The 138,998-nt window shown below is 39.9% G+C and overlaps 7 protein-coding genes and 2 long non-coding RNA genes across 22 annotated transcripts; 4 read left to right on the forward strand and 5 right to left on the reverse strand.

Annotated features, from left to right (window-relative positions):
* The first annotated feature begins 993 nt into the window (after window positions 1-993).
* LOC113172871 (poliovirus receptor-like) lies at window positions 994-9,806 on the forward strand. The gene is made up of 8 exons (XM_026375914.1): window positions 994-1,439; window positions 3,114-3,452; window positions 3,546-3,848; window positions 5,299-5,392; window positions 6,714-6,868; window positions 7,951-8,053; window positions 8,133-8,215; window positions 9,040-9,806. Exons 1-8 carry the CDS (start codon window positions 1,364-1,366, stop codon window positions 9,057-9,059), a joined length of 1,173 nt encoding a protein of 390 aa, XP_026231699.1. The 5' UTR covers window positions 994-1,363; the 3' UTR covers window positions 9,060-9,806.
* A 137-nt stretch (window positions 9,807-9,943) lies between these two features.
* LOC113172870 (poliovirus receptor-like) lies at window positions 9,944-55,209 on the forward strand. Of its 6 annotated transcripts, XM_026375908.1 has the most exons (10): window positions 9,944-10,580; window positions 10,839-11,123; window positions 11,238-11,375; window positions 35,782-36,120; window positions 36,221-36,514; window positions 37,450-37,543; window positions 38,896-39,050; window positions 51,170-51,263; window positions 51,344-51,422; window positions 51,566-55,209. In XM_026375908.1, the coding sequence occupies exons 3-9, from the start codon at window positions 11,249-11,251 to the stop codon at window positions 51,396-51,398; spliced, it is 1,158 nt and encodes a 385-aa protein (XP_026231693.1). In that variant the 5' UTR covers window positions 9,944-10,580; window positions 10,839-11,123; window positions 11,238-11,248; the 3' UTR covers window positions 51,399-51,422; window positions 51,566-55,209. The 6 variants fall into 6 exon arrangements, with proteins under 6 accessions (XP_026231693.1, XP_026231698.1, XP_026231692.1 ...); XM_026375913.1 differs by lacking the exons at window positions 51,170-51,263; window positions 51,344-51,422; window positions 51,566-55,209 and adding exons at window positions 39,969-40,062; window positions 40,146-40,247; XM_026375907.1 differs by lacking the exons at window positions 35,782-36,120; window positions 36,221-36,514; window positions 37,450-37,543; ... (2 more) ...; window positions 51,344-51,422; window positions 51,566-55,209 and adding exons at window positions 15,917-16,255; window positions 16,349-16,651; window positions 17,911-18,004; ... (1 more) ...; window positions 20,365-20,458; window positions 20,539-22,611.
* Window positions 20,787-24,991, reverse strand: LOC113172876. The gene is made up of 2 exons (XR_003299793.1): window positions 23,827-24,991; window positions 20,787-23,585 (listed from the first exon to the last, which is right to left on the reverse strand). It is a non-coding gene; the product is annotated as an uncharacterized LOC113172876 (long non-coding RNA).
* Window positions 36,218-46,540, reverse strand: LOC113172874. The gene is made up of 2 exons (XR_003299791.1): window positions 46,494-46,540; window positions 36,218-36,332 (listed from the first exon to the last, which is right to left on the reverse strand). It is a non-coding gene; the product is annotated as an uncharacterized LOC113172874 (long non-coding RNA).
* A 121-nt stretch (window positions 55,210-55,330) lies between the features above and the next one.
* Window positions 55,331-58,242, reverse strand: LOC113172873. Its single transcript, XM_026375916.1, has 4 exons — window positions 57,728-58,242; window positions 57,298-57,424; window positions 56,817-56,841; window positions 55,331-56,417 (listed from the first exon to the last, which is right to left on the reverse strand). The coding sequence occupies exons 1-4, from the start codon at window positions 58,077-58,079 to the stop codon at window positions 56,316-56,318; spliced, it is 606 nt and encodes a 201-aa protein (XP_026231701.1). The 5' UTR covers window positions 58,080-58,242; the 3' UTR covers window positions 55,331-56,315.
* A 9,423-nt stretch (window positions 58,243-67,665) lies between these two features.
* LOC113173185 (gap junction alpha-8 protein) lies at window positions 67,666-68,931 on the reverse strand. Of its 2 annotated transcripts, XM_026376563.1 has the most exons (2): window positions 67,864-68,931; window positions 67,666-67,779 (listed from the first exon to the last, which is right to left on the reverse strand). In XM_026376563.1, the coding sequence occupies exons 1-2, from the start codon at window positions 68,929-68,931 to the stop codon at window positions 67,666-67,668; spliced, it is 1,182 nt and encodes a 393-aa protein (XP_026232348.1). The 2 variants fall into 2 exon arrangements, with proteins under 2 accessions (XP_026232348.1, XP_026232347.1); XM_026376562.1 differs by having other exon boundaries at window positions 67,666-68,931.
* Window positions 68,932-84,562: 15,631 nt separating this feature from the next.
* On the forward strand, window positions 84,563-93,293 carry gja5a (gap junction protein, alpha 5a). Of its 2 annotated transcripts, none has more exons than XM_026377018.1 (2): window positions 84,563-84,792; window positions 90,783-93,293. In XM_026377018.1, the coding sequence occupies exon 2, from the start codon at window positions 90,871-90,873 to the stop codon at window positions 92,011-92,013; it is 1,143 nt and encodes a 380-aa protein (XP_026232803.1). In that variant the 5' UTR covers window positions 84,563-84,792; window positions 90,783-90,870; the 3' UTR covers window positions 92,014-93,293. The 2 variants fall into 2 exon arrangements, with proteins under 2 accessions (XP_026232803.1, XP_026232804.1); XM_026377019.1 differs by having other exon boundaries at window positions 90,838-93,293.
* Window positions 93,294-94,030: 737 nt separating this feature from the next.
* Window positions 94,031-99,479, forward strand: acp6 (acid phosphatase 6, lysophosphatidic). Of its 4 annotated transcripts, XM_026377013.1 has the most exons (12): window positions 94,031-94,156; window positions 94,589-94,671; window positions 95,013-95,238; window positions 95,340-95,468; window positions 96,182-96,312; window positions 96,465-96,544; window positions 96,631-96,718; window positions 96,903-97,035; window positions 97,722-97,822; window positions 97,939-98,031; window positions 98,113-98,278; window positions 98,362-99,479. In XM_026377013.1, exons 3-12 carry the CDS (start codon window positions 95,020-95,022, stop codon window positions 98,494-98,496), a joined length of 1,275 nt encoding a protein of 424 aa, XP_026232798.1. In that variant the 5' UTR covers window positions 94,031-94,156; window positions 94,589-94,671; window positions 95,013-95,019; the 3' UTR covers window positions 98,497-99,479. The 4 variants fall into 4 exon arrangements, with proteins under 4 accessions (XP_026232798.1, XP_026232799.1, XP_026232802.1 ...); XM_026377014.1 differs by lacking the exon at window positions 94,589-94,671 and having other exon boundaries at window positions 94,038-94,156; XM_026377017.1 differs by lacking the exon at window positions 94,589-94,671 and having other exon boundaries at window positions 94,038-94,156; window positions 95,018-95,238.
* A 1,504-nt stretch (window positions 99,480-100,983) lies between these two features.
* bcl9 (BCL9 transcription coactivator) lies at window positions 100,984-127,089 on the reverse strand. Of its 4 annotated transcripts, none has more exons than XM_026376380.1 (10): window positions 126,921-127,089; window positions 124,807-124,972; window positions 109,962-110,451; window positions 107,932-108,245; window positions 107,191-107,298; window positions 106,859-107,045; window positions 106,022-106,118; window positions 103,748-105,920; window positions 102,973-103,245; window positions 100,984-102,848 (listed from the first exon to the last, which is right to left on the reverse strand). In XM_026376380.1, exons 3-10 carry the CDS (start codon window positions 110,246-110,248, stop codon window positions 101,809-101,811), a joined length of 4,479 nt encoding a protein of 1,492 aa, XP_026232165.1. In that variant the 5' UTR covers window positions 110,249-110,451; window positions 124,807-124,972; window positions 126,921-127,089; the 3' UTR covers window positions 100,984-101,808. The 4 variants fall into 4 exon arrangements, with proteins under 4 accessions (XP_026232165.1, XP_026232167.1, XP_026232166.1 ...); XM_026376382.1 differs by lacking the exon at window positions 126,921-127,089 and adding an exon at window positions 126,533-126,895; XM_026376381.1 differs by lacking the exon at window positions 126,921-127,089 and adding an exon at window positions 126,529-126,895.
* Window positions 127,090-138,998: the final 11,909 nt, after the last annotated feature.

Below are 138,998 nucleotides of genomic sequence, written 5' to 3' on the forward strand. Positions count from 1 at the left end.
AACACAATTATTCCATCCATAACAACGTTTGACTCACTGTAGTGAAGTGCTTTTGTTAAATTTGCAGTGTGACGTATAATATTCACTTGCTGCATGATGAAGCTTGTCCTAATTAGTTTTGACGCATTTCAATTCCGAGGTGTAGAGTTACATCACCAGTGAAGATTAGTGATCCTGTTAGTCAGATTTACATCACATCTACTAGTCTTGTATGGTTTACATCCTGAGCATATCCTTTCCTCCTCCATGCTTAGGCATTTCTGTGGCTTTAGGAGATTAATTATTTATTTTTGTGGCTCATCTCTGTATTTTTGTTACTTTTTACCACTTGTTCTGTGTATGTTGCTCAGCACAGCATATATACGATGATATAAACAGAAAAAAATGCTCCAAACATATAAAACAGGAGGTATACAGTAATTAGACTGTAATTGCATGGATCTTGCCAACTGCCATTCCTGAATTATTTCCCTTTTCCACCAGAAGACACTCCCCACTAACCAATCATTAATAGTGTAATGATTGGTTAGAGTGTCTGTTAATTGATCGTACACCCAGTATTACCTAATGTTAATGACACACACTCACACAATCTGATCCTGCTGCAGAGATCATCCACCACAGATCTGAAATCAAAGCTCTAACTTGCTGCTGAAACCAGTGGACATTTATTCTATTCATGTATAAATAAATCCATCAGTTCTGAAAAGATATTCATTAACTTCCCTTGCAAGAGTTATTACTGTTATTATTGAGTTTAATTTCTTTATGTCCCACTGTTAATGAATTGTGAAGTGTTAACTTTCCCTCTACTTGTGTCACAGTCTCTGGTCTTCCTTCCTGTTTCTCTCTCTTCCTATATGATCCCTTCCATCCCTGGATGCTCAGTCTCATCTCTACTATCCTGTCCTTTTATTAAGTGCTTCATCTCATTCTGGCCTGTTAACGGATTTACTGACATATTCTCTCCTCCTACAACTCCTCCTCCTCCTCAGCAGCTTCTTTCTACCGGATCTCAGGTTTTTCTCCGCATGATCTTTAATTCAGACCCTTGTTATTCTACTTCTCTCTCGCGTCTTTTCCAGAGTTAAAACCTGTTATCGTGACAACTTGTATTATTAGTAAGTAAGAAACGAGGAAGTAAACAGTCTGTACAACACAGTAACGTGACGTCTGTGCAGCGCATGTCGAGTGTGAGGAGTTGGTCACATCGTGCATTTTTACTGAGTTCTTGGTGAATGTTTCCCTCAATTCTCTAAAACCTTTTAAATTCACTGGATATGTTGGAAACTTGCGGTGAAACGAATAGCTGAACGCAAACAATCCTGTTTTCTTGTCTCCTCTGAGGAATGTTTTCTTTACTATGTCTCGGTCTTTGTCTCGGTTTTTGTCTCTGATGCTGCTGAATGTTTCTCTGAACCTGCACAGATCATCAATAGGTAGGTAGAACAAGACTTCTATGAGTTAACGACGTCTGTCCATCAAAAGTGCATTTTAGTTCTAGTTAAATACTCTCCACATGTACTAAGATATCTAATGTATGTTTGCAAGTGTTTCACGTGTAACTATATATCAAAGTGTTTAATGGCCTGTGCCAGTGTTTTACTTTAGTTACAGTTAGTCAGTAAAATAACTTTATAGCTGCTATTTTCAGGGAAACATTGACGTGGTTAGATCTGGTTTTCCCCTTCAGATCCAGTCTCTGTTGTTTTCTTCTCACTTAGAGAAACAGACAGACGCACATAGTTTGTCGGCCCCGCCTACATGTGTCTATCTTTAGTCACAGCCACAGTCATGCAGCTTTACTAAACTGTATTAACTCCTTCACACTCATTTATTTTAGCATACTATACATCACTGTAAACAAGAATCCATTAAATGTTTCAGGTAACCTCTAAAGAAGTGGTGTTTATTAAAGTGCATGAAGACAATGTTGTTACAAATACTAATAAATAGTTATTAAATTACCTTTTTATTTTAAATGGTATAGTATATATACTATACTACACTATACCTGTTCAGTAAAATTACTTAATCGTCGGTATGTTAATCAAAATAGTCCAAATTACTTTGAATAGGAATGTACTGATATACTAAAAATGTTTTTTAAATTTATCATTGTTCTGTGTTATATAACATAATGACTTGATTCAGAACAGTCAAAAACATCAGCAAACATTTTTATTGATAACTTTAAGTTAGTTAAACCCAAGAATTTGTTGCAATTCAGTTCATCAAGTCTTCAGATGTTGCTGCAGTACGATAATCAGGAAACAGTGTTTTATTTTAGATCTGTTTGTTTTCGCTCCCTCTCTTCTTTCATTGATAAGCTCACTTGACCACCACTCTCTAAAAGAGCAGTGACAAGTGATAATGGTTAGATCATGGTTAAGTTTAAGTTAGATGATGGTGCACACAACATGCAACTTGGATCTTCTAATGTAAGAAAAAAAAATAGAGAAGTGAAGAAGTTTAGGGGAACTTTAGGGGAATATTATGTTATTTCTGATCTTTAAATGATGAGATAAACAGAGAATGGTTGGAGCCAGCTGTATCCTCCCTTGCTTTTCATATTTATTCAAACAGTCTACACAGCTGTTTGGTTTTATAGTATTATAAAATATAAATGTAAAATATTCCCTTTATAATCAGCTTTATCACAGTTATAAATTAACGGCTGCAGGAACAACCACCCACAGCTTCAGTGGGCTGATGATTTGTGTGATTTTGATGGTTGATAATTAATATAATATAAAGTAAAATACCTGGTATGTTTATTATTATACAGTTAAGAGTCATTATTTTACATCTCGGTGAATATTTTCTCACTTAATTTGTTTAGTCTGTAAAATGTCAGGAGGTGACTTGTTTAAATAACTGCGGCGAAGTCTTCAGATATCATCATCCTCAGTCACAGTCTGTGCTGATGCATTAGTCATTTTATCCAATAGAGTCTGTACTGACCTAAAGTTAATTTAAAGTTTGTCTTGATCAGCTGGTCTGAGCTTAGCTGAAGTTGCTCTTCCCTCTCTGGACAGAGTCTGCTGTTAAATGTGGGTAAACGTCTGCTTTTATTTACATTTGGGTCTGATGAGTTTTTATGTGCTTTACAGCTCTCCAGGTGATTGGAGGAAATGCCACAGTTGTCCAAGGAGAAACTGCTATCTTACCTTGCAAACTCACTGATGCCACGGAGCTCCTCACTCAGATTTCATGGCAGAGGATGACCAGAGGGAAACCAGTCAATGACAATTTCTTTACAGTCACGTCCAGTGAAACACAGTATATCAATGGAAAAGACAGGCGATTTAAGTTTATTGGGAACTTTGATGCTCACAATGGATCCCTCCGGTTATCTGATGTCACATTGTTGGATGAAGGCAGCTATTCCTGCATATTCACTTTGTTCCCCAGTGGAAATCACAGGACAGAGATACCTCTAAATGTGTTGGGTATAATGCAAAACATTGTTGTAGAAAGTAGTTTTACAAGAATAAAACAAGATACTTGCATGTTAACTTTTTTGTGTTTGGTAATTCTTTTAGTGCCGCCGGTCACAAACATAAAGGATTACCATCTTTTTATGGGTAATGAAGAAGTTTTACTCGCTACCTGTACCGCTGCTGGTTCCAGACCTCCTGCAGAAGTGAAGTGGACCTATAGTACTCTGTCAGAAAAAGTGAAGGCAATCACCAACAGCACCCAACATGCTGATGGGACAACTACCACAGTGAGCTCTCTGTTTGGGGTACCTACCAGAGATATCGACCAACAACTGGTGATTTGTGTTGTCACCAGTTCAGCTCTGTCCAAAGCAGAAACCCTGCCCCTCACCTTACAGGTGCACTGTGAGTACAAATATTTCCCTCATTTTTATTTCCATCAACTTTGTGAATTTTATTGAATTATTGTTCATAATTGTAACAGCTCCAGGCTACAACATCTCAGTTGTGTGTGTGTGTTTTATGCTTATAGCAGCATAGAATAACAACAATAAGACTGTATGCCATAATAATGTGAGAAATATCTTGTTGTAAAGAGAAACAGAAAAAGTTTGGTCACGGTGGCGGCAAAATGCCATGGTACATAACAATTTTTATAAATAGTATCTTTTATTTTCAGGTAAAACCTTTTTCTGAATGTAGCATGTTTGTTTAGACAACACCCCAAAGTATCCAAGATCCACTTGTTAAACGCAATGCCATTAGAATATGACCTTTGTTTGTTTATCTCTTAGTGTCTGCTCTGGATTTATCATCCTTCTGTAATGCCCTCTCTGTTGGAGGGTGGTGTTTCATCTGGAACAGTGCCCCTAAGTTCACCAGAGTCATATTTCTTTACTGACTTTGGAGAAAAAGGTCACTGAAATATGCATGTTTTTGTAGAAATGTAGAAATTCATTCACTTTGAGAATGATTCAATCCATAACCATATTCCATCTGTAGTGAAGTGCGTTTGTTTGCAGTGTGATGTGGAATATTTTCTTGCTGCATGATGAAGTTTGTCCCAATTATTTTAAAGCATTTCAATTCAGAAGTGTACAGTTACATCACCAGTGAAGATTACCTGTTAGCTGGACTTACATCACATCTACGATGCTTCACCGACGTCCTTGTGTGGTTTAGATCATCAGCACATTCTTTCTTCCTCCATGTTTTAGCATTTCTGTTGCTTTGGTAGAGAATATTGTGGCTAATCTCTGTACTTTTTGTTAGACCATTCTCTGACCTTTGCGTTTTCATGTTAGTCCTTTTACCAACAAATGGAAACAGGGAAAACTCAAAGCTAAAACCAAGAGTCACTCAGTTGTGTCCTGGGTAATAAGCAACACCTATCTGTGCCAATACATTTGGAGGAGATTTCAGAGCTGTGAAACCTATTGGATGGAGAATAATTTAACTTATTACTTAGGTTTGTGCAGTTGGAATTCCCCAATGACCCACTTTTCAACAATTCACTCCAATATTTTCTCACATTCCCTGAAGATTAGGCCAAGACAAAAATAGCTTTGTCTGGACATTCAAAGCTACACCAAGAAGTCTGCTCACTTCATCCCTTTTTTATTTTATTTATTTATTTTATTTATTTATTTATTTTTACTTTATACATGCCTGTGTCAGTGTGTTTTCATGGGTGAAAAAAGGTGTAATGTCTAACTTTGTCCATGTTTCCAAAATGGCCTTGAAACTAATTATAAACTAATCAACATACTGTAGCTCATCATTGCTGATGAGTTATATCATTTGTATTTTCTCTGCTGCAGGATTAACAGCTCATTTTCTCTCTGTGTTTTTGCAGTTTCACCAACAGAAGTGAACATTAGTGAAATATCTAAAGACTCATTTGAGTGTTCGACTGAAGCCAACCCAAATGCTAACTTTACATGGAGCAGGTACAATACTTTCAACCAGTTTCAGTGGAGACGTATTTGACAAACAATATTATTGTCAGTTACACTGAAGTGTTGTTTGCTTTGTATTTGTAAAATGGTAAAAGAGTTTTGCTGTAAACCAAATTCATTTTAATAAGTATAAATTGTAGATTCTAAAATTGAAATGGGAATAGTCCAAATGAAGTATTTAGTATTTAGTTAAGTATGTTCTCCAAGTTTGTTCTGATGATATAATGATATGATAAATGAGCTGTAAGGATTTCATAAAAAAATATATGCTGAGAACATGTTACAATAAAACCTATTGCTGAGAGATTCTTTTAAATTCCCAACATCAGTTTTTGAGGGTTAAAATAGTTTGAAAAGGTACGGTGTATTTATAATTGAATTAAATCCCACATATGTCAGCACAACAAAACTGATCAGTCAGCCTTACGATCTTGTTGTGCAAGTTATATTTTTTTTATCCGCATCTGATTATTCAGCTTTAGTTGAGTTGTCTCACACTTGGACACATTCAGCATACTGGTTTCACAACCAGTATTAAAATATCAGCAATTATTTAATGCTTTTCAATAAGTGGAAGACTGGAATTATTTTATTTTTCACAATCAGGAGGTTTTGAGTTGTATTCATACCAACTTCTGTTAGGAAAAACTAAATTTGTGAAGACTGGAGTTGATCTGTGAATGACGTTTTGCTGTGGACATGTACATAATACAGAACTAATAAAATCAACAGCTGAATGTACCTCTGTTACCCTGGGTAGGTTTGCAAAGCACTTTTGTGTAAAAGAGACAATAGTTTAGATGCATTCAATAGAGAAGTGTGACAGGGTTGTTAGGTTCCCAGAACAAAATACTACTGATGTTGACATAAACAGTACAATGAAACCAACCAAAACATGATCTGTCATCTATTGACTGTTTAACATTTAAACACATTTTATATCCAAGGACAACACATAAGTTAGTGACGTTATAACTGAAACTTAATTCGGTTGTAGTGGTTTCCCAGTTGACTTTGTATTTAAAGTAACGTTCATATGATCAACGTCAGCCTTCTGTCTGTGGTTTCATAGTCTCATTTGTTCTTTAGTGTCTTCTTGTTTTAATTCTCCGTAAATATACGGAAAATTATATCTCTATACATGTATATAGAGATATAACATGTTAGTGTTGCAACATCTTTGTAAAGTTTAAATCAGGAAAACACTTTACCTAAAAACAAAAACTAATCAGCTATTCAACTTGTTGGAAAAATTTATTTTCTGTTCTTCTGCTGTTTATTTTACATATTTCATGTGTCTTGTCTGTTTCAGACCTGGACAGTCATGGCCTCAGTCTGCTGTCAGAGTGGACGGTGCAAAGCTGCAGTTATTGAGCATTACCTCTGATCTAAATGGCCTCTATAAGTGTGAAGCATCAAACCTATATGGAAGGAAACATGGTCAGCTCTATGTGTATGTCACTTCAGGTGAGCTCCGTTTTCATTTGATTGTTGATGAAGTTTGAAACAGTTTTTGAATCAGCCTTCATGTCTGACACAGCCAGTGCAGATATTTCAGCCATTAAGTAGCAGAATAGAACAACTGCAGTATTATACTACATGTCCTGTTTCACTTAAAGAATAAATTGCTTATTCAGCCCAATTCAACTTACACAAAATGGATATAATGAATGCACAATTCACCAGTCACACCCAGTCTGGTCATATGAAAACAGTTTTTAGCTGGTCATGGTAGTTTCCTGTCAGGTATCCTTTTGTATTTCGGGACCTGTAAGGACAAGAAACCTCCTAAGATTTCTCGAAAACTCAGAAACAAAAATACTTGTCAGCACAGTATTTTATTACCAATTGTCAAAGTCTATGTTATTTTTCTATTTTAATCACGTTCTGTGTTTAAGGCTTCAGTTAGATGTTTGACTCTTACAAAGAATGATGTTCACATGTTCCTAAAGAAACAATGAGTAGAATTGCTGTAAGGTTGCATATATTTGGACTCTGCACAAGTGTACATGTTAGCACATCATTTTAACACTGACCAAGAGTGCATGACAGTATTTTTAAGATCATGGTACATTGTAATCTCACTCTCTGGGTTTGAACTGAACCATGTTTAACAAAATGTGTTTGACTTGAAAAGTCTGAAACAAGTCTGTTAGTAAAGTAAGATAAATAATTTTTTAGCAGACTTCTTTACACATCAGGTCTTATAATGATCATTTGCAGTCCTGTTTCTGGCCACTAGGACAGTGTACAGTTTGGCTTCAACTCAAAGGTGTGGTTGATGATATTTGTCTTATTATTATTTGTTCCTGCTTATTAAGGTGTGGTGGTCGTTGCTCTTTACTAGGAGTAGTCTTCCTACCTTTTAGTCGGCCTCAGATTAAATTAACAGATTCCTCCAGGTGATTCTGTAATTCCATTATAAATATGGGCCTAGGTGCGAAGACGGGCTTAATTTCATCACTGTGCATTACATTTAAGTACATAAAATAGCAGTTTAAATCAATATTTCAATTTAAAAATAATAATTAATAATTCATACTCTACAGGAACCTGCACTGCATGCTGGGTCTTATTCTCTCTGTTGCTTTTACTGATTTCCATTGGTGTTGGAGCATGGTGGTACATTTATAAAGTCAAGAAACATCCAAGGTACCAACTACATTAAAAGCTGCACATTTAATGTAAATATTTAGTTAGTTAATTAAGTAATTGATGGGTCTTCATCCAGTACAGGAGAGGGCACAGGTGAGGTGATCTGGAAGGTTCGGACATCTTCCAGAATGCAACGCGCAGAGACTGTAGAAGAAGAAGGTAGGTATTAGTAATTGGGTGTAACAACACAAAAATCCATACTACTTGTTGGACAATAGCTCAGCTGGTAGGGCAGGGGTCTACAAACCCCAGGGTGGGGAAGATTGAAATTTGGGGACAGTATTAAAAGGAACGGCAATTAACTAAGACTCGGATCCCTTATCTCTCCAAGTAATGTAGTAATTCAGTATTTCAATAAAGTAAAACAATTAAATTTATGATCATTCTTTTTACATTGTAATGGTGTTTCACAAATTCAACGTTACCCTCAAACCTATACCAGACTCAGACACTTTTGTTTTAATCTGATCTCTTGTTAAAGTGTTGTATAACAGTATAGCTTTCATTTTCTTTTAGGGCTGCACGTCTTGCTATGATCATAGGCCAACATACACTAGAAACCTCAATATCTACACTCACACATATATTGAATGACAGGGGGAAGTTTTGGGTTAACGGACTTCTTCTCAGTGGATTTTTTTAACAGTTCTAACTGAAATAAGATAACACTGACTGTTTTCCTGCTGTGAACCTCAACTGTTGATAATAGCAGAGGATCATGTAGCACACACAGGCAAGAAACCAGGTCACTCTCACACATCAGAGCCCTTTGAATTTGAACATGGTTACAGACAACATAAATCAGGATTCTTTAGAAAATAAACAAAGTAAATGAACATAGTAAGTATGAAAAATTAAAAGACATGAAAAGAAAGTAAACAAAACTCTAATGTAGACAATATCTTTGCTATACAACATATTTGCCGTCAACTTTTTATTTTTAAGCAAAGAAATGATCCATCACTAACTAAAATCTGCTTCAGAGTCGACTTGTCTCCATTAAAGATGAGGCCAATGAGGGTGATGTCATCTGCAAACAAGAGTTTGACAGACTGGTGTCCAGATGTGCAGCTGGTGGTATACAGGGTGCATAACAGAGGATGTGCTGATGGTTCAGGAGTCCCAGACATGCTTCCCCAGCCTCAAGAACTGCAGTCTGTCTGTGATCCACCTGCACAGTGAGTCTGCCACGTTCAGCTGGGAGTCTTGTCTTGGAGCAGAGATGGCAGAACTGAAGTCCACAAACAGTATCCAGATGCTGGAGGCTTGTTCTTAGAGATCCAGACAGCCACAAACATTTTTTGGCCACTCCCAGGCACTCATTTGTCTGTAATTTGTACAAACCACACTCATGCAGCTTCACTAAACTGTGTAAACTCCTCCTTCACTATAATTTTTTAAATAGTACTATGAATCACTGCACACAAGAAGCACACGTCCTTTTCCTTATGGACAGTCTTAAAGCAGTCATCTCCTTGATGGTGAAAACAATTATCTTTATGGAAAAATGTCACAGTCATAATTGTAAATGCAGAAAAGTCACATATGACCTTTTTTTATTTAATTTTTTTATTTATTCATTTATTTTTATGACATTAAAATGTATTTCCCCTCACTTAAAATGACAATAATGGATCCTCCACTTCGGACCTCAGAAAGACTGAAGGCTCACCACAAACATACCTCTACTAACGGAGGGGAAAGGAGGGGGTAAAAAATAGAGACTGAGATGTTTGACGAAAAAAAACAATAAGACATAAAATATACAGCATCGCTGTGGCGTGTGTTAGCGTGTATTCAGTGGAAATGTGTGTCATTGTATTGGCATTTGAATGGATAAGGCAAATTAAGCCAGGTCAGGTGTTAACATGCAGTCATGCTGCTTTTGTTCTGTGCAGCTTTAGATCCAGCTCATCTAAGAACAGGCAGGATCTGTCATTATAATAAGAAGCAGTAAATCGGGTTAGATTTGTGTGGACTCCTGCTCATGCAGGCATAACTGAGAAGGAGAGGAAGGAAAGACATTTATATAGGATGCAGAGGGGAAGTGGGAGAGGACAGAGGATGGGCCACAAATAGACAGGAAGTGGTTTTTACCAGGCTACGAATAGGACACAGTAACTTAAATGGTACATTACATTAAATAGGGAAACATGACACTGGGATGTGCAGAGACTGTCAGGAGCCAGAAATAGTGGGAGGTACAACCGTGAGAGAGAGAGAGGTCATGATGGAGGCGTGGATAAACGAAGTACCTTCAACTTTTTAAGGACTGGACTCTTGAATAGGAGCTGAAAAAGGCAACGCATCAAGTTTCCGGCAGATGGAAGCAATGCAACACTTTTGGATGCCGGCTGTCTTAAAACCTCACAGAAGAAGCTAATGAAGATCGTGTATCATCAGCCTGCAGGCGAGCAGATGGCTCCTTCGAGACTGTCTCTTAATCTACTTAAAGTTCAGGTTGAAGCCAAATCCAGACAGTCAATGGAGTCTGGACCTGTTTTAATGACAAGCGGCCAACGAGGTATTTGTTTATGTACTTACTGTATAAGTGTCTTTATTTTTCTATGCTAGGTGCCGTGTAAATTGCTAATGTACTGTTCATAAATACAGTTCTCACGTCGTGACTGAAACTAAAGAAGAATCAATAAACGTAATAAAATAAAATGTCTGTTGTCATGGCTGCAGAACGTGTCGCTCGTTGCTGCTAGTTACGGCAGCTGTTGGAAACAGGAAGTACGTTAGCTTTAACTGTTTTTCCTTATTTTATTAAAACAAACAGACCGAGACCAGACCAACCCCTGATGGAGGAGCTCCTGTCAGTGTTGAAAACGGACATTAGAAGAAGCTGAAGTCACACGGTGGTCACAAATGTCTGCTGCTGTCCAGAGAGACGTGTGTCTGGACGCTGTGGAGGTCGAACACGGACAAACATGAACAACATCTGCTGGATCAGTTGTTTCCACTGACCATTGACCACTGACCATTGACCACTGACATTTCCTCCGTCCAGCCCCGGATCCTCTGATTTCCTACACTCCCTAACACAGTACAAGCAACGTTCAAGGTGCGTCAGACTAGTTCTTGCAGTTCTTGTCGAAATACTATTTAGCTCCATGTTTGTTTTAATAAAATAAGGAAAAACAGGACCGCTAACGAGCTTCCTTCCTGTTTCCAACAGGAACGGAAGTAATGGCTGGATGCGAACACTCCCTGTTTTCTTGTCTCCTCCGAGGAATATTTTCCACTGAGTCATCGTCTCTGCTTTTACCTCTGATGCTGCTGAATGGTTGTCTTAACCTGCACAGACCAGCAGTAGGTAGGTGTGTTACGACATTTGTCCATCTCTGCGGTAAAGTGAACAGTCAAGCCATTTGTCGTGCACGGTCTTTATTGTAATTACTTGACTGCCATATGTTGACGACTGTTAGCCTGTGTATCTACTAGCAAAACTCTCCTCTGTGTGACAAGTCCTCGTTTATGAAGGAATAGGAGGAGATGTATAAATGAATGCTAGGAGCAAACTGAATAAAGCATACAGAGCTCTGGGTCTAGATCTTCCAATCACTGACAAACAACAGTGTGTAAGTTTACGAAGTCTGACTGTCTATCTCTCCCTGACCCTGACCTTTTGTACAAAACAAGTGTTTGCATAGACATCTGCACAATCTTCATCCTGGATGGTCTGATCTGACTCCTTGACCTTCGCCATCATCCGTCATTGGAAAAATACTGGAATCTGAAACCACAATACAAAAGACACAGCCGCTTCATCCATAACAATACATCAGCTTTTATTTGTTGGTTTTGGCTCTATCTGATGTATGGCCTTTCCATAAGTGCATTTTGGTTATAGAGAAATACTCTGTACTGTACTAAGATGTCAAATGTATGTTTGCAAGTGATTCACATGTATTTATTTAACTGTTTAATGACCTATGCCAGTGTTTTACCTTATTTACAGTTAGTCAATAAAATGACTTTATGACTGCTATGTTCAGTGATACATTGAAGTCATTGGATCCAGCTAATTCATAAGGTCAAAACCTAACACTAAACCTCTGTCTCCGCCCACAATTCCCTTATACAACAAGGCAGCCGAGTTGACGTATTTACACTAATCTGCTTAAGCAATCTACAGTAGGTGTAGTTGAGAACGGGGTTGGTTGTCACACTCTTTGTTTTTACACAGATCCCTCAAACTCAAACCTCAAACATATTCACTTTTACTATGTAATGAAAGGGTAAAGTATTAGCTAAGAATGGAGTGATTTAACTTTTCTTAAGTTTAGGCTGTCTAATAAACCAGATGAGAATTTTCAAATTGCATAAACATCACATTTTGCAAGTTCTCTCACCTCAGTGTAGTGTCTAGCTTCAGATATACATACATTTTTTACCAGCATTCTCTAGGGAGCAAGTTATAATCAACGTTACAACCCATCAAGTTCTCCCCTATATATCTATGCAATACACATGTGGTGTGAGGAGTTGGGCACGTTGTCCATTTTTACACAAAGTTCTTGGTGAATGTCATCTTACTTCTGCAAAACTTTAAAAATCCATATATAGCCATGGAAAGACGCTCAGGTGTTCCTGATTTACTAGTGACCACGTTAACTGGTGACTGACTTCCAAATACGTCACTCGTTGCTGCTAGTTACGGCAGCTGTTGGAAACAGGAAGAAAGCTTGTTAGCTTTCCTTGTCAATGCCGATTTAACTGTTTTTCATTATTTTATTAAACCAAACACGTAGTTTAGTAGTATTTTAGTATTATTTCGACCAACCAACACAGCTTGAACGTTGCTTGTACTGTGTTAGGGACAGGTCTGAAATCAGAGAATCCTGAGTGGACAGAGGAAATCTCATCATGACTTTTGTCTGTTTTTAGTCAAACATCAAACGTACTGTACATCTGGAGGTTTTCTTCCGGACAAACTTCCTGCTCATTTTTCTATTTAAAAAAAAAAAGAACAAAAAAGGCTAGATAGGTCACACCACACATGTCTACTCAAATGAACATAACAGCTACGTCACAGGTTGCAGTTTTCTTCAGGTTTATACACTGTTAAAAATTGTTTATGAACTATGTCTAATAAAATAGATAAGAACTTTCATATTGTACACTCATCACATTTTGCAAATTCTCTCATCTGTCTTCAGATATTTCTTGGCCCATTCTTGACATTTCAACTTATGTGTCTTCTTCAGAGGTGTTCAGGTTTCAGCCTTTCTTACCTTGGCCATGTCTCTGAGAACTGAACACATTGTACTTCTTGACACTCCAGGTGGGTTGCAGTTGTGGAGTATGGCAGCACTGGAGGATAACGGGTACCTGGTAGCTTCATGTTTGATTCTTCTCAAACCTTTGGCGGTTCATTTGAATCTTTTCTTCTCAGCATGTTCCTTGCTGCCCTGTTGATTATTTGCTACAGAACATTTGATGGTCCTATGATCACGCCCCAATATCTTTTTATCTCTGTGAAAGAGTTTTTACAATTTTCTTTGCAACTTTTCAGAGTCAGTTAAATCTATTTTGGCCCATTTTTCCAAGGAGAAGAATCTGCCTAATGATTATGCACACCTTGATATAGGGTGTTGATCTCCTTAGGCCACACACTTCCTCATTACACAAATGCACAAACCCTGTGGTAAAGTGAACAGTCAAGCCATTTGTTGTGTTTTACTTTACTTATAGTTAGTCAGTAAAATTTCAAAACTTCACAGCTGCTATGTTCGGGGAAACATTGAAGTTGTTGGATCTGGTTGTATCCTCAGGTTCAGTCTCGGCCTTTGTTCTCCACATAGAGATCCAGACAGCTGCACACATTTTTTTCGGCTACTCCCAGACACTGTGTCCTTTGTCACAAGTCATGCTCATGCAGCTTTACTGAACTGTATAAACTCCCACTTCACACTCATTTTTTATAATACAATACATCACTTTAAACAAGAATTCATTAAATGTTTCTGCTAACCTGATGTTACAGTTTAAAATACTTTTATGATTATTTTTTAAATCTTTTTATTTATTATGGTCGTGTCTGGTGACAGAAAAAGAAAAACTTTTCATCAATGTAAAAACAGGGCATGAGGACATTGCAAATTTCTCATAAATTTTCTTGAAAACTGTTTAGTAGAATGACTTCATCATCTGCATTTTAATTGTCAAAGTTACTTTGAATAGGAATGTACTGAAGTGCTAAAAGTTTCCTAAATGTATCATTGTTCTGTATTATATAACATAATTACTTAACTCAGAACAACAGTAAAAACTTCAGCAAACCTTTTACCTATAACTTTCAATGAGTTAAACACAAGAATTTGTTGCAATTCAGTTCAAGTCTTCAGATGTTGCTGCAGTAAGATAATCAGAAAACAGTGTTTTAGTTTAGATGTGTTTGCTTTGGCTCCCTCTCTTCCTTCGTTGATTAGCTCGTTTGACCACCACTCTCTAAAAAACAGTGAGAGGTTATAATCTGGTTAGATCATGGTTAAGTTTAAGTTAGATGATGGTGCACACAACATGCAACTTACTCTTAAAGTAAAATAAAAAATTAATAAATATGTTGAGGGGAAATCCAAATATTGTTTTTTTAAGATAAACAGAGACTGGTTGAAGCCAGCCTTATCATCCTCTGCTTTATTCAAACAGTGTACACAGCTCTTTGAATAAGTTAAATGTTAAGTTTTATAGTAGCTTTCTATTCCCTTTCTAATCGACTTTGCCACAGTTAAAAATTTAGCTGCTTAATGCACTGAAGATTTGTGTGATCTTGATGGTTGATAATTAACGTCCTTCATATCTTATTCATATCATATTTTGGAAAATACAGTTGAGAGTCATTATTTTACATCTCAATTTATATTATCTCATTTAATGTGTTTGGTCTGTAAATTGCAGGAAGTGACTTGTTTCAATAACTACAGGGAAGTGCCCAGTTCCCGTGAGTAAGACACCATGTCCTAGAGTCCTTAATGACTTCAGACCAGTGGCTCTAACCTTGCATATTATGAAGACCTTTACACCTTTTCTCTGCACTGCTGGGAGAGAAATTAAAAAACATGCAGGTTGACACTCCCTTTTTCGTGGACTACCTCACTAACAGCCCCCAGTATATCAACCCTGCAGATCTGTGGTTCTGACTCTGTGGTCTGTCTGCAGCACCATCCTGTGAGTGTTTTGAGTCTGTGGTTCCAGTGTCATCTTCTATGCTGTGGTCTGCTGGGGCAGCAACATGAAAATGGCAGACACTAACAGGCTGAACAAACTGATAAGAAGGGCTGGCTCTGTTCGGGGGCAGGAGCTGGGCCCTCTACATGTTGTAGCTGAGAGAAGGACACTGTCCTAACTCCTCTCAATCCTGGACAATCCCTCCCACCCACTACACAGAGTGTTGGCTGAACTCTATCCATATCCACATCCATACGCTTACTTTCTATGTGTGCTTAAAGGCGTTCTACCAATCAGAGAATTTACAATTTCTGTCATATAATTTTTGTCATTCCACCCTGGACTTTAAATATTGACTCATTTTCATTCATCTCACATATTTTGTATACTAATTGAGTTTTATGTATTGTTGTTGTGTATTTGTGTTGGTGTGGATCATCTCTGGTTGTGGTCTGTTCTGACAATGAGGCAAAATCCCTCTGGGATTTAGAACGTTTACAGTTACAGTCAGTCACAGTCATGTGCTGTTTCATTAGTCGAGTTAGTTTTAAGTTTGTGTTGATCAGCTGGCCTGGGCTTGGCTGAAGTTGTTCTTCCCTCTCTGGACAGAGTCTTTTGTTAAATGTGGTTAAATGTCTGCTTTTATTTATATTTGGGTCTGATGAGTTTTTATGTGCTTTACAGCTCTCCAGGTGATTGGAGGAAATGCCACAGTTGCCCAAGGAGAAACTGCTATCTTACCCTGCAAACTCACTGATGCCAAGGAGCCCCTCACCCAGATTTCATGGCAGAGGATGACCAGAGGGAAACCAGTCAATGACAATTTCTTTACAGTCGTGCCCAGTGGACCAAACTATGTCAATGGAGCCGATAGGCGATTTAAGTTCATTGGGAACTTTAGTGCTCACAATGGATCCCTCCAGTTATCTGATGTCACATTGTTGGATGAAGGCAGTTATTCCTGCATATTCACTTTGTTCCCCAGTGGAAATCACAGGACAGAGATACCTCTAAATGTGTTGGGTATAATGCAAAACATTGTTATAGAAAGTAGTTTTACAAGAATAAAACATGATACTTGCATTTTAACCTTTTTGTGTTTGGTAATTCCTGTAGTGCCTCCGGACACAAGCGTAAAGGATTACCATCCATTTATGGGTAATGAGGAAGTTTTACTTGCTACCTGTACCGCTGCTGGTTCCAGACCTCCTGCAGAAGTGAAGTGGACCTATAGTACTCTGTCAGAAAAAGTGAAGGCAATAACCAACACCACCCAACATGCTAATGGGACAACTACCACGCTGAGTTCTCTGTTTGGGGTACCTACCAGAGATATCAACCAACAACCGGTGATTTGTGTTGTCACCAGTTCAGCTCTGTCCAAAGCAGAAACCCTGCTCCTCACCTTACAGGTGCACTGTGAGTACAAATATTTCCATAATTTTTATTTGCATTGACTTATTGTTTATTATTGGAACACCTCCAGGCTACATCATAGCAGTTGTTTGTGTGTGTGCGAAACAATCTTTATAAATAGTATCTTTTATTTTCAGGTAAAACCTTTTTCCGAATGTAGCATGTTTGTTTAGATAACACCCCAAAGCCCCAACATATACAAGATCCATTTGTCAAAAGCAATGCCATTAGAATATGACTTTTGTTTGTTTGTCTCTGGATTTATCATCCATCTGTAATGCCCTCTCTCTTGCAGGGTGGTGTTTCATCTGAACAGTGCCCCTAAGTTCACCACAGTCATATTTCTTTACTCATTTTGGAGAAAAAGGTCACTGAAATATGCATGTTTTTGTTTGTAGAAATGTAGAAATTCATTCACTTTGAGAATGATTCCATCCATAACCATATTCCATCTGTAGTGAAGTGCTTTTGTTTGCAGTGTGATCTGTAATATTCACGTGCTGCATGATGAAGTTTGTCCCAATTATTTTAAAGCATTTCAAGTCAGAGGTGTACAGTTACATCACCAGTGAAGATTACCTGTTAACCAGGTTTACATCACATCTACGATGCTTTACCGACATCCTTGTGTGGTTTAGATCATCAGCACATTCTTTCTTCCTCCATGTTTTAGCATTCCTGTCTCTTTCATAGCGAATATTGTGCCTCATCCATATACTTTTTGTTAGACCGTTCTCTGACCTTTGCGTTTTCATGTTAGTCCTTTTGCCAACACATGGAAACAGGGAAAACTCATGCCAAAACCAAGAATCATTCAGTTGTGTCCTGGGTAAAAAGCAAAACCTGTCCGTGCCAATACATTTGGAGGATTTCAGAGCTCTGAAACCTATTGGATGTAGTGAAATTTTACTTATTACTTAGCTTTGTGCAGTTGGAATTCCCCAATGACCCACTTTTTAACAATCCACTCTAATATCTGCTCACATTCCCTAAGGATTAGGCCAAGACAAAAATAGCTTTGCCTGGACATTCAAAGCTACACCAAGAAGTTTGTCTATTTTTTTAATTGACACATGCCTGTGTCTGTGTGTTTTCATGGGTGAAAAAATGTGTAATGTCTAACTTTGTCCAAGTTTCCAAAATGGCCTTGAAACTAATTATAAACTAATAATCATACTGTAGCTCATCAGTGCTGATGAGTTACGTCATTTGTATTTCCTCTGCTGCAAGATTAACAGCTCCTTTTCTCTCACTTTTTGCAGTTTCACCAACAGAAGTGAATATTAGTGAAATATCTGAAGACTCATTTGAGTGTTTGACTGAAGCCAACCCAAATGCTAGTTTTACATGGAGCAGGTACAGTACTTTCAACCAGTTTCCGTGCAAACATACTTAACAAACAATATTATCGTCAGTTACGCTGAACTTTTGTTTTTTTTGTATTTGTCACAGGCTTTGTACGATTATGGAAGATTTTTGCTGTAAACCAAATTCATTTTAATGAGTTTAAATTGTAGATTCTAAAATTAATTTGTGAGTAGTCTAAATGAAGTATTACTATGTTCTCCAATGTTGCTCTGATGATATTTTCTGAATTGTAAATGTGTAAATTCATATTACTGCATTGAGACAGAAAACAACATGAAGTAGATGTCAGGATTTAATAAGAAATGTATTTTCAGAACGTCAGAATGTTAAAATAAAACCTATTGCTGACAGATTATTTTATATTTCCATCATCACTAGTTTGAAAAATCACAAACCTGCTTTTCAGCTTTACTTGAGCTGTCTCACATTTCAACGTATTCAGCAGGTTCTCTGTTTTTCACAACCAGTATTAAAATATCATCATGCATTTAATGCCTTCTAATAAGTGGAAGACTGGAATACTTTTAATGTTCACAATCAGGAGGTTTTGAGTTGTATTCCTACTAATTTCTGTTAGGAAAAACTACATTTGTGAAGACTGGAGTTAATCTGTGAATGACGTTTTGCTGTGGATATGTATATAATACAGAATTAATAAAATCAACAGCTGAATGTACCTCTGTTACCCTGGGTAGGTTTGTAAAGCACTTTTGTGTAAAAGAGACAATAGTTTAGTTGCATTCATTAGAGAAGTGTGACAGGGTTGTCAGGTGGACAGCACAATGTTAATATTAATGCTACCTTTATTAAAATGTAATGCCTTGCAAGACTGATGTTAACATAAACAGTACATTGAAATAAACACAAACAGAAGCATGATCTGTCATCTATCTATTATTTAAACACATTTAAAATCCAGACCAAAAAAGACATTATGTAAGTAAGTGAGGTTATAACTGAAACTTTATTCGGTTGTAGTTGTTTCCCAGTTAACTTTGTATTTAAAGTAACGTTCATATAAGCAGTGTCTGCCTGCTGCCTGCAGTTTCATAGTCTCATTTGTTCTTTAGTGTCTTCTTTTTTAAATTCTCAGTTAATGTTATATATGTATATAGAGATATAACATGTTAGTGTTGCAACAACAAGATTAAATCAGGAAAACACTTCACCTAAGAACAAAAAATTAATCAGCTATTCAACTTGTTGGCAACATTTATTTTCTGTTCTTTACCTCCTCTGCTGTTTATTTTACATATTTCATGTGTCTTATCTGTTTCAGACCTGGACAGTCATGGCCTCCGTCTACTGTCAGAGTGGACGGTGCAAAGCTGCAGTTACTGAGCATTACCTCTGATCTGAATGGCCTCTATAAGTGTGAAGCATCAAACCTATATGGGAGGAAACATGGTCAACTCTATGTGTATGTTACTTCAGGTGAGCTCCAGTTTCATTTGATTGTGGGTTACGTATGATAACAAGCTCTTTTTTTTATCAGCCTTCACGTCTGACCCAGCCAGTGCACATATTTCAGCTTGAATTATACTACATTTACTGTTTGGCTGAATTCATCCCAATTCAACTTACAAAAATGGAAATGGAATGCACAATTCACCAGTCACACCCTATCTGGTCATATGAATACACCTTTTAGCTGGTCAGGGTAGTTTCCTGTCAGGTATCCTTTTCTATATCAGGGCCTGTAAGGACAAGAAACCTCCTAAGATTTCTTGGAAAGTAGAAAACAACAAAAATACTTATCAGCACAGTATATTATTGTTGTTTTTTTTTTTATTTACGTTCTCTGTTTAAGGCTACAGTTAGATGTTTGAATCTGTTGCTCATGTTAACTCGTTCCTAAAGAAACAATGAGTAGAATTGCTGTATGGTTACTTATTTTTGGACTCAGCACAAGTAACACAGCATTTTATTACATATTGTAGTTGGAAGAAAGACGAGGAATTTGCTTTTATCACATTTACAAAGCTTTTCACAGCAAAAATGTTGGCATGTCAAAGCAGGAAACGCTTTAGTGTAATTTATAACACTGACCAGCTTAAAGGTGTAGATGATGATATTTGTCTTGTTATTATTTGTTCCTGCTTATTAAGGTGTTTTGCTCTTTGCTGGGAGTAGTCTTCACAGGTAACTTTCAAGTCCACCTTTCAGATCGGCCTCAGAGTAAATTATACTGATTCCTCCAGGCAATTCTGTAATTCTATCATAAATATCGGCCTAGATGCAAACATGGGGTTAATTTCATCACTGTAAATTAGATGTAAGTACATGAAATAGCAGTCTAAATCAATATTTCATCCTAAAAATTATAATTAATAATTGATACTCTACAGGAACCTGCACTGCTTGCTGGGTTCTATTCTCTCTGTTGCTTATACTGATTCCCATTGGTGTTGGAGCATGGTGGTACTTCAAGAAACATCCAAGGTACCAACTACAGTATTGCTTCACATTTTTAATGTAAGTATTTAGTTAGCTAATTCATTAATTGATGGGTATTTATCCAGAACAGAAGAGAGCACACGTGAGGAGAGGCAGAGGGTTCAGACTTCCAGCTCACCTGAAGAAGAGCAGGGAGAAAGCATGCAACGCGCAGCGGGTGTAGAAGAAGAAAATCGTGTTTAGTGCAGGTATTAGTAATCGTTTGTAACAAAAAAATCCTCAACTAGGCTGGCCTCATGACTGGGACAGCCTAGTTGGCAGTACCATGGCCCAGCTGGCCCATTAAAAGATGTATTTATTTATTTTTAAGCAAAGAACTGATCCCTTACTAATTAAAATCTGCTTCACTTTTACTAAATGTTATGTTTTTGGTTTGAATTACTGTTTCCTAAGTTTTGATCAATGGACTGACCAAATGTTGGCTAGGAGGTTGTTGTTGGTGCATAAAGGATGAAGATTAAGAAATTAGAGCTTAGCCTCCAGTGTGGGTTGCTGTGTTTATTATCTGCTTTGTGCACTGATAAGGTTTAATATTAACCATCTACACATTAAAACATACTGACAGTAGACTGAAGACAGTGTTCTTATGACACGAGGTCCTGGTATTGATAGAACAGAGCCTTTTGTTAGAGAGGTCAGCCGATGGTCATGGTCATCAACATTCACATAGTATTTATAGTTTGTACAATGGTTATCTTCTTTATTAACTTTTCCGTTTTCTGGAAAGTGTGACACTACTGGTGTTTGAGACAAAGAAATTACTGTAACTATGGGCTAGCTACAAGTCCCCATCTGATATTATTTAAAGCATGACTTTTTTATCTACATGAATACATTTCAAGAAGTGAAACGCGAAAACATGAAATTCCTTTTTAGAGGCAGTGTTTGGTTTGTCTGTTGATAGAAACATGGTGGCACAGCATGGTGGCCTCTGTATAAAGGAGAACTGTTGTAGCTTTAAAAGGTTTAATCTAGATTGAAGACAATGCATTGATTCTTATATTGTTAATAATTTTTCTGCTGACCTGTATTTTGATTAATTTTAGATAAATGTAGATACATTTACCATTTAAGATACCTCAGTCACCCATAACTCCATCATAGTATCAACATCATGTAACTTTATTAATCGTTCATGATCTTCAGCTGCTACAACAGGGGTGTCAAACGTACAGCCAAGGGGTTCAGTCTGGCCCGCGGAATAAATCTGAAAGTGAAAAAATGCAATGAGACATGAAGTAGGATTTCTGAAAAATAAACTAATTCTAAATGAGTTTGACACCCCTGTGCTACAAAGAGCTGCCCTGACGTCTGATTAATGATGATGCTGTCAGTCTTTGTCAGCTCTATAATTGTATTATGACATGTATATTATTATTAATATGGTATTAAATTTGTTCATAGGTATTCTAATGAAGCTACAACTTTAGCACAACCATAAACACAAATCTCAAATCAACAAATTAAATCTCACTTGCACAGTTTTGACAGTTTTTTATTCTCGCAAAAAAAGTCATCAGGCTAAAGTAGCTTTTCTGCAGTGACCCTGATGAAACTGCCCAAAACATCAGACCATAACACAGCATAGCACATAAATTAGATGATCCTTCCCCTTTCCTCTCTTTACCACACTCACACCAAACTTTGCACTACTCCTCAAAGTGTCATCACACAGACCTCGCTCCTTTTTTCATTTTAAAAACATAAATTGTTAATTTTATGTTATTTGTGTTACTTTTAGTTGCTGTTTTATTTCTAGTTTTTAACATTAGATATACTACTCACAGTAGTGCAGTTTTCATGTTTGTTTGTTTGTTTTTGTGATTGTAAACATTTTTCATATTCACATTTTAATAAACCAAACTCTCTCACGTTTGTAGCTGAACTGTTGCTAAATGCCTTTCCCACAGTGTGCTTTTCTAGTTTAAGTGCCTCAGAGATAGTTTGCATATCTTCGTTATCATTGGGTGCTCTGCGTTATGTAAACTGTCATGTTAGCTTATGAAGAAACTACTGTCACAATGTCTGTCTCATGTGGATAATCTCTGTGTTGTGAAACACAATGACTTTGCTGTAACTCTGTGTTTGCCACGTCACTCAGTGTGTTTCTCCTAAAGAAATAAAGGGATAAAAAATAATTTTTCATGTATTTTTAAATTGATTTTCTGTTTGTGTAGGACGAGTAAACCCGGGTTATCATTAGTTAATTAGTTCTCAACTTAGAGCATCTCTATCAATGTTAGATTTTCCCCACACGGTTTAATGTAACATTGTCAACCAGTGTTGAGCATGAATGTGCTATATGAGCCTCACTCAGTGATACTTTTAGTGAAAAGGAACAGAAAAGAAATAATGTGAATGGGAAATGCTTAGTAATAACAATAGTATCAACACATACCTTTGAATAACTAAACAATGCCTGAAAAAGGAACATTCAATGCTGCTTTAAACAAAGATTTTGCTATTTTATAAATGTATTATACTTACTGACAAAAGCGATTGCACATGATGAAAAGATTACACATGATATAAAAGCACAACTTTACTTTTACCGTATGTTTGAACTCAAGTAAAATGGTTACATATTTGATGTTTATCTCTCATGCATTTGCTTTTGAACTGCACATACAGTATCACTGAGCTCTCTGGTTACAATGGTGAGGCTGAGGATGACTGGAACGTTGACTAACATTAAACATCCTGGTTTCGGCCGGTGGAAGGCTCTGCTCTCTCTCTCCCACCTCTTCTTGAGGAGCCACTCGTCTGCTGCGCTCAGCCCCTGACCCTTTGACAGGCTGCTGTAAAACTGCCCCTTGTAGTACACGTGCCGCAGACGTTGCATGGGTCCCCGGGCTTGGGAGGAGGACCAGCTTCTTTCTCCTAAGGACCCTTCTGTTCTCCTCCTCCCTCTTCGTCCTCCTCCACACTGTCACCCTGGTTGGCGTCCCCCTGCCAGATGAGGTGGAAACCTTCTTCTCTGCTCCTCCAGGCACTCCTGTGGCTTCACTTCCCCTCGACAGTTGGCCACGCTGCTGTAAAACTGCCCCTCGTAGCTGGTGTGTCAGTACTGTAGAGTCTTGTCGTTGCCTCAGATGTCGCAGGGCTTTCTTTCCTTGAAAGAAATGAAAAGACACAACAGGAAGTGTACAGCAGCAGAAGCACTCACCTCCTACAGGCCCCTTATAATTGAGCTTTGGGACCTTTCTGTTGAAACGTGCGCACACACAAACACTCACAGACAGTTGCTGTCAGCATATCACAGTTAAAAAAAAAAACACCCACCGCCTCTCTTAGCTTTTCATAACTGTAAAACAGAAAACAAAAACACACTGGGAGACAAACTGGGAGTTCACCATAGTTCCTCTGTGTCTGGATGCAGCGAGTGTGACTGTTATCCCAGTCCAGTGACTTTGTGAGGTCATCGCCTGCTCAGTCCACACCCACGGGGGACGAGTCTTTGTCTGCTTTCTGGGCTTTCAATCACCGGGGGGGTCATTCAACACTTTCTGTCCTCGCCTCTGGGTGCATTTCACACATGTTCCTGATGAACACGGGTGATCCACAGCTGCCACAACCCCCCGGAACAGCTTAGCATTGGAGGCAAGGGCATCTTTGTTCATCACGAATGGGTGATGAAGCGGACTAAGGCTCCACTCGGAAAACTGGACAGTGATCTATGTACAAAACTGAAAAAAAAGAACAACGTGTGTTTTATGGATGGCTGCAGATTGAGACTGTCAATGAGGAGAAAAATATGATATGAAAAATAGGGTGTGTGATGTAATAAATGCATAATTTTAGAGGCTTTTCATTCATTTTCACACATTTTTGTTTATAATTTTAACATTTGTGGGCAGAGATGACGTAAGTAATATAGTAAAGTGTTTAATATGTTTAGATTAACGACATGTACACGTCTTTCCTTCCAAAGTACAGAACATCATACATTGTTAGTAATTAATAATTTTTTGGTGACGAAGCATTGACGATATTAGGTCCATACACGTGTTCTCTGTATTACTTTCAATTTTCCAAACCTTAACAATGCAAGGATGTAGGACGTAACGGGTCACCGACAACCAATGAGAGAGCTCGACATCTAGGAGGCGGGACATCAATGTAAGAATTAGAACAGAGTACTTCCTGACAGAGGTGGATGTAAGAGAAGGGGGTCATGATAGGATGATGACATGACAAAATGTGGTTTTGTTCAGCACAACAAAGATATATATGTATATGTATATAATGTTTAGTTGCAAATTTTTTTGTTTTATTTTCATAATAAAACAGCCTTGAACCCTGTATTAAGTCACTGTACATTTGATTCTTATAGGACTTGACAGTATGTTCCACATATCTTAGTTAGTGAATCAGTCAACAACTAACCACTTCCTCTGCTGTTGTACCTCCTCCACAAATAGATGTAAAAGATGATGGTAAAGTTTCACTCTGTCTTTATTTGATGGTCATCATGTTCTGTTTAAACCAAGCAGCTCGGCTCTCTGCTCAACTCTTACTCATTTACCATGTTCATGCAGGTACAGTGGAAATTTGTGTTTTGATAAAAGCTTTTGTCAATATTTATTTACCGATTTAATTTTATTTTTTTTCTTCAGTGTTGGGAAATGGTCCAGATGATCTCAGGAATACACTGGCGTCCAGAGGAGACTCAGTCATGCTCACCTGCAACATATCAATAAATAATGGAACACAAATCAACTGGAATAAAGACAGATTTTCTTTCACTTATTTATTCTCAACAAATCAAAAAGTTTCCAATTTCACCTCAGACAGATTCAGGATAGACGTTAATTTAACTACAACGCTGAATATATTTAACGTTCAGCATGAAGATGCTGGACTTTATACATGTACTGTAACTGATATAGATGGTGTAAAGACCATGAGGTGGAATCTAACAGTTTCTGAGAGCTCCAAAGGTGGGTACAGAAAGAAGCAGCACTGATCATTTCTCCACCTGTTACAGAACATTTCAGATATAAAACTGCTGCTAATGTAAAATAATTCCTATCTGACTTGATCTAGGAATCATATCATCATGGTATGTTCTCTACATAATCACACCTGTAATTGGATTTATTCTATGTGGCTTCATGTTAGCTGTCTACATCTGCAGGTGAGTAACTTCTTTTTTTTTTTGTCCTCGGGAACAAATAAACAAAATGGTGTGTAGCAATAGCCCAAATCAGGATTTGAAGTTGATTTGATGCTATCAATAGCATCAATCACCAGTAATTAAAGAAATGATTTGCCTCACACATGGTTTTGTGTTCAGCTTTTGAAATACCATATCAGCAACTTAAGGATTAAATGTAATTTCCTTTGTAGTGCTCATAGAACTGATTGAATTAAGCTGTAAAATGTCATTTTTACATGGGTTAAAACATTTATAACAATAATATTAAAGATGTTCAAGTGATCACTTTAAATGTGAGATGTAACTACAGCTACTGATGAGATTAAATGTAAAGTAATAAACTGTAATCTCAAGTGAAGTGAACAGACAGAATAATCAGGTAAACACTCTTATACATCTAAACTTTTCTAGCATCAGTCGCTGTAATCTACTTTCAGACTGTGGTGGTTTCAACGCACTTGAGCGTTTTTTCAAGTGCTGAAACCACTTAACTCATTGTTTTAACTCAGGGGTCGATAATTTGTGGCCCCCTGCCTTATTATGAAAGTGTAATGTTAGTGTGGCCCGTGAGTTTGATGTGTACTACAGTGTTGGTGCGGAGCTGAACGAACCAACCAATCACGGTGGGGTATATGGTTCTCGGGGGCGGGACATTGGCTTAATCCAATCAGAGAAACATTTCTCAATAAGTGACAGCAGCGTTGCCATGGAGAGTTTTCAGCCTGGCTAGCGGCCTCGTTTCTATGAAGCTCACGCGGACATTCATCCCAGCGTGCTGCGTTCACAATACTTCAAAAAAAAAAGGTTTTTTAAGTTGCTGCCCTGCGGGACATTATAAGTCAAAGTGATGCGTTCGCGGCGGGTTAAAAGAAAAGGAAGATACTCAATGCAGCCTAATGTAGTCTGCAGTCACAGAACGATGTTCAGAAAAAGGTTAAAGGTTAAAGAACTGTTAATACAGACATTTGAATCCGAATACAGCAGATATAGAAACCACATTTAGTCGCTGACTAGAGGAATGTAATTGTTAGTATTTTCATTATTATTATTATTATATTTATTTATTACGGATTTATTTTCTTATTATTTTTTTATGTTTTTGTTATTTTGTATTAAAAAATAAAGAGATTGAGAAGATAGGATTTTTTTTTTAAACAAAGCTTTTCTTGTGAAAAACCTGATGCGGCCCAGCCTCACCCAGACTATGCTTCCCGCGGCCCCCAGGTAATTTGAGTTCGAGACCCCTGTTTTAACTTCTTCTGAGACACACGAGTTACTTCATTTTTGCAAAGCTGCATCTTCTCACAGTAGCTAAGAATTTAATTGAAGCTCCAGAATGACGTAATGTTTTTGTGAGTGTTATGTCAAATTAAATATAAAAATGTCAAATACATATTTAGTATTTTCCCACACAGTGAAAAATAAAATTAATAATATAGTAATACATGTATCTGAAATGTTCTAGGGTGGAAGCTGGAATCTGTAAATCTGTAGTGTAGGTGAGCTGATCCTGTTTGACTTTGTAGAAGCAAAGATATTTTACTGAGCTTGATGTTCACAGTGTCTGTATGTATGGTTGGAAAATTTCTTTGCACAGTGAATATGTTACAGTTCATGAAGTGAAGCATATGCAAAAAAAGCTGAGGGCTATAACTAATTAATTATTAAAACAATGAAGAGATGTTCTAGTACCTGGGGCAAAAAAAAGCATTTAATTATTTTTTTGATTATTTTTGTGAAGATTTGTTTTGTTTGTTTTAGGTGTAAAATGTCAGACAGTTACTTATATCCATTAAATTCTATGGTGACGTTTTCAGACAACTTGTTTGGTCTGACAATTATTAGAGTGTTGGTGGTTGACAATGTATGCATATAGAGTATTCATAGCCATTCAATAATCAGTCATAGCCCATGACTAAAAGATTCAGTTTAATATTTCAGCTACCGTCCATTCGTCTATCTGTTAATTCGGCCCTAAACTATTTCAGACTGTTTAAGACATTGAAATTGGTGAGAAGGAGGTGTAATTACTGGTAATGGCTTTATCTGTGCAAAAAAACTTGTGTGCAGGACCCAGAACCAAAATCTAGTCCAGGATCAGTTTCACCTTCAGTCACAACGAGAGGTCAGAAGAACTTCATCATCATCCTAGAAACTGTTACATGTCTCTGCCTTATTTTTCCTAGAGGCTGAATTGAACTTGATATTTATTTTGATATCTATGGTTCTTTCTCAACCACAGGGTGACATGGATGATACGCACATGGAGCGAATCAATTCAATATATGGTCTCAAACAAAACTGACAGACAGACTGAGGATGATCACATGTGAAGGTCATCCTACTTTTCATTTTCAAACCAGGTGCTTAAAGGCAAAAACACTGATGCCTTTGTCTCATGTTGATATTATTTTATATGAGTCATCTGTGTATGTTATGGTTATGTTAAGTTTTCCTGACTTTCCTGCAAATATAAAAATAAAAGTAATTTAAATCAACTCTACTCAAAAGACTTTAAAGTGGAGTATGGTGCCCTCTATGGTTGTGTGAGAGAATTAGATTTTATTTAAATAATTTATTTTGCACTATAATGAAGTTAGTTCTACTTTCTGTTTCTGCAGGTTGCGCTGCTTTAACATCAAAGTTGCACAGTTTACAGGATGAATCACAGGCACAGTTGATCAGAAGTGAAACATGTAATGAGAGAAGTGCCACAATGTAATGTTTTCATTAAAAATGTGTATAACTGTAAAATCTTATTCTGCATAGCATACCTGCTTGGTCATGTGAGCACAACAAACTAACTACTAAGTATCTTAGTTGATTTTGATTTGTTGTTTGTGCAGGTAAAACATCTACCTCTACAACTCTGCTAATTGTCCAACAGATGGAGCTAATGACCTGGACAAGTCCGGTATCAACTGTATAATTATGGTTCTTGTCCTAAACTGTATTGTAGAACTTGTACTTTGTACTTTGTATTATTAGATGATCAACAAAGACTGAATTGTTAACCAACTCTGTACAGTCAGATACATATAGACTAACATGTACTAGAAGTTATCCCAGCAATCCGTATGATGTTTGCTTAATAATGCAGGTGAGTGCAGTATCAAGAAAACAGAAACTATTTTTTTTTCGACTAAAACTCCGCTGTGTGAGGCCCGGAACAACTCCCCAATTTACATGAAGCAGCAAACCTCCCCAATTTAAATGAAGCAGCAAATGGAAAACAATAAAATGACTGCACACAATCATATGTTACCTTACAGGGCTTGTTTCATTTGTACTTTAGTTGGGTGCTTCACAATATTGAAGTCAGAGGCCCAAAGCTTGAGGTGAACATGTCTTTACATACGTACTGGTTTCAGGTTTCAGTCTGGTTTCATGGTATGAGAGCATTTGGACAAAGATACTTCAAGCTGAAGAGTTGGTTTTGTCTCCGTTTAAAAAAATAGCTCTAGGAAGGAACTTCCTACTTAATGATATATTTCAAATGAATAGTTACTATTTAGTTTTCATCATGTTTCACAATAAACAGGATGTATTTTATCGATAACATTTCAGTATAAGAAATAAGGTTTATAATTTAGAAACACTGAGGTCTAAATTATTCCAGAGCAGCCCACTAACCTGATGTGTGATGTTTAACCATGTTCAGTCACAGTAAAGCGTAAAATAAGTAAACAGAGTGTGGGAAGTCAGTTGGCACAAATTAAGTTCTTAAAATACTGAAAACAAATTGTATTGAAACAGCAAAGTTAAGATAACAATAATTTAGCTTATTAAATCTAACATTTAAAGTGGAAGACTGGAAGTGTTCTCACTTCACTCTTACTAATCTTTGCTACTTCCTGCTCCACAACAGTCTCCTCTTCTACTCTTTGTTCTCTTTCACTTTCATCAACTCTTCAAAGTCCTCTACTCCTTCCATCTTCCTATCACGCTCCTGGCACCTGTCAGTACATTTCCATTCCTATCTTTAATCACGCTGTACATATTTCCATCCACGCCAAACTGTAAAAAATCCAACTCTCCTTTCTTACTGTCCAACCTAGCATACATTCCTCATTTGTTGTTCCTCTTTCCTCTTTCTGTGTATACACAGCTGGAACGTCCTCATTCCAACACCAAGTACTACCCTTCTCCCTGATCTCATGTTCCTCGCTAGTGTTACACACCACCATCCTATGTTGTCTAGCTACACTCTCCCCTACCAATACTTTGCAGTCACTAATCTCTTTCAGATTACAACATTCGCACAAGATGTTCTCCACCTGAGCTCTTCTACCTCCATTCTTATATGTCACCCTATGTTTGTGCCTCTTCTAGAAGTATTCACTACAACCATTACCAGCCATTTGTGTTCTGTCCTGAAGAACAAACCTGCTTATTACAATCTCATCACCTCCGTTCCCTCTACCAACATGTCCACTGAAATCTGCACCAATCACCTCTCTCTTACATGAACTATATGTTTCCTATTTTCACAAAGAAAGTAAAATAGTAGTAAATAGTAAAAAAATAATGTTACAAAAATCTAAAAACAGGCTGTATGTGAGGATTTTGGTTTGCTGGTCCAAGGTTAAACTCTCAGGCTATTTATTTTATTTTAATAGTCTGAGTCTGAAAGTTTCAGGTGGACTTGTGTTTGAATAGTTTCAGTTTTGCCAGTTTTCAAGAGTTTTTCAAAATGTTACACCCCTAACTGTTACGAACTGACTGACTGGGACCAACGAGTAAGAACAAAAAGATACATTTATTAACAAAAGAAGGGCACACAGGGAACTAACACAAACTAACAGACAAAGTATCAAATGAAAGAGACCCGAAAACACGGTGAGTAAACACAAACAAAACTCAAACTAAAACTCTACCGACAACAGACAAAGTACCAACAAAAAACCTCGCACTAAGGCGGACATGAAACTAACAAACTAAATGTACAAAGTGACAAACCAAAATCACTGCGCAAGGCAGGCAAACAGGAACAAAACATACAAAACTAACAGGACAAAGTATCAACTAAAAATGCTGCATAAACGCAGACCAAACAAATCAAACCTACTAACCAAAAACAGACAAACAAACGAACTGACCAGGAGGAGTAGTGTGCTGCATGAATGAAATCAGGGTGAAGGCAATGTGTGACAAACCAGCCCCGAACTGAGGACTGAGGGGTGCTTTTAAAACAGAGGGAGTAACAGGTGAATCGAGTCTGTAATTAGTCCAGAGTGTGGAGAGTGGGGGATGAGGAAGTCCATATGTGGGTGTGGCAGGAGGGTGAGACACAGAACCAAACATAACAGACAGGGGCAGAGGGAGGAATCGTAACACTAACAGCAAGGGGTGTGGAAGTCCATAAGTTCAAGGAGTGAAGTCTCAGGTTACACAGAAACACAGTTATTTATCAGAACTGTGTCCTTCGCCCTCTCCCACCAAACTATGCTACACTCCCTTTCACTTACACTCCCCAATTTCTTTTTTTATCCTCATACTCAGAGTGACAGTTACTGTCTGAATTATAATAACACAATTATTCTATCCATAACAACCTTTGACTCACTGTAGTGAAGTGCTTTTGTTAAATTTGCAGTGTGATGTATAACATTCACTTGCTGCATGATGAAGCTTGTCCTAATTAGTTTTGACGCATTTCAATTAGGACGGTTTTGTGGCTGTTCTCTGTATTTCTGTTACTTGTCCTTCAGCTTCTAACTTGTGGCTCACTGACCAGATCCGTTAACAACGCACGGTGCTCAGCAGTGCTGAGAGGAAGTGGCGCAGATCCAAGTCTCAACCTGCTCTCCTGGTAGTATTCAGTCTTCACCCTGTCACTAGGACGAAGACTGAATACCACGAGGACAAGCTCAGCTACACCACAGACACCAGAAAGCTGTTCTCCAATTTCAAGTCTCTACTCTATCCACTCCCACCTCCACTACCTACCTGTCTCACAGCCGACGACTTCACCCCCTTTTTTACCAACATCTCTGCCTGGATAAGAAAAAGACACCTTTAACTTAACATTCCCAAGACTGAAGTCCTATTCTTCCCTGCCAGACCTTTAACATAACATCAGCATTAATATTGGATCTGCGGTGATTGTACCCGCTAAGATGGCCAGAAACCTGTGGGTCATCATTGATGATCAACTGACCTTCACAGAACACATCGCCACAGTCTCTAGGTCGTGTAGTAGTAGTAATGCGACAGCACGCCTAATTTTCAACCAACCAAAAAGGTCTCATGCCACACCGCTCTTCAGATCTTTGCATTGGCTTCATGTGGCTTCAAGGATCAAGTTCAGTCTCTGTCTCTTGCCTACAGAGTGGTGAACTCCACAGCTCCATCTTATCTCAGTTCAATCATTCAGGTCTACATCCCCTCCCATCCACTGTGCTCAACCGGTGAACAACGTCTGGTGGTACCAGCACCACACAGTCGACACCAAGGAAAACTCTTCCGCTCAGTGATCCCACAATGGTGGAATGAGCTGCCAAACTCTGCACGATCAGCCACCTCCCTTGCAATGTTTAAAAAACAGCTGGGAATAGAACTCTTCCACATCTTCCTTCTTCCTTCGTACTCACATCTCTTGAAACAGAAAGCACTTTGCTTTGATGTTTTTTGTCATTGACTTATATTTTGTTTGCTTGCCTTGTTCCTCACTTGTAAGTCACTTTGGACAAAAGCGTCTGCTAAATGACTAAATGTAAATGTCTTAGCATTTGTTCTGTGTTTGTTGCTCAGCACAGCATATTTATGCTGATATAAACAGCAAAAAAAAATGCCCCAAACATATGAAACAGGAGGTATAATTAGACTATGATCTATGCAACTGCATGGATCTTGCCAACTGCCATTACAGGATAATTTTCTCTTTTCCACCAGAGGACACTCCCCACTAACCGATCGTTAATGGTGTAATGATTGGTTACAGTCTGTTAATTGATCGTACACCCAGTATTACCTAATGCTAATGACACACACACAATCTGATCCTGCTGCAGAGATCATCCACCACAGATCTGAAATCAAAGCTCTAACTTGCTGCTGAAACCAGTGGACATTTATTCTATTCCTGTGTAAATAAATCCATCAGTTCTGGAAGGATATTCATCAACTCCCTCTTACAAGAGTTATTACTGTTATTATTGAGTTTAATTTCTTTCTGTCCCACTGTTAATGAATTGTGAAGTATTAACTTTCCCTCTACTTGTGTCACGGTCTCTGGTCTCTCTTCCTGTTTCTCTCTCTCCCTATACCAGGGGTGTCAAACTCAAATACACAGTGGGCCAAAATGTAAAACTTGAAGAAAGTCGCGGGCCAGCATTGAACAAATGAACCTTTTAATATGGACCCAAACAAGATTTGCTTTAATATTGAATATGGAACAAGCAACACTTATTACTATACAATTTGACTTAATAGTCCAGATATGCAAAAACCAATTTCAAATAAAAAAAAACATCAATGACATTCATTTATTAAATAAGATTTAAATAATAATAAATAATAATAATTTTAAAAATAAAATAACAATAATAAAATCAATCAACCATTCAAGTCCATGTCTTGGAGTAGCAAGAAAAAGTGCATAAAGAAAACGCTAATAATTGCTCAGTTTGCTGCACACTGATCTAATCTGATGTGCCCAAGCCAGATAGCTGGCATCTCTTCTTGGATGATAGTTCATCAATGTCTGGGCTCAGGCTTTGAGCTGAGGAAATCCTCAGTATCGAGCGAAGGTGTTCATCAGTCAGACGTCTCCTGTGAGATGTTTTGGTCATCTTCATCGAGGAGAAAAGTTGCTCACATAGATAAGTGCTGCAGCGCCGAGTACACTGAGTTTTTCAGCAAACTTTGCGCATGGGAACAAGTTGGTAAAGAACTGCGTTTTCATGGTTTGGCAGCAGGGAAAATGGCCAAGGTTTCCCTGCAGCATGTGATTCTCCCACAGGCACAGTTTAGTTTTAAAAGCCCTCACTGCAGCGTACATGTCTGTGATGATGCGCCACCGCCCCTGAAGCTGCAGGTTCCGAGTCTCTCATTCTGGCTCTTAACGGATTTCCCTACATATTCTCTCCGCCTACATTTCCTCCTCCTCGACGGCTTATTTCTACCAGATGCCAGGTTTTTCTCTTATTTACTCTTTAATATAGTTTAATAAAGACCCTGTTATTCTACAGCTTCTCTGTCGCGTCTTTGCCAGTAACATGGAGTCAATGTACAAACTGGAAAGTTGCGGTAAAACAAATGGCTGAATGCGAACACATCCTGTTTTCTTGTCTCCTCTGAGGAACGTTTTCTTTACTATGTCTCGGTCTTTGTCTCGGTTTTTGTCTCTGATGCTGCTGAATGTTTCTCTGAACCTGCACAGATCATCAATAGGTAGGTAGAACAAGACTTCTATGAGTTAACGACGTCTGTCCATCAAAAGTGTATTTTAGTTCTAGTTAAATACTCTCCACATGAACTAAGATGTCTAATGTATGTTTGCAAGTGTTTCACGTGTATATATCAAAGTGTTTAATGACCTGTGCCAGTGTTTTACTTTAGTTACAGTTAGTCAGTAAAATGACTTTATAGCTGCTATGTTCAGAGAGACATTGACGTGGTTGGATCTGGTTTTCCACTTAAATCCAGTCTCTCTTGTTTTCTTCCCACCATAGTTGGTCGACTACTCACAGACCCGCCTATCTTTGGTCACAAGCCACAGTCATGCAGTTTTACTTAACTGTATAAACTCCTTCACACTCATTTTTATCATACTGTACATCACTGTAAACAAGAATCCATTCAATGTTTCAGGTAACCTCTAAAGAAGAGGTGTTTATGAAAGTCCAAGAAGACAATGTTGTTACAATTTAAAATATTTTTCTGATTATTTCTTAAATCTTTTTATTTTTAAATGGTTATATATCCATGTATGTATCAATCTTAACAAGAATATGTTCTACGCGTCCTGTGACAGAAAAAGAAAAACTTTTCATCAAAGTACAAACATTACTACTGTAATTGTGCATGTTTTCCCATCTCTCCAGATTTGTAATGTTAAAACTTTTCACATGGAAAGGAACTTTAGTTTTGCATAAACATGGCATCTGGAGCAAGCAAAGCTTAGTATTATAAACAAATAAGAAATTAAAATTGAAATAAAACACATCAGTGGTAGCCTATTCGCTTCTTCTTTGAATAAATAAAATTAACTATTATGTCTCTATCGATAGTCGTTGAGTTCCTTTTAAATGAAAATATGTTTTCTTCTTCTTCTTCTTCTTCTTCTTCTTCTTCTTCTTATTATTATTATTATTATTATTATTATTATTATTATTATTATTATTATTATTATTATTATTATTATTATTATACCACAGCATTTGGAGATTTGTAGTATGAGCGTTGTGTGCGCTACATACTGGGGGGCCAGCTATTATACACATTTGATATGATCTGGTGGGCCAGTTTGACACCTCTGAGTTAGATAATAGTGCACACAACATGTAACTTGGAAATAGTAGTTTAGGGGAACTCTAAATATTGTGTTATTTCTGATCTTTAAATTATGTGATAAACACAGACTGGTTGGAGGCAGCTGTATTTCAGCCTGCTTAATGTATTTATATAATAATTATTATTATTATATAGTCCGCACAGCTGTTTATAGCTTTTTATTCCCTTTATAATCAGCTTTACCACAGTTCTAAATTAACGGCTGCAGGAACAACCACCCATAGCTTCAGTGGACTGATGATTTGTATGATTTTGATGGTTGATAGTAAATATAATTTAAAGTAAAATACATGGAATGTTTATTATTATACAGTTTAGAGTCCTTACTTTACATCTCAATTAATATTTTCTCACTTAATTTGTTTAGTCTGTAAAATGTAAGAAAGTGACTTGTTTTAATAACTACGGCGAAGTCTTCAGATATAACCCCAGTCAGTAAGGGTCATGTGCTGATGCATTAGTTATTTTATCCAATAGACTCTGTACTGAGCTAAAGCTAGTGTTAAGTTTGTGTTGATCAGCTGGTCTGGGCTGAAGTTGTTCTTCCCTCTCTGGCCAGAGTCTGCTGTTTAATGTGGTTAAATGTCTGCTTTTATTTACATTTGGGTCTGATGAGTTTTTATGTGCTTTACAGCTCTCCAGGTGATTGGAGGAAATGCCACAGTTGTCCAAGGAGAAACTGCTATCTTACCCTGCAAACTCACTGATGCCACGGAGCCCCTCACCCAGATTTCATGGCAGAGGAAGACCAGAGGAAAACCAGTCAATGACAATTTCTTTACAGTCGTGTCCAGTGGACCAAACTATGTCAATGGAAATGATAGGCGATTTAAGTTCATTGGGAACTTTAGTGCTCACAATGGATCCCTCCAGTTATCTGAAGTCACATTGTTGGATGAAGGCAGCTATTCCTGCATATTCACTTTGTTCCCCAGTGGAAATCACAGGACAGAGATACCTCTAAATGTGTTGGGTATAATGCAAAACATTGTTGTAGAAAGTAGTTGAGTATTTACAATATTAAAAACAAGATACTTGCAGGTTAACCTTTTTGTGTTTGGTAATTCCTGTAGTGCCTCCAGTCACAAGCGTAAAGGATCACCATCCTTTAATGGGTAATGAAGAAGTTTTACTCGCTACCTGTACCGCTGCTGGTTCCAGACCTCCTGCAGAAGTGAAGTGGACCTATAGTAAAAAAGTGAAGGCAATCACCAACACCACCCAACATGCTAATGGTACAACTACCACGCTGAGCTCTCTGTTTGGGGTACCTACCAGAGATATCAACCAACAACCGGTGACTTGTGTTGTCACCAGTTCAGCTTTGTCCAAAGCAGAAACCCTGCCCCTCACCTTACAGGTGCACTGTGAGTACAAATATTTCCATAATTTTTATTTGCATTAACTTATTGTTTATTATTGGAACACCTCCAGGCTACATCATCGCAGTTGTGTGTGTGTGTGTGTTTTATGTTTATAGCAGCATAGAATGACAATAGGAATGTATGCCATAATGAAACAGAAACCTTTTGGGCAGAAAAATGCCTTGGGTCGAAACAACTTTATAAATAGTATCTTTGATTTTCAGGTAAATCTTTTTCTTAATGCAGCATGTTTGTTTAGATAACACCCCAAAGCCCAAAAGTATCCAAGATCCATTTCTGAAAAACAGCAATGCCATTAGAATATGACCTTTGTTTGTTTGTCTCTTAGTGTCTGCTCTGGGCTTATCCTCCATCTGTAATGCCCTTTCTGTTGCAGGGTGGTGTTTCATCTGAACAGTGCCCCTAAGTTCACCACAGTCATATTTTTTTACTCATTTTGGAGAAAAAGGTCACTGAAATATGCATGTTTTTGTTTGTAGAAATGTAGAAATTCATTCACTTTGAGAATGATTCCATCCATAACCATATTCCATCTGTAGTGAAGTGCTTTTGTTTGCAGTGTGATGTGGAATATTCACTTGCTGCATGATGAAGTTTGTCCCAATTAGTTTTAAAACATTTCAATTTAGAGGTGTACAGTTACATCACCAGTGAAGATTACCTGTTAGCCAGACTTACATCCCTTTCGTAGGGAATATCGTGGCTCATCTCTATACTTTTTGTTAGACCGTTCTCTGACCTTGTGTTTTCATGAAAAAAGGTGTAATGTCCTAACTTTGTCCAAGTTTCCAATATGGCCTTGAAACTAATTATAAACTAATCAACATACTGTAGCTCATCAGTGCTGATGAGTTACATCATCTGTATTTTCTCTGCTGCAAGATTAACAGCTCATTTTCTCTCTTTGTTTTTTGCAGTTTCACCAACAGAAGTGAACATTAGTGAAATATCTAAAGACTCATTTGAGTGTTCGACTGAAGCCAACCCAAATGCTAACTTTACATGGAGCAGGTACAATACTTTGAAGCAGTTTCAGTGGAGACGTATTTGACAAACAATATTATTGTCAGTTACACTGAAGTGTTGCTAGCTTTGTATTTGTAAAATGATACAAGAGTTTTGCTGTAAACCAAATGCATTTTAATAAGTATAAATTGTAGATTCTAAAATTGAAATGGGAATAGTCCAAATGAAGTATTTAGTATTTAGTTAAGTATGTTCTCCGAGGTTGTTCTGATGATATAATGATATGATAAATGAGCTGTAAGGATTTCATAAAAAAATATATGCTGAGAACATGTTACAATAAAACTTATTGCTGAGAGATTCTTTTAAATTCCCAACATCAGTTGTTGAGGGTTAAAATAGTTTGAAGAAGTACAGTGTATTTATAATTGAATTAAATCCCACATATGTCAGCACAACTAAACTGATCAGTCAGTCTTACGATCTTGTTGTGCAAGTTATATTTTTTATCCGCATCTGATTATTCAGGTTTAGTTGAGTTGTCTCACACTTGGACGCATTCAGCATACTGGTTTCACAAACAGTATTAAAATATCAGCAATTATTTAATGCTTTTCAATAAGTGGAAGACTGGAATTATTTTATTGTTCACAATCAGGAGGTTTTGAGTTGTATTCATACCAACTTCTGTTGGGAAAAACTAAATTTGTGAAGACTGGAGTTAATCTGTGAATAACGTTTTGCTGTGGACATGTACATAATACAGAATTAATAAAATCAACAGCTGACTGTACCTCTGTTACCCTGAGTAGGTTTGTAAAGCACTTTTGTGTAAAAAGAGAAAATAGTTTAGATGCATTCATTAGAGAAGTGTGACAGGGTTGTTAGGTGGACAGCACAATGTTAATATTAATGCTCACCTGTATTAAAATGTAATGCCTTGCAACACTGATGTTGACATAAACAGTACAATGAAACCAACCAAAACAGAAACTGATCTGTCATCTATCTATTATTTAAACACATTTAAAATCCAGACCAAAAAAGACATTATGTCAGTAAGTGAGGTTATAACTGAAACTTTATTCGGTTGTAGTTGTTTCCCAGTTAACTTTGTATTTAATAGTAACGTTCATATCAGCAACGTCTGCCTGCTGCCTGCAGTTTCATAGTCTAATTTGTTCTTTAGTGTCTTCTTGTTTTATTTCTCAGTAAATGTTATATATGTATATAGAGATATAACATGTTAGTGTTGCAACAACAAGATTAAATCAGGAAAACACTTCACCTAAGAACAAAAAATTAATCAGCTATTCAACTTGTTGGCACATTTATTTTCTGTTCTTTACCTCCTCTGCTCTTCATTTTACATATTTCATGTGTCTTGTCTGTTTCAGATCTGGACAGTCATGGCCTCCGTCTGCTGTCAGAGTGGACGGTGCAAAGCTGCAGTTACTGAGCATTACCTCTGATCTGAATGGCCTCTATAAGTGTGAAGCATCAAACCTATATGGAAGGAAACATGGTCAACTCTATGTGTATGTCACTTCAGGTGAGCTCAGTTTTCCTGTCAGGTATCCTTTTCTATATCAGGGCCTGTAAGGACAAGAAACCTCCTAAGATTTCTCAGAAACTAGGAAACAACAAAAATACTTATTAGCGCAGTATTTTATTACCACTTGTCAAAGTCTACGTTATTTTTTTATTTTATTCACGTTCTGTGTTTTGTTAGAATTGCTGTAAGGTTGCATATATTTGGACTCAGCACAAGTGTACATGTTAGCACAGCATTTTATTATATATTGCAGTTTAAAGAAAGAAAGCACACAGACAATGTTTTGCTGTTTTTCTCAAATTTAAAGAAGTTTTTGCCATGTTGAAACAGGAAACTCTTTTAAGGTCAAGGTGCAGTGCAATCTCCCTCTCTGGGTCTGAACCGAACCATTTTTAACTAAATGTGTTTAACTTCTGCTTTTCCTTTAAATGACCATGAAAAAGGTCTGTTAGTAAAGTAAGAGTAAGTAACTGTTTTGTAGTTAAAATAAAAAATCAAACCATATAAACCTAAAATAAATTGGAAATATCACAACCTTTTAAGTTACTTGGGTAACAGACTTCTTTACACATCAGGTCTTACAATGATCATTTGCAGTCGTGTTTCTGGCCACTAGGACATTTTACAGTTTAGCTTCAACTCAAAGGTGTGGTTGATGATATTTGTCTTATTATTATTTGTTCCTGCTTATTAAGGTGTTCTTCACTCTTTGCTAGAAGTAGTCTTCCTACCTTTAAGTCGGCCACAGAGTGAATTAACTGACTCCTCCAGGTGATTATGTAATTCCATTATAAATATGGGCTTAGATGCGAACATGGGGGATTTCATAACTATGCATTAGATTTAAGTACATTAAATAGCAGTGTAAATCAATATTTCATCTTAAAAATTATAAAAATAATTGATACTCTACAGGAACCTGCACTGCTTGCTGGGTCTTATTCTCTCTGTTGCTTTTACTGATTGCCATTGGTGTTGGAGCATGGTGGTACTTCAAGAAACATTCAAGGTACCAACTACAGTAGTGCTGCACATTTAATGTAAGTATTTAGTTAGTTAATTAATTAATTGATAGGTTTCCATCCATTACAGGAGAAGGCACACTTGAGAAGATGCGGAAAGTCCGGACATCTTCCAGCTCACCTGAAGAAGAGCAGGGAGAAAGAATGCGACGCCAGAGGTTGTAGAGATGTAGGTATGATCGTGTTTGATGTAGGTATTAGTAATTGGGTGTAACAACACAAAAATCCATGGCCTCACGACTGGGACAGCCTACTTGGTATGTCAATGGCAAACAGCAAATAACTAAATAACTATCTCTCTAATTAATGTAGTATATTCAGTATTTCAATAAATAAAAACAAATTTAATCATTCTTTTTACATTACAATGGTGCTTTTTTTTCAGTGTTTCAAAAATGTACCGTTACCCTCAAACCTTCAGCAGACTCAGACACTTTTCTTTTAAGCTGATTTCTTGTTAAGGTGTTGTATAACAGTATAGTTTTCATTTTCTTTTAGGGCTGCATGTCTTGTTATGATCATAGGCCAACATACACTAGAAACCTCACTGATACCTACACTCACACGTAGTTTGAATGACAGGGGCAGGTTTGGCTTAACTGACTTCTGCTCAGTTGTTTTTTTGTGACTCGCTTTTTAACAGTTCTAACTGATATAAGATAAACTCTAACTGTTTTCCTGCTGTGATGCTGTAGATAAAAGCAGAGGATCATGTAGCACACACAGACAAGAAACTCGGTCACTCTCAGACATCAGAGCCCTTTGAATTTGAACATGGAAAGACAACATAGTAAAGTGATTACTCTAAATTAGGAGTCTTTAGAAAGTAAACCAAGTAAATGCACATAGTAAGTATGAAAAATGAAAAGACTTGAAAAGAAAGTAAACAAAACTCTAATGTAGACAATATCTTTGCTATATGACACATATGCTGTCAACTTTTTTATTTAATGTATACTTATACTACAATACTAAAATTATTGATTGATTTGTTTATTTATTATTTTTAAGCAAAGAAATGATCCATCACTAACTAAAATCTGCTTCAGAGACAACTAGTCTCTATCAAAGATGAGGCCAATGAGAGTGATGTCATCTGCAAACATCATGATTTTGACAGACTGGTGTTCAGATGTGCAGCTGGTGGTATACAGGGAGCATAACAGACGAGAGAGGACGCATCCTTAGCGGAAGGGTGATGGTTGGGGAGTCCCAGACATGCTTCCCCAGCCTCAAGAATTGCAGTCTGTCTGTGATCCACCTGCACAGTGAGTTTAGCACGTTCAGCTGGGAGTCTTGTCTTGGAGCAGAGATGGCAGAACTGAAGTCCACAAACAGTATCCAGATGCTGGAGGATGAAGTGGGGGGCCATGTTTATCATATTTCACGCTGTAACTTTAGATGGCTTTTCTGTTGTATCTAGCACAAGTACTATGCATCACTGTACACAAGAATCCATTACTGTACGTGTTTCAGGTAACATCTAAAGAACCAGTCATTAATAGAGTGTCTGTTAGACTCAGTATTACCTAAAGTTAATGAAACTTTAATGAAACTCCAAGGATTTTACAGATACTTATCTTATCCTGCTTCTGAAGATTTGAAGTTATTAGTGTTATTATCATGTTTAATTTCTTGCATTCCCACTGTTAATGAATTGTGAAGTGTTTCCCTCTGCTTTTGTCACAGCCTCTGGTCTTCCTGCCTGTTTCCCTCTCTACTTATGTGATCTCCTTCCTGTTGTCGCCCTCTCCATGTCCCAGTTTCAGCCTGGCACCCGGCCAGCTTTGGATTTCCCCAGTTCTTCCTCTCCCTCTCCTTCTGGTCTTCACCCACCAGCCACTTCTCTCCCTATTCTCCCAGCTCTTGATCGTACATTGGCTCCACCTATGTTCCCCTCTCCCCTCTTGACCCCCCCTTAGTTCCCCATTTTGTGTACTTTTCTATAAATAAATTTAGTTTCCGTTCATCCCTTCCCCCACTTGTGACACTCCACTCTCAACCAGCTACCTCTGGACTGTCTACTTACTCCATCATATGGGATCGTGGGAAGACTTCAAGATTCAAAAAAGTTTGAAATTGTTTTGCCTACAAAACAATTCAAACTCAAATTCGAACAACCCACTCAAAACTGGGTGGGTTGTCCAGTTTGATCGCCACAGGTACAAAGAACCTCCTGTGGTTCTCTGTGGGTCCAGCTCCACCCCCAGAACAGAGCCAGCCCTCCTGATCAGTGTGTTCAGCCTGTTAGTGTTTGCTACCACCTTCATGTTGCGGCCCCAGCAGACCACAGCATAGAAGATTACACTGGAACAACAGACTCATTGAACATCCGCAGCGTGGTGCTGCAGACGAGAGGACCTGAGTCTCCTCAGTAAGTACATCTAGCTCTGAGCCTTTTTGTACAGAGCTGCTGAGTTCTTAGTCCAGTCCAGTTTGTTGTCCATGTCCAGCTCCTTTGTTTTATTGATGTTCGGTTGAAGATAGTTGAGTCCACACCAGTCCACAAAACTGTCCACCACTCCCCGGTACTCTGTGACGTCCCCACCCTGAATATATCTTACAACTGCAGAGTCATCAGAGAAATTCTGAAGATGGCAGGACTGAACGCTTTGTGATGAGGTGTCTTGTAGGGCTGGAATGGGGAACAGTTGTTCTTTTACTGAGATATATGTATAAAGCTTTAATAAGGTCTCGTTTAGGTTATGGGAGTATTGTGTATGGTTCAGCAGCTAAAACCAGATTGAAAGCTCTTGACATTGTTCAATCCAGAGCACTAAGACTATGCACCAGTGCAACCAGTACGTCCCCTGTGTTTGCTCTGTAGGTGAAAATAGGGGAAATGTTATTGTGCTTATGGAGAAAACAGCTCTTAGTTAATTATTGGATGAATTTTAAAGGGCTATATAGGCATGAATAAAAGAACATCAGATGATTTGAGTGTGTATTCAGTGGAGATGTACGCAGTTGTATTAACATTGGTGTGGATAAGGCAAGCTAAGCCAGATCAGGTTTTATATGCAGTGATTCTGCTTTTGTTTTGTACAGCATTAGGTTCAGTTCATCTAAGAACAGGCAGGACCTGCTGTTAACACTGCTGTCATTATATTCAGAAACTGTAAGTCAGGGTGTGAGAATTAGATTTGTTTGGGCGTCTGTTCATACAGGTATAACTGGAAATGAGAAAAACCCATAGACATCGACATTAACTTGACAAAGTCTGACGGGAAGAGTATTGTTTGGAGAGAGATAAATAGAAAGTGGCAGCGTTGCTGGGACCAGGAGAGGAAGGGCAGGCATGTGGGTAGGATACAGAGGAAAGTGGGAGTGGACAGAGGGTGGGACACACAGACAGGAAGACGTGGTTTTCACCACTTTACAAATAGGGCCCTGTCCTTTGAACAGCACTTTACATTAAAAAGGAAAACATGAAACAGGATGTGCAGAGACTGTCAGGAGCCGGAAACAGTGGAACATGTTATACTGAGATGTAGGAGACAGAGTCTGGAAAGGGAAGTCATGATGGAGGACCTCAGGATGTCATATTTTAAATAGTAGAGGCTTGGATAGAAGACGTGTCTTTAACTTTTTAAGAAAGACTGGACTCTTCACGAGAATTTGAAAAAGGCAACGCAATAGCCTAAGCTTCCTACAGGTGGCAGTAATGGGTTCCGGCTATCCCAGAAGAAAAAGAAGAAGACGAACTACGGCACGTTGTCTCTTTGTGGAAGTTTTGTCTAATTCCTGCCAAACCGTCAAATCGTTATGGATATACACATTGGAAATTTTCGATGAAATGAATGGCTGAATATGAACACATCCTGTTTTCGTGCCTCCTTCGAGGAACTTTTTCTTCACTATGTGTCGGTCTTTGTCTCGGTCTTTGTCTCTGCTTCTGTCTCTGATGCTCCTGGATGATTTATTTAACCTGCACAGATCATCAATAGGTAGGTAGAACAAGTCTTCTATATGTTAACGACGTCTGTTCATCTCTGTCAAAGAGCTTTGTTGTGCATGATTTTCAGTTACTTTACTGCTGCTGGATTTAAAACATATGGATGGATTCATGAACCATCTAAAAAGATCATTTTAGATAGTAGTAATATGACAAAGGTCACTTCTAACATTTAATTTATTTTAATTGAATTTGTAAAAATAGGTTTAAGGTTTGGTCTTTGTCCAAGCTGAGCAGATGGTTTCAGTTGGTGGTTTAGCATTAGCTAGAATATGCAAATCACTTTTATTATGTAGACTGCATTTAATAGCCCATATAAAACTGTCGTGACTAAACTTGGACGACTTGGATCTTCTAAAGAAAGATAAAAAAAATAGATAAGTGCAGAAGTTTAGGGGAACTCCAAATATTGGTTTTTTTTAAGATAAACAGAGACTGGTTGGAGCCAGCTGTATCTCCCTCTGCTTAATGTATTTATTCAAATAATGTACACAGCTGTTTGGTTTTATAGTAGCTTTCTATTCCCTTTATAATCAGCTTTGTTACAGTTATAAATTAACTGCTTAGTGCATTAAAGATTTGTGTGATAATTAACATCCTTCAGTAAAATACCTGGTATGTTTATGAAAATAAAGTTGAGACTCATTATTTTACATCTCAATGGATATTTTCTCATTTAACGTGTTTGGTCTGTAAAATGTCAGGAAGTGACTTGTTTCAATAACTACGGTGAAGTCTTCAGAAATCATCACTGGGTGGAAAAAGTGGTGCCCAGTTCCCGTAAGACACCACATCCCAGAGTCCTTAATGACTACAGACCAGTGGTTCTAACCTCACATATTATGAAGCCTTTTGAGAGACTGATCCTGGACTCCCTCCAGCCTCTGGTCAAACCTTCGCTTCCAGTTTGCCTATCAACCCCATCTTCGAATGGATGACGCCATCATACATCTGCTTTATCACACTTACACCCACCTGGACAAGCCTGGGGGGCTTTGTGAGGATTATGTTTTTTTTATTTCTCCAGTGCATTTAACACCCGCTCTCTGCACTGCTGGGAGAGAAATTAAAAAACATGCAGGTTAACACTCCTTTGATTTAGTGGATCATGGACTACCTCACTAACCGTCCACAGTACGTCCACCTGCAGAACTGTGTGTCTGACACTGTGGTCTGTAGTACAGGTGCATCACAGGGGACAGTTCTGTCTCCATTCCTCTTCACCCTGTATACCTATAACTTCAGGTACAACTCAGAGTCCTGTCATCTTCAGAAGTTCTCTGATGACTCTGCAGTTGTAGGATGTATTCAGGGTGGAGACATCCAGAGTACTAGAGAGTGGTGGACAGTTTTGTGGACTGGTGTGGACTCAACCATCTTCAACACCAATAAAACAAAGGAGCTGGTGATGGACTGGACCGTCACCCCTCTTTCTATACAGGGGGAGGAGGTGGAGGTTGTATCCGAGTACAAATACCTGGGAGTGCACTTGGACAACAAACTGGACTGGACTAAGAACTCAGCGGCCTTGTACAAAAGAGTTCAAAGGTGGATGTACTTTCTGAGGAGACTCAGGTCCTTCAACGTCTGCAGCACCATGCTGCTGATGTTCTATGAGTCTGTGGTTTCAGTGTCATCTTTTATGCTGTGGTCTGCTGGGGCCGCAACATGAACGTGGCAGAAACTAACAGGCTGAACAAACTAATCAGGAGAGCTGGCTCTGTTCGAGGGGTGGAGCTGGACCCTCTGCATGTTGTAGCTCAGAGGAGGATGCTGTCCAAACTCCTCTCAATCCTGGACAATCCCTCACACCCACTACACAGAGTGTTGGCTGGACAGAGGAGCTTTTAAATGTGGTTAAATGTCTGCTTTTATTTACATTTGGGTCTGATGAGTTTTTATGTGCTTTACAGCTCTCCAGGTGATTGGAGGAAATGCCACAGTTGTCCTGGGAGAAACTGCTATCTTACCCTGTAAACTCACTGATACCACGGAGCTCCTCACCCAGATTTCATGGCAGAGGATGACCAGAGGGAAACCAGTCAATGACAATTTCTTTACAGTCACGTCCAGTGGATCAACCTATGTCAATGGAAATGATAGGCGATTTAAGTTTATTGGGAACTTTGATGCTCACAATGGATCCCTCCAGTTATCTGATGTCACATTGTTGGATGAAGGCAGCTATTCCTGCATATTCACTTTGTTCCCCAGTGGAAATCACAGGACAGCGATACCTCTAAATGTGTTGGGTATGATACAAAACATTGTTGTAGAAAGTAGTTGAGTTTTTACAAGATTAAAACAAGATACTTGCAGATTAACTGTTTTGTGTTTGGTAATTCTTGTAGTGGCTCCGATCACAAGCGTAAAGAATTACCATCCATTAATGGGTAATGAAGAAGATTTACTCGCTACCTGTACCGCTGCTGGTTCCAGACCTCCTGCAGAAGTGAAGTGGACCTATAGTACTCTGTCAGAAAAAGTGAAGGCAATAACCAACAGCACCCAACATGCTGATGGTACAACTACCACAGTGAGCTCTCTGTTTGGGGTACCTACCAGAGATATCAACCAACAACCGGTGCTTTGTGTTGTCACCAGCTCAGCTCTGTCCAAAGCAGAAACCCTGCTCCTCACCTTACAGGTGCACTGTGAGTACAAATATTTCCATAATTTTTATTTGCATCAACTCTGTGAATTTTATTGAATTATTATTCATAATTGTAACTGCTCTAGGCTACATCATCTCAGTTGTGTGTGTTTTATGCTTATAGCAGCATAGAATAACAACAATAGGACTGTATGCTATAATAATGTGAGAATTATCTTGTTGTAATGAGAAACAGTAAACGTTTTGTCACGGTGGCAGCAAAATGCCATGGTACAAAACAATCTATATAAATAGTATATTTTATTTTCAGGTAAAACATTTTTCTGAATGTAGCATGTTGTTTAGACAACACCCCAAAGTATCCAAGATCCATTTGTTAAAAGCAATGCCATTAGAATATGACCTTTGTTTGTCTGTCTCTTATTGTCTGCTCTGGATTTATCATCCTTCTGTAATGCCCTCTCTGTTGGAGGGTGGTGTTTCATCTGGAACAGTGCCCCTAAGTTCACCACAGTCATATTTTTTTACTCATTTTGGAGAAAAAGGTCACTGAAATATGCATGTTTTTGTTTGTAGAAATGTAGAAATTCATTTACTTTGAGAATGATTCCATCCATAACCATATTCCATCTGTAGTGAAGTGCTTTTGTTTGCAGTGTGATGTGGAATATTTTCTTGCTGCATGATGAAGTTTGTCCCAGTTAGTTTTAAAGCATTTCAGTTCAGAGGTGTACAGTTACATCACCAGTGAAAATTACCTGTTAGCCGGAATTACATCACATCTACGATGCTTCACAGACGTCCTTGTGTGGTTTAGATCATAAGCACATTCTTTCTTCCTCCATGTTTTAGCATTTCTGCCCCTTTGATCGGAATTAATCGTGGTCGTTTGTGGCTCATCTCTGTATCTTTTGTTAGACCTTTCTCTGATCTTTGTGTTTTCCATGTTAGTCTTTTTACCAACAAATGGAAACAGAGAAAACTCAAAGCCAAAACCAAGAGTCACTCAGTTGTGTCCTAGGTAACAAGAAACACCTGTCAGTCACATCTTCGGCAAAGATATAAATACCAGGAATGAGTAGCTGACATTCTGAAATGTCATCTTCCTCAACAATGTCTATAGTGTTCACTCAATACAAATGAGTTGGCTTCCAATACTTTTGGAGGAGAATTCAGAGCTCTGAAACCTATTGAATGGACTGAAATTTAACTTGTGTTGCTATAAAAGAGTAATAATAAGAATAACAGTTAAGTTAAGGGAAAAAATACAGCTGCACAAATAGAGCCGTGTGCAGTTGTATTATGGTCTTCAACTGCAGATGCCGTTGGAATTCCCCAATGACTCATCAACAATCCACTCCAAAGACAAAAATAGCTTTGTCTGTAGGACATTCAAAACAACACCTTCACAAAGATTCCATCTGCTCGCTTCACCCACCTGTTTTTTTGTTTGTTTGTTTTTTTAAGTCTTGACATGTCTGTGTCAGTCTACCTGAGGTTAAAAGATTAAAATCTTTAAAGGTTAAAGATTGCTTTAAATGAGTGGATCGTGGACATACTGTACATTTATGCAATGCAAAAACCAAGTGTAGAATTTCTGCATGTAAGAGTAACAGTTGTGAAAATATGTATGTATGTCTAATGTCTAACTTTGTCCAAGTTTCCAAAGTGGCCTTGAAACTAATTGAAAAGTAATCAACATACTGTAGCTCATCAGTGCTGATGAGTTATATCATTTGTATTTTCTCTGCTGCAGGATTATCAGCTCATTTTCTCTCTTTGTTTTTTACAGTTTCACCAACAGAAGTGAACATTAGTGAAATATCTAAAGACTCATTTGAGTGTTCGACTGAAGCCAACCCAAATGCTAGTTTTACATGGAGCAGGTACAGTACTTTGTACAATGATGTAAGAGTTTTGCTGTAAACCAAATTAATTTTAATGAGTTAGAATTGTAGATTCTAAAATTGAATTGTGAATAGTCTAAATGAAGTATTTCTTTGTTCTCCAATGTTGTTCTGATGATATTTTCTGAACTGTAACTGTGTAAATTTGAATTACTGCATAGAGACAGAAAACAACATGAAGTAGCTGTCAGGATTTAATAAAAATATATCTTCATGTTACAATCAAACCTTTTGCTGACAGATTATTTTACATTCCTATCATCACTTGTTGAGGGTTAAAATAGTTTGAAAAATCACAAACAGTACATTTAAAATTGAATTCAATCTCACATATGTCAGCACAACTAAACTGATCAGTCAGCCTTACGATCTTGTTATGCAAGTTATGTTTCTTGTATTCCGCATTATCATCATTTATTTAATGCTTTCTAATAAGTGGAAGACTGGAATACTTTTAATGTTCACAATCAGGAGGTTTTGAGTTTTATTCATACTAACTTCTGTTGGGAAAAACTAAATTTGTGAGGACTGGAGTTAATCTGTGAATAACGTAGTGCTGTGGACATGTACATAATACAGAATTAATAAAATCAACAGCTAAATGTACCTCTGTTACCCTGGGTAGGTTTGCAAAGCACTTTTGTGTAAAAGAGACAATAGTTTAGTTGCATCCAATAGAGAAGTGTGACAGAGTTGTCAGGTTCCCAGAACAATATTAATATTAATGCTACCTTTATTAAAATGTAATGACTTCTACTACTGATGTTGACATAAACAGTACAATGAAACCAACCAAAACAGAAGCAAGATCTGTCATCTATTGACTGTTTAACATTAAAACACATTTAAAATCCAAAGACAACACGTAAGTTAGTGACGTTATAACTGAAACTTCATTCGAAAACCACTAAAACCACTAGTTGTGGTTTCCCAGTTAACTTTGTATTTAAAGTATCATTGTCACATCACCAACGTCAGCCTGCTGCCTACGGTTTCATAGTCTCATTTTGTTTTAATTCTCAGTAAATGTTATATCTATATATATATATAGATATAACATGTTAGTGTTGCAACATCTTTGTAAAGTTTGAATCAGGAAAACAATTCACTAAGAACAAAAACTAATCAGCTATTCAACTTGTTGGCAACATTTATTTTCTGTCCTTTACCTCCTCTGCTCTTTATTTTACATATTTCATGTGTCTTGTCTGTTTCAGACCTGGACAGTCATGGCCTCAGTCTGCTGTCAGAGTGGACGGTGCAAAGCTGCAGTTTCTGAGCATTACCTCTGTTTTGAACGGTCTCTATAAGTGTGAAGCATCAAACCTATATGGAAGGAAATATGGTCAACTCTATGTGTATGTGACTTCAGGTGAGCTCCGGTTTCATTTGATTGTTGATGAAGTTTTGAAACTGTTTTTGGATCAGCCTTCACGTCTGACACAGCCAGTGCACATATTTCAGCCATTTAGTAGCAAAATGGAACAACTGCAGTATTATACTACATGTCCTGTTTCACTTAAAGAATAAATTGCTCATTCAGCCCAATTCAACATACACAAATAGGATATAATGAATGCATGATTCACCAGTCACACCCCACCTGGTCATTTGAATACAGCTTTTAGCTGGTCATGGTAATTTCCTGTCAGGTATCCTTTTGTATATCAGGGCCTGTAAGGACAAGAAACCTCCTAAGATTTCTCAGAAACTAGGAAACAAAAAAAATACTTATCAGCACAGTATTTTATTACTAATTGTCAAAGTCTATGTTTTTTTCTGTTCTGTGTTTAAGGCTTCAGTTAGATGTTTGACTCTGTTGTTCTTACAGAGAATAATGTTAACTCGTTCTCTAAGAAACAATGAGTAGAATTGCCGTAAGGTTGCATATATTTGGACTCTGCACAAGTTTACATGTTAGCACAACATTTTATTATATATTGTAGTTTGAAGAAAGACAGCACTCAGACGAGTAACCTGTTTTTCTCACATTTAAAGAAGCTTTTCACAGCAGAAATTTATTCATGTCGAAACAGGAAATGCTTCAGTATAATTAATAACACTGACCAAGAGTGTATGACAGTTTATTTTTAAGGTCATGGTGCAGTGTAATCTCACTCTAAAGTCTGTTAGTAAAGTAATAGTAAGTATTTTGTTATTATGTTCTTCTGTAGTAAAAATCAAAAATCAAACCAATAAACCTAAAATAACATGGAAATAACTCAACCTTTTAAGTTGCTTGGGTAATTATTTGGCAGACTTCTTTACACATCAGGTCTTATAATGATCATTTGCAGTCGTGTTTCTGGCCATTAGGACAGTGTACAGTTTAGCTTCAAATCAAAGGTGTGGTTGATAATATTTGTCTTATTATTATTTGTTCCTGCTTATTAAGGTGTTCTTCGCTCTTTGCTAGAAGTAGTCTTCCTACCTTTAAGTCAGCCTCAGAGTAAATTAACTGATTCCTCCAGGTGTTTCTGTAATTCCATTATAAATATGGGCTTAGATGCAAAGATATGGTTCATTTCATCACTGTGCATTAGATTTAAGTACATTAAATAGGAGTGTAAATCAATATTTCATCCTAAAAAAAAATAATAATAATTGATACTCTACAGGAACCTGCACTGCTTGCTGGGTCTTATTCTCTCTGTTGCTTTTACTGATTCCCATTGGTGTTGGAGCATGGTGGTACTTCAAGAAACATCCAAGGTACCAACTACAGTATTGCTGCACATTTAATGTAATTATTTAGTTAGATATTAATTGATGGATTGTCCTTGATGGGTTAGGACATTTTCCAGACCATCTGGAGAGGGGCAGCAAGAAGAAACGGAGAACCTGTAGAAAAAGAAGAACTTCGTGTTTAATGTAGGTATCAGTAATTGGGCGTAACAACGCAAAAATCTATGGCCTCACAACTGTGTAGAGCTGTTCTCATGTTTATTTGAGCTTTAATAATAATCAATACTTTATTGATCCCCTTGGGCAAATTTTGGTTGGACATCTGTCAGACAGTACATGTTGGCACTACTAAGGACACCTCAACAAGAAGCCAGGAGGAACTGGGAACCGAACAACTCACTCTGGGGTTCGTAGATGACTGCTGTACCATCTGAGCTACTGCCCAGATGTCATATACTGTCCCAAGCTGACGTTATTAAAAGGAACAGCAAATAACTAAGCCTCGGCTCCCCAATCCCCAAGTAATGTAGTAATTCAACATTTCAGTACAGTAAAACCATTACATTCATAATCTTTTTTTTTTTACATTGCAATGGTGCTTTTTTTTCAGTGTTTCAAAAATTCACCGTTACCCTCAAACCTTCAGCAGACTGAGACACTTTTGTTTTAATCTGATCTCTTGTTAAGGTGTTGTATAACAGTATAGTTTTCATTTTCTTTTAGGGCTTCGTGTCTTGTTATGATCGTAGACCAACATACACTAGAAACCTCACTGATATCTACACTCACACGTATTTTGAACAGGGGGAGGTTTCGGCTGACTTCCTCTTCCTTTCAATGGTTCTAACTGAAATAAGATAAACCCTAACTGTTTTCCTGCTTTGAGGCTGTTGATAACTGTTGATAAATGTAGAGGATTATGTAGCACACACAGACAAGAAACCAGGTCACTCTCAGACATCAGAGCCCATTAAAACTGAACATGGTTACAGACACCATAGTAAAGTGATCACTCTAACTCAGTGTAGGAGTCTTTGTCTACTTTCTAAAGAGAATGAACATAATAAGTATGAAAAAAGACATGACATGAAAGTATAACACACATGGCATTAAAATTGTATTTATTTATTTTAAAGCAAAGAACTGATCCATTACTAATGAAAATCTGCTTCAGTTTTACTAAGTGTTTTTGTTTTGAATTACTATTTCCTAAGTTTGACCAAATGATTGCAAGGATTAGGTGTTGGTGTTGGGACATTAACGATTAAGATTAAGAAATTAGAGGTTAGGCTTCAGTGTGGGTCGCTGTGTTTATCATCTGGTTTTAGGATATGTACACTGATCAGGCTTAATATTAGCCGTATGCACGTCAAAACATACTGACAGTAGACTGAAGACAGTGTTCTTATGGCACAAGGTCCTGGTCCTGATGGAGCGGAGCCTCTTTGTAGAGGGGTCAGCCGCAATCCTGACTGCACGTCTCCGGGACCTGGAGTCATACAGGTTCTGGCTCAGGCTGCATGACAGAGTGCATGATGTGCTGTTACTTGGCCTTGTCTCTAGCCATAGCTGCAGCAAACTAGACTGGGATAGAGGAAGTAAGACAGATTGGATGATGGCTGTTTAGAGGTTCACCAGCATCCTCACAGGGAGGTGGAATAATACATTTCACTTGAGAAGTGAAACATGAAAACGTGAAATTCCCTTTTTTAGAGGCAGTGTTTGGTTTGTTTAATAGAAACATGGAAACATGGTGGCACAGCATAGTGGCCTCTGTAAAGGAGAACCGTTCCCTATGTAGATTTAAAAGGTTCAATCTAAACTGAAGAAATGCATTGATTCTTATATTAATAATTTTCTGATGACCTGTATTGACCTGCTGATTAATTTTAGATGAATGTAGATATGACATTACAAGATGCCTCAGATACATTTAAGATACCTCAGCAACCCATAACTCCATCATAGTATTAACATCATATTAATCATATTAATATTAATCATTCATGGTCCTCAGCTGCTACTTAAAATTAAACGATTCATTCCACATTTCTTTTGTTATATTTAATTTTCTTTGTTATTGTAATACATACAGAATACATAACAGAAAGAAGACAGGTTTACTTTTACTGCTGTATGTGTTTGCGTTTCTGAAAAGAGTGTTCTGGTTCATGTCCACACGTTTTCTTATTGTGATTTTGAAATTAGATCAGAGCAAGAATCATATTGAATGTTTAAGTTTCCAGTTCCTTCGTAAGATTATGACATTATGTTATGTTATATGTTTCTAGAGTAGAGCAAATATAACTATTTGGTTCACTGTGTGTAGGCTCTTAGCAGGATGGTCAACACCAATATAAAGATCTGACATCAATAGTTTTTAGCGCTAGTTTTCGCGGTTATTCACCTCCTTAATGTAAAATTCAGAAAAAGAAAGTAACACTTAAAGTAGAATTTTTGTGTTTGCAAGATGAATTTTTCATAAAGGAAGCTGAAGTAGTTCTCTCAACATCTGTGGTGTCTCAATATACCAGGCCCTAACACTGTATGCGGCCACATTATTATAAAATGCAAGATGGAAACAGAAGGACGGCCACTATTATGTTTGAGCAGGCTCCTAATAAATAATTAGTTATTAGAGTTAATTGTCCGTGATAAATCCTCCAAACGTTGACCTTTGTTACACAGTTGATGTCAGCTCTAGCTGTGCCTCAATAGCTCTTTGTCTGTGACTATGGGGAGTCTGTTTGAGTTTCAGCTAAGTGTATTATCAATGTCTGAGCGTTAGTCATGCAGAGTAAACAGTAATTATGTGTTATCTTTTATAACCTCACTAACAGTCTAATCTTTGATGTTGGGACTGATTTTATACCTGTAATTATCAGCTCCGACTACTGTTTCCTCACTTCCTGGGTCAGACTTCTTGGCTCTCTCTAATGATAACACACATTTAGCTCTCATGTTTACTTTTGGTATCCGTATTCTGGATAGGTGTGTATGGTCATTATTTCCATACCACTCGACTGAATCAGCTGGTATCCTGGCTCTGTCTTATCGAGTCTTAAACGAGAAAATGTACATTCAAACACTGTTTAATCTTCTCGCACATTAGCTTAGCTTTAGTTGTACACTTGTATTATGATATGTATATTATTATTAATTTTGTATTACATTTGTTCATGTGGATTCCGATGAAGTTACAACTTCAAACAACCTCAAATCAACAAATTAAATCTCACTCACTCAGTTTTGACAGTTTGTTATTCTCATAATTAAAGTCATCAAGCTAAAGTAGCTTTTCTGCAGTGACCCTAATGAAACTTCTCAAAACATCAGACCATAACACAACATGCGAGAGAAACAATGAAGCAAGAAGTCACACATAAATCAGATGATCCTTCCCATTTCCTCTCTTTACAATACACCAAACTGCACTACTCATCAGTGTCATCACACAGACCTCACGCCTTTTTTCATTTTAAAAACTTTTTTGTGTTACTTGTAGTTTTTAGCATTAAATGTACTACTCGCAGTAGTGCAGTTTTCATATTTGTTTTTTTGTGATTGTAAACATTTTTGTTTTCTCATTTTATTCATTAAACCAAACTCTGTCTTGTTTGTAGCTGAACTGTTGCTAAATGCCTTTCCCACGATGTGCTTTTCTAGTTTAAGTGCCTCAGACATAGTTTGCATATCTTCGTTATCATTGGGTGCTCTGCGTTATGTAATCTGTCATGTTAGCTAGTTAAACAGTGCCTCAATTGTGCTTCAGGAGTTCAGGAATTCTTTGTTTGCCTTGTACATTTTTATTGACTTTAGAACAGACCAGACTTCCCTTATGAAGAAACTACTGTCACAGTGTCTGTCTTGTGGATAATCTCTGTGTTGTGAAACACAATGACTTCGCTGTAACTCTGTGTTTGCCACATGACTCAGTATGTTTCTCCCAAAGAAATAAAGGGATAGAAAATAATCTTTGAATAATTTATCATGTATTGTCATGACACGTCATTTTCTACGTGTTTTCATTTAGACAATTTAAACAGTTTCACGAACTTGTTATGTAAAGGAAGTTGTAGTTATACTGTAACAACTGTCCCATTGTTTGAGACTGGTCTATATTTGAGAAATGCCAAAAAGAGCTATGTTACAACATCCACTGCATAAACCCCCTGATACATTTGCATAACTTGCATTTGATTTACTGGCTCAGTGGCCTACAGGCCTCATTCGAATGAATGAAAAGCACTATGCTGCTATTGTATCACCAGAACTGAAGCCCTTTGTATGAGAAGCAGTCTCTCTCATGTCTTTAAAAATCAACACAAGACGTCCTTACTGGTTACAAGCAGATGTTTAAATTTCTGTGTGTGACGGTTTAAATGTGTTTGACTGAACACACCTTTCCAGGTAAACAGCAGTGGGTTTTCTGTTCGTATCCACTTTCCTAACAAATGAACTGAATGAATTACTGACCCAGTAACTGAATTTTGGACATAATACATTTACATACAGTTAAATTAATATTCTAAACTAGTAGACCTATAATTAAAAGCTACTGTACATTGATAGACAAGCATATTGCCACCAAGTAGGTCCGGGTTATTAGTTAATTAGTTCTCATAACAACTGATGGAGCATCTCTATCTTCTGTAACCTCATTTAAAAGCTGCTGCCAGTGGTGGATTTTCCCACATGTATTATGTAACGTAACTGGTTTAACGTAACATTGTCAACCAATGTTGAGCATGAATGTGCTATATGAGCCCCAGTCAGTGATACTTTTAGTGAAAAGGAACAGAAAAGAAACAATGTGAATGGGAAAGGCTTAGTAATAACAATAGTATTAACACATACCTTTGAATACCTGAACAATGCCTGAAAAAGTAACGTTCAATGCTGCTTTAAACAAAGATTTTACTCTTTAATAAATGTATTACACTCACTGACAAAAGTTTAAAGATTATACATGACATAAAAGGACAACTTTACTCATACACTGTGTTTGTACTCAAGTAAAATGGTTATGTTTTGCATGTTTACCTCTCATGCATTTGCTTTTGAACTGCACATACAGTATCACTGAGCTCTGTGGTTACAATGGTGAGGCTGAGGATGACTGGAACGTTGTCTCACATCAATTTCCAGACAGTTTTCATAAATATCCTCTGGTTGCTTCCTCTATTGAAAAGACAAACAAAAAAAAGAACAGAATTGTAAATATTTACCAGTCACCTCAGTCTAATTTAGTCATTTTACAAAACAAATATGCAACAGGATTGTGTTTCATTCACATTGCTACAGGGTGACTATTGAGTTTCACCTTGCTTCCTGTGGTTCAAGACTAGAGAGTACATGCACATGGATATGAATGGTAATAAACAAAAAAATAAATTCTGTTTGCTTCTAGCTGAACCCCCTCCCCTCATATGATGTCATCTGGAGGAGTTTTTCTGTTGAGTATTAAATATCCCTCTTCACTAGATCCATAGCAAACAAGTTGAATGGTGTCACCCTTCAGTTGTAGTCAAGGTATCAATCTACAGACAGACATAGTATATAGGTTATTAATGTATTTACCATTTCTGCAGTGGGATGCCGGCTTCTGTAAAAAAAAGGGAGACATTTTGTTTATAAGTGTGTGTGTTAAAGAATGATGAGCCCGTTCTTATACCACAGCGTTAAAAATAGACACTTCTGACTTTCCGTCAGACTACTGACATAAAAAGGCCCCCCTTGGCTTCAGTGGCAGGCCTAGTGAGAAACCTCATTGTAGGATGCGGGGGGGATGTGTGTTGTAAGCAGACTGTTCCAGGTAGTACTGATGTAAAGTTTAAACTTTAGGATACTCTGAAGTTTCTGTGCCTGACCATAACCCAGCTGTGTTTGTGCATAAATTCAATCAAACCGTGATGTTTCCATTCTGTAACTGTTCATACAAGAGATCAGATAAGCACCTAAACGTATCTTCATAAAGGAATGACGGTAAAGGAAGTTTCAAAAAGTGATGCCAAATACCTTTTGCATAGGGATCAAATGTAAAATAGGAAATGCAACTTACTTTGCACGGCATTTACAGGATCTTCGCAGAATGATCATAGCAAATATAAAGATCAGGCAACAGACACAGGGAACAATAACCGCCACAGGAATCAGTGGAATTATCCAATTTCCAGTTTGTTCATGGTCTGGAAGAAAAACACTTCGTAACTCACTTATCTCTAATATAAAACTCAATAAATTAAGTTCTTAGAGAAAGTTTCATTAAGGAAGCGGACGTAGTGTTATCATGTTCTGTGGTCTCCCAAAAGAGCAAACACTTTATGCCACTGCATGTAGTAATATGCTATATGTAGCTATAATACACTGCATGTAGATGCTATGTAGAGCCACTGCTCAGCCACACTAGTAATTGTCAAGTCTGTTATCTTTACTAAATTCACGTTCACTCTGTTCTTATACTTCTTACTTATTAGGACTGATAGGCCCACCTGTAATTATCAGCTCCCAGGTTTGTTCCAATATTCCCTTTTCCGCAATCGTTGCCTCACAGGTGTAGTTTCCTGTGTGATTCTTCTCGGCTCTCTTTATGATCAGTGTGTACCGTTCACTTTCTGACAGAGACATGGTTATGTTCAGTCTCTCAGCCTCTGGATGGGTGTATAAGAGTCCCCCTGGTCTGTAGCTCAACAGGGTTTTACTATTCATTGTCCATGTCAGCTGATTGATTTTGTTGACTGACTGGTTACAGGGCAGCATCACTGTGCTGCCAACCACCTCCGTGATGGTCTTTCCTTCTGTGAAAGTAACAGAAACAGAAGTGATAGATTTCATTTTCACCATAACTGTGTAAAACTACAACAAAAGGAGTCATTTGACATTTTGAGAAATGTATTCAGTCGCTATTTTGTTAAGAGTTTTCTGTTACGTGTTCAGTAAATAAGACACATCCACCAGCAGCCAGTTAGCTTAGCTTAGCATAGAGACAGGTTAGCCAGGCTCCAAAAGTCCAAAGGTAACAAAACCCACAAACAAGCCCATCAATTGACATATTAAGTTCTATTTGTTTAAGTTTAAGTAAGTTGTAAATTATTTTACCTGCTGCCGAGAAAATCCACAACACGCAACATATCAACAGTTTCTTCTTGATGCCCAAATATCTGGAAAAGTCCTCCATTGCACCTTGAAGCAAAGATAAAAATAGTTCTGAACATTGTCTGTTTGTGGTTTGAAACGTAATAACCTCTAAAAATACAGCTTGGTTGTAAATGTAATTGTTGTAAATCTTATATTGTCCACATATTTATTTAAACATTGCTAAACCAACATTAGCTTACCGAAAAAAGAAAAAATATTCACAATCACTACATCAATGTTCCAGGCAAAATATCCTGCAATAATGAGGAATGAATATAAATAAATAAAAAAAGATAAAACACAAAATACCTAGGCAACAAGAAACTTAAAAAGATCACAACTGAGATGCAGTGATAAATACAGAAACCACAGCTACTTACCGGTAGTGAGTCTCTGCTTCTGCTGTTTGATGTTTCCTTATTTCTAAACTACACCTTTAATTTAATTTCATGTCAGGTCACAGAAGCAACATAAAGGAATAAATCTAAATAAAACAAATTAGATTTCACATTTCTGTGCAGGATTCATGCAAAGTGTATAAAATTAAACTCTCACATAGCAGCAACAGTTTCCACTCAAGAAGTGATCGCTGGTGGTCTGTGATCGAGTGTTGTCCGTCTTTATGTGTGAGTCTCTGAGGTGGTGGAGAACTTTTACTGAAACATTTGTTAAGGGTGTACACAAACCTGAACAAATCAACTGACTAATGATTTTAAGTGTGTTATCAAGTCTGATCCTTATCAATATAATTTCACATTAACTGAAAATAAAACATAACTATGAACTTGCATTTATGACAACATTTAGACAATTTAAAACAGTTTCATGAACTTGTTATGTAAAGAAGTTTTAGTTATGCTGTAACAACTATCCCATAGTTTGAGACTGGTTTATATTTGAGAAGTGCTAAAAAAGATCTGTTTCCAAGAGCTATGTTACAACATCCACACCCTAAATCCCCTGATACATTTGCAAAACTTACATTTGATTTACTGGCTCTGTGGGCCTGCAGGCCTCCTTCGAATGAGTGAAATGCGCTAAACTGCTATTGTATCACCAGAACTGAAGCCCTTTGTATGAGAAGCAGTCTTTCTCATGTCTTTAAAAATTAACACGTCCTCACTGGTTACAAGCAGATGTTTAAATTTCTGTGTATGACAGTCTAAATCTGAATGGCTGAACACACTTTTCCATGTAATCACCTGTGGGCATGGCAGGGATAGTTAAAGACAGTGGCCCCAGAGGACCATGGTTGGCCCCTTGGTTTAAATCTAGCTTCTTCTTTTTTTTTTAAACCTTTTCTTTTGTGCAGACAGCCTGAACTTTTTTGTTTTGTTTGCCTGCTCACTTTAAAATGACTCTTTCCAAGAGAGTAACTGGCTATAAATAGTGCTGCGTGCATAAAGTGTTATGAATTTTGTAAAATATCATTAAACCTTTTTTTTTTTGTATTTGTATTTTGTTGTGTTTTGTTTGACTGACTACAGCAGAAAAAAACCTTTTACAATACTGCCCCCCGGTGGAGATTTAGTTCTACAGGGCTGGGCAGTGAGCACAGGGTCCACCAGAGGACCTCGGGCCCTCAGACCTCCCTCACGAAGTCTGTTTGGTAAGAGACATTCACACCAGTGGTCTGCTTGAGGTCATTTTGCAGGTTTCTAGCAGTGCTCTTCTTGTTCCTCATTGGTCCTGTTGATGGGTTAAGGACCTTATACGGCCCTGTCCAGCTCAGGGTAATCGCCTGTCTCCTGGGATCTCCTCCCGTCCTCCAGACTGTGCTGGGAGACACAGCAAACCTTCTAACAGTGTCACATGTTGAGGTGCCATCCTGGAGGACTGAGACTGTCTGTTCAACCCTGTAGGGTCCAGGTATCACCTCAAGGCACCAGTAGTGACACTGACCCTAGATAAATGCAAAACTAGTGAAAAACAGTCAGAAAAGTTTATGAGAGAAAAAAAAAGTCAGTGTCCTCCACCTGTAAAATCATTCCTGTTGTCATGGTCAGCTCATTGTTGCCCCTCTAGTTCATCTGTTGTTAATTTCATTAAAGCCAGAACAGCTGAAACTTATTATCAACCCTCTCTGCTACTAACCGACCAGATCAGTGTGCCAGAGGTTTAATTGACTTGATGCTATAATGTGATTAAAAAGTTTACATTCAATTTTTTGATCAGTGTACAAATGTGTTTAACTACACTTGTTGTGGTTCAACAGGAAAACCCCCCATGTCAGTACCACTGGATGCTGTCACAGTGAACTCTACGCAGAGAAGCTCTATTAAATTATCAGTATTTATAACACTGGTATCAACACATATATTTGCAAAAGTTAAAACTTCTAAAGATGACCTGTAAAAAAATAACATTCACTTTTAAACAAAGATTTAGCTTTTTATTCAATGCAGTATGCTTATTAAGAACTATTGACTATGTGTTCAGAAGATATTTGTGGTTTGCATTATTTCCTATGCATCTGCACACAGTCCTCCTTCCTTCTCAGTTTTTGCACATATCACTCAGTTCTGTGGTTACAATAACAATGAGGATGGCTGAATCGGTGACTGACATCAGTCTTCATTAATATCACCTAGTTGCTCCTGCTATAGAAAAAAAATTAACATAGCAAAAATTTTAAAATATACAATATATACCTCAATTTACAGTTACTGTGGCTGAGCCCCAAGGGATCAATAAAGTATCTCATTATCATTCTGGACAACTGTCAAGATTCAGTTTGATTCTGGAGATATGAACAGTAATATACTTTTACTCAAACTGAAATATTCAGATATTTTTTAATACTGGACTTTTATGAGCTGTTAATCATCAAAATTAAAACAAAAAAGAATTGTAATATTGTATTTATTATAAAAGGGCTATCCTATTTTTATTTTTAAATCACAAAAACACCCTTTTATAATATCTAAGTACATGAGTTGCAAATCAGTGGTATCCCCCTTCATTTGTAGTCAAGGTGTCAATCTACAGACAGACTGTTTGGTGATTAGGTCATCCTTGTATTTACCGTTTCTGCAGTGGGATGCTGATTTCTAATTCTGTAAAAGACAGTGACATAGTCAGTAGGTATATCACACCACTGGCAGTACAGTATAGCATCATGTTACAGAATGACTGGAGTCAAATGCAACTTACTCTGCCCAAAATTTACAGGTTCTTCGCATGATGGCCAAAACAAATATAAAGATCAAGCAGCAGGCACCACGAACAACAGCAGCCACTAGAATTGATGAATTGGTCAGGTTTTGCTCTTAAATACAAACACTTTGTAAATCATTCCACTCCAATATACAGCTAAATTAAGTTCTCATTCACGTCAAGACAGTTGTATGTGAGATGACTGTTTCATTCTGTGGTCCCCCAGAATATCCTGTATGCTGCATCACTGTATGCTGCTGTATGTAGTAATACACTGGAAGAGCTGTTGTTAAGTTAAATGCCTGTAAAGTCTGAGCAGGCTTCTCTGAGGTCAATAGAGTTGTAAGTTGTCCATCATAAACTGTTAACAAATCTCTGTCATCTTTTTTAACCTTACATTCACTCTGTTGTTTTATACTTCTTTAGTCTAATTTTATTAGGACTGATAGGCCCACCTGTAATTATTAGCTCCCAGTTTTGTTCCAGTACTCCTGTTTCCATCGTCGTTGCCTCACAGGTGTAGTTTCCTGTGTGATTCTTCTCGGCTCTCTCTATGATCAGTGTGTACCGTTCACTCTCTGACAGAGACATGGTTATGTTCAGTCTCTCAGCCTCTGGATGGGTGTATAAGAGTCCTCCTGGTGTGTAGCTCAACAGGGTTTTTCTATTCATTGTCCAAGTCAGATGATTGACTTTGTTGACTGACTGGTTACAGGGCAGCATCACTGTGCTGCCAACCACCTCCGTGATGGTCTTTCCTTCTGTGAAAGTAACAGAAACAGAAGTGATAGATTTCATTTTCACCATAACTGTGTAAAACTACAACAAAAGGAGTCATTTGACATTTTGAGAAATGTATTCAGTCGCTATTTTGTTAAGAGTTTTCTGTTACGTGTTCAGTAAATAAGACACATCCACCAGCAGCCAGTTAGCTTAGCTTAGCATAGAAACAGGTTAGCCAGGCTCCAAAAGTCCAAAGGTAATAAAACCCACAAACAAGCCCATCAACTGACACATTAAGTTCTATTTGTTTAAGAGTAAAGTTGTGAACGATTTTACCTGCTGCTGAGAAAATCCACAACACGCAACATATCAACAGTTTCTTCTTGATGCCCAAATATCTGGAAAAGTCCTCCATTGCACCTTGAAGCAAAGATAAAAATAGTTCTGAACATTGTCTGTTTGTGGTTTGAAACGTAATAACCTCTAAAAATACAGCTTGGTTGCAAATGTAATTGTTGTAAATTTTATATTGTCCACATACTTATTTAAACATTGCTAAACCAACATTAGCTTACCGAAAAAAGAAAAAATATTCACAATCACTACATCAATGTTCCAGCCAAAATATCCTGCAATAATGAGGAATGAATATAAAACACAAAATATGTCACAAGAGTCTAATGAAATTAACTGTGATTGGGGGATCGTACATAAAAATGTCAACAAGAATCTTAAAAGGATCATACCTTCTGTAAGATGCAGTTTGATGAATATAGAAACGACAGCTACTTACCGGTAGTGAGTCTCTGCTTCGGCTGTTTGGTTTTTCCTTATCTCTAAACTACACCTTTAATTTAATTTCAGGTCAATGGAAATTGAAATAAGACTAATTAGATTTTACATTTCTGTGCAGCACTTTGCTGAAATTCATGCAAAGTGTATAAAATTAAACTCTCACACAGCAGCAACAGCTTCCACACAGGAAGTGGTCACTCGTGGTCTGTGATCAAGTGTTTACCGTCTCTATGTGTGAATCTCTGAGGTGGTGGAGAACTTTTACTGAAACATTTGTTTAGGGTGTGCACAAACCTGAACAAATCAACTGAATAATGATTTTCAGTGTGCTATCAAGTATGAACCTGAAGTTGAATATAACATTATGCTTGCATCTGCACTTAGGTAAACACCATAAGCTGAACACAACAATACAAACTTTTACACTTATGTCATGGTGTCACTTCTGTATGTGTTGGGCCTCTGGTTGTATTTTGTGTGTTTGTTGCATCTTTTATAAATGCTTTACTACTGTTTTGTTTTTCTTTAATTTTTATTTCTTTACCCAGAATGTGTTTTTTTATTTGTTGTTTTGTTTTTTTTTGTTTGTTTTTTTTGCAGTATGCTGAGCACTCAGGGCACAGACGCAATCAGCGATCATGTAATATAACCCCTTATGTGTCATATGCATTGTAGAAAATGATGTTGGAGTCACAGTTGTGTAACTCATTTTTATAAATAAGCAGATGTTTGATTTTGTTAGCTGCACATTTTCTCCCTGTCCATTTATATTATTATAATATGTTCAATTTGTTTAAGAGTAAAATTGTAAATGATTTTTATACCTGCTGCTAAGAAAATCCACAACTTGCAACATATCAACAGCTTCCTCTTAATGCCCAAATATCTTGAAAAGTCCTCCATTGCACTTTAAAACAAAGAAAAGATGTGTTCTGAACATTGCTGAATCATTGCTTACTGAGATAAAAATTATTCTCACAATCAAAAGTGTTCCAGCCAAAATGGGCTGCAATTAGGAGAAATAAATAAAAATAAATAATAACACAAAATATGTCAAAAGAGTCTAATTGTGATTGAGGGATCGTACATAACAATGGCAACAAGAATCTTAAAAAGATCATACCTTCTCTGAGATGGAGTTTGATAAATATAGAAACTACCGGTAGTGAGTCCCTGCTTCTGCTGTTTGTTGTTTCCTTATCTCTAACCTACATCTTTAATTCAAATTAATGTCACAAAAGCAACATAAAGGAGGAAATTGAAATAAGACAAATTACATTTCACATTTCTGTGTAAGACACAGTAGCTGAAATTCATGACCTAAAATTGTTTCTAGTTTCATAACTGAAGTAATTTAAGTAAGTAGTTTAATTCAAGAAAGTTATTTATTTGAATCACTATGCAAACTATGGATAGTGATGGCAAATATGGATGCTTTTGTTGCAAAATGTTAGTTAGTGTCCTTAATTACGTCTCCATGCCATCCTGTTACAGTGCCTTGTATCCTGAGCAACGATCAAATTACCTTCCACTCATGGAGTTAAAACAACACACCCTTTATGCTGAAGCAGCACACAGACTGCAGGAGCTGCAGAGACCCTGTGTAGCACTTCAGTCCAGAAGAGGGCAGCAATCCTAATTTTACTCCTTTAAAAGTCCATTATGTTGCTGCTCATGCTGCAGCCTCACTGCGTGTCATACCCAACAATGTTGCCCCTCTGAAAAAGCAATGATAATCAGTAATAATTATAATACGTGAGGGTAACTTTTTCTTTTACAGTCCACTATTATTATATTGAAGTTTTAATTGTTGTTACCAAAAGTTAATGTTACAAATAGCCCAAGTTTAATTCTCTATTATGTAGAAATTATGATACTTCTCAATACATCACCATTTCTTATATAGTTATTGTTCATGGCTACACCCACTTATAAATGGCTTATTTATTCATTTAGTCTATACTTACCCGTTAACAAGCCGTGCAGGAACCGTTTTCCTCTGGTGTCACAGTACAGTTATTATTGTGTATGTTGTTGCAGATGTTTTTACAATTACATTTTTTAACTGTAGAATGAAGTCTAGTCTGTTTCCTGTATATCGCCATACATATAATACTATCAACCCTATTGTTGTGATGTGCCTGTACTTTTACATCCGGTCACTTGTGCTGTGTGGGTTTGTACATGTTTCTTGTGGTTGTGTGATTCGAGTTCAAGACGAAGTTGAAGACTTGGTTTTAGGATTATGTGAGAGAGGTCAGGATCAGGGAGTAAAGAGAAGCAGCAATTCAAGACTTTTTGACCACGTGTGACTTTATTGCTGGTTTACATTGCAAAAGAAAATACTGCTACACATCTATCAGCAAAGAAGACTACAAGTTAGTAAAAAGTGTTTTTTTTTTCTTTCTAAAGATTAATCATGTCTTCTTACAAACGTACAGGCAATGCAACATTCTTAAAATACAAAAAGTCATACATTGATGTACACATGGATCATGTATCATGTATGATGAATGATCAAGCATCATGCTTTGACTGAAACATTGTCAAATGCTTTAATATGTTTAACAATTTGGTGGCTGATTGAAGGCTCTCTCTGATTCTGGGGCTGATTCTAGGAGGTGAAGGGATGTCTGGAGGTCACAAACAGGTCAAAGCTGCCTTCTCTCTTAGTTTCTCTAGAGCCATTTGATCATACCCCCGAAACCAACACTGTGAGGTGTATGTCTGTGCATACAAAGGCACATGTGTGAACATAAGCCTGCACTGTGCAGATGTATTGATGCCTGCAAACATGAAACTTAATGCAACAATAACTTTATTTTATCATATTAATGAGATTGCAAAGTAGAGACATGCTTGTGGTGTGTTTGAGTGTGTACTGAGGGGCTGCGTACAGAAATGAAAGTCTGATTTAACAAATATCAAATAAAACATCAACAAGTTCACATAGGTCCCAGAGAAAAACTAATCTCTTGCTACAATCTTACAACACTGGAGAATTTACATTTACAGATAAGGCACAGGAAATCATACAGTGGCAGCTGTTTAAAGTAACAAAGCCAGAGAATGTGAGAGGAAGATTTGCAATAAACCTAAGACGTACTTCGAGGCTCAGCACAAAAAGTTCTTAATAAAGAAGTGTATTTTTTTCGCAGTGCAGTGCGATGCAGCAGAACAGGATTCATTTTGTTATATTTTATTTTACTTTATTTTTTGCAGGGGGAGGTGATGTTAAATTTAATTAGTTAAAATTAAAATCACAGCTAGAACTTGTGTGACCTTAAAAAAACTAAAAAGTGCTGTTCTGCATGTAACTGACATGACACATGGCATTATGTACAGCAGGAGTCCCCCTATTCATTATTTGTTTCTCTCTGAATTAGAAAGCATGTCACAGGTTTTGTGTTTTCTTGTCAGGTATGGACCTTCTATGGTCACATTAAATTAAGTAGAAATATTTTTGCACAGCCAGGTCAAGGATGCTTGTTTTCATTGATGAGTGCGGTTTCTTTTATTGTCTCGCCTCCAACAATGCTTTGTGCTGATGGGGCACGATCTTTATCGCCCGGACGCCTGTTTGTACAGCACGAAAAGAGAGGATTTGGCCTGAGGTCGCTACTATAGTTCATTCTCTGATAGGGCAAAATGAGCCCCGCTCTCATCCACGGACAACTGATATCACAGTACACAGTTGTACTTAGAGGACACAAAACATAAGCAAATCTAATATGCAGAGAAGCAGAATCACACAGAAAAAAAGACATTCAACATGTGGTCTTTTTGTTTTTGTTTGTTTGTTTTACCTCACTAACTCAACTCTGGCTGTGCTACCTGGTATACAAACATGAAAAGGAGAGAAATGCTCTGAAATTGATGCACATCTCTCTTTACTTGAAAGAATCCTGTGTAAATGGATGCATAGATGAGGTGTTATGAGGGTTAATGGCCTTGCACAGAGTGTGCATTAAAAAAAACAAAAAAAGAAAACTGTATACTCTTCTCAACCTGAAAATGGACTTTTCTTCTACTCAAAGAGCTGTATTCCTGTAAATGTACCGGCACTTAATTGTGTGATTGCTGCATTTGCAGTATGCTGCTGTTTGAATGGGAGTGAAAGTGAGTGCCTAACTACAGTAAAATTACTGAATTGCAGACACACAAGTATATTATAATTATCTTCCCCCTAATCTAGTCAAACCCCATGTAAAAATGTCTAATCCTGCATCATATATGATTAAAATTCTTTCAATAGAAAAAGATGTTTCTAAAAATTGAACATGGATTTTCATCAAGTAAAAACATTTCCCCCTGCATGTGTCCTTTTCACATTTTTTTAAATATAAGAACACACTTAATAAAAAAAATTCTGCTCCTCTCCTCTTTAACCTCTACTGATTTTTATTTAATTTTTAACACAAACACTCTGATTTTTTGTTGCTTGGTAGAATTTGTTGCCTGTGTCTTGATTTAGATTTTTATTTATTTTTCATCCACATGATTTCCAACCTGCCTGTTCAAGAGTGTGCATTGTCTTGAGTTAGCTGTGTGTGTGTGTGCTTTCTCTTACGTTGAACATTTTGTGTCTGCAGGTGTGCATGCGCTCTCTTTCACAGGTTCATACGGTGAGATCATCTGACCTGGCCCTGCTGCTGGCTTTGCTCAGTCGGCTCAGCGGTCTGGTGTCTTCTATCGTATCCGTGGTCTCCATCCCTGCCTCTGCTGGAGTTACCTCCCCGTTAGCCACCTCCTCTACCTCAACATCCTCATCCACAACTTCCTCCACCCTCTCTGCTTCCGCTTCTGCCGGCTGCACTTCTTTGGCCTCCTCTTCATGTAATGTCACCCCTGCTGTCTCAGTGGTTTGAGCATAGGAGGGCAGAGTCTCATCATACACTTTAGAGATGTCCTCCATGGGCAGCACCTCCTCCGCCTTCTCATCCAGTCCTGGGAATGGTGGGGCCCCTCTGCCAGCCTCCATGCCTACCTCAGCTAGTGGGTAGAGATGAGTTACAGGGGGAGCTTTCTCTTCCTCCAGCAGCCTGTAACCTTTGGCTCTCTGCAGGGAGGACACAGCCAGAGGAGGCAGGCTCTTTCCTTGTGGCGGCAGGGGGGCCGACCCCTCACCTTGGGCAGGGGCTGGGGCTGGTTTTCGAAACACAAATCGAATCTTCTTCAGGCCCAGGTGGCTGATCTCCACAAAGTTGAGGAAGAGCGAGACACAGGCCACGGCCAACATGAAGATGATGAAGACGGTCTTCTCCGTGGGGCGGGACACAAAGCAGTCCACAGTGTTGGGGCAGGGCCAGCGGCTGCATTTGTACAGTGGCAGAATGCGAAAGCCATAAAGGAAGTACTGACCCACCACAAAGCCCACCTCAAACAGTGTCTTGAAGATGATGTGGCAAATGTAGGTCCTCAGCAGGGTGCCCTCCAGCCGGAACTTCTTGCTTCCTTTTGTGCTGGTCTCCTTAGTGGTGCGGACACTTCCCTGGTCAGGTGCCAGAGGGAGACGCTCCTCGCTCAGTTCCTGCTGGCGGCTGAGTTCTGCCTCCTCACGCTCTTTACGTTTCTCCTCCATGTGGACATGGTGCACAGCGTGCCCCACATACACCAGAGACGGTGTGGACACAAAGATAATTTGCAGCACCCACAAGCGGATGTGGGAGATGGGAAAGGCCTCATCGTAGCACACGTTCTCACATCCAGGCTGCTGTGTGTTGCAGACATAGTCAGACTGCTCATCACCCCACACAAACTCTGCAGCCGTGCCCAAGATGAGGATACGAAAGATGAAGAGAACCGTGAGCCACACCCGGCCGATCACCGTAGAGTGCTCATTGACTTCCTCTAAAATATTACCCAGAAAGCTCCAGTCACCCATGATCGGTCCGTAGCACTGCAGAATAAAGGGTGGGGTAGAGAGGGAAGACAGATAGAGAGGGTGGGGTAGGCAGGACAGACAGGGAGAGGAATAGAAAATGCTGAAAGTTAAAAATTGTAGGAGAGGAAAACTCGAACAAGTGAAAAACAAAACCTAAGCTGGTTTTCTAAAAGCGTTTTTCACAGTCTGTGTTTATATTAGACGAGATGCAGAATTTTGAATTTTAACTTAGATCATGAATTTTGTCTCTATTACAAGTGTTACAAACCATGTCCAACACATTAAACTAAAACTTTTATCAAGGCCTCAATGTATCTGTATTGAATTCTGCTTGTTCTCAGTATAAACATTTTTAACTCTGTAAAACTTCAATCATGCGAACCAAAAAAAATCTTCCTCTAGCTTTTTTAAAAACACATAAAACAACTAATGGATAAAAAAAGCAAAAACAATAAAGAGTTATTACGTTGTCGCCTCTTCTATAAGGTATGATAAAGGTTAAATGTAATCAAATGGGCAACTTGCCACAGCTGCGGCTCCGGCGAAGTTGAGTCCTGTCCCGTTCTCTTGGCACCCGGCAGGGAAAAGTGAACTTTTTTCTGCCCTCTTTCCCACCTAAAGCCCTGTCCTTGTCGCCCCACTGAGCAGATGTGAATGAATCAGCTCTGATGGTTGGTTTTTAGTTTGCTGCAATATTTAAGCTTGGAGCCAGACGGCCTTTATTTGCCGGGAGACGTGTGGTGACGCAGAAGACAATAGGATCAACAGAGCCAGAGCAGGGGATGTATGGGAGCAGGCCTCAGGCTCCCACACCAACATGGACGCTGTACGGCCAGGGCACCGGGTCCACAGAACAGCAGTGAAACTCCATTCATGCAACTTGGCCACGCATGTACTGTACATAGAGACACAGATACAGTACATGAAATAACAACCGTAGCATGTGCACCTCCAGCTGTTCTACCATGCTGAGTTTCACAGTGACAAACTATAGGATCAGGCAGAGATGAAGGAGAGTTTCTGTGCTCATGTGTTCAATAGAGGCAGCAGCAGGTTCATTTTAACTCAACGAAATGAGGTAAATGCTCTCAGGTATATTAAAATATATTTGTTATTTTCTCCAGAGGAGGTGGTGACCAGACGTTTCTTACTGCATTTAACTGTGTGAATAAAGTTAAAGAAAGTTTTACTATTGTGTCATGCATACACCTACACACAGCCACCATGGGTTTTAAAAGACACATAACCTCCATCCAGATTGCCAGTTGAATCATTTTTACAATAAATTGTCGGCTTTTACACAACTTTTATATCTACAAATTAAAATTGATAAACCACCATAAGAGACATTTACTATACAATACTGGAGAAATCAAAGTAAATGCTGACATTCACCAACTCTCCACTTCTCCGAGCACATCGTGCAACCACACAGGTGAAATGTAACATACACTTTAGGGTCAAGTTGCTACATAATGTGCAAATATCCATCACCTTTTTTTTTAATAAATCACATAATCCGATTCAAGATGATGAAGTTTAATTCCTGTCGTTTTTATGTATTTCATTCGAAGCATTGTTTTCTCTAAACAGGGTAAATTCTGCATTCTGCTAAAAGCTTCACCTGAAAATCAAATGTGTCATCAAATATGAGATTTCACTGAGCAGATAACAAAGTCCGCCTGTGTGTGTCCATTTGTGTGTGTGTCGTCGTATCTGTGTCACGTAGCTGGTATGTGAAGCATGTCAGCTACTGAGCGAAAGGACACACTGGAATATCTCTGTTGGATGTTATTGGACGTGTTGGGGGTTAGTCAAAACTTTCACGGCTCAGGGAAGAAAAATATTCAGCAGCAATCTTTGATCACTGAATCGTTCCACAGGGGTTTGTGTCCGAATCCCTTGAATTCTCCTAATAGAACAACCCCCAGGTTTCCACAACTGCATTAATAAAAACTAATGAGTAATAAACTCAGTACAACTGAAAAAGAAAGGCTCTGATTCATTTGGCAGGAAGAGAACATCACCTGTGTAAATCTTTAGACTAACTTACTAATCTAGTCTAATTAGTCTAATTAGTTTAATGGCTGTAAATATTTGAACATGTGTATAATGTACAATAAAATTACACTTACATGTGTGCACCTCAGTTATTTTATTCCAATGCCAACTGATTTGACTGATTATAATAAGCACAATCACATCTTTAGCAATTAGTTATAATTCAATTAAATATTTATTTAAACAGTTTTAAATAAGAACTTTACTATTTCATTTTATTTAACAACAGTAACAATAGTATTTAACAATTTACTGTTTATGAATTAATTACATTTTTTGCTAATTGTAGTTTTCTGTACATTTTTTTTCTCACTTGCAATATCTTTTGTCTGTTGTTACAATTTGATCTTAATTTAATTTAAATGTTTTGAAAACCTATAAATAAATAACTACACAAAGAAGCGATAAACTGTAGTAAACTTATATAGATGGACAACATCTACACTTACTATGTATTATCCAACATGCATAATATATATATATATATATATATGTGTGTGTGTGTGTGTGTGTGTGTGTGTACAACAGCTTTCCTGACATTTAAGACGTAATGATTAATCATCAGGTCCATTATTTATAATAACTGGTTTTCTGTAAAATTGCATTGACAACTGCTCCGTCACATTTGTAAACTACTGTTGTTAATGTGGTTTAATTAGCACTAAATTTCCATGTGAGTCTCTCCAGGTGTCAGGAAATGGGAAACAGGATGTTGTTATTACAGACATGCATGTGGATGTAGTAAATTGTGTTCAAACATTTTGTGATGAAAAAATTTAACCTGCTGTGTATCAACAGTGTAATTTTATCGTACCAATATTTAATACTTTCATTATAAGCCATGCTTGGACTTAACAAAAACGGACTTGGACTGGGACAAAAGGTTTATTTAAAGAGAGCTTTTGTTTGTCTGTTATCTAAACTGTTATAAAACGTGTTCTCTGGGTAAAACACTGATGAACCAAATGAAAGGAAGGAACAAAACAATTACATGGCAGCCTAAAACAGACAGTTTATTTACAGTTGCTCAACTCATTTCCCTTTGCACAATCGAATTTCCAGGTTTCACGATTGTTTCATGCTCCCAAGACTGAGTTTTTTTTCATGTTGTGAAAAAGGTTTGTACAATGGCATCTTCATTAATTTACATTCATATACATTACTGATATTTGTAAGTTGGAACTGTCTGTAAACTCTAAGATGTGAATGGACTTTAGACAGTAAATATTTGAGCACAATGTGCTTTCATATTGATTTCTAACGGTGAAATAAAGAGATAAAGAAAATAGTATTGATTTTAAGTTATAAATAAAACTGAAAAGAAACAAATCACGCCATGTTTTATTAATTGTTTGCTGTATGCTTGATTTTAATCAAATTCATTTGTGACAAAATGCCATCACTCCATTGTGTCTTCACTCTGCCCATGTCTTTGTGGCACGCCCTCACTGTCTCTGAGCCAATGCGGTTTGCGGTCCTAGTTGACCTCACTGAGCTGGTGAACTAGAAAGTCCACCTCTAATGTCTGATCTGTGTTCTGTTGGTTTGTGGCGAACTGAGGCTTCACTGATCTCACAGCTTTTTAAAATAGATGATGTAATCTTAGCACAAAAGCTAAGGAGACACATTGAATGTTGCCATGTTGAATGTCCCCAAATCATTTACTACAGTTTCTCTGTGAATAATCTGACATCCAGAAACCTCAGTGTGTATTTTAGCTGACTGGATGTCTAGAACTAGTCTCCATATATCCAGTGATATCTTCTTATTTGAAAATGTCCAGAATAAAAAACCCAAATACTCGCTATCCTCTGGGCCCTGTGTGCCACATGGGCTCGGCCTGTTGTGTTGAAGGGTAGAAGCCATGTTCAGAGCCCTGTGGAGGCATCAGTGTGTATCCTCTGAGCTGTGCAACCAGGGGACTCCCTTTAAAGAGTTGTGTGTTGGTATAGTGGACGCTTGCATGCTAAGCCCTGCGATGGGCCTGTGAATGGCACTGGGATTTCACACAAAGACATGATGTCATGATGCAGGGTGCGGACTCTATTGAGCATGTGCAGCGAGGCGTGAGGCCAGATTAGACCTCCAAGCAGGGCACCAACTCGCCGTTCATCAGAATGCTAACATGCTAACAAACATATCGTGCTGCGATCTGCCTATGGTGCGATGGTGCCAATCGCTTCCTGCTCGCAGGTCCTTTGAAAGACAGGAAGTAACAGAAATCTTACTGTGTAGCCACTTTATCAATGTGATACAGTTAAAGTCATGTATTTAATGGAAGAAGTGCATTATGGGATTCGAATGCGTGCTGGCAGGGGGTTGGTTTGATTTGGCCTCATGCTTACTTCTCACACAATTAACATCTCTCACCACTGCCTGAGGAAAACACTTTTTAAGAGTATGTGCTGTACATGCAATAAAAATAACATTTGCTCTTAGGGGCAGTTGTGCTTCAGGTTTGGTCTCATTTAGGGACTGTGCACATTGAGGTCTGTCTACTGTGCCTCATCTGTGACGCTTAGTTGGTATCAGAAAGAACTGTAGCACATGGGAATGTGTTCTTTCCAAACTACAACCAAACAAGAAGATTCTACTTTTACAGCACTTGGAAAAAACGTCATGATGTGATGATGATTTCAAAAGAAAGCAGAAAGATACCCGGTATTAGACTTTGGTTTGACATTTGGTTTGTCTGGGACTTTGCAAGAGGCCTTTTCAGAAAGCGAAGAAAAACAGTAGCAGTATACTGACATGGGCCCAGGAGGAACCAGGAGTTAAACCACTGAACCTGTGGTTTATGGATGATCCACAGCTTCCCAGATAAAGTTTAGCCACCCCAGTGATTTTAGTTCAGTGTCAGGCAGGTGTTAACAGTGAAAATACGCTCTGTATGGTGCCCACCTGTGTCAGAATAATTACTCACTGATGTTCATGTGTTTTAAAGTCAGACATTTCCATCTGGAGTTGAGAAGATCTGACTTCTGTGAGGTAATATTGCACCAGGTGGATAGAAATCCTGAACTAAAGGGCTGGAGAGTGATACAGACAGGACAGGAACACGAGAAAGTGCTGAGAACCCAGCTAATATGGTGCAAGTTACATTTTTTTTGTGACATTTGTTGGCGATAAAAAAAAAAATGGAGTGATGGCTATTTTATTTTTTTACAGTTCTGCTAAATTTATTTTCCTCAGGGTTTACTGTGAAAGACCCAGATGTTTTGCTGTCAGCTTAAAATGCTGAGAGATGCAACAGTCTTCAATGTTCAGCATTACACACTTTAAACTTTATTTGAATAATGCAGTGAAGCTGATAGGGGGCATCCTTTAGTCAGCGAAGAACTTAAAACCAGCACAGACAAGCCTGTCCACACATGTAACAGAGGTTCAGACACTTTTATGTTGAGCTTTCTTAAAATGAGACTTAATATTAATGTTAACATCTGATGAAAAGACCGAAATTACTGAAGTCATAGTGATTACTACGCCCGTCATTAAAGTTTGTTTTCACCTATATGAGCAAATGGCAGAGCTGAGGAATCAACTGGCAGCTCAGACACCAAATATCATCATAAGTTTGAGCTTTTTCCTTAAATTTGCCAACAAATAAATATATACAAGTTTCGCTATTTATGGAGAAAGTACATCAATTACAACAAATATAAGACTTTAGTTAACTAGGTCACTTCTCATTCACTCTGATCACCTTATTATCCACATACAGGACAATCTATTACAGACCAAAAACAAAATCTTCTCTACAGTTTTGTCATATTAGGAGCTTAATTATAAGCACGTCTGTTTTATATACACAAGAGAAAAGTCACTAATCAACAGTTAACAGTGTCTCTGACTGTTATAAAGTAAAATGAAAGTGTTACTTCTCTTATTAACACAGATTTGTGTTTTGACCCCATACAGTGAATTTTCTTCACTTAATCCAGCATTTCTCAACCTATTCCACCGTTTCAACATTAGATTTGTCACGCTTTTGTACACTGTATTTATTTTAAAGCTCAAGATCTTAAAAAGAAATACTCAAAATGAAATTACATTTTAATGTCTGTCAACAACTTGTTTATCATGTTGAAATTATTTAAAAAATATGGAAGAAACAAGTATATATACAAACTGTTGAACATTTAACCTAGTTGTGCAAAAGTCATGAGGTTATATAACTAATATATAGTAATATAACTTTAGGTTATGACATGTAACATGACATGACCAAGCAGTATTTTGAAAAAAAAAAAAACCTTTCGAAACTTGTGATGTGTTTTTTTTCTCACTCACAGATAAATGATTTTACAATTTCAGAAAGAAGAAGGAAAAAGGCATTCGCAGCAGTTTAAGAGACGGTATCAGCGATGCCCTTCATAGATACAACATGACCTCGAAACAGCACCTAGTCGCATGACTTAGCGCAACAATAAGACTTCAATGGTGCACGGCTTAAGTTTAAAGACAAAGATACACTTGTTTCTAAATGGTTGTTCATTCAGAGTGCAAACATTAGTCCATACACATCTGTGTCCATAGAAGCAAGTTTCATCATTTCTCTTTGTTATTTACTGACCTACTGCCTCAGAAAACAAAGCCGTCGTTTTTCTCTTTGTGGACTGAGTTTGTCTTTTGCCATGAGTCATCTGTTTAGAGCCACTTTAGCTGTGTGTGGAGCTGTTAGATGTCAAGATACCAACAATTTACCAGCAGCTCTCTTTGTTGTACATAACTACTTTTGCGCAGACGTCTCTCCCTGAACTTTCATGTGTGAACATTCGTCTCCGGCAGTTTCTCATTTCCTCTGAGAACCAAGCAGTTGTTTCTTTCCTGCAATGGTGAGAAAGTTTGAAACTATTCACAAAGGCATCTAAAATTCACTGAGTAAACAGCGGTGACACTGCAGCCACTCACTTTACTATTATCCAACGGAAACTGGTGAGAAGACTGATAAAAGCTGTAGCGTCAGAGTTTGTCCCGGGTGATCATAAAGCTGAGGCTGAAATGTATGGTTGTCACTTCGAATGAGTTTTGTGCACTCTTATGTGTACACACACATATTTACACACACACACAGGCCCCGCGGTATGTGTCACATCTGGTCCTGGGTCATAGCATTGTGTTTTTGAGGGCTGAGTTCTTGTCGTCCAGCTGGACTTGGGTTTGACCATTGTGTTTGGGAGGTCAGATTTGTTGAATTTGGACGAGCCCACTGTCCTGTGCTCAGCTGTGAACACATCATGCTCGTGGGACAGGGTGTCTGGAAGTACATAACCAGGCCTGTTAAACACACTTTACCAGAGGAACTGGCACAAAACAAAAAACACTCAAATCCATCAAAATTTTGAGAGCTTAGAAAGCAAAATGCGTCATTTCAAAGTAAAAGCGGAGCTTAAAAATTTTAAGTTTGCTCCTCCATAAATATTTTTCACCGGCTATTGTATCATAGTTTGTTAGAGAGTTAAATACAGATTGATTGTTGGTAAGATTACGAAAAAGAGTAGTGTGTTTAAACGGTGAGAAGATTGTACTGTTTGTACTCACTACCTGCATTTGTGCTTTAGGTTTCCCCTTCCATGTCCTGTTACAACACCAGCAAACACCACCCTCCTGTGTCTGCGAGACAAGATGCTTTTGTCTTGTGTGAGTGTGTGTGTGTACGTCAGGTGTGTGGTTCAGTTCAGTAGTATTTGGTGCGTGTAGTACTTTTTGATTGTCACTATGTGCGATCCTGTAAAGAGGATTCACTACCATCAAATCTGACAACATATTTCAAAACAACCCAATAGATCTGAATGCACCTGCACCTTTGTATAAACATATGTCTAGTATAGTAAAATCAAATGTGAGAGTGCCCCACATGACAAAATGTAGTATGACATCTCTCTTTGGTGTAGTTTGTTATAACCCACTGGTTTTATTTACCCTAAAACATGTAATGTACCCTCGACTTTAACTAGGGAGCAGTTATTGTCTTTAGAAAATAAGACGTTTGAATGGAGATTTTATTTTATTGACATCTACTGTACAAAGGTCTATAGCAGTTATTTATATTTATCTGAATCACATTAAGTTTTTAGTGTTTTCAGTTTTATTCCACTAAAACTCAGAGGGAAATATTGCAATTTTACTCCAGTACATATTCCTAGTACAACTTACAATATATTTAAAAAATGTTATAATATTTTTATAAAAATATTTAAATCATTACTTTTGGAAATATATTGTTTATTAGTGGAATACTTCCTTTGCACTTTAAATTGTAGAGCATGTATACATTCATGCATTTCTACCACCTCAGCTTAAAACCAGGACTAACTGACCCCAAGACATTCAGATTTATGAGCAAATAAAATGCTCTCTAAATAAAGTTTGTTTTAATTATACATTTATTTATTAGTGTCAGTAAGATTTAATGCCGCTCTACCAAACAAAAATAGGAGCAGCAACAACAATTCTCTTGTGCTGTTCATTATTTGCTGTAGTTTACAATTTACACTCCCAGAAAGGTTTTCTCTTCCCTGGAGTCAGAGCGGAGGTGCAGCATACCCACAGTGATTCACACAGTTTTACAGGCGCTGCATCAGGAAAGCAGCTAACCTGACAGTTTCACACAGCCTGGCCTAAAGAGAGACAGACGGGGAGAGAGAGACGAGGCAAGAATTGTTCTCACTAGTGAAGGAGGAAGTGGAAGGGCAGCTTCCTCTTTGTGTAACACTGGGCACCATGAGAGGGAGAGGAGAAGCAGTGCTCAAACAATGGCGAAGAGGGTGGGTGGAGGGAAGACAGGAGGTATTAATGCAGGGAGGATGTAAGTGCTGTGTGTGACTGGATGACAGAGGCTGAATGAGAGCAGAGCTGAGAGCAAATCCTTCCAGACTCCCATGGTCTGATTCTTTATGATTCACAGCGTCTTTAACATGATGAGGATGCTGCAAAAAATCCAATTCACCCATTCTAACACTTCAAAAAAGCTCCTCAGCAAATTTACCTTGGTAATTTACCTATGACACACACACACACACACACACACACACACACACAGCTTAAACTAGTCCTAATTGCACACACCTCTTGATCCCATTAAATGTATCAGAAAGTCTACATGGCCATTTAATCACCATAGCAACGGCAGGTTAATGAAATCACCTGTGTTGCAGGGGGATGCAGTGAATGTGAAAGGACTTCATCTGCGGTAACCTCAACTTACCTGTTGTGTGTGTGTGTGTGTGTTTACAAGGTAAGTGAACTGTTTAGTTACAGTAACTGAGACAGTTTGTCACCTTGCCAGCAGCAGCAGCTGTTGTTGGAGTCGTTATGTTTTCAGGTTGTTTGTTTGCCATTCTAGTGAATGTAATATCTCAGCCAAAAAATGTTTTCATACAAAAAATATCAACATTTCTGCTATAAAAATGCACGTTAGTCTTAATTTCTCTTGGTGAGACTCCCATGTGTGTGAACTCAATGCCCAGCTGGTTGGACAGAGGAGGTGGGGCTGACTGTTCAGATTCTTATCCTACAACTGCAGAGAGAAAAAGTGGCAGAAGAAGGAGGGATCATCCTGGTTAAAAAACGGGGCTTAGCTGTCTCAGCTCCTTCTCTTGATGTTTATTGTCAGCTAGAAAGGTTCATTATAGCCACCTGCTGGATTGAAGTGTAGATCAGAAAGATTAAATTAAGCATTATTAAATAATTTCACTGAATTTATTAAGTCCGGGATTTTCTAAATATTTAAAGATGACTTTATATCCTTTAAAATAAACCTTTGACTATGTTATGTGTTAAGGACACTGGAAAAACAAATGCTCCAGAGGGATGGCTCAACATTGTTGAGCCATCCCTCATTTCAGTGCACTGTTAAAACTTGTATCACTAAATCTGTACTTTATCTTTGTTATGTGTTTAGGTTAATAAAAGTTTTTTTCCTGGCATTTTAAGCTTTTGATAGCTTTACCGTAGGTAGGCAGACAGGAAAGAGAGAGTGATATGCAAGTGGGGCTGTTGTGCATGTATAAAATCCCTTACCTTCACTTTCTTTGCATCTGTGTGTCTGTGGGTCCTGTCTGACTGGTTTGGTGACAATGTGAAATGCTTGATATAGCACTGTTTAATTTACTGTTTAATGAATTGTTTGCCAAACATTTATTATTTATGTCAAATATTCTCTGACAGCACCTTTCTCATGTTGACCCTGACCCTGTTGATCATTTATATGATGTTGGTCAGAGCAGCCTTAAGGCTTGAGAACAAACGTTCAGCTGCTTTAAAATGATTAGCTTTATAAGTTAATGGAGCTCTGTGCACTATCTCTGGGAATCAGCCAGGTGCTGTTAATGAACCCAGACTTTTGAGGAAACAAAACAAAAGGGCAAGAAAGGTGATTAAGGTTCTGAGAAATGCAAGGTGAGGTGAGGGAACTCCGTGAGGGTGCGTATCACTCAAGACAGGAAGCACTGCCTGAAGGACTAGAGATAGATTTCAGAGCAGGGTAACACCCTCTGTGTTTCCATCAGGGGAACACAAGACCTGACACTGGATGATTTCATGCCTCCAGGTCCCCTCAGTCAGCCAGCCGCCCGACACAATGTTATCTACGGATAGGAGTGTCGGCACGCATGGTCAAACACCCACAAGAGTTTCTCACACATGTTTAGTGGGTAAAAGAAATGATTTAATGTAGTTTCCTCAAGTGAAGTCGAGTCACTTTAACAATGACCAGGACAAACAGGAAGTCATAAAACACGGCCGTAGCCATGCTTGCAAACAGAAAACATTTATGATCTGAATGAATTTGTCAAACCAACTGTAAAAGTGCCCCCTTGATTTGCATTTGATTAGAAATGATTTCCAATCAAGGGAGGAAGAGGCTGGACTGAAAGCCTGAATGGCTTTTTCCCCTTCATCTCGTCCGTCACTGCATGTTGCCTAAAGAACAATCCCTGCTTTCCTTTGTTGTTTGTTTTCAGGAACGTATGAGGCCATATAAACACACATACGCCCCTTGTCTGTCTTCAATCATCATACACACAAAAAACATATGCTGGACAAAGTAAATCTGTTCTCACACACACTCACACACACGGAGCAATCGTCTCTCCTCATGTCTGGGTTTGCTGGTTGTCTTGGGTCAGGGGTCTTGTAGATATCCCTCTTCCTGTGTTTGTAAGGCAGCTCCTTCTCCACAAATGCTCACTGGGATGCTATAATGAAGGGAAAAAATATGGCATTAAGAGTCTATGTTTCCTCCGGCTCTCTCCATATCTTGATAACCTTGTTCTTAGTAGGGCGGAGGAGGAACTGGCAAAATCCAGTGTAAGGGTTTTGTTTGCTTTTATTTTGTTAAACCATCAGTGAGTCCGCACAAAGAAACATTCATAATTCTTATAAAAACTTCTGAAATAAAAACACTGATGGAGAACAACAGCCTCATTCATACTCAGTATTTGAGAGTCATACTCCTTCTTAACAGTAGACGTTTTGACTTGTCACAGTAGGAAAAGCACGTGTTTCAGCAACAGTAATGATGACTATCTGCAAATAATAATCTTCTTCTAATCACATTGCTCATGTGACAGTGAGCCAGCATGTAATAAAACAGGGCCCTGAAACTAAAAAAAAAAAAAAAAATAGAAATTGATGTCAGTAAATGGGTTTTAAAAATTGTATAACATTAACATAAAATATGAACTGGTGTGATGTTTTAACACAAACACATAATTAATTAATGTAAACAGGTCAGTTCTCCCCATCTGGACAATCTCAATTTCCAGGCGTCACGTTTAACATCACACTATTTAACTTTTGCTAGAACACCTTTATCTTATACATAAATGCTGAATTCATTAATAATAACACAAACCTTTAGTGAACTCACTACATTAAGGGGTTTAGCAACTACTCTCTATTAAATTCTGGAGTAAATTCTGTTGGCTAATATTATTTATATTGCTAATATTAACTTTATAGAAGCATAAAGTCTAATTACAGACTTCATAACTGCACTTATTCTACTGTTTAGACAGTCTTAAATAAACATGGCTACCACTGTGGTTGATTTTAGTATATGTTACATTTCCTTGAGCAGAGACACACAGCGCTGACAGAAACGGCCATCCTTTATTATGCATGTTTTCCATACATGCATCCAGAATAATGAGTGTCTTAAGTCAGGGTGAGAGATCACCCGGTAAGAATAGCTTCCGTCTAAATCTGTAGATTTCACAGTGTTGGCAACAGATGGAGTCATGAGTGACTAAAATACACGACGACAGACTCACCATCTGCCATGTCGGCTTTCTGTGTTCTCCCACCTGTTGGTTTAAAAATCTTGTGTAGACAGGCATACAAAGATTATTATCATTAATAACAATCTATAGATCTCGAAAGTGAAGATGTGAGTTGTTGGATGTCGTTTGGCAACATCGTCACTCCTTAGTCTGACACCAAACATTTGAATTATCACATTGCTCGTTAAGAAATGAAAATAGTTTTTAAATGGTTGGTTCAGGTGCTTAATTATGAAATAAGAGCGAGGTTGGTTTTATTTACTTACAGTTTATTCTGCAAGTTGTACAAAAAGAAGCATTGTCTACGTAGCTGAAGCTGAGAGCGCCTACACCTCCACCATAAGCTCTATTATTGCAGTTCAAGTCAATATCATATACACCTTTCTGTTGAAAGGAGGATACAGTATTCACAAACCAAATGTCCAGCTTCCTTTATACATCAGATAATTTATTTCTACAGCAAAATCTGAAAAAGAAAATAGATTTTTTTTTTCCACACAGGTGTAAATAAGAATTTAAACAAACATATTAAAAAATGGAAAGCAAAGTAAACAGTAGCTAAATAAATACATAAAATGAAAACTGTTCTGAGGGAATACCAGGATGTTTTTGTCTGATAACCACGTCACCAAATGGATCCGATTGAATTGAGGTCAATGAGAAAACATAGCAGCTCTGTGGCTCCTGTCAGATCTTGGGTTAGGTTTATGGTAACACATACCAGTTACAGCCTGTACATGTGAGTGTTTGCCTAAAATAACCTTGAGTTTCTCTTTTCAACTTTCCCTCTGTGCAGTTTGACATTTTATTGGCACATTCTCTGTCCGTAGCTCAGGGTGCCACTAGTGGATTACAGAGATGAGTTGGAGGGTGCATATGAGGATGTGATGGCCGTTCAGGAGCATGTGTCCATCAAGCCTGGTTTCCCTCGAACTTGGGTGCGGCAGGGCTGAAATTGGGTTGTGTCACGAGCAGAATAGCAAGCAGGGTCAAGTTCCTGAGTGGTTGGGAAGGGTTACATTAATTCATCCTGGCAGTGTGTTTTTTTTTTTCCATCAAACATACACACTGTCTACACTACATTCAAACACAGAGACACACATACAGTAAATACAAGAAGTTGTAGAGTCTCTTCTCTTGGTCTTGAGCTCTCAGCAATACACACACACTGAAGAACTCAATCTGGCACCGCAGAGAAGCTGTAAGTCTCCGTGAATGTTGTTCCACTTCTAAATCCGTCCTGATGAACAGCACAATGGAAATGTCAGAGTAGCCTTTAAAATGATGAGAGCTAAGTAATTAGGAATTAGCAACACTTTTTCCATTGCTTGAAATGACCAAGTGAGACCTGAGGGGATGTTAGATGTTCCATAGGCTTTTGTTTAAGGAACCTTGGAAATCAAAGTGAAGTCTTTTTATTCGCATCAATTACTGTTCTTGAAATCCAGAGGGGAAAAAAGCGTTTAAGTCTTAGTATTAGATTAAAGTAGCATTTCCAGAGTAAACTGGCACAATCCTCAAAAAGAGGTTTTGCATGGAAAGAAGGTTTTGTTTTGTCTTGCAAGAGAAGGAAAGGACAGTGGCTGGATAGTGGTAAGTTCAGAGTTTGAATCCAGTAGGGGTCCTTAGGCAAGACCTCCTTACTCTTACCCTCTCGTGCACCTTGTATCTCATTTGTAAGAAGCTTTGGATAAAAGTGTCTGTCAAATCACTAAATGTAAAAACAGAATAAAAAAGTCTAAGATATAAACGGGTTAAAGATTGAGATGTAGTCGTCGGGTCACTGCTGCTGGCCAGAGGTCTGGTTTTGTCATGAGGTCTTTGTCACTTGGTTTCATCCTGCTATTAATAAATGCAAAACCTTTATCACTGCTCCGTGGTCAAAAGCGCAGTTGTTGGAGAAGAGAATTTAGCCATTCAGATCAAGGATTAGGCCATGACGTTGGCAGGACGAAGAAAATTGAGACAATAAACCAGAGCAAAAGTGAGTGTCTTTGATTGCAACAAGTAACAATTCAGTCAGTGAAATGACAGAATGAACAAACTCATTGTGCTAAATGCTCTTATTCTTTTCTTGCTGAAAGTTACATGGGAAGATCAATTCCACTACATCTGGATGTTAAATAGGAAACTATACAGTTGTCGTTAGCTTGACATGGCTCTGAAAACAGAGAGATGAAAGTGAAAATATTATATTTTAGTGTTTTATAGGGGATTATGTGCCAGACTGTTTCTGGACCGGTGCAGTTCCCTCTTCCTCAGTTATACTAAACTAACCTCCTTCTTGCGGTTGTGTTATACGTACTGTAAAGACGTGCAAGTGGCACTTGACATAGAAGCAAAGAAGTGATCATCTGACTTGCCTCAAGGATAAGCTGTGATGTCCAAGTGAAAGAATGAAGGAATAAGGTCAGTGAGTTAGTTAAAATGTGTCTGCATATGTGTGTTGTCACAGTGTCTATTTGAATCTATGATGGTCCTTCAGCAAGAAGGAATCAAACCTACAACGTTCCCTTTACTGTGTAATGCAGGCAGACTGTGGAGCTGAGAAAAAAGCCATGTACTGAAACTCACACTTCCTTCCTTACGTCCTTCCTTCACAGACTAAGGAAGGAAGGAAAGGGTAGGATGATGAGCTCTTTTACTTTTAGACTCTTTGATTGCATCCCAGACTTGAGCAAGTGGTTTCAAAACAGCACATGCTTTCAGAGAAGAAGAGGTGAAGTCAAAGAGAAGAAATCATGAACAAAGTGAGTACAGTGTTTCTGTCAGTCTTTGAACTGGCATCTCACTTCATCACTGTTGCTTTTGTGTTTCACTCATCTTCATGTTTTTCCTTTAGGCAGGCAGAACTTGGGTTTATTAGCTGTGGGTCTTCAAAAGAAACAGATGTCACATTTGTAACACTAATACATAATAGTCTAATATTTAATTCACTATTGGTTTGTCGTTGTTTTAGCCTACTGAAATAAATAAATGTTGCTTTGTAGGAGTTTCACAGCGTCTGTCATGGACAACAGATCTGCAAACCTGAAGTAAGTGAGAGCACTCTGGAAGTTTACTCCGAGCGGAATTGCCATTGATCCCAGAAAACAATTCCACTTCCCCTCCCGTTGCCGGAGAATGCTTCCCAGCAAAAAATAGAGCACCAGGGATGTAAGAAAAAAGAGGAGGAGGGGGGAGGAAGAAGAGGAGGAGGAGATGGAGGAGGAGAGACAGAAGGGAGGGCCATGGGGAGAAATCTTATGATGCCCCTGCTTTTCTTCTCATGCCCCCTGTGTGGGCTACCACTTTGGTTTTGGGACGACACAAAGCTCAGACGTTGTCGTCTACAGCTTGTTGCTGTTGATGTTCAGAAGAAGGAGGTCGTCCCACCATCACACTGAGCCTGTGGTGGTCTGCCAGCCTCTACATCTTTGACTTCCGTCCAAAGGAAGATTTGTCTTACCGGGGGACAGATTAGGAGCGTTTACTTTACGAGAAGAAGCTGCCCAGACAACCTCTAGCAGAATAGAAGGTGAGTCACAAATGAACGTTAGATGTGACGGGTTAGTTTTTTACAATCAGACAATTACTCAGCACCTTACTACAAAACAACAGCACTGGACTCTCTTCATGCAGAGATGATGTGTTGAAGAGCAGGGACAATGGAGTGGGAGGCCCGCTGTGGGTTAGTACCATCTCTGTCAGCAGGTACTGCTACCTCTGCTGCTCTCGTTCTTCCTCTGCTCTGCTTATAACTCTTACAAGAGACAAATATTTTCCAGTGTAGCCCTGGAGACCTTAAATCATAGAGACACCAGTAAATGTGTCCACACTCAATAAAGACAATGAAGAATAGTTATCTGAGGCGTTTTAGAGAATAAACGTTGTTATTCTTAGTTAATTCTACCACAGATATCCCAAATAGCCACGTTATGTATAGATGCTTGCTCAGGTCTGCATGATATATAACTGCACAACAACTCTGATACTAGTGTTTTCTCAGCTAGTGATGGAAAATGATTCCAATTCTTTGCCTTAGTAGTAAAACCATCAATATCACAGTTAAGAAATTCCATCACATGTAAGTCTTGCAAAGTACAGAAGAAGCTGTATAATAAGTATTATGTGATGTACTGTACATGTACTCTAAAATCCTGAATAATCATGAATGTATGAAGTACTTTAATGTTGTAGTGTGCTAAGTTGGGACTGGTTTATACGTGTGAGTTATAATTTACTGTGTAACAAGACATTCTTCACAGTTCATACTCATAAAAGCTTAGACAGTAACTGCAGATATAAATCAGTGCAGTGGGGTAAAAGGCAGTCAGAAGAACAAATCAACAGAAATAAAAATAGCCAAGTATATCAGGCAGTAGCCCAAACTCCATTTAAGTAAACTGTGGAGTAAATGTACATCTCGCTGTGTTCAGATGTTTAACTTAAGAGATTTTAGATTAGTTAAATGTCTAAAACGTGATGTAGCTAAAATGAGTGTCCACAACAAATGTGTTAAACAAGGTAATATCAAGTTATTCAACCTTAGTCTGTTTCTCCTGTTTGACACTGAAGATATAACACTGAAAAATGACCAGCATTGTTATTGTTGTCAAAGTCCCAATTCTCTGCTTGGTCATTAAGAAACTTGATATTTCAGTGGCACAACAGGTGAGATTTGTGTAAAGACGCCTCCCAGCAACAGATAATGAATATATATTGTGTGGTCTGAAAAAGCAGGGATCCAGGGATTTCAGCTGAGAGTGTGTTGGTCTGAAATTTCCTCCATTTAACACCTTGCAGCTGTCCTGAGAGTTCCAGTTCAATGCCATACGCAGTTAAACAATAGATCATAACAGGCCTGTGGGTCTGTGTACAATAGTGGGCAGATGAAGAGTCAGACAGCCATGTAAGGTAGCAGGCAGCACATTGGCACACTGGCTTCTGCTGGTTTGACTGATATATGGCAGCCAAGATCCACACTGGCCCGTAAGTGGTGGCAACAGGTGACTCACGAGTGGGAAATATTCTCCGTCTCATCTCGCATCAAATCCACTTTTTAGGTCACACTATGTATAACCCACGCCTCCGCCAAGCCACTGCAGCTAAACTTAAACATGTTCATCTTTGTTCATAATCCTGGCACTCATGGGAGTGACGCACATGTTACCCCTGCAGCTAAACAGCTGCTGCAACGTAAACTGGGATCTCCGCACGTGTTGGAGTTCAAGCTCAGAAGTTGCGCTTCAAATATAACACTTGAACTTATGATATACATGTGCAAGACATTATACTAATAGGACCAGTAAGCTTTTTGTTTGTTTTACTCTCTACATTATTCCTCCTCACCTCATAAAACACCCTAAATCAAGATTAAAAGTAACCGTCGCTGAGCTAAATAACTGCAGCCTGGGTATGTTTGGCATCCTGTGTATAAGTCTGGTGATTTTAGCTGAGCCTGACAGAACTTGTCAACTTTTCCTCATGCTCCGCTGTTCCACTGAAATGTTTCTGAGCTGTCACAACACCGGTCCTACAAAATGAACTGTTACTGACAAGAACTTTTAGTTATAGCTCTCCTAGCAGACACTATTTGTTTGGGATTATTTCATACAAGCTGTAGAGCAGCTTTTTTTATGCCTAGGCAACATTACATTTTTCATGAAATCTAGGAACTTAAAAATCAAGATAACTGATAATAAAACTATGACAAAAGTAATGAAAACATCAGATATGAAATGAAGAAGTAGGCTATAAGACATTTCACTCCAGAGATTAAACTGTTCCCTCTGAAGAATACCAAAAACGCACCTTAATGCAAACAATTTGTAGTTTTGTTTTAATCAATCCACAGAATTCAACTTACTACCTACAGTAAAATTTACTGAAACAGCCCAAATAAATGAGATTTGAGATGTGACCTAAAGCCAATAACATGAACATGTAGTTTTAATGGTCAGCAGGCTCATCTTCACTGTCTGCATTATTATTCTGATGTACCGTCGTCATCCTCCAGTGTCAGTCTAATGGCCAAATATTTTCCTCTAGGCTATGTAATATACTACTGAGTTTTCTTAGTGTGTTTGACTTTGTCATCAAAATGATACATGGCTTTGTCAGGTAACTCGGTATTTAAGTCGACATGTTGAGATCCTATGTGAGATGGTTTAAAATGTTCGTAAATCCTCTCAGACACACACAGACACAGTAAATGTCAATACATGTAAATACACAGTAAATCTAAATACTTTTTCTTCCATTGTTGTTAGTCTACACGTGTCCCATTAAGAGGAAGCAGACCACTGAAACATATACCCCACCATCTAATTGCCTTTGTGTTTATGAGGCCGGCGCACATCACGGTGTGTATCTTGGTCCTCGACGAGGATCCGGAGTCTGTCAAACAGGGCTTAGAGCTGAAAAGCGCAGATCTCTGAAGGAATGTTTAAATCAACCCTGCCCCCTGTTGTTCCAGGTCTGTGGATGCACTACAGGCTGTGGGGAACCAGTGCCGGGGGAGTACAGAAAATTGGCAGCTCAGCAGCAAAACATCAGCTGTGGCTTTTTATTTTCTTCTGAACCATTTTTCTAAAAGTTAGAAAACTGTAGGCTACAACTGAGACACAGACTCTCTGTGCTGTCTTACATAATAAGACAAGTAAAATGATCCAATCGTTTTGTGAGAGACATGAATCTGCAACCATTGCTTGATGTGCCACCATACAGCAGTATAAACATAGCTTGACGGTCCTATAAAACTTCAGGCTGGGAGGTTTCTCCCAACTGAGATGCTCATCCCACACTGATTCTTGAACCAGAGAATCACTGCCCTTTAAGGCAAAACTGAGGCTGGTCCAGCAGGCCGGAGGATTTATTGTTGTGTTGCATGGCAGAGAAAACACACAGCATTTATTCTTGTTGCTCTGCAGCGAGTCACAGCAACAGCCGTCACTTCACACTGATGCAGTTTAGTGGCTGCTCTTTCTCTCTTCACCTCTCGGAGCTACCTGGCTGCCATCCAGCAACGCTGACTGTCTCAGTCACCTTCAGCTAGGCCAGTTAAAGTTCAAGCTGATCCTAAAGGGACGAAAGGACCGTAGTTCTTGGCTAAAAAGTCGACATTCTCACTTAGTTTATCATATCTCTGACTTTATTTCCATGGAACTTTTACTCACCAACAATCTTATCATCATCGTCATCATCGCCATTATAAGATCTACTTGATGCTTTTAGAGACGTCAATGGACATAACTCAGAGGTGTGCAATACTCCGTTTGAGAGGTTCACTGTTCTGAATACAGCGAAACCAGCTTGTCCATTACTTGTCCTGTACTCTGCCACAGATATTATAAACAAATGTGACAGCCATGATGGTCCACAGGCAAACCAGACTGCTCAGCAAATGGTACTATGATCACAGTAAATCCCTGGTTATTGCCAGGCTAACAGAAAGCCAACAGGAGGGCAGGTAAGACAGACAACCAGCAGTGCCAAAGTGTGCCTTTACAGCCCAGGCGTTCAGTGGAATATGTCGACTGTAAGCTCTTTGCCTCCGTCCTTCCCTCTCCTTTTAATACCTTGTTCATTTCGTCCTTCGGAAATCATATTGTTTGAGATTGCTTCCTCTGAGAACAGGAAGAGGCAGTCAGGGGAGGCAGACAGAGACTCAAACCACTGCCTTTCTCTGGTATTGCTCTTTGTCTACTTTACTCATAAAAGGAAAAATTCCACTCTCATCACTGTGTATGAAGACCAGTGTGTGTACTGTGTGTATTCTTTTATGTGTGTCCAGACTGTCAGAGCACATTTCTACACCAGTGATGAAAAGTAACTAGAGCACATGACAAGATGAGGACAGCCTGTTGTCTGTGTTAACTGATAAGATCCATTTTAACAGGTACCTGCTGCCATTGTGCTGCTGAACTCTCACTCCCTTTTCTCCTCCAGCTCTTGTAGTTTACTTCCAGTAAAGATCATCAGCTGCATCAAGGCAAGGCTATGAGCCAGCTCCTTGAGTGGGACAACGTCCACTTCACTAACTGATGATCCAACCTGGTCTCCAACTGTGACCAGTCTGACGTCAGCGGGTATTCAGTGCATGCTGGAAAACCAGTGTCAGACCAGACTCTTCTATGCTAGGCATGGGAGTAGTCAGGGGTTTAACATTTGATCATTACTGTTTCCTGCCTCTCCACACGCTGATTTTCTGTCTTATTGGTGCATTTATACTTCATAGGGACACTGAGGGAGGGGGAGGGACACATGGTCATGGCCATTTAGACCATCTCTCTCTCACACATAGCCAGTGTCAGCTAGGCAATTCATACTTTGCACAGTGGAGTAAGCAGTAGAAGTAACTTATCTCTGCGGGGAAATGGGAGCAACCACTTATGGATTCCACTTGGAGGGTTGGTAAGAGAGAACATCAGCTCCTTGTTTGGCTTTTTTTTCACTCTCTGTGATTGTAGTGATTATACTGTATGTCCTTTTTTTTCTCCTACTGGGCACACCATTAAAATAACAGTTTGTCTTGACATACAGCTTTTGAGGAATGTATATGTTTTCTATAACAGTGCCAAGTAGGGCCGTAACTTCGGGTGTGTGACGTGTTGGAAAAACCTGTCAAACTGTTACTTTCAGTCCTCCTTCCTTATGTTATAACTCATCTGTCTTTGATCTTTATCTGCACAGTAAAACCTGAAGGTCAGCACACGAACGTCGTTTATATAGATTCTACGGGTCACCCCTCGATGGGGTTTGATGGGTTTTTTTAACCCCTTAATTGACGAGGTCTTTTATGGCACTCATAAAGCTGCCTGGTGAACTACCTTATAGGGTCATTGTCGGCTAAGACTCGCCAGACTGACACTGCCATGTTTGGACCCTACCCAAACTCTCACTAATGCTGCAGTAAAGGGGTAAAAGAACACACACTTAGCAGATAGATGAAGAAATTGATTGATGCTTTAAAATAGTTGGAGATTGCAGCGTGTAGGAGGATTTCATCACTGCGGAGAGGAGAGAGTGGACATCAAAGCACTGTGCTGTTGTTGTGAGTGAAGTCTGATGGTTATGTGCCACAAGCAAGATGGAGACTGTGCAGCTCAGGCCAGGTCACAGCGCTGAAAGGACAAAGTCTCCTCTAGCTTTGACTTGCCCCATGGCAGCCAGTTGCCCTCTCTCTTTGTCTGTCATACATAATTTGGAAACCAAAACGGAGGAATGTAAACATACAACACTGAATATTTTTTCTTAAAACAACCGCGTTATTTACTTTTACATGACTCTCAAGCTTCCGCTCCCTCTATCTCTCTCTCTCATGGGAAATTGGCTGTTCTCATGCCATGGTGTCAAGCCCTCGAGCAAGTCACAGACAGAGAAGCTATTTTTTGTGCATATTATGCCACACACACTTATCCACGTAATTTAATCTGGAGGAATATAAAGTACCTACAGCTGTCTATAACTGATTTGATCTTTTTTTTTTCCCCTCCTCTTCTCCTGTGTTCATCTTCACCACCTCAGTGACCTTTCTCTTCTACTCCACCCTCTTTTTACCCTTTCTCTCCTCACTTTCCAGTGTCTGAGGTGTGTGTTCGGTCTCTGAGCAGTGATGGGGGACTGGAGTCTCCTCGGGAATTTCCTAGAAGAGGTCCAGGAACACTCCACCTCAGTTGGGAAGGTCTGGCTCACCGTTCTCTTCATCTTCCGCATCCTGGTGTTGGGCACAGCGGCCGAGTCCTCCTGGGGTGATGAGCAGAGTGATTTTCTGTGTGATACTCAGCAGCCCGGTTGCACCAACGTGTGCTATGATAGCGCCTTCCCCATCGCCCACATCCGCTACTGGGTACTGCAGATTGTTTTTGTCTCCACCCCTTCCCTCATCTACATGGGCCATGCCATGCACACAGTGCGCAGGGAGGAGAAGAGGCGCAGGAAGGAGCAGGAAGAGAAGGAGGAAAGAGGTGAGGGAGTAGGAGACCTGGAAGGGGAAAAGGACTATCTCCAGCAGAAGGAGAGTGGGAAGGAGATGGCATCTGATGGGACTGGCCGTGTTCGCCTGAAAGGGGCCCTGCTGCAGACTTATGTCCTGAGCATCTTGATCCGCACAGCGATGGAGGTGATATTTATTGTGGTGCAGTACCTGATCTATGGGGTGTTCCTCAAGGCACTGTACTTGTGTGAGACCTGGCCTTGCCCCAACCCAGTTAACTGCTACATGTCCCGGCCCACAGAGAAGAACGTCTTCATCATCTTCATGCTGGTGGTAGCCGGTGTGTCGCTACTGCTCTCTGTGTTGGAGCTCTACCACCTTGGCTGGAAGAGTGCCAGAAAGTGCGTACGCAACAAGATGATGCAGAGGAACAATCACAGGTCTGTGACGGTTGCCGTGTCTGCTGCCTTGGAGCCCAGCAGCCCATCGAGGCCCTCAGCCTCCTGCACCCCTCCTCCTGACTTCACCCAGTGCCTGGCAGCCCCAAGCCCCATGACCGCCATGGCCTCTCATCCTTTTAACACCAGAATGGCGCTGCAGCAAAACTCAGTCAATTTGGCCACCGAGCGACATCACAGCTGTGACAACATAGAGGACGAGGAAGACTTCCTGAGAATGAGATATGACCACACCCCGACAGAGCTGCCCAACAGCTGCTCCCCATCACCCCTGCTTCACTCTGGCTACATGAAGGACAAACGTCGCCTGAGCAAGACCAGTGGGACCAGCAGCCGTGCTCGCCAAGATGACCTGGCAGTGTAGAACAGTACAGGTTCACCACCAGAAAGAGGGGCTGACGAGGAGGGGAGCGGGAGCTGGACCTTCAGAACCAAAGATAAAGAAATGAGGCTCGGTTCAACAAGACAAAAACTCTATTATAATATTGTTGTTTCTGAGTGAAGAGGTCGGAACATGAACACAGATGAACCATTTAGCTGTGCAGCACTGAGGTCTGGCCCATGATTAAAGAGGGTGGACTGAATGTCCAGATGAAAAAGAATTGAGTGGACCATGTATGAGCTCCGTGAGCAGACAGTCGTAGTCCTAGAGCTTGAAAAACTGACAACCAAACTGCAAAAGGAAAATATTTGAAAAAATGAGAACAGGGTAACAAGTGTGATGCTTGACTATTGCACATTTTATGTTTTACTTAAGTAGTGAAAAACAAAAAAATAACTGAAGAAAAGAGACAATGAAAACGTGATTAATGGTGCTGGGTCATTATAACATAAAACACCTCTTTTATTCAATAATTATCGATTACCCTTGAACTTTGAATATTTCAGCCAGCAGTATTATTTTTTCTTCCATTGCAAAACTAAGAGAAATCAGAGAAAACAGAGACTTGATATTGCAATAAACTGTGAAGTTTGCTGCATGTTTGCAGTAAATCAATGTAAAGTGCCTTATCAAGGAGAAAAAAACACCTGCTTCCACATAACATGTTTATGTGAAACTGCACAATTGCACTATTCGTCACCTGTAGGTCAACAAAGAAAAAGTGTCATTCAAGAATTAACAATGACTTAACGGTGTGGACAAGACTATATTCATTAGTCAAATATTTACTGGGGACTTTTGTGTGCATTAGTGGCGAGAGAAAGTCACCTGCTCGAGGGCTAAGCCAGCTCCCTGAGCTCCTGTTGAAAAGGGGTTCACAGACTGATTGGACGGTGGTTGTGAGCAGAACAGGCCACTAGGTCGAAGCATTGCACTTATGTTTTTTTAAGTTGCTCTCCTGGAGCCATCATGTAAATACAGATTTTGTTCCTCTGTGTATGATTCTGTTCTGTTGTGTCTTTGAATGTTTATTATTGCATATCTGCAGTTTGATTTTACTGTAAGCAGAAAGATAAACAGGTTGTGTATAACCACAGTTTGTGATCGCACAATATGCCGATGCAGGTTTGAAATGTTATCCTAGCTACATTTCTACATAGCTGTTGTTCTTTTAAGGAAACATTACTCAGCCTATACTGTACATGTTATTGTACTGTTGGTTCTTTCACATCTTTCACTGCTAACCCATCACACATCAATAAATCATCCATTGCAGAATCTGCTCTGTTGTTCTCATTAATTAAAGAACTTTGAATAATTGGTAATTGTTTGTAGCTTCCACTAGTTTCTATTTTAACAAGATGCATAGGGTTTGATAATTCCTAAATTTAGATATCCCAGATCAGTGTCCTGCCACCACCACACATTTTCAGTCTTTCAATCCCATAAGCCTGGGAAAGATAGGGAGTATTTGCACAAACAAATGCTGTCTGGCCATCTCTGCCAGGAAGCAGAGAACTTCCTTTTTCTAATTTGAAGCTGACATTGAATTGAAAGCTACAGTAGATGTTAAATTCTGGAGTTTGTTTTTGTTATTGTTGTAGAACAGATTCACCTCTGCAAAATATAATTTTTTATCAGATCACACTATGGAGAGTTTGAACCATAACTAGGAAAGTGAGTCCATATGACTTTATATTGAAAAGCAACTTGAAAACTTCTTTAAAAAATATTTTTTGCTTAAATAGATTAGATACAAACTTCTGACAAAGCACACAACAGTTCTGTAAAATGAAAAAACACTTTTCCTGTGTGCAGGAATTAGATATTGTTGATTTCTGTCCCTGCAGACAGAGGATAGTGTTACACTTTACTGCATCTCCTGTATCCTCTCCTCTTATAAAAGAAGAAGAAAGGACAACGGAAATGTAGTTTTATCTTCGTGAAAATTACATTTAACTCTCTGACTAAACGCATGCGCTGCACTACAGTTCCCGACATGCACTTCGGCGTGAACCGGTGGCCGAATAGTTTACTGAATGACAAGTGAATGTATCATTTACTAAACGTTTTATAAAACGCTGCGTTTTCTGTTTAGAGTGGTTGGACTTAACTTCATCTCTCGGTAAGAAACAAGTCGTTCAGTCGAGCTTCTCTGTCTTGTTATATTGAGCTAGGTTGGCTGCTAACACCGAGGTTAGCCCTCATGTTATCACGTTGTTTGGAAAGAGTTCACATTAGCTAGCTGTTCTCTGAATGTGCTCCTGTTAGCAACACCTGTGAGGTGGTGTTGAAATGGTTTACACAAAGGTTGTTGGCCAACTTTATCCGGAATGTCAGAACAAAAACAGTTCTTATGTCACACAGCTTGGTGGTTTTATGGCATTATCTAGTTTTTATCCACTTCCTCACTGCACCAGGCTGAGTTAGAGAGAACTAAACTATAGACAGGAGGGTCCCATTACTGATGTGCTGTGTTCAGGTGATCTCTACAGTCCTGCATGTAATATTATACTGAAGTATAAACTGGATTATATATAGTTACTTACTGCTACAGCATCATCATCATCATCATCATTATCATCATCATCATCATCAACGTGGACTGACCAGGAAGTTAAACTTGATCAGTGAACAAAGGTTAGTGCCTAAAATAAACACAAATACATTAAACAGCTGAAATTAACTGTGTGTTTTTGTAGTATTCTATGATAATACTGTACAAACAATATTTTCTAACTATACAATTAATGATTGAATTAAGGAAATAAATGGCACAGCGCTTGATGATTAATTTAATCATAAGGTTCAGTCTTACTATGTAGCACACAGGGGGCTTTCTTGACACCACCAGAAAATTATTATTTCCATTAATATTACTGTCACTATGATAAAAGTTTTTTTAATCTTCTTCTTAATAGTAACCCTAAGGCGTGTGTAGTTAATTCAGACAAGCTAAGACAATCTGGCTTTGTTCACAGCGTAGCTATGAGGACTCTCTGGATGAAAGGAGGTGTTGTGGGTTCATTGTCTGTGGCTTTTGGCTCAATGTTGTGGTCAATGAAGAAGACTGAATCTGACCACGCTGCCTCCAGTTGTACCTCTGCCAACACAAAACCAAGTTCTCCCTATGAACTAAAATTGGTTCAAGTCCTCTTCCGACATGGTGCCCGAACACCGCTGAATTCTATACCTGACGTGATGGAGGTAAAACGTGTTTTCATTTAATCGAGTCATTTAGCCTTTATAAATGTCTATAAAGGTTTATCTTTATAAATGTCAATCTGGGCATATTTGTCTCGTCAAAGGCTCAGTGGGTGCCGACACTCTTGGAGCCTCCAGCACACACCCACATGAACTATGTAGTGACAGATCTTCACGGTGGCCCCAGGCCCCCAGCTCCTGTAGAAGACAGCTATCGGAAAAACGTGCTGCCTGTGAGTATGTGTTGTTGTTGAATGCATTCAGACAGTGGAACCTGTTTTCAGGTTTTCAAATTCAGGTGCAGGAACTAGTGCACTTGGGTTGAGGCTTTCTACGAGCATAATGACTTAATGTATGTTATGTTGTATCTGCAGGAGCAGAAAAACAAGCTTTTACATCGGACATAGTGCAATCTGGTGTCGTTTACACTTACTGAGACCAGAGAGTCATCACTTGTGTTTTTTTCTTGCTAGAACAAGTAATGTATGTTTGCTATGGAAGAAGCCAATGACAAGTGAATTTGGATTAATAGTTTGTACATATGAAGCAACCTGTGGCTTTACGCTCATATTTATTCATTGATGTAGTTAGACTTTCTCCCTCTAGTGGCAACTAGGATTCATTACAAATCCTATGGACATCACTGGCCTGGGTCCATTCATCATCTCCTCTCCGTGCCACTGTTCAACTGTTTGTCGAGGTTCCCAGCGAGATATTGTGCCCTGTTTGCCAGTTTTTCTGTGGAATTGTTAGTTTCCTGTGCTGACTTAGCTGCTTCGCCAAAGAGGTTTAACTGCACTGGATTTAGCTTCACAAACTAAATCCCACATTATGGACTCCTGCCACTTTTGTACCAAATTGACTTTGGATTCCTGCATGTGATCACATTTGTGTGTCTGTTAAGCTCCAGTGAGTAAATCTTGATTCTGTTTTTGGGGTTTGGCAGGGTGGCACGTTCCCTGGTCAGCTGACTACAGTGGGAATGCAACAGCTGTATGAGCTGGGCAAGAGGCTGAGGAGGAGATACATAGAGGAGAGTCCCTTCCTCAGCTCCACCTTCAGCCCAGCTGAGGTCTAGTAAGTGCTACACATCATCATGACGGATGGCACAAACACTTTCTGTATTCTACAGTGTTGATAAATTGGGTTCATGAATACAGCACAGAGCCTAAATTTACTATTTTTGAGTTGGCTGCCTTCCATGACCTCTTTTTTTTTTCCATTTTTAGTGTGCGCTCCACTAACATTGTGAGGACCATTGAATCTGCCAAGTGCCTCATAGCAGGGCTTTTCCAGCAAAAACAAAAAGGTAGGGTAGAAGCCATCTGCACATGTTATTTATTCTATTCTGGATTTCATCTCATCTGTTTTTGCAATTTTCTGTTTTCCTTGAAGACATTGTACATATATTAACAACGGAGGCACCATCTGAAATCCTCTATCCCAACTATCATGGATGCAAGATGCTTAAAATCCTTGCCGGGTATGTAGATTTTCATGTCAGGCACACAGTCATGCCAAGCCATGACAATCCCATGCATTCTCTACCCAAAAGTGGAATCTTGAATAATGTGTTGTGCAAAATTATAAGCACAGTTGAGATGCCTCTGACAGGTTGTCATGGTGTATCTGTGTTTTATAGCTGACACTGTGTGTGTTCTGTGCAGCCACCGCTGGGCAGAGTCGTCCACTCTGCCAGACATTGCAGCAGACCTGCAGAGCATCCAGAACGCACTGGGCATCGCTGCTCACCAGCACGTCGACTTCATCCTCATTAGGGATGACATGGTTGCCAGAGAGGTGACACTGCCACATCATGATTCATATGACTTTTATTAGGTCTCACCACAAGTTATCAGAATACATATGATTATTATTAAAACTTAGCCTGGCCCGAGGCTGCAACCTAGCAAGCAGCTAGTTATGTAAGTTGAAACTCCAACAGAGTTCATCAAGTTAGTAAAGAAAAAGTAAAGTTTAAAAAGACAGATCCAGCAGGATGTGAGTTTTAATTATGACTGAAGATATTTCAAAACATGTGCATAGATGTCAAATCTAAATATTTCTGATTAAGTCAGTGAACAAAATTCATTAATTGACTAGAGGCTGTAAATTAGTTTTTGTGCAGTTAGACGAATAAGGGAACAGTCGACTACAGCTATCAAATAACCATCTTAGATATGTGCACAGTGAGACTGCTCCAAGATTTAAAACAAGACAATGGGCAACTATATTCAATTCAATGAAATAGAGTTGTATAGTTACCCTAAGCCCCACCCATGTTATAAAAGACAAACTAAAGAAACACATACAACCATATTGTACTGAAAGAACATAAGGCTACTCTTAAATATCCCCATAATAATTATGGTTAAGGGGGGAAATGGCAGATACCTGTATCTCATAATAACAGCTCTGGAAAACAGTGAGCAGAAACCTCCGTCAGAGCATGGCTGACACTGTGTCTCGTTTTTGCACGTTAACAGGCGCACGGCCTGCCGTGCCCACCCGTGCTGGACACCTGGAGGAATAAAGTGGAACAGAGAGCTGTGGACATGATGTGTCATATCTATGAACCCAGCAAAAGGTAAAAGATTAAACAGAGTCAGGAGATGTGGATGCACAGGGGTTTTAACAATAATATGATCTTATGCATCAGTTCAACAGGTTCCTTTAACTCTTTTTGTTATGTTTTCTTGGCAGGGAGAACTTGCAGATGTGTGTAGGCCCCCTCCTATACACACTGTTAGCCAATATTGATGAGAAACTGCAGGGCACCTTGTCAGAGCCAGACAGGTTGGACAGACCAGGATGGACATACCAATTTCTTACAAATGTGACTGCAAACAATTAATGTTAAAATTCTCTCTCAAACAGGAAGTTGTTTTTGTACTCTGCACATGACACCACCTTGATTCCCTGTCTGATGGCTCTTGGGATCTTTGACATGAGATGGCCACCATACGCAGCTGATATAACACTGGAGCTGTACAACCACCGGCAGACCAACGAGGCCTTTGTCAAGGTGTCATACATAGGGCAGGTAGGAGAATGTGTCCATGTATATTTGATAAGTTGTTGCATTTTTCTGCATGTGCTTTACTCCTCTCGTTTATCTCTCTGTAGGACCAACATATTCCAGGTTGTAGTGGAGTCTACTGCCCTCTGCAGGAGTTCAAACAGGTGCTCTCATCGTACTCACTGACCTCCGAACTCTACCAGTCACTTTGCAACAGCACAGAGGGTCTGAGCAAGCACTGAACTCTCAATAGGCTTTCACATATGAACACAGTGTTATGACATTACAATCTTACAGTCACACATCATGGGTGTTTTTACGTCCTCACATCTCACTCCATCCAGCCACCACCAGGAGACCACACCAGGACAAAGTCCTTGACTAGACCCTTTTTTGAAGACTTCAGTTTACGTTGGACTTTGAATTTCATAATTTCTCATCACCATGTAACCATGTCAGTAAAATGTTTTATATAGGCAAATTAATTTAATAGTTATGGCACATTGACAAGACCATGTGCAGAATGTATGCCTGACATCAGATGCTTAGTGCATAGGTGTCCTTTTACTGTGTTTGACTTGATTATTAAGGGTGGCATTATTGTGTTTCTTATTGTCAACAAATCCCAAAAGACTAAAACCAACAATGTTTTACTGTTTTTAGTACCTTTACAAACAGGTAAGGTTTTTTTAAAAGTAATTTCCCAACAAGGCCTCACTCTAGCATGGAGTAAACTGACTATTATCAGCTTCAAATTTCATAATCTGCAGAATGCAGATATGTGATTGATTCTGTTTTATTTTCTAAGCTGCTTTTAAGACAACAGTAGAGGTATACAGCACAATAGCATAAACTAATATTTTGCCACCATAAAGTATATAACAAGTAATGGTTGCACTCTTTTGGGGTATTTGTTGACAAAAAGATACATAATTTTAGTTGCCCTCTTCCTCAAATTTGGACAATATGTAACCATAACATGTAATGTTTCTGCCAGTTTGGTTAGTTCACAGCCAAACCTTTCATATTCAGTCATTTCATACGTCTGGAAAACATTTGATGTACTGTATCTACTGGTTCTCAACAAGTGCAGATATCAGATTGTACCTTAGTGTGGAGGTGAATCCAGAAACCTAATAATGCTGTGTTACACTGACATTACCTCAATATCCTGCTACTTAATATGTGAGGTTTGGTTTGGACTGATGAGGCATAAATAAAGAATTTGACCAATTTTTTTCTGGCTCAAAATGGATGTGTAATATTCCTACCAGCTACAAGAACAACTAGTTTAGTAGAGTTCAAATGTATTAACATGCTTGCATCTACACTGCCCGCCAAAAAAGTCACACGCTCTAATATGCTTTGATTATGGAAAGCTTTCACCGTGGCCATTGATTTCACCAAACATTTAGGGGATTACCAATCACAATCACAATCATTCCCCACTATCCTTTCAGTTTTAAATAATTTATGAATAGTTCTCAACCCAGTTTTAGTAGTTTCAGCAATCTTCTTCAATGTTTTTTTTTTTGCTTGATGCCAATAATTTGACCCTTCTGAAACAGATTAACATCTTTTCCACAACCACAGGATGTGACTTCTGCTATGGTATGGGCAGCTGTTAGTGTAGTGGTAAGATCACTGCCTTCCATGTGGGAGACTGGGGTTCAAATCCCAGTTGTGGCCTACCTCCAGTATGGGTCCTTAGTTTACCCTGCCTACCCTTGTAAGTCGCTTTGGATAAAAGCGTCTGCTAAATGTGAATGGTTGTTTAAGAAATGAGTAGCTAGTCACTGCATCAGTTAGTGGTAAAGAACTTGTCAGTTGAAACAATCATCCATGCAGTGATTATTATGGGAGACCCTTTACCTATTTGCTGTTAAATCTAGGTTAAATCTTTTTTTTCTGAACCGGCAGTGTATTTTGGAAGTGTGGTTGTCCTCTCTAAATAGCTCTTACTAAAGTATCTCCTGATAAAGCGTCAACTTGGTAATGCTGCTTCTTAGTATGACTTGTCCTCCTTCTACTAGCTGAATGTTGGTAAGCTGGTTTGACAGGCAGAAAGACAAAGACAGCACCTTGTCCACATAACTGACTTGATGTGAATTGCCAAGACCCACGTGGACACATGCATGCGTGCACACACACATTACATAGACAACATTTATATACCAAAACAATATTTTTTATTTGTAGTCCATCACCACAGCCCTGGTAGGCTATTCTGCACCAAAGCCAATGGAGAAACACATGACAAGCTTATACAATAGAGAAAAGAGAGATAGTCAACTGGATGGTGAGCAGTGCGTGTTTACAGTTGTGTCTCACTCTGGACACCACACCTGCCTTACTAAATTTTACCAGCTCTACATAACTCTAGTACTATAATACCTGGCATACCTGCTGTGGCATTCAGACACTCCTGTCCCGTTCTGCTGACCATTGGGGGATTATTGCTGTGGGAATGATTATTACCCAGAGTCAACAAGAAAGTCAGAACACAACAGGAACAAGAAGAACACACAGCACATCTGGGTATTAGCAGTATTATTCACGCTGGCGAAAGATGAGTCCTGAAAGTTTTGGAGCACCAAGTCAAAGGTCATCCACAACTTGAAATAGACTGCAGATTATCACTGTGCTGCAAAGCTGCCAGGACCCCCACACTTAATGTGTTGCTCTCAATGGTAAAAAATAGAGAAAGAAGACGCTTTCTGCAGACAGTCCATGTTTGTGCTTTTTTAATAATACTATTATCTTAATGAGGTCATAGTTTGGTTTGTTATACACTGGAGTTACAAAGGAAATTAAAATAGACTAAAATTCGAATAGCCCACCAATGGTAAACAGTACAGTATTTTAGGGGGCATTCCTCCCCCAATGAAAGTTGGGTAAGAGGAGCTGAGAGGTCACTGATAGAATGCCTATACATACAGACACATACATACATACCACACAAACATACAGTCTGTCAAGCACGCACGCACTCACACGTATATACTGTACAGAAACAGTCAAAACAATGGAGCGAGAGACAAGATGGAGTTCCACTAAAGTCTTCACAAAGCACAAATTCTTCTTATTCCTTTCTCTGGTTCCATACCACTTTCATGACAAATTTGTTTTTTAAATTTGAAAAAAGTAGACATATACTGTAGCATCTCCACGCTGACTTTTAGGTAAGTTGATTCCTCTTTGATGTCGAAGTCAGTTTCTTTATAGTCAGATAATCAAAAACACAAGAACAGTTTTGCGAAATTGATGCACAACAATCCCATACATTCTGAAGTTTATGAGTCAAAATTCAATGTTCTTGTGGCAAAAGTACTCCAGTCCGGATCTGTCTGAGTCTCCAATGGAATAGTTCCCACAGGACATAACTAGATGACTGGTTAGCTCCATTCTGTTCATTGCTGGGCACAACCTCTTTTGTATTATACTTCCTTTAATTGAGTCCATCAGAGTTTTCTGAACACACCGTAAATGCCATGATCCTTACTCCATCCTTGCATTTTGTCCAAGAACATTCTAAATACAAGGTTTCTGTTGGATTAGAACATTCCAGGGCCCGGACTGAACCCCATGTCCATGTCACGTGGCCTCATCTGACCCCCCATCATCATTGTCTGCTGTGGGGGGCCACCCATGCCCTGCAGTGACATCATCATGTTAGGTGAGCCACCAGGGCCTGGGTGGGCCATTTGTCTCCCCTGCATCATCCCTCCTGGACCCCCAGGGGACATCATCCGGTGCTGGGGTCCCATCATGCCTTGGCCCATGAATCCTGGGGGTCGCATCGAATTGTGGCCAGGGTTGCCCATTGGCATGTCTTGGGGCCCCATTCCCCCACCAGGCCCCCCTGGCATCCCTCCCATCCCCTGCATGGACATTCCCATCCTCGGGGGACCATCACCCATCATGCCCTGCATGGGGAAGCCTGAGGGGTGTGGCGGTTTACCCCCAGGGTTTTCTCCTCCTCCTCTGGGGAAGTAAGACAGAGTCTGACTGGGCTTCTCTGATGGGATTATCCTGGACAGGTCAAATTCAGGAATACCAGATGCTCCCGGCCGCATCACTTCATGAAGGTCTGCATCACTGAATCCACCTTGCATGTTGTTGAACTCTGGCCCTCCAGGGGTATTGGGCTTGCACATACCCCCATCACCCCCTCCCCCATGAGGCATGTTCCCCATTCGCCCTCCCATAGGTCCTCCTTCTCCCTGGAAGCCCATGGGATGACCAGGGAAACCCTGGGGTCCTGGACCATTGTGTGGGGAGAAAGGGCCTTGTTGGGAAGGGGACTGGGTGAGGGGGTAACCCTGGCTTCTGTGAGGGTAACCCATGCGTCCCTGGGGCATCATTTGAGGGTTTGCCATACCAGGGTCTTGGGGATTTGGTGGTATCATCATGCCATGAGGCATCATGCCTGGGCCCATATTAGGGGCATTGGGAGAGGGCATCTGTGGAGGCATGCCATGGGAGAGGGGCTGGGATCCCATTGGATTCATACCTAGAGGACTGAGGGCAGGCATGGGTCCAGCATTTCCAGGTCCCATCATACGTGGATTGCCTTGGTGATTCATTGCCATACCTGTGTGAGCAACACAAAAAGTTTAATACAATTCTGTATGAAGCACAAAAAAAAAAAAGATTCAGACAGATAAATTTCACACACTGAACTCTAAACTACAGGTTAAAAAAAAAAAAAAACTTACCATTATTGTTCACTGAAGGCAGGTTAGGGGAGCGAGCTGGAGGCGAATCGTCATCAGAGCTGGCAACCGTCTTTATGGCATCATGGTAGAGTGGGGTGGAGCTGGGCATTGCAAACTTGGACATGCGTGACATCATGATGGAGAGAGGGTTCTGCGATAGCGTTGGCTCAGGGGGTATGGTGTATGGACTGCCAGACGGGACGTTGCCTGGGATGGACATGGAGCCAGATGGAGCCCCAGATGAAGGAGGGGCTGAAGGAGGACCGTTACCACCTAAAGGATGACAATGTGAGGAACATTATATGACAAGGAGATGGTAAAACAAAGATTTCATTGTCTGTTTTTAATCTAAAAATATTCATACGTATTAGTGATGTGTTGTCCTTAGCCCACTGGGTAATGGTCCAGTAGCCACAAGAGGGAGCCACTGGACCATTACCCTCTCAACCCCACCCCTCATACAGATGTCAACTTGAGTGTTAAAATGAGTAATGAATCTAAAAGACAGCCCCCAGATACACTTTATTTTCAGTTTTGAGGCTTAATCAGTTTTAAAAGGACTACAGTATTTTATAAGTGATACTAACAATTATTAAAATCAATTCCAAATGTGTAACCAATAGTTTGAATTTTAAACCACAGCATTTACAAAAGAAATGTCAACACTGACATAACACTTTTCACATGCACTGAAAAGACAAAAGAAAATTCAATATTGAAAGATGATGTCGAAAGAGAGATGCTGCTGACCACAGATGAGAAGAAAACTGTATACCTGGCTCCATGTTTCCCATCATGTTTGGAGAGGTGATACTAAGTGGGGGCTTGCCACCCTGGGGTGGTACTCCAGGACTCTGCATGGGTGGTTTTGGAGAGGAGGCCCATCCCGGAGAAGGGTTAGGAAGAGAAGGAGACCTCATATGAACAGGGGAGGCACCTGCTGATCCCATCATCGAGTGGGGGGACTTCATAGGTGCTGAAGCTGGGGGAGCTGGAGGAGCACTGGGGCCTGTTGGGCCAGTGAGCATGCCAGCGAGCTGGGACGGTGTCTGAGGAGATTTAAGATTTCCCGAGGGAGAACCCATCATGGGGGACTGTACTTGCCTCAGAGGAGGGGACTTAAGTGGGTTGACACTGGGAGAGTTCCCCCCTCCTGCTTGAACATTCAGATCTGCTGGTTTGCGGCCTCTCTGGCCTTGTGGAGCCCCAGCAGAGGAGAGGGGGTTGATACGGCCATTACCTCCTGTTGGTGTAGATCTGTGCTCTGGACCAAAGGCTTGGTCTCCATGTGGAACCCTCATTCCTGCAGGACCCCCTGGGAAGGGCCGCCCAGGTCCCATAGGAAAGTCTCCTGGCTGTGCCTGATCAGGGAAAGGAGGGCCTTGCATGGGCCTGCCTTGTGGACCCATGTTCTCCATTGGAGGTCCTCCACCTCCTCTCATTCTCATCATATCATCTGGACTCATATTCATGGGGGGATCTCGTAATTTAGAAGGGTGCATATGAGGTCCAGGGCCAGGTCCCATGCCAAACTCAGGAGGCATTTCCCTGCTCCCCATTCCCGGCAGCCTAGATGATGGGCTCATAGGACCATCACCAGGCATTCTGGGAAACATACCCATCCCATTACCAGGCTCCATTCCCCCTCTTTGATGCCCCATCATTCTTTGCATGTCCATCATCATCCCAGGAGGCAGGCCTTTCTCTCCACCTATACCTTGGTGGAACATTGCTTCTTGGACTGATTGAGGATTTGGGAAACGCTCACCACGACCTCCTGGACCAGCAAACATTCCCCCAGGTCCTCCAGGGAAGCCTCGTGCATCTCCCATTCGGGGAGGCATGTCATCAGGCCAGCCCATTCCAGGCCTTGGCGGTCCCTCCATCTCAGGATTCATCATACCAGAGAAGCCAGGCATTCTCTGCATATGCAGAGGCATACCCCTGGGGCCAGGGCCCATGCCCATGCGCTCCTGGTAGTGCTCTGGTGGCCCACCTGGTCCTCCCCACATCTCTCCTGGGCCTGGCTGGTATGGTGGTGGGGGCCCTCTCATCATGCCACGTGGACCATGAGGGTGCATCATCATGTCTGGAGGAAGAGGCCGGTGTTGCATTTCTTGTTTCTTCCTCTTCTCCTCGTAAAATTCCTGCTGTAGCTTCAACCATGCCACCTGTTCTGGGGTCATCTGATCTCCTTCTCCGCAGCTCCCAGGACCCCCCATATGTGGACCCATTTCGTCCTGTGGAAATGGAGGCATGTCCCTCGGACCATGGGGTGGGCCAAATGGTGGACCTTGTGGACGAGGGCCTCCTGGCCCACCTGGTGGGCCGAGGCTCTGAGACTGTGCCATCATAGCCTGCAGAGGGCCTTGTTCAGACCTCCGGGGTGCAACATCAGGCCCACCATCATGGGGTCCACCATGGGATTGTGGGGGCCCAGCTGAAGGGGCATCACGGTCATCAGGGAAAAGCATGCGCTGGATATCCCGCAAGGTCTGCAGAGAACGCTGACGATGTTCCAGCTGTTCTTGGGACAAACCCTCTGTGTTGGCCTCCATGTTTAACAGTTCTTGGGCCAGCTGCTGCTGTTGCTGTTGCTGCTGGGGTGTCAGACCTGCTCCACTAGCACCTCCACCCTGCCCTCCTTCCCCTGTTGTCGGAGGGTTGAGGCCTGCCTCAGGTTGTGCGACAGGGGCCTGGTCAGCTGGAGTTGTGTTGTTGCTGGGGCTACCGCCTGAAAGATTTTTGGATTCCAAGCCTGTAGCCGATGACCCTTCCTGTGGGAGAAGGCCAGATTGGCTCCCTTGGTTTGAAGGTTGGGTTGGGGCTGGGTCTGCCATGCCAGGTAGGGACAGCTTGGCTCCTGGCTGGTGGCTCTGATCTTGGGCATGGGATGCTGGTTGCTGGGGAGGCTTGGAGTCATTTCGGAGGGCGTTTGCTGCATTGTTCTTTAACATGAGACAAATTAAAGAGTAAGTTATGACACACTCATGCAACATGATGGCGTTTATATGCTCATGTGTGAAATTGAGAAACTGGCTGTTTTTACCAGGAGTAGGTGAGCTTTGTCCTTGCTGTTGGAGATGTTTTTCATGTGGAAGGCAATGATGTTTTCTGTATGGCCAGTTAGAACTGCATCAGCTGCCCTGAGGACAAGTAGGCAGACAGTCAGATGTCAGTCATCAGACACAATAAGTAAATATGTTTCTGTGAGTGTATGTGTGTGACTGTGAGAGAAAGAGAAAGAGAGAGTGCTATTGCAATATTGTAAGGTGGATGAATGACTCCTAGATGGTACCATGAAGGTAATGCCAAGGTCAACAGACTAAGCAAACTATTGCACATACACACAAACACCTTCCACTCAGCATCCACATCTTTGATCTCTAATTCCCAACAGAGAGTGTTAATCTGAGCCAAGTGTATGCATCCACTGAGAAACACGCATGCTTGTGCAAATACACACAATGGATTTAGGCAATAACGGGGAAAGTTGGGGGAAGAGAGGTGGGCAGAGAGTATCACAGCTGCAGCAAACATCAAAGACAACAACCACCAATGACTAGGGCACAGAGATATACTTCAGGCAGTTGACATTGTTAGTAATTCCATTTAATTTTGAACTACTCCACAAAGGGTTTGGCTGTGGGTTTATATTTTGCTTATATATATATAAAAAAAAAATTTGATGATTTAATTAGCCTCTATAAACATATTAATATTTAAAACCTGTAGAAATAAGCTTCAACTATAAATACTAATCATTACTAATAACTTAACAAAAATACACATTTATGTGCAATACAAATTCAGCACATGGATGTCAAATTGTGGCAAAACGACAACAGTTCTCAATGCTACAAGATACAGTTCTCAGCTTTCTTACTTGTTGGCCATTTCGGTGGTGAAGACATAAACAAGTTTTGAGCCTGGTTTCTGGCCACTACCAGGTTCTGTTGTGGAGCCCTGGCCTCCCAGTGTGTTGTGGGACGGTGTGGAGGAGCGACTGAGTCCAGCATTGGAGGTAGAATGTGAGACAGAGTCCTGGGGCTTTACATCACTGGAGTTACAGTCTGCAAGAATAACAACATGTGAGGCCATAGTTTTAGGACCAGGCTTATGGGCAATATAGTTTTACTGAGGAGCTGTCATTGCCAGTGAAGTTGATCAGCAGAGGGATGGCTACGCACGCTTGGATGCATACATTAACACACTTACTGAAGAATCCTTTGTCATCTTCGTCACTTTCTCCCCCAGAGCACCAGTCAGCTCCACTGTACGGCTGCCTCCTCTCTGCCACACACATCCTCTTCGCCCTGCTGCTGTCTGTACACATACACACACACACACACACACACACAAACTATCAGTGAGCTTGGGTTTATCAGTGTGAGTGACAAAAACGGAAAACAAAAGTATATTTTTCAAGACGTGCAACTATTGTCTCCACTGGGCAGCTTGAGTTATGGATACCTGTGAGAAAATAAATAACACTATGTACAATGTGTACAGCACTAACTAACGTTATGCCGTAATGTGAATAAAATAAAACACAGCAAACCAACCATAAGCTGTAATTAGGAGAAAAACTTTTTGTTTTATCCTCCATTAATCAGAGAAGCCTCTAGAGGAATAGATATATGTGTATAACCAACATAAGCGTTTCAGACCTTAAGATGTTTAAGCACTATTGCTATTGATTCTATATCATGTAGTTCAAATAATTTTGGTGACAAATTATGAAAGCACATGATTTAATTATCCAAAATATCAAGAAACGTGTTCCTTGCTAGCCTACCTTAGTTAAAACATTTTAGTGTTTTTATAGTGATAAAAATAATTTAAAGTTTCAGATTTAAAGTTATAAATATCAAGATTGACTAACATTAGACAAGAGGTATCTGAAAATGTCTGACCTCAGCTATTTGCTGGACAAGTACTGACTTCACGGGTTGTTACCTTTTTCTTCACTGGTGGGTGTCCCACTCTCTGGCTGTTCGAATGACTCTACAGAGGTGCTTCTCTCCCTTTTGACTTTAACTTTGGAGCTTGGGCCAGAGGTTAGGCCCTGACCGTTCTTCAGCCCCATGCCCCCTGCCACATTCTGAGCCCCTTTGGTACCCAGCGTCTTGGGATCACAGGGTGAGGGCTGTGATTGGCTGGCAGTGTTCCCAGGTTTACCCTGATTGGGCATTTTAGAGTCCATCTGGGAGGCAGTGGAGGGGGACATGACGGGAGGTGATCGTACCATGGCCTCCGTCTTAGGTTTAGGGCTGTTAGAGCATATAGGAAAAAGATCACAAGCATTATTATTTAAGAAAAAAAAGAAGCTCATGTTTTGTTTCACTAAAACAAATTAAACTGTCAAATTTTAACTTATCATTTTAAACCTGCCTAAGATGCACCATGCTATGTTTTGTGGATTTCCAAAATGTTTATTCCTCTCTTTTCAAATGAATAAACATACTCTTTCTAAAGGTTTGGTCACCTAGTAATCATGCTCTGGTATTGGGCACAAACCAGATAAGTGGTGGGGTAAATACTCAGACAGCTGGACATGAGGTTTTATGCCCTATAGCACTCCACTATACCCTTGTTACCCAGTGTGCTAACAAGCAAAAGTGATAGACAGAACACAGTAAATGTGATTGTTGTTTTTTCCCTTTGTAACTGCTACACAAAATGTCACAATAACAGCCAATACTTGTCACACGAGTCTATGAACATAAGAACTGTAGAAATACAGGCCATCTACAAATGATCGCTGCTTACTAGTTATGAGAGCAGTATAGTCCAGGCAAGCAGGATACATCCAACTGGCAGAAACTCTCCTACCACACCCTAATCTTTTTCTCTGTCTCTATCTCCCTCATACATATATATAAAGACACACACACACACACACACACACACACACGCACTTGTATAAGGAACATGAAACTAATGCCAACATGTCCAAAGAGCACAGCCACAGCCTAACGCAGTGTATGTACATACACACAGCAAGTAGAAAAAGAAAGGAAAGCCAGAATTTTGGCAGTCCAGACAGCTGTTTCCAGAGGCTCCAGAAGCATGAGTCAGCAGGGAAAACATCCAAGCACAGTGTACTCCCTGACCCTAAAACAGCTCTGGATCACACATCAAGACCTTTCAGGTAAAATAATGGAGTGAATAAGCTAAACTTACATCTTCATTTCATAAATGAAGACGTAATGCAGTAATGTATTTATAATCATAAATGGTCACATTTCCCCACAGGGTTCAAATGTTCTTGCTCGTATTCAAAATGAGAAGCTTGGAAACATTATGGACCTTACAGCTGGTTGGATATAAGAGTTTCACAATGTGCCAAACAGTGGACCAAGGGACACACTGGATCACTCTGCAACCAATCATATCAGTCCAAATAATGCTTAAATTGATATCAGTATTGATCTAAACTTAATTTTTTGATCGATTGATTGATTTTTCAGAAATTGACCCATACAAGTTGCTAAATTTTCTTCAAATTTTAAAGAGTTATTTCATTCAATTGTTGTTTGAAATGGATTACACCGACAATCAATCTGTGTGATTATTCTATTAATAATTAATACGTTTATGTACTAGACAGAAGCTTGTGAGTAAACAATACAGCCTGTTTATATATTATTAATGTGAAATGATGCAACTAAGTGTTTCAGTCAGCAGCAGTTATAACAACAATGAACAATAAAAACTTAATTTATTGTCACTTACTGGTGACAATGTTGTGCAGCGGTAATAATCCGTGCAGGTTAAATTTTGCTTGGTGTGCAGTTGAAAATTATCTGGATTAAATGCACAATTTTGATCAATGTTCAGATCAGCATTTGGTTGATTAGACTTTTAAAACAATCATATGCATCACACACATAAATATAGACACAAATTACTTATTATTATTAATATTATTACACTGTGCCACTGTATCGCTGCACAAGATCTATATATTTTCAGTGTCTACTCACCTCTGTGTGTTAGTGGATGGGGAGTTCTTTAGCCTATTGGAGTGCATTGATGGTGCTCCCAGGACTACAGAACAAGGTGGAGTGATAAGCTGGTGAGGACTGCCTGTGTGTGAAAGTGGTGCTTTTGCACGCACGTTCCTGGAGCCAGGAACAGGATTCCCAATGTTCGCGAGGTTTCCCCGACCGTCCTTGGCCTCCTCTCGCTCTTTCTTCCCTCGTTCCTTCTTGTTGAAATGTGTCGCTGCTGTACCTGCCGCCGCTGGCCTCTCCTCTTGGACCTCCAACATTCTCTCTATGTCCTTGTCTGTGTGGTTGTGTGTGTGTGCGCGTGTATGTGTGTGTGTGTGTGTGTGTGTGTGTGTGTGTGTGTGTGTGTGTGTGTGTGAGAGAGAGAATGTGTGAAAACAATAACAATAGTCCAGGAGTCTTTCTTGTTCAGTGTGTATTTATGAAACTCCCCCAAGGGGGCTTTCAACGGCCCTTGGGCACACTGTTGAGAGAAAAGAGAGAAACATGGAAAGTTAACAAACTGAAATAGGGGGCCACAGTCTGGCAAAATTTAAAGTCACCCTCCACCCAAAATCATTTAATATCAGTCTACCATTTTAAATTTTAAAGTCAGCTGTTAAAAAATTGTCACTTTTTCTTTCTCTACTTTGGTCAGCTTGATCTAAATGGATTTTTCACAGCAGATATTCTGACATGTCACAGTGGAACTCACTGCAGCCCTAGCTGCAAAGCCATTGCCTATATTATTAAAGGAACCTGTGCTTTTCCTGTGACAAGTCAAAATACCTGCTGTGAAAAACTCCAATGCTGCAAGGTTTCTAGTATATGAAGTATCAAAACACTCACAGAAACCTCTAAAATCTCTCCTGCAGCATAATCTACATTTACTCAATGTACTTCTTATAACAAGAACCAACATACACATCGAACAGCAGATATTTGTGCATATGCTGAAATAAGAAATTTGTGCAAGACATGTTTGAGTTTAACTAAGAACGGTGCCAGCATTGCATAGCTTGTCCACAAATGACCACCAACAAGTTTAAATTTCTACTGCAGAATGCCTCACTAAGTAAATATCTTCACTTTTTAAAGATAACACATTTATTCATCGTTATATTATGCTATGCTTTCGTTATTATCATCTTATGAAATGATTTTTTTTACTCATAACATTTAAAAACTGATAATTGCCTAAACCTCAGTCAGGTTAAGTGTTGATACTACAAAGATAGCAGGTGGGATATCGTGTTAACTGTACAAATGCCACCATGGCAATGTAACAACAGTGAAGTGTGATGGTGAAGTGGGAGAGGTAGTGTTGTGGCTCAAACTAACCACTGTGTGTTTCTGTTTGTGTGCATGTTGGTGAGAGAGCACTGCATGAGAATCCTGTTTGGGAGAGCAGACCAGTCAGTCAGATTACATTGTCATCCTGAAAATATTTAGGAGCTCTTCCAAAACACTCAACATTGTAACTGGCTCCAGAGCTCCCCTGGGGAGAAGGAGGTGGAGTGTTTAGTGGGTTTCAGGGGGGAAGGGGGTGTCACTGGGAACCAGACAAATACGACAAATAAGACTCCTGCTACAGCAGCGGCAATTGTCTCTCAATGGTCTAGAGGAGAAGTGATTTACAACTATCAGGGTCACAGATCACTACTACACACGAGCAGTCTGGCTTCTGCAAAACAAGTGGGATTGGAGTGGCTGGGCACAGAGGAGGCCTGTGTATCCAAATTACACTGATTAGACTAACCTTTAAATATAAAAACACACTGAGTGGAGGCTCTTCAGAGAAGTAGCAGACTGATTATTGATTGCTGAACCAGTGATTTGAGTGTATATTTATTTACAACAGGGCTGTTAGAAAGAACTCCATTCTAAGTGAAATGACATGTTTCTATTTTTCAATTCAACATGCTTTGATACATAAGTGTGGAAGGAAAACCTCAACACAAAATTATACAAGTATTTTGTATAATTTGACAGCACACAGAAAGGAACTTATATTTCAGCTTCAACGACTTTTGCTCGAACTACAGACCTCATATTCGAGTGTAATATGTTCTAGTATTTCTTCCGGTGCACAGTTTGGATTTGGGGAATGGAGACTATGTGATGGAAAGTGACAAACAGGGATGAATTCTCCTGTCTATTTTGCAGTTGACTGTTACTTGCTCATCAAAGTAAAGCTGTCTTGTGTAGTCACAGTGGACAAGACCTGCCTGAACCAAAACAGTGTAAACAATAGCATGCAGGATTTTAACCTGTTGCCAGACAGTGCTGCATAAACAAACAAATGTGGACACAACTAACTCTTTACAAGACAAGAGATGAGTAAGAGGCCTTGAAGTGACCGGGAATGTCCAGGAAAACCAACAGAAACCACAGGAAAATCTCCTTGGGTTAATAAAGGGGATCTAATTTTTCTTTTAATGAGAACTTCTTCCTCATTCAACGTTAACTTGCACGTACGCCCTCAGGAGCCGTTATCGAAACCTAAAACTCCAATCATACACAAATGGGTGGACTATGAGTATGTGCACAAACACAGAAACTAACAGCAGGACCTGTCAATCACTGTTTCCTTCTAATCGCACGCTAACAAGACACTAATTGGGAATCTTGCTGACATGACAGTCATAAGGTATGTACTGACACACACATCAGACATGCACACTGCAGCCAGCCACACACACCAAAGCAACATACAGGTAATCACAGAGATTTCTCTTCCTCTGTCTACAGTAAAAATGCTCAACTGTCTATCAGAGCGCACACAGGGAGCTGCAGTGTATGCAAGCTAATGGGAAAACACGATAATGAGGCTCTAAAATTGAGCTTTTTGCCTCCGATATAAATATGAGGTTCCACATGAAAAGAGGGCAAAAAATAGTTCAATTCAATTAGATCTGAGGTTTCCAATGCGGGTGGCACTAAAAGGGAGCATTTCATTTCATGCTTATGTAACCGCCGTCGTATGCTGGCTGAGTGCAATGAAGAGAGTAGACCCTTCCCAGCTACGTCATACAAACTCCACTGAAGAGGAGATGTCAGGATATCAGTGCTGTATCCACTGATATACTCCAGGTGCGAGACCAACAAGAGCAGAGGAACCTCAATCTTGCTGCTTACCAAATCCACTGGCTTATATTTTGAATGCAACAATGCTCCCAAGATATTATTTCAATAAGGAGGAGGGGAAAAACACACAAGTGCAAACACACACGCCATCTCTCTTCCCACATCTCAGCCCTGTGTTGGCTGTAAAAGGGCCTGCTGATGTTTCAGCCTTATTTATGCAAATCCCATTTTGCAGTTCAGTCACAATAGAGTACTGCTCTCTATTTCTCGCTCTCTAGCTCCCCTACCCGCTCTCCGTCTGCTCGGCCTCCATCTCAAGAATTTCTTTAGCCCATTATTTGTTTAGGGCAATATCACAAGCATTATTTCCACCTCTCCTCACAGTATTCTCTAAGAGTGCACAAAAATGCACCACCATCAGCAAGGAACCATGCAGTTAGAAGAAGCAGCTGCCAGGTTTCTCAAACAGAAAAGTCTTCCTATCTACTCACACAATATTCAGATGTGAAGCTCTCTTTCTTCTATCTAATATTCACAGCAAACAAGCTATAAATAATAAACCCTGTTGCTCATCCATGTCGGGGTTTGCGTCTGCCGAGGCCATTTTCAGTATGGCTAGCAGCACCAGAGCTAAACTTGTTTGTTCCACTCTTGCTCAGTTACCCTGCAGGTTTCATATGAAGCCTGCAGGGCCGCTTCTGTGATTATTCTGAATCTGTAGTATTAAGAACAGAAAAAAACATTTTTAATCACAGCTTAAATCGAAGCCTTTTGGTTTGAAAAATCACATTCAGTTAAACTTCAATATCAATTTGAAAACAAAGAATTGTTCAGCTCTAGTTGAAATCTGCTATTACTTTACAAAGGCCAAGGTAAACTGGGAAAAAATACTTGCAAACAATAAATACAAATCAAGCCAAGTAAATTTAACAGAAAAGAAGCCAGAGGTGGTAATCATAGGATAACAGCACACTTTCTGTATTTCCTAGAAATCCTTTAGAGTGAATGCCTTAATGCTGCATTGAGAGCAAGTGTAACAGGAAAGACCAAAACATGTTAACCGTCAAGTCTTCCTGTGAGTTAATAAAAGTATGTTCACTTTTGGTTTTACTTGTGAAATTATGAAGTATTCTTAAAAAAGAAAACACAAATGTGTATGTTAATGAAACCATGATTTATTTTTAAGTAGCACTATTTTTTATTTATTTACAAACATTAAATCTAAACCAATATGGAAAATGTAACGACAGGTGAAATTTTAGTAGTGCTACAACTAGGTGAACAATTTTTAAATCAACTAGGTTAATAATTGGTTGGTTGGTAGGTAATTCAAGGTTATTTATTCACTGATAACATAATAGTAGAAAAAAACATTTTTCTGTGATACTAAATCTCAGTATTTCCTTGTGCATAACAGGTTTTCTTACTACACCTACTTCAGATAGTGAAGTATAAGCTAACTGCCAACAGAACAAGACATCTATTTCCAAGCAAATATATATCAACTCCAAATCACGCAGCCACTGGCAGAGGAAACACCTGCACACTCACCTGTAAAGGTAACTTCCTGAGACCCCTATACCAACATAAAACACCCTGCAGATAGCACTCATGACTTGCACTTGGCACACACTAACTGTGAGGAATGCTGAGTGTCACTAAAGATAGAGCCGTGACGCTATACAGTAGACATAATACATTTGTCATGACAGGAACAAGGATGCCCATATAAGCATGACTGAGGGCCCGTTTCTTCTGAAACCAATTTGTGCAAATATTTACAATGAACCTTTCAACTTTTCCGCATTCTCCAAACACTTAACTGCTCCCAAGGTACAATAGCTACATAGCTCCATCCTTCTCCGCCCACTCTCTTTTGTGTTCACCTGAGTGTCTTTCGGTTATCCACAGTCTCAGTTGTCTTTCAACTGGTTTGTCAGTCCAGCATTACCATAACAACCCTGACCACTGCACCATCTTCAGTTCTTTCTTTGTTCGGCAGACGATGCCTCTCCATCCCCAGGGAGCAGACATGTGTGTAATGCCACGTTTTGTCATATCATGTTGTGGTGACATAGGCCTCATCGTGTCCATCACAATGATGGAAGAGGCAATGAAAACAGGAGGTTTGGAAAGGGGGTGATACAGATATGCCCATAGGAAAGGTGGAGGGGGGGGGGGTTATTACACAAGTGGCGTCTTTTTTTTCCACAAAGTATATGGGTGTGTTTCTGTGTTTAAGACACACACACACACACAGACACACAGCTGACTCACTAGTGACACATCTGCTGGTGTAGCCTGGGCACAGTGCCATGTGTGGCGGCCAGCTCCAGCAGCAGGACTGGCACTCAGCACTCTGCTTGCTCTGATCTCCGGCTCACACACTTCACCCTGCACTTCCATCTCTGTCCATCTCCACTCTGTGCCTGCATTTCTGGCTAAGTGGCTGAATCTTGCTTACACACAAAAAACACCTTTATACTTAATATGGGACAAAAACACAAAGTAACTGGAAACAAACTAGCCTAACTGCCTAAATGAAGATTTTGATATTTTAATGAATTAGAGCAGGTTACATTCTTCATTCGCGTTATTTTGAAGAGCCTCGCACATACATGATGTGAGTGTAATTAATGAGAGGAATCAATGTATCAGTATTTCTTTGATCAAATTCTTGATCTACAATTGTTTTGTTTAAAAATGTTAAAATATTGAGTATTTCATAATATTAAGCACGGGTGGAACATAATTTTGCCATTTGCCTCTGTTTTACACTATTTGAGATTTTTAAAAATCTAGTTAATCTAAGAGCAGCTACATTATAAACTGTACGCATGTTTAGCACTTTGATGTGTATCTTTTATTTGCACTGACTGCTAGAAGTTTGCAATTTATAGATATCACATTCTTTCTGAGGTTAATTATGTTAAATTGTCTGTTCAGTATACAAAAGGCATGCTAAACTGGCTTCACATTGGGTGATGGACTGTGCCACGGAAGAACTGTCCATTATTAGCTCTAAATAACTCTATTGTTGCCTTACCAGGGTGTTTGGGATCATTGTCCTGCTGCATAATGAACCAGTAGCAACTTTATTTTGAGGTGTTGGCTTGAACTTGAGAAAACAGAACAATTTCTTTATAATTTAAGATTAATCTATATACTTTTTTAGCTGTTCTGCCCTTTGTTAATTTACACGCTGTCTACTGCAGGCCCAGCATGCGCCTGTACTGTACTTGGGGGACCAGATGTGCACATATTCAGGTTCCTCTTCTTACTTTTAGCCAGGCAATGCACAGTTCTCTTGTCCTCAGTCATTTGCACTCCTTGCTGACAAATTTCCATCAGTCATTGCAGCCCACAGCTGCAGCCTCTGCGTGTATAGGTTATATGCCACACTTCTTGAGACGGGCTTTTAAATGATCCCTCAGCCTCTGTTGTTGACTTCCAGCAGTTAGTTTTCTGCAGGTTTTCAGTATGTGGCACACAGGCTACATAATGTGGAAAGATTACAAAATCTTTAGGTGCAGGCATAGATGGTCCATGTTACACGGACACAGAGTAGGGTGGAGAGGCAGATTGCCTGGTAGACAACAATCTTACCATAAAGATGGAGATTACTGTTGGTAATTATCTTTCTCCTTCATTTTCCGTAGAATGAAGAGGCCCGTTGGACCGTGAGTCCAAACTCCTTAGAAATATAGACACTGTAAAGCTCCAGATGTCATGTGACTAGTTCTGTTTATTCCACCATGTTGGCAGAAACAGCATAAGCGAAGATGAATGACATTAGTGTGGATTTCAAGCTGCCCGAGTTTATTGCACACTGTAATTCCCAATACACTGAACTCTTATTTTGCAAAACTCAATAGATTAAACACTGACCCATACAATGCCCCTGGAGTGCATTTCAGAAATACTGAAACAGGAATAGGCAGTGTTAAGGACTGCAGCCCCAGCTTGTGCCTCCATCACCTCGCACTGATATCACAGAGAGTAAACCAAAAATATCTACACATGGCAACATTTTGTCAATCTGTAAAGTCATTTGACAACACTCATCGGTATTTCCCAAATCCCCACAGACTCTTTTTGTTGCGTGATACAGTAACTAAATCATTTTTTTTGGCTGGTTGGCAGTGAATTACAGTGCGTACAATACCTTATTTATCTGAATGATTAGAAGAGTCTAAGAGGAAAAAGGGGTCAGAATTGCCAAATCATATTTTTCAAGTTGTCATATAATTATTTGTTGGTTATCAGAAGGGTAGTGCCAGCTTGATTTGTCACTTCATGACATGATGCCTACACTATATGATACCCATCGCCCACTCTTGCATTAGTTAGTAGTATCACACAAGTGTTTCACAAAATTTCAAATAGAACTAAATTAGTCAAGTGTCATTACTCCTGCCAACATGGCATTTTAATTTGACTGATGAATACAGGGATTAGCTTTTATTAGGAAAATAAAATGTTTATCCAATCTAAATCCATTATTAAATAATATATTTAACCCGAGTCTATTAAATGTTTGAGTTAAAGATGCTCAGTATAGCAAAAATAAATATGCAACTGTATGCACAACAGCAGATCAAATATTGACTGTATTTACACAACAGCCTACTGAGTTTGACACACCTAATTTTCCAATATCCATTTGCTTAAAACACTGAAGGTCCTGATTTAGAACTGGATCTTAAATTATTGACGTGATATGAATAAAACTGGAAGACTCAAGATCAGCTGATGAGTTTACAAGAGAAGATGTTTCACTCAGTTGAAGTTGAAACTACAAAAACAGGATTGTTTAGCTGTGTTCTAGTGTGATGCCTATTACCTTCAATTACCTACAATCTCTGGACACAAACAGTGGTGTTTTGCTGAAGTACGCTTCCCACCAGCTTACAAAGAGCACATATACCCGATAACAGTTTCATTTTCTGTTTTCATTTTTTTTCTACATTTTGCTACCAACCTAGATAATTTGCCCACTATCAGTTTGACTCACAGGCTGTGGCTCAAGTTCATAAATCTGTCAAAAGAGATGGGAGTCTTGAGGAAGCTGATTCCCAGATTGTATTAATATGACTGTTAACACAGGTTGAACATTATTTTCACATTATTTACACTTGGTTTAAAAGAGAAGTAGACCCCCTACTGCACCAAATAATTTATTTTTCACTGAAAGGTTACAGGTTTACATACCTCCGTTTACACGATTCTGATCCAAATTGTTAAAGGTCTGTGAAGATATGGTAAATGAAAGATAAAATTACACAATCTGTATAATTCAGCTGCAGAGACATTGTCGACACTTTAAGTTTGATGACGTTCTAAGCTCATCAAATAAACCACCCCTACAAACAGGTGGGATTTTTCTTTCATAATCAAAATAATTTCTCTGCTATCAGCTGTGGAGGTCTTGGCAGGCAATACTCTTTGTAATTAGTAAGACCACAAGTTCTCTTTCTTCTTAATTATCTTCAAAACAGTTCATTTAAGTGAGCCTATAGTTTGGCCAGCGTCTCTAACCACTTTACTCTTGTTTCTTGGTCTCATAATGTCTTCTGACCTAAACTGGCGCAACTCTGGTCCTATTGTTGATAAACAGCAACAACAGTTTCCAATGGTGATCCGAGTACTAGAGAAAACACTACTGTAGGAACTGAACTCTCTCTTAGGCTGCTTGCACACATGCACTGGAACTTCTCTAGACATTAACTGGGTGGGCTGCATGTGAGGATGCAAATGTCCAAGTCAGTTGGCCCATACATTAAACATGCTTTATTCTGCCAGCCTCCTAGTCTGTGTAATGTCTACTGTAGGTGGCGGCCATGTGAGAATACAGCAAGTAATTCTCCAGACTATTTACAGCAAGCAAGTAGGGGCTCCCTTTCAGTCGATCTGCTCAGCACCAACTAGCACAACACCAGAAAGTATAGAAAAGGGTTTCATATATAGCATATAATTTCTTAACATGCAACTGGTTCTGCTTCAATGTGCTGTAACGAAAACACAATTGATTTTTGACATTTATTATTTGTTTCATGTTTTGCCTCCTGCACACTCTACCCCCAGACTACCCCTCACTGAAATCAGGTGGACTGTTTTCCCAAGTGAGAGCCCGTCTGACCCAGACTCCCTCCTGCATGTGTAAGCAAGCAACTCTAGGATTCTCCAGACACTGTCTGGGGAGTTTTTGTGTTTATTTGGTGCCTTTATACATTTCTCATTTTAATTAAATTACCTTTAATTAAAAGGTAAATAAACACATCTGAACATTTGCAAACACCTGAAAGGACATGTGCCAATTGCCTTTATTAAAACTAAGAGTGTGCAATTTATAAACCACAAGTGATTTTGTCTTTGTCCCAAACAATATGGGGGATATTGTATTTGGGTCTGTTCAGGTCAAACTGATTTTGGATTCTATACTAATTGTATATATTTCAGACTGTGTCTGAATCTTTCTGAATCTTATTTGGACCAAGTCTTTAAATATTAATGATTACTTTGGGTTGGCATACGTTTCAATTAGACCAGCATTTTGAATCCATGAATAACTGCAGCAGAAGGGCACTTTTTGTGCTTAGGAAAAATAAAAACACTAATTTAGATAGTGCCATGTTATGCAGTGCTCACTAAAATACAGTTTTTACTATGACATTATTAGTGCAACAGTATCGACAAAAAGCAAATATGTAAGGTTTTCCACCCAGTATGTTTCTCTTAGTTGTGGCTCAAATCAAAAGCCAAAAAGAAACAAGTTTGCTTAAGAGAAACTCTGATGCCCTCTGAGCAGACCCCTTCTTTCCTCCCTTCCCTTGACTGTGCTCTCTGGTCTGTGACTCCCCTCCCTTCATCCCGGCAGTCGCTCCCACACTCGGGCCACATTCCACCCTTGCTCATGCTGGGAGGACGTCTCCCTGTGGCCAAAAGCATTGTGGGAAATCCCAACAGCCAGGCCCTTCAGAGGCCATATAGACTATTTACGTAAAGGAGAGTTGTTTTCCTCGCTTGCTGGCCAACAGACTCATTTTGAAAGCCACTTGCTAAAAACAACTGACTTCTTAACCTGTCATACCATGTGACACAGCTCGGGCACCTCTACTGGGATAACAACAAACAAACAAACAAACTATTTTTTACTCAAATAAGCAAACAAAAAAGCCACAGAATCTACAATACATGTGCTGTCTCCTGTCCTTTATCATTCAGCTAATTTAAGACTATGGAGAAAATATGAGCCAGACTATGTCCCTGAATTACCCCAGTTTGCACTAGTGTGTCATTCTCATGGAATTTTAAACACACTGGCAAAGACCTGGCCAATTAAATATACAGGCTACAGGCATAGAGCAATATACAGGCACATACTCACGCTCATTGCACATAGACATACCCACATGCTGCAGTACTTGTCCTAATAATGTCCACAGAACAGTATGGTTCGAAGTTTGGTTTCTGCTGTTTCCATGACTCAAAACTTGTGTACTTTTATGTCGGAGCTTCATTTGATCCTTTCAAAACTATGATTGCTTTACTGTAGAACAAGACATTTCAACCCTGCTATTAAGCACTACTGTAATGTGCTTAAAGCGTGCAGTGTATCGTCTATGTAAAATACAATCTGTCAATGAATCCTGATGTTAGAGACACAATGAATAAATGTCCTGCTTTGCTTTTAACATGTTATCATAGGAAAGACAAGATAATGTTGTTACACACACAGTTATACAGCTGCTCTAAACTTTCAGTGTTGGTTTAGTGGGTAAAACTGATTGAGAGGCACAAAAAAATAATCTACCTCCTTTGTTTTTGAGCATCAGCAGATGGCTCAGATTACCAGGAGAAAAACAAAGAGAATGAAAATGAGATGAGTTCATGTTCAAGGTGTGGCACTATTTTGGGTGTAACATTTTTTTAAATTGTGTGAATTTTAATAATACAACACCACAGCAGTAAAATAACCAACATGTAGGCACATCTAGCTTGACACCACTGGAACTGAATGCTGCAGAAGTAGAAAGGAGGGAACCTGTTGATTTGCATTTCCAACAGACAGACCTGTAAGTTCTCTTATGATGCAATTCATGCAACACACCTCTTTCATCTATCCAACTACATAATTTTTATATATAAAATACTGCTGAGTGTATCAGTTACAATATTTGAAGAGAGACCAGAAATTACAAAAATTACACAAGTCAAACTGCTACTACTCAAATTTTCATGCACAACAATATCTATGGTTTAAAACAGAGAAAATACCCAGTGAGCAAGCTTTCTGGGTGAAAATGCCTTGTTAATGCAAGAGGTCAGAAGAGAAAGTTAAGACTGGTTCAAGCTGATAGAAAGGCAACAGTAGATCCAGTAACCACTCGTTACAATCGAAATATGCAGAAGAGCATCTCTGGATGAACACTTTGAACCTTCAAGCATATTGCTGACCATGCCCACCACAGTGTACCCATCTTCTGAAGGCTACTTCCACCAGGTTAACGCGTCATGTCATAAAGCTAAAATCATCCCAAACACAGTTTGGTACTCACACAGCTTCCACAGTCATCAGATATCAGATCTGAATCCAATAGAGCACCTTTTGGAGGTGATGGAACTGCACATTTGAATTGTGGACGTGCAGCCAACAAATCTGCAGCAACTGTGTGATGCTATCATATCAATGTGGATCACGAATGAATGAATGAAAGAAAGAAAGAAAGAAAGAATGTTTCCAGCACCTTCTGAAGGTAGAAGGGGTCCAACCCAGTGCCAATGGCGTACCTAATGAAGTGGCAGGTGAGTGCATGTTGGATGTTTCCCCACTTCTCATTTACAATAATTAAAATATCTGTCTCTACTTCTCTTAAATTACCCATTCATTAAATCAATGAATCTGTAAATCATTTAGTCAATAAAATATGGAAGATTTGTTCAAAATGCCTGTTATTCTTAAATTTGTAAAGCCTTCAAGTCTTGTTTTATCAAAACAACATTTCAAAATATTTAGTTTACTATCACATCAGACAAAGAGAAGCCTGAATTGAGAAGCTTCAACTAGGGAGTGTTTGGAGTGGTTTCCTTAAAATGTCTTAAAATGATCAACCACTTATCAATCATTTCAGCTTCAGTTCTGTAAGGCACTGCCAATTTTCTTATGAACTAATGTGAAAGATCAGAGAAGAATTTCTACAAAGCACTGACACATACACACCATCACTTATTAGAAGCTCAACCAAAGAACATAAAGGATTTAACAAACCAGAGCATTCTCATTTACGCTGACAGTTCTGTCAAAGAACATGATAATGAAGATTTGACACAACTGATGGATGCTTATCATTGGTTCATGAAATTAACAAACTGATTTCTAATGAGAACCACATTTTGAAATCTTTTTTCTCTTTCAGATCTTTGCAGAGCATAGTGGGGCTACTTTAAAAGAAGCTAACTAGTATCAACCAGCTGGAGAGGACCTCCAGCTAGCTGGCAGTATTAAGCTTAAAAAGTTGAGGGAACTGCAGGTCACAGCAGGTTCCACCTGAAAGCAACTAGACCCCTTTCCTTAGGGCAGAAGGAGCAGTTCATCTGTGCCATAACTGTCAATCACAACAGAGAAACATGAAAGCAGATTGATAGGTACATTCTGACTTAGTCAGACACATCCTGGAGGATCCTGTATAAGCAACGATCCCACCACACATCCACACTGAGACATATACCCTAAAAATGTGAAATATTAGAAATAAAAACATTCATATTTATAGCTGAACTGAACAAATTTGACTAAATAAATAAAACCAATGCCTTGTTATTATACTTTAAAATGGATTTTGAATAATTAAGCTGGTGCTCTTATTTGCTTTTCTTAGATCCGTCTCCTATGTGATCCCATTTGGTTTCCTACCATGTGAAGCATGTTATAACTTTATATTGAGATATATAACGATTTATGCATTCACTGATTAAACTGTGATACCTAAACTAGCTAATAAAGAGTAACAATTAATCAGACAGACTACACAATAATAAAAAAACAGTAAATGTTTAAATTGTCATATAGGTCGATGCAGACTGCACATGGACATTCTACATATGACTATTTCATGTCCAATTCTTTTAATTCCTCTGAAGGTATTATTGTGGTGCTTCAACCACTTGGATTACAGTTTTATTGCACTACAGGAACAATTAATCACCCAAACTTCTACATAAGTTGCAGACACAGGTGGTTTATCGAGGCAAAAAAATGCAGACATACACGACACACACTATGCAGTACTTTTTCTATTTAAAAAAGACTACATAATCATTGTACTATGGACTCTTGACTATTTTATTAGTCATTCAGGAGATGAACTAAATTTCTTAATTAATTATGAGGTAAGCAGGAAATAGGGAATTGATATGTTTCACTAAATGTAAACACTTCATAGTTTATGAGCAAACCATCACAAGAGAAAAAATATTGAATGAGCCTATAGAATGAAAATAAACAACAGAGGAGAAAAAAACGCACACACACTTGGGTTTAATCTATTAAATGAATGTGGAGGGAAGACCCCTGCCACCCACTTCACAGGCGATGAGACAAACCACCCCTCCAACCCATCTCTCCATGTCATACACAACACCAGCCTTGCAAGTTTTAATTAGAAAACCTGTGATGCAAACAAATGCATGGAAACATGAGAGGCCAATACACAGAGGAGAAAATAAATCCTTTGCCGCTTTACATCAATATCCATTTCCTTGCGTCCTTCACCTCACTGTGGTTTTTGGTTAACACAGTTCGGATTAGATAGCAGATAAATAAACAGTGTGCACTGTGTTCTCAGACGGAGCGCCCTGACCATGCCTGTGTAGTTCATAAAACAAGACCAAACATCTCAGTGATAATCCAGAGCAGTCCAGCTCTGGTCCTTTACCTCAAACCGCTTCCCTGAGCATCAAGAGTGATCGCACAGGGCTAGCACTCAACAATCCAAGACCTCTCACCAAAATACTGCTATCAATGGAGGTCCCTCATTGATAAATGTCAAAGAGATAGCAGTAGATAGTGGAAAGAGCCTACACCAAGCTTGTTGCGGTTATAGCACAGTTAAGATATCAAAATTATGGCACCAATCTTTGTGCAAAAGAAGCGTTTGTTGCAATGTTTCATATTGTTATTTTAACCCATGTTGGTCTAAAAACGGAAACAACAGTACAGTGAAGAAAAGCATGAAAATATGTGCATCTTTTTTTCACTTGGATTTTCATACTCCAATGTATGGTAAAGACAAATACTTTACTGCTACACCATGGTAGTGTCCAAAATCCATCCTTTGTTTACTCATTCATTATTCCGTATGACATAGAAACTCTACTGTGAGTGGGAAAATAGAGATTTTGTAAAATTTATGAATCACTGCGATTTTCCTTCATGTCTGACAGGTATTGTGTCTCATGAGTGATCATCTTGGCATATATAAAATGTGACACATTGTGGGAATCTCCAAGGCTGCTGTAGCATTTGGACACTCAAATTGCTTCACAGTAAGACTTTTAATGCCATTATGTGTCATGAACAGATCTTAGAATTAGTGAAGGCAATAGTGAAGTGAGGCAATGAACGAATTGAGATTTCTATTTACTTGCAGCGTGTCTTGAATGTATGCTTTTAAGAAGAAGGGACAGGGATATGAAACAAACTGTGATAAAGTGTGAAACAAAAAAAAAGACAGTCAGAGTTGTGTTGGGTTACCTCAGAAGCCCCCCTGCCCTTTCAGCAGGGCCTCATATGGAGAACCAGGCCTAAGGTCCCCTGGGCACCGATGTCTGCTCTCCACTTGACTCCTCCCAGTCAGCCACGGAGGCTGTGCAGAAACCTGGCCCACTCACGACACCCTACAGCCACAAGTCATTCACACCTGGAAGAGAGGCAGACAACTTTGCTCACTGGGTGAAACACAAACAACTGAATGGCAAGGAAAAGCACTCAGTCGATCGTGTTGATGGCAAACATGTAGAAAATACATAACTAGTGTAAAGCTTAGGTCATCAGGGGCTACAGTAACAGTGTACACATGTATTTGTACTTCCGTTATCGACCAATGTGCACATAAGAGACAACATATGATACTCTATCAAGACCTTCATTGCATCTTTGAGGACTACCTCACTCTACCAAATATCAACTGTGGGAGCAAAAAGATTACTATTTTAGATCTCAATAATGCAAAGAAAATAGGGTAAAAGTAGACAGCGTACATATAAATTTAAGATAAATAGGAAATTGCCTCAAGACTATGCAACAGTACTGTTGCATAGCAATTGAAGAAAGCATTAAGGTCTGCAGTTCAACATCAGCTCGTTGACATGTATGCTTCAGAACTGTCCCTGGACAATACAGCGAACCCCTACCTGCCAACTCAGAAGTTGCTGTGGATAACAGCATCAGCTAAAGCACTAAAATGCAAACTGCAACAAAGCCCCCGAAGCTGCTGAGATTTTCTCTTTAGAGTTATTGAGGAGGAAACAGCATTAAGACAAAGTGATGCAGGATACACATCTAATTTCATCAGTCATTGGAAAAAGTAGTAAATAAAGAAAATCCAAATCCAACCTTCTTAATAAACTCACGCAGGCTGAGCAAGCTGCATCTTTAATCATCACCAGAGTGAATCCACCAAATTCCTGGGTATCGGATGTCTTTTACTAAACATTTCTACACTATAGGACCTGTAGATTATTTTCACTCAGGAGTCAAGTTAAACCAGATTGCTACCACTAAAACACTGAACACATTCTTTGCCATGTTTAGCTCTCTGGACTTGCCAAGGTAACACAGCACAATGCCACAAACTCGAGCCTGCTCGAGGAAGTCGTCCTAAAATATACAGACGTCTACAAAGCGAAAACTGAGCAAATAATCGTAAAGCACAGAACAACTACACAGACTAGACTTCCCCCCCTGAAATCTCAGCGCCTCACTGGACAACTCTTGGCGGACAAAGTAATTCCATGGCGCTTGAAACTCCAGGAACTTTTTTTTTTTTTCTTTTTCCTAAAAGAAGTTGTTCCTGTTTCGCCAGAGAACTGGGGGGAAGGGAGGACTTCAGCACTTGCATTCATGGAGCCACGGCCAGCGCAAACAAAGTCTTCCCCGAAGAGGGAGGCACTGAACGGCGGCTGAGAGCGAGAACAACGACGTCGGTCACAAGCACAACACACACACACACACAAAACCCCACATATAAAATAAAAAACGAGATGGATTTCAAGGCTAAGGTGTGTTGAGAAAACAACCCAGGCCCTCCTCAGGCAGACGCTCGTTTCAAGTTCTGCTAGCTCCGGTAACAATGTAACAATTAAATCGCTCGGTGGATGATAGGGCTGGACGACACAATCACCAGCCGAGGCCTGTGATCTGGTTACGCGTTTATAAATCATATCAGGCACATTTCTAATAAAGTCAATACAATACCAACGGTGTGGTTCTCCCGAAGAATGCAGAACATGCATGCTGCATTGTATCCTCTTTTCATTTTCACGAAGCACGGGCGGTCCTCCTCCAGTATAATGGGGTTAAAACCAATATTTCTCCGCGGGTTTTACACCACGTTGAAAACATCGTGAATAATCCGCTTTTGTTGCGCTGGGGGGGAAAAAAATCGGCATGTACGGGAGAACGGGTGCTCACTGTCTGCCAGGCCAGACGCGACGTGGGTTAGCTAGCCAGCCTTCGGGGACAGAGGCAGAGAAGAACGGATACCGGAGTGAGATGTCCCCGGGAGGAGGACCCGCGTGTGCCCGTTGCCAGGAGGCGAGCTGGGGTACCGACACTTTCCACCTGGATTTGAATAAAACCACACTCACCTGGAGTGTTAGCTTAATTCCCGTGGTCGTCCCACGACGGATATACGCCGCACACTTATCAAATCACAACATTATCACGGTAACATTATAAAATAGAAATGTGTCTCCCCCCCTTTCACCCGAGCTTTCCAGTGGTCCTACTCCATTACATCCCAGTCAAGATTTCCTGCCGTCCCCAACCACCCCCCCCCCCCCTCCGCTTCCAGCAGATGGTTCAGTCCGAATTCTAAGTAGCGATTCTAGGTCAGGTCTGTGTGCCAGTGAGGCTGTTACTGTCGGCTGCTAGTGTCGGACAGCGAGACTCCGCGCACACCTCCGTGAACCGCAGCAAACTCGAAATAACATTAGTACACACACACACAGAGCGACACAAACACTGATTTACCGACTGTTAAAGTCACTTGCTTTTATTTATTTTTTTTTTACTTGTCCATGTGAAAGTACTTGGGAGTAGTTAAACTTGTGGAGGTTCACACAGCTTTTGTTATCAGTGACTGATGGGTCATGTTTGGGCCTACAGGGCACAGGTTCAGGGGCCAGAGAGGGATAAAGCTGCTGTATTAAGTGATTGTTATTCTGCTAAGGTCATAAAGTCACACAACGAAGTTAAAAGACATAAAGAGACCAGAGAGGTGAAAATGTGCATCGAAAGCAATATTACTGTGATGAGTGTACATACAATGAAGGGGTTAGTTAGTTTTCCCTGTGCCCCGTACACCATGCAGCCCCAAGACTGCTTTTGTTGCATTCACATCCACTGTAGCAAACATCAAACCTGGCCAGAGTCCACTATTAGCCACAGGAATTTCAGTCATGGTGGCTAAATAAGTTAACACACTTATTATGTGAACAACTCGAACCTACACAGTGCCATAATACCTTGCCCTTGTAGTGCGAATTCCACCATCCACACAACCATTGCACTCAGTTGCAGCAGTGTTAGTGGGAGTCACCCCTCCTTGTTGGCAGTAGTGTGCCCAACATGATCAGCATCATGCCCCGCTCCTGCTGTTGTTGGCGATAGCGGCACTCCAACACCACACAAGGACACCTGGAGAGTGCATCAGCATTGTAATGCTGTCATCCAGCCTGATGCCAGATCCTAAATTTGCATCCTTGAAGTTTATTCAACCACCGAGCTATCTGGCTCTCTCTGTGATTAAAGTTCAAGAGTCAGGTGAGCGAGGCATGGTTGTCAGTCAATAAAGGGCTGTCAGGCATCGGGGTAGACCAGAACTGGAGCTTCGGCTGCCTTGAGTCAGGTGAGAGCTGTAGCACAGCACTTGGACCACCTTAGCAGGATCAGTGGCCACGCCATGAGGGCTGATCACATGGCCCAGGAACCTTGTCTCCTTCATCAGTAGGCAGCAATCTGTAGGGTTCAGTCACAGCCCAGGTCCCCAGGTGGCAGTGAAGAGCTCACACAGGTGTGCACCAGACACTGTGTCGAGGTATGCCCACCCTCTCCATCAGCCGCTTGAAGGTTTTGGCGTGTTGCAGAGACCAAATGGCACGACACGGAACTGTCTGATGAAAAAGGTGGTCTTTGGTCTGGCGTCTGGGCCTGCCACAGTTTACTGGCAGGCGGAGGGAGCTAAACCAGCTGGACCCTGCAATGTACAGTAGTCAAGGCCATTAACAAGCAGAGCAGCGTCAGTTTCAATGGTTTGTCAAACAGTCAACCTGTCTCTAGCAGGAAAGATGTCCATGTAGTCATCAAGGAGACATTTCAACTGGTGGCTCACTGTAGATATGGCAGATCTCTTCTGATCTTATTTTAAATGTTTAATTTTCTCCTCCTGTTTAAGGGTTTGCACAGAATATTTTATTTTGTGATGATTGTTTTCTCAGAAAATCCTAAAGCTGAAGAATCCAACTTTCCGTTCTAGCACCGTGGAATAAATATAATGAAAAAGCACCACAAATGTGACTTCATTCAGAGAAAAACTGTAAACGTTAACATTTATACATCAATGAAAATATATATATAGCATAAAACTAGATAATTGTGTCCATGCAGTTTACAGTATAATTGTGTCCATGCAGTTTACAGTGTATTAATGGAACATGATCATCATTCATGAAAAAGAAATTAAAAATAAAAGTATTACATAGGGCTTCTGAAGTGTATCACAGCATCACCTTTCATTTTCTTCTATCTCATTCAGTATAGTGCAGCTTTAGTAGTGTTCATGACGAACAAAGTAGTGGATGACACTAAAAGCTAGACTGATGCCACTTAATAAATTAAATTATGTTCAGCTACAGTGCATGCACACTTATTAGGGAGTGACTATCACAAGCCTCAGAGCAAGAGTGAAACATTAAGGACATGCAACGTGAGGGTGGTCCTTCTCAATATTTAATCAAGATACATTTCAAATCCAACCCAAATGTATAATCATGACAACTGGGGATTAAACGAATTGGTGCTTAAGTGCACACAGTATTAGCTGGCCTGATTGTGTGTGCGAGTGTGTTCCACTTCTCTCATGGTTAGAGCTGATTTAGACTCTCAAAGTGAAGATGTTTTTTTTCTGCGAACTGAGAAGTGTCTTCTTCAAGAGGCAGTTTGATGCTGACAGCTCGGTTTAATGTGTACACAATACATGAAGTGTACAAGGACAGTATCGAGTGTATTTTATTCATTGAGCTTTTAAGTGGAGTTGCGTCACTTGATTTGAGTTAGCAACAGGTCCTGCTTGCTCACAGCCTTGAAAATGTCAAAATAGCTGGAAAAGGCCCATAGCAACAGTAGATTTCATACTGAACACACAAATTTGGCATGTCATGCTCAAAAGCAGTTCTAATTGCACATCTTATGTTCATTATACTTGCATAATTTAGGGCTGCAACTAACAATTATTTTCTTTTGATTTACTGTTTAGTGTATAAAATGTCAGAAAATAGTGTGAAATGTTCATCATGATTTACCAAAGGCTAAGTTGACGTATTTAAATTGCTTGTTGTGTTAGACCAGTGGTCCAAAACCCAAAGATATTCAATTTGCAATTGTAGAAGACACAGTCACAGAAAACATAAAATCATGGGATGAGAGCTGCATATTTGTGACTTTTGACAAGCAGGCCACAGCTACTTTGGACATGTTTGTGCATGTTAGCAGAGATTCTGTCTCACTCTCTCTCTCACACACACACTCCTGCCTTGGTTCTGTGTTCTGTGTGTAAGTGTGTGGGTGTGTGCATGTGTGTATGATAAACCCCACTGGTGGAGTAACTGTAGACTGGCAGTATTCCCAGACTGGGCTGCATTAGACATGCACACTAGCAAAGCTCTTCAGGTCGATGTTCTGGCTCTCCAGCACTGCAACTCTTTGGCATGACTAACCCAGCATACTTTGGGAACAGAAAAACAAAATCTAGATTCTGATCAATTTTACATTAAACAATACAATGTTATCGTATTTATTGTCGTGCATCTGTGTGTGTGTGTGTGTGTTCACCCATCTGTTTGCCTGCATGCATCGTCTGTCTGTCTGTGTGTTTAAGCAGGACACCAATATTGACTGTTCACTTATCATATTACCATCTGCATTATTCAAAGCTTTGATAAACAGTCTTATTCTAGAGAGATACACTGTGGATGCGGAGAGGAAGGATGAGGTGTTGAAGGTCCGTCACATTTTATGGATAAAGACTCCTGCAAATTAATATGTAAAATATTAACCAAAGCATAGCAGGCCTCAGACTGGCACCTACAGGAAGACTAGGAGAGGTAGTGGGTTTAAGTGATGGCTGTGTGTGTTTTCAGGGCTCCTGAATTGGCGAACAGCAGTAGAGACTGGTTTGTTCATTAACAGGTATGTTGGCGATGCTGAGAAGAACGCCAGGACTGGCTGGGTTATCAAAAATACTGAGACAGTGAGCTCACTCCCACAGCAGTGAGGTCACTTACCAGAGTGTGGCAGCCTGACCAATCATCAGTCAGTCTATTATCATGGTATGCAGTGTTGCTATGAGTAACAAGCGCTGCCTCGCGGATCCCTAATGATGGCTGATGCACCGAGATGCTACCACTTGGCCTATCTATTCTAATTCTAGTCTGTTCTGCCCTCCACACTTTCTCTGCTCTCTTCCAAACCGCCTCACCAGCGTTTTTCTGTATGGCTCCTTGTGAAGTTTAACATAGTTTCAACATCATTTCACCTCTTTTTCTCCCTCTCTAGCTCTTGTTTACTGTCCCCTGCTGCAGTGTTTTCTGACTCTTCCCCATGGCAGGTAAGTGTAAACAATCTGAGGGACTGAAACAATGTTAATTAACCGATCATTAACAACAACAAGTCGAGGCAGACCCTGGAGATCTAGGCAGTTGCCCACCCACCTGCGTCTCACCATTCCACTAACTGGACTGTTAATGACTAATCAGAGGCAAGAGCGATTTGATCGCCTCCTAATGAGATGGATTTATGATTACACAAGTCTATTATGTTTATGTGGCTGAGGCCTTTACAGTGATAATAGCAACTCAGCTCAGTTCCAGTGGTGAAAGTGAAGTAGTCTGTTTTTTAATGCATTAGTAAAAGTAGTATGAGCTAAGTGTACCCAGGGTACAGAGACTGAAATAAGATGATGTAAACAGCAGCGTGTAAATAATATTTTAATGCTGTAGGTCCATGAGGTCAAATTAGTTTGAGATACTAATTACATTTGATATAAAGAAATGCTCCTTTACACCCAAAAAAAGAGTAAACAAAAAAGTTCATACTGATGTTCTCATGAGTTTCCACCAAAATAGATGATCTTGCAATAGAATAATCACTAGTGACTACAGCATTGTTACATCTTTACTGTTCTGTATATATGGTCATGCTGAAGAACCCACAGCATTGTTTAAAAAACCAAGGTCTGATTCAATACGTAAAAAATTCACAGTCACTCAAATAGTCACGACACACAATGTGGTTAGAGTTTAACAAAAACCACAATCTTCCCCTGACCTCAACTAACCGACCATTATTGCCTAAACCCTGGATGAGACTCAGGATGTTTGCCACCCACCCCGAATACCTCACTGTGACTTCTGTGTGGTTTGTAAATGTTGTGCTTCATTCACTCAAACAAACAAAAAAAAAAGTTTGACTGTGAACTTTGAGGCAGCAATAACATTTGTCAACACAACTTGAGACGGAATACAGTTTACTAATCTGTAAAGGTCATTTATAAAGTGTCGGAGGCCCCTAGTTAGCACTTCCTTTTTCTGAAGCCACAACCCTAAGAGGTCAGCGATCACTGGTTTGATCTAAATGTGTGTTTTTCATAAGTGTGGTGAAGTAAAAATGACAGCATGCCTTTTGAATTAAAGTGGATTAGTAGTGTACAATAAAGCACAGACGATGCTACTCGAAGTGCAGTACTTCATTACTTTCTGCCGGCGCTCAGATCTCAGTGATGGACAAAGAGGACAGCAGCTGCGAATGTGTACCTTCAAACACCACCCAAACAGAAGAGCACCCCGACTCACTGAGCGTACTCTCTTCCTCGCTCCTATCTTTGTGTATGAATGCTTACTGAGAGGAAACGATAGATGCAGACATTCCACAACCCATATTCCCCCTCACTCTATCTTGTTGCCATGGGAACCGAAGCAGACGGGAGACAGGTTCATATCGGCCTCCCTCAGGTCTCCAGTCACAGTCTCCTTCTCTCTCTCTCTCTCTCTCTCCCTCTCTCCTGTCAGAGCTGGCTGCTCCTGTGTGGGCCACTGATACTCGCTGATTAAAGGAAGTTATAATTTGATTTTCTCAGCAGGCGCCGTTTAATAGATCAGTTTAACTAAAGCTGTGCCATCCCCAGGGCTTATAGAAAGAAAGAGAGAGAAAGAAAGAGGGAGATATATGGAGAGAGCGAGAGGGAGCGAGTGGGTGAGAAGGGGAGCGAGAGTCATGCTAATCCCAAACACTGAGCAATCACCCCACCGCTAAACTCTCCCACTCGCTCACCCATTCTAATTCTGTTTGCCTATTTTACCGTCTCTCGCTGTCTCCCTCTCTCTGTTTCTCTCGCTCTTCCTCTGACTATTAATCTGTGCTTCCCTCTCCTCCCCCTCCTCCCTCATTCCTTCCTCCCTCCTTTCGGTGAGGCAAACATGGGAGGGCTGGCTTCTCTATGTACAAGCTGGCTGTATTACTGGCTCATTGTCATAATAGCGTTTAATTATCCTCTCAGCTAAAATCAGCCCCATCACTCTGCTTCTCTCCCCTTACCCTGCTTCCCTTCTCTTTCCACTCCTCCCCTTACCCTCCCCTCCTCTTCCACCACCCGTCTGTGGTGTGTCTAATACTTCCCCCTTACCGCTCTCTCCCACTTGCATCTCTCTTCTCCTCTACCCTGCCGCCACCACCACTCCCCCGCCCTGTTCTCCAGCTATTTCAGACCCATTTAGCGGGATAAGCATCTTGAGACAGACAGAGGGGTTTTTGCTCTCTTTCAGAGAGAAGCGAGGAGAGGATATGGAGACTGGCATCCTGGTGCCCGCCTCAGAATACCAAACAGGGGCCCGGGCATCTTAATATGCAGTGTGGGACAGAGGCTGAGATCAAAGAGAGGCACAGACAGACAGAGAGATGGGTTGGGGGTGGGAGGGTGCACTGGGGGGGAAACAGAGACAGAGAGAGGAGGAGAGAGGCAGAGATGGAGAGGTGAGAAAGGGAGGGAGTGAGTCCTCTCATTTCTCCTCATCTGAGCATCCTTGCCCTCACATCATCATTTCTGTTCTGCTCTCCTGCGTCACTGCCTTGACCCTAAGAAAAATCGACAGCTTAATTACCACAGTGTGCAAATCTGCATGCCTGCCCATGAACCGATGCGTTTTTGTTCGAATGTGAGGCTGCGGGAGAGAGAGCGTGCATGTGCGCACATCTTACTCTCTTTCAGCCTCGCACATTACATACATTTGTTTGTATATACTGGGGGCGGGGGTGGGTGGAGGGGAGGAGTTGAAGGGTGGCTCTGCCTCTGCCACCTACACAGCCCCACTATCTCCTCAGTCAATTAAGATCGTGAGTAGCTGTCCCTGAAGCAGTGTAGACAGGCTAAATGAAAAGGCAGTGGATGTGAAATATGAATCATTAGAATACTGCAAGGACGGGCTGGGGGAAAGGCAGGGGGTGGGGGTCTGCTAGAGAGATAAGGAGAAAAAGAAATGGAAGAGAAAGGGAGAGGAAGAATGAGAGAGCAGATAATAAAAGATTAACGTCACGCCTCTCAGAGTGGTGGAATTTCAAAACCCTCCAGATCAAATTATTTATCCCTGTCTATAAAGGCAGAGGAAGAGAAGGGAAGAGAGGAAGATCGGGGAAAAAGAGCGCCGGGAGAGGAGAAAAATCAGTGAGGAGAGGAAATAGAGTAGAATGGAAGAATGGCGCGAAGACCTCTCTCACTCTCTTTGATGACAGTACTGACAGTGAAACAAATGCTCGGTGTGTGTGTGTCTGTTTGTGTGTGAGTTCTCTGACAGAAAAGAGGGAGAGACCGGGAGACAGACAGAAAGTACAGGCAGATGTCTGCATTCACTCTGTGGGAGGCTCAAGGCTATTTGCTGAGGACAGAGAGACAAGAGAGGGAGAAAGAGAAAGAGACAGAAAGAGGGAGAGAGACAGAGAGGGTAGGATTAAATGAAACCTGTTTCCCTTTGATTCTTCACTAATTTGCAGCAAGATGAAGAGCACAGAGAACAAACCACCTACGCAGCAGCGCGCCACACCAAACCACACACACACACACACACACACACACATACACACTTGCTAAGGTCTCAATGGAGTTTACTCGTGCTCACACAAACACACACAGATTTATCTGTAGTTCGCTGCCTTGCGCCCTTCTCACCAATGACACTGACATTTCTCTAGACAGGCTGTGTAACCCCTGCCTGACTCCAGCACTCCTCTATTTTTAATTCCCCGCTCATACTTCTGCTCTCGACTGTGTTTTCCATTGTCGTTCCTTCCTATTTTTCTGAAGTGAAAACCATTATACCACCAATGCTCCAGAATACCAGCAGACCGTGTTGCTCAGATACACATTGACTAATCACTTGCATGCACGCACGCATGTGCAGGCGCAAAGTCCTTCCTCATTAGCCCTGATTCCCCCTGAGTGACATCTTTAACAAAAGGATGCAGCCTCTGCCGCCATGGCAACAGCCTCCTCCATCTCTATGCGGTGCTTCAGTCTGTTTACATGATGGGATCTCACTCTTTTCTTCCCTCTCACTCCATCTCCGGTTCTATCAGCTTCCCGCACTCTATCACTTCTCTCTTTTTGTTTTTCTCTCTCCCGTTTCCTCCTCGCTCACTCTATTTGTCTCTCTTGTCACAATTTCTTTTCTTTCTCTGTCTCCAGCTCCCTTTTCTTTCTCTGGCTCTTCTTGCCTGCTGCTTCGCTGTTAGTGTTATCAGTACCAGGCAAAGATTTTTTTTTTCATCCCCCGACCACCTGCTTGCCAATCAGAAAATGATATGTAGGTCTAGGTGTAGTTAGGTGGAGAGGGAGCTGGAGGGTGTATGGGGGGGGGGGCAAAAAAGAAAAGTGACACAGATGAGCGTGTGCATGTGATTAAGCATGTGTGCGTTTGTGTGTGACCATGCATGTGTGCGTGAAATAGTGTGAGGGGCTTCCAGGAGACTCTGATATCTAGGCCATGGGAGTCCAAGGCAGCCAGTGTGTCTGGTGTCACAGCAAATCAACTGTCAGCTGTACACCACCTGCCCGCCCACACACACACACACACACACACACACACACACACACACACACACACACACACACACACACGTACACTGAAAGTCTGAGGAGAGATACTAAGAATAGAACACCCGGAGAGTGTTGCCGCTTCTCCCTCCACCTCCTCTTCCCTCTGCGCTCTCCTGCCACCGTCAGCGGTGTTTTGCAAGTGGCCTCCAACACGATAGGAATCTTTTCTGTCTTCCACCCTCTCCCCAGAGCTCAGCCCAGCCCTTCTCTCCCACAGTGAAATGAGTCACCTGCACTCCACTGCTTCTCTCCGCATCTGTAGGTATACAGTAGCTGTTAAGGATTTCTTTTTTTTTTTTTTTTTTACAAAACGAGGCAGATGTCATCTGCAGCCCTTCAATCTGTTATTCTTTTATTGACAGAGTAGGAGGGAGGAAAGAGGATGCGAAGTGGTGAAAACACAGGAGAGACGCTTCAGAAGCGGGATTCAATCCAAGGCCAACTGGGGTACATGCACTTTCAGAGACCTCACCCACTAAACCATCTCCTGGGAGGATTTTCAGGGCCTGTATGCACATTAATGTGTGCAACCTGGAGATATTACACACGATGGAGCGCAACTGTCTCTGCTTTGTGTGTGTGTATGTGTGTGTGTGTGTGTGTGTGTGTATGTGTGTGTGTGTGCGCAAGGAGTGGTTTAGGCCCTTTGTAGCATTTAAATCCACTTGCGATGTGCGTGTGGGCATGTATGCAGAGATCCGTGTGAGTGTGTTTCTGCGTGTGTGATGTGTTTTGTGTGTGTGGTATGCTGTTCTCGGTCTGGTCCCTCTGCTTCTCTGCTGTCTGTGGCCTCTTCTTCCCCATGAATACTAATGCGCTTCAAACCCCAGAGATCAACCCTCCTCCCTCTCCCTTCACTGCCTCCCTCCCTCGCTCCATCTCTGCCTTCCTTCACCACAGTTTTCATTCATTTCTCCACCCCCTTTACCTTTCAACTTTCCCTCTCTTTCATCTGCCCTTTTACACCCCATCTTTTTCTCCTCCCTCAAAACCCTCCCTAACTTCCTCTTTTCCTGTCCTATTTCCTCATCCTTCCCTCCCTCCTCTTTTATCATTTCCTCCCCTTCATATTTTCCTCTTCTTTTCATCATCTCTTCTCTTCACCCTTCCTCCCCTCTCCTAAATGTGTATCTCTCTCCTCCTGTCTCATTTCTCCTCCCTCTTCTTTTAGCTTGTCCTCTCTTTCATTTTTACCACTTCTCTTCACCGTCTCTTCTTCTTCCCCTTTCCTCTCCTTTTGGATCATGTCCTCATCGTTCCCTCCCTCTTCCTTTAGTCTTTCCTCCCTCTTCATTTTTACCTCATGTAATATTGCGCAGCTCTTCTTCTTTTCATCATCACCTCTTCACTAAACATCCAACCTCTCCTCGTCTTTAAACTCTTCCTTTGTCCTCTCCTTACCTCTCATTTCCTCTCCTTTCCTTCTTTGCATTCCTCCCCCCTACCACTTTTCCTCTCACATCTCCTTTCCTCTAACTTTCTCCTTCCTTTCACCTCCTTTTTTACTTTTCTTCCTGCCCCATTCACTCTTTTTTTTATTTCCCTCTCTCCCCTCTGCTTTGTCTCCTTCGTTCTTTACAGTACACCTCCTCAAGAGGACATGTAAATGAGGTCAGTACAGTCGACTACATCAACCACATCACTCAGGTGTTAGTGTAGGTGTGCGCTGACGCACACACACACAAATTAAACATGCAAGTCTGTGAATTTGTGTGCGTTTTCATTACAAGTTGCCCGTTTGTATGAATGCATTCCACTCCTAATAAAGAATTTCCTCAGTGAACCAAGTGCTCCAATTACATAAATGCCTTCACCCCAATACATTTTGACATCCTGAAAATTATTCACGGCCTAATTCATTTAAAATTGCATCTCGTTTCTTGGCCTCTTTCTTTTTTCTTTTTTTTTTTTCCACAAACCGTGGAAACAGATGATGAGCGGGGGTGAAGGGATGAGAGGAGCTTTCAGTTCCATGTGTAACATAGAGGCTGCTGCTCTTTGGTAGCTGCTGACTGGACGTTCTAAAACTTTACTGCCTTTCCACACACACACACACACAGGATGAGGGAGGAAATAAAACTCTGTGACTGCCAAAAGCAGAGTGTGTGCATTTGTGAGAGAGATGGGGTGGGGGGTGAGTGAAAGGGAGGAAAATGGGAAGAAGTAAAGAGGGCAGTTATAGTTCAGTTTTAGGAGTGAAGAAGCACACTGCTCATTGTGTGTTTATCATTAAGGTCGGTTTGAGTTTTTCATTTTCCCGCTTTGTGTCAGCAAATCAGCAGCAATGTGTGTGTGTGTGTGTGTGTGTTTTCTGTGTGTTTGTTCAGCAGCAGCAGTGGGAATAATAAAGCCAGAGGAGAGGAATCCTGCAGGAATCCATTTCAGTCTGCACAGCTCCTGATGTAGAGCTAAGAGCAGTCAGAAGCAGAAAGCAACAGGCTACTGGAGGCTGACCTCGTGCACACACACACACACGCACATGCACGCGCGCACACACACACATTCTGGGGAGAAAAGACATAACATGACCACACTGAAACACACAGGGATAACTGCATGCAGAAACCCACCCACAGACGGGGCTCGAAACACACACACACACACACACACACACACACATAAATAGCACAAACAGGATACGCACAGATTGTTAGTAAACAGATTATATTGGAGAAGCTCTTCACACTAGCATGCACGCAGAGAGACGCGCACAGACAAATATGCAGATGCACGCATGAGCATCTGTGTGTGTGTTTGTGTGTGTGTGTGTGTGTGTGTGTGTGTGAGCACGTACACACACACACAATTCACACTGCAGGACCACTTCAGGTTTCATCATCTTCTTTTCCTTTTTTTTTTTTTTTGCTTTCTTTCTCTTGAGAGCTGGGGAAGGGAGGGTTCAGGGGGAGCTGTGGCAGAGGGGGGGGTGTCTCATTCCCTCTCTTTTGTTGCTGCCGGGGAGAGAGAGCACATATCCATACAGGACGCTCTCTCCTGCCCCATTCACACCCACACACCGCTTCCTCCCTCCCTCTCTCTCCCCCCACACACACACACACACACACAGCCACAAAGATACAACATCAAAGAGCCGACACTGCCGAAGGATTACTTCAGCCACACACTGGCTCCTCAATCCGGGTCTGTTCCTCTTGTGCAACCCAGCCCCCCCTGCCTGGCTGCACTTGGTACAGCCCAAGCATTCCTGCCAAGTAGCTTTCACACATGGAGGGGAAGCTTGTCTCAAGCAATTGCTGACAAGCTACAAACAAGACAGCCTCCCTTTCCCTCTCTCCCCCCTTTT

The sequence above is a fragment of the Anabas testudineus genome, chromosome 21, assembly GCF_900324465.2.
Source record: "Anabas testudineus chromosome 21, fAnaTes1.2, whole genome shotgun sequence".
Lineage (NCBI taxonomy): Eukaryota > Metazoa > Chordata > Actinopteri > Anabantiformes > Anabantidae > Anabas > Anabas testudineus.

Excerpts from the sequence above, each read along its gene's own strand:
- LOC113172871 (XM_026375914.1), top strand. The coding sequence starts at position 1,364 with ATGTCTCGGTCTTTGTCTCGGTTTTTGTCTCTGATGCTGCTGAATGTT. Across the intron at positions 3,453-3,545 it reads GATACCTCTAAATGTGTTGG|TGCCGCCGGTCACAAACATA; the intron begins GTATAATGCAAA and ends TAATTCTTTTAG. Across the intron at positions 8,216-9,039 it reads AGAGACTGTAGAAGAAGAAG|AGTCGACTTGTCTCCATTAA; the intron begins GTAGGTATTAGT and ends AATCTGCTTCAG.
- LOC113173185 (XM_026376562.1), bottom strand. The coding sequence starts at position 68,931 with ATGGGTGACTGGAGCTTTCTGGGTAATATTTTAGAGGAAGTCAATGAG.
- acp6 (XM_026377013.1), top strand. The coding sequence starts at position 95,020 with ATGAGGACTCTCTGGATGAAAGGAGGTGTTGTGGGTTCATTGTCTGTG. Across the intron at positions 96,313-96,464 it reads TTCAGCCCAGCTGAGGTCTA|TGTGCGCTCCACTAACATTG; the intron begins GTAAGTGCTACA and ends TTCCATTTTTAG. Across the intron at positions 96,545-96,630 it reads TTTCCAGCAAAAACAAAAAG|ACATTGTACATATATTAACA; the intron begins GTAGGGTAGAAG and ends TTTTCCTTGAAG.
- gja5a (XM_026377018.1), top strand. The coding sequence starts at position 90,871 with ATGGGGGACTGGAGTCTCCTCGGGAATTTCCTAGAAGAGGTCCAGGAA.
- bcl9 (XM_026376380.1), bottom strand. The coding sequence starts at position 110,248 with ATGTTGGAGGTCCAAGAGGAGAGGCCAGCGGCGGCAGGTACAGCAGCG. Across the intron at positions 108,246-109,961 it reads CCATCCACTAACACACAGAG|CCCTAAACCTAAGACGGAGG; the intron begins GTGAGTAGACAC and ends ATGCTCTAACAG. Across the intron at positions 102,849-102,972 it reads GCCTTCAGTGAACAATAATG|GTATGGCAATGAATCACCAA; the intron begins GTAAGTTTTTTT and ends TTGCTCACACAG.
- LOC113172870 (XM_026375907.1), top strand. The coding sequence starts at position 11,249 with ATGGCTGGATGCGAACACTCCCTGTTTTCTTGTCTCCTCCGAGGAATA. Across the intron at positions 11,376-15,916 it reads CCTGCACAGACCAGCAGTAG|CTCTCCAGGTGATTGGAGGA; the intron begins GTAGGTGTGTTA and ends TGTGCTTTACAG. Across the intron at positions 19,451-20,364 it reads CTATGTGTATGTTACTTCAG|GAACCTGCACTGCTTGCTGG; the intron begins GTGAGCTCCAGT and ends GATACTCTACAG.
- LOC113172873 (XM_026375916.1), bottom strand. The coding sequence starts at position 58,079 with ATGGTGAAAATGAAATCTATCACTTCTGTTTCTGTTACTTTCACAGAA. Across the intron at positions 57,425-57,727 it reads CTGGGAGCTGATAATTACAG|ACCATGAACAAACTGGAAAT; the intron begins GTGGGCCTATCA and ends TTTTTCTTCCAG. Across the intron at positions 56,842-57,297 it reads TCCTGTAAATGCCGTGCAAA|AAGCCGGCATCCCACTGCAG; the intron begins GTAAGTTGCATT and ends TTTTTTTTACAG.